Source organism: Nomascus leucogenys, chromosome 22a (genome assembly GCF_006542625.1).
Source record: "Nomascus leucogenys isolate Asia chromosome 22a, Asia_NLE_v1, whole genome shotgun sequence".
NCBI classification, from domain to species: domain Eukaryota; kingdom Metazoa; phylum Chordata; class Mammalia; order Primates; family Hylobatidae; genus Nomascus; species Nomascus leucogenys.
Window position 1 is genome coordinate 20,158,977 of NC_044402.1, and position 144,179 is coordinate 20,303,155.

The window sequence follows — 144,179 nt, forward strand, 5'->3', positions numbered from 1 at the left end:
AATTCAGCAGCTATCCAAGAAGATTGAGACAAATCAATCATTGCTACCATCATTTGGGCTCATTAAAAAGTAGCAGAAAATGGAAACAAGTCTCTGAATGACTGGGGGGGGCCCTTCTTCTACTTGCATTGTAGAAAGTAAATGTGGTGCCTTGAATGCCTAATGGCCTTTAATACTTATCCTCTTTTTGCCCATTCCGGTAAACTACTTTCAAGAACAGCTGCTTATTTTAAAACCATAAATCACTTCACAAAGAGAATTCAATTCTCCTTTACTCCTGTCAAGATTTTGTCAACTTAACGAGAAGGCATGCTCATAAACAACTTGCCATCTGGTTAACTGAATTTGTCAAGGAGAAGGAAACAGGGCAACAGTGAATGAGAGTCATCACTTTCCCAGCTTCCAGCCAATCACTGAGAAAACCTGTGGGATCCTGCAGGTATCCTTAAAATAACTGGATCATGAGAAAACATTGTTACAGAATAGAGACTGCCTGCTCTGGAAATTCTTTTGGTTTCAGTTTAGTTTTTATCTATCTACAAGAGATGACACTTATCCTAATGCAGCAATCGTTTTGATTGTCATTTTCTTGAACATTTTTATTTTCAGATAGTTGATAAACTGTTTCACTGGGCTTTATTCAAAGAATTGTTTGTTAGCTAAATTTGTTTGCTTTTTTGCACTCTATGTTTTTTAATCTTTTATTTTTAGCATATACCAAAGTTATTTGACAATCATAAGAGAAGGGGAAAAATTCAGTACTGGTTAATCAAAATAGGTTTGCAGACATGCAGCAAAATCTGGGGCTCTTATATGTTCAGGTGCGTCATTTAAATTGAAGGAATTAGAACAGTCAGTGGTTATAACATGAATTAATGTTACTTCGCTCTGCTCAATAAGTAAAGAAATCCCTTGGGCCCAGCCTTACACCTTCACATAATTATAGTTCTATTGTTGGAGGAATTCAAGACAGCCTTGGGAAGAAGTGTGAAGTAGGCTGTAACAGGTTGGGTTCCCAAGGAAACGGACTCTGAGACAGAGTAGCATACAAGAGGCTTACTTGGGAGGGTTTTTACAACTGACACCTGTGGAAGGCTAGGAAGAACCAGGACTTGTAGAGGGAGAAGTAAAGCCATGATGAAATCTCAAGGGAAGACTAAACAGCCTGCAGCCCATCAGAGCTGATCTGAGCTGGAGTAAGATGTCTAAGACTTCCTACCCCAATATCTATCAGTCATCAGGAAGTGTTGCCTGGAGAAAAAGACAGAACCATGGGAAAGCACTCTTTCTTCAGCCTGGGCGACAGGCAAGGGCCTAACAGCAAGGCTGTCTGCCAATAGAACCAGAGCACTTCCAAGAACGCCAACCACACAGGCAAACCTTGCTCTCCGCAGTGGCGTCTGTCGATCGTAATGGCCCATGCTCCAGACTCTTCCATTTCTCCTCTCTCTATCCACACTCAGTTGTCCTTTATCCCATTCTCTACCAGTAATTGTTACATTTAGGATAAGCCACCTAGTCCCAGCTTCCATCATAATGGTTACTTAACATTTCACTTCTTGAAAATCTAGCTAATGTGTATACATTTTGTAGTGATGCCTGGTATCAAAAGAATAAGGATAATGGTAGGCATTTCAAGCACAGTGGAGGATGGTGGGGCAGAGTAAGGACAAGAGAGAATTTAAATTCCCTTTAAATGACACTACTATATGGGTTCATATAATTAACCCTATCATTACCACTGGTGGGTGATTACAACATCAAAAATTTGCAAGAGTGTGTGTCCTGCCAGCTTTTCAAAAGACATCCACAGAAGCTCCAAAGGAAACTATTATGTTTCAAATCTTCCTTTAAGACAAGTGATAGATGAGCCTACCCAAGGAATATGGCAGGAATGGTGGATCCACCCTCAAAGCTACATCACTCCTGATCACATGAGAAGGCACCCTTCTCTGTCTGAGATATTCACAGAAGAGCAGACTGGGGGGTGTTTGCTGTCATTGCAGGATCATGGAAAATCACTTAGTTCTACCAGGAGTGACAGACAATTGTGGAAAGAAAGAATATTGAATGGAGTTAACGTAACAAGGCAACTGTATATACTAGACACTGTGCTAGTAACTTTAAATGAGTCCTCATGCCAACACTATGGTAGGTGTTTTTGTTATACATTTTAAAAAATATGAAACCAAACATTAAAGAGGTGAAGTTATTTGACTGGAGAACACAGCTGGTAAGTGAATGAGTCAATATTTGAATGCCAAAGCTAATGCTTTTCCTACCACGTCTATGCCATGGTGATTCATAAATGACTTTCAATTACTGCAGTTTAACTTTCTAATACTTAGAGGGATAATATTTTCACCTACTTGTTAATGCTTTTAATAACTTCTTGGTCTAGATGAAAATTTTGTATAGTTCATAAATTACCCTTGATTAGTTAAATTTGTACCCATGCCAGAAATGATTTGTATGTGTAAAATCTGTTTACATTTATCTCCACAAAACATGTTGCTTATTTTTCCCTAAAAATGTATGTCACACCACTATTTACTTGCCCACTTTGATTATTGTTTTGTAAAATGTGTTTTTTTTGTTTTTTGGTTTTTGTTTGGTTTTGCCTATTAGAATGTTAGTCTCCTTTTTTTTTTTCTTTTTAAGACGGAGTCTTGCTCTGTCGCCCAGGCTGGAATGCAGTGGCGCGATCTCAGCTCACTGCAACCTCCGCCTCCCAGGTTCAAGCAATTCTGCTGCCTCAGCCTCCCGAGTAGCTGGGATTACAGGCGCCTGCCACCATGCCCTGCTAATTTTTTGTATTTTTAGTAAAGGCAGGCTTTCACCATGTTGGCCAAGCTAGTCTCAAACTCCTGACCTCAAATAATTCACCCACCTCAGCCTCCAAAAGTGCTGGGATTACAGGCATGAGCCACCGCACCTGGCCCAGAATGTTCGTAATTTCGTAAAAACATTTTTTTTGCCTTTCTTTTTCTTTTCCTGAAGACGGTTTGTTGCCTACTTTTCAGTTTATACTGGCTTTTTAAAACAGATTTCCTTTAGAGTAATTCTTTCAATAGTGACAGCTATATTTACTGAAATAAAATGTTTCAAACATGTCTCGAAGTTTGAATTTCTGTCACTATAGAAAATTAGTTAAGATTAATAAGAATGTGGGTTTTTTTTCTGCAGGTGACTTCGCCTTTGATTTTCCTACATTTAGGCAATGTTAGTGATGTTCTTTAAACTGCCAGCTAGAATTTCAATGTTTGCAATACAAATACCATTAAATACTTCTATTATAGTTACTTTGATAAATTCTTTTAAAAATACTATTTTGGTCCTTTATAGAGGTAGCATAATATTTAAAACTAACTTTAAAAAAATAATTATTTTACTAATCTGGTTGCATTTTATTAAATTCCCTTTACAGAATTAATGAACTATTAAAGATTTCATAACAAAGAACTAATTAATGAGAAGCATAAATAACAGCTTATGAAATAATAGATAATGATACCTTAATCTGAGTCCCAAGGACCACTTTCCAATTACACAATTACAAGCCATTAATTTAAAATATCAATCATTAGACTATTATCAATTATTGGAAATGTGTATTATATAAACATTATATAAACATCTTTGATAAAGCAATGTTGATTATATTCAGGTGTATGATGTGATGAAATAAAGCTAGTGTTCACTGGCAGATATTCTTAGGTAACCGCTTTAAAGACTAAACATTTTGAAATGAACATTTCATTGTTACCTGCTACGTAGTGGTTTTATAAAAGTATTGAAGGTCCGGGAAAGAAGAATTTCCTAATTATTCCAAAAAGTTGTCATCTTTCTTTTTTTTAAACCATAATTGTACATTTGTTCAAGATTCAGATAAAAGTGGCAGGGATCAGGGTTAAAATCTGTTCTATTCCATTAAAAATAAACCACATTTATTATTTAATATTTTCTAGCTATTCTCATAATTCTTTTTCTGGCAAATATTAGGGTTTAATAGCTGTTATATAAAGGCTTGAAAACATAAAATATTTACTATTTTAAGAAACAATTTTTTATACAATTTTTATTGTAGGACACTATCTTTGATAATTTTTACTTAAAGTGTTTTATTAACAGTCTATTTAGTAATATAGATTGCGTTTCCTTGTTTTGAGGGAGAAGTGATTGAACTAATGAATTTTGTTTTCACTTGCTTCTCTTTCTATTCATTTGTATTTTTTCAGCCATAATGGGTTTGAATATATGCCAACCACTGAAGTGAAGATGATATAAATTATCTCATCAAATCCTTAAAAGTATTAGTACCTCATTTCGTATATGAGGAAACTGAGGCTTAGGGACATTAAATAATATCACACAGATACAAAGTCACAGTTCTTTGTGATTCTGTACCTCCTGATTTTAGTGGTTATGCGTGTTGCTTCCCAAACATATCAAGTTTAAGGTTATCATAACTAATGAGAAACATGTTAGTCTTTATACTTAAGTCAATGAAACTGAGTGTTTATATGTTTGCTCTATCTATCCTATTCACATCTTCCTGAATTTTAAAAGCACACAGAACACAAATCAGTCCAATGAACCAAATCTAAACTACATAGAAAATGAACAAGCATAAAACAGAATTTAAGGTCCAAAATAACTTGGGAGATCAACTAAATTCCTGTGCTTTTGACTATAAGAAACAAGCCAGAGAGAGAAATGGTCTTATCCAAGATATAAAGGAGATTTGAGTTATATAGCCCAACTTTTTGCACACTAATTCCATATATTTTCAGAAAGTAGCTGACATTGATTGAGCATTTTATATGTGTCAGGCACCGTGCAGTATGGTTACTGTTGGTGAGTATTGTTATTAACCCATGTACAGATGAGAAAATTGAAGCATAAACATGCCCAAGGACCAAAGTTAGTATGAGCCAGGATTTGAATTTAGATGTAGACAGCGTTGGACTCAGAATTTAAAAGATTCATCCTGTTTTCATAATATAGCTTCCCATCCAATAGGCTACAGTCTTATAGACACTGTTGCTGTTAGATATAATTGGCCTCCATTACAAAACAACTCACTTCCTGTGCTTCCTCCTTATTTCAGATACACTAGTAAAGCATGCTGTATTCCAGCTAATGAGGGCAGTTATGTAAAATACTTAGCAATAGGATAACTGAGGCCTACCAATCAAAACAGACACTAGTCCAAACAGAATAAAGATTGGCAGTAGACCACAGGAATGCCAGTACCCATAGATACTTGCTAAATAACTGTCCGGAAACCAATTAAATCATGCAGTCAAGGACTGAAAAAGTATATTTCCCCCATCATCAAATATCTGAACTTCTGCATTTATTAAGCAAGGAAAGACATAAATAGAAAGCAAAATAATGCTAATACAGGCCATAGTGAGTGAATTGCTTTGAGACTATTAACTACCACAAAGTGTACAGAAAGAAAACAGCATGACCCTGCTGAAGAGGATGCATGCCTGTTAATAACAACCAGGTTACAAACTTAATAATGATATGGATTGCAAAAAGTAACTGCATGACAGGTGGTAGACTATTGCATCTGCATTGCAGAGACGTTAAAATGTTCTTCCATTTGACTGCTACCATCCCCACTATCAGCAAACCAAGTGTGGATTTAGATGCCATAATAGGTGGTGTACTAGAATCAAATAAAACTGTGTCTTACTAGAAATTATAGATTTCTGAAACAGAATATCAGAAATTTCTTACTTTTTTTTTGAGACAGGGTCTTGCTCAGTTGCCTAAGCTGGAGTGCAGTGGCACAATCAGAGCTCAATGTAATCCTGATCTCCTGGGCTCAAGTGACCCTCCTGCTTCAGCCTCCCAAGTAGCTGGAACTATAGGCACATGCCACCATACCTGGCTAATTTTTTTTTTTTTTTTTTTTTTTTTTTTTTTTTTTTTTTTTTTTTTTTTTAGAGATAGGGTCTCACTGCATTGCCCAGGCTGGTCTGGAAATCCTGACCTCAAGCAATCCTCCCACCTTGGCCTCCCAAAGTGCTGCGATTATAGGCATGAGCCACTGTGCTCAGCTTATCTTGATTTTGTTTTTAGCATTTTGATTTCCAATGCCTTCTGAATGCTCATTCCTGAGGCTTTTTTGACACCCACATATTCTGAATTGATTTTCAGCAATAACCACAGCTACGTGTACTCTACCAACCAGATAGAATGCGTGCTACATTATAAAGAAGTCTGTTCTCTTTCTGTTCAACAATGTTGCTCAATGATCCCACTCACCATGAGAAAAAAGGCCTGCCATGGTTGTGCGTTATCCCATGGCACCTCATCTTCCCAACTTTTTCCCCCAGAAAGAATAGAGAATAATGAAAACCTTTCTGACAGACTCGTCTTGATAATGGCTGTGCAAATTATTGAGTGTTATGGGGAATTCTGTATGCTAATTACCTTTAAATAGATCATCTCTACATGTAATTCTTACCCCAATACACAAGAAATTTGATTTTCATCATATAAAGGTGGCAATTTGTCACCATGTGCTTGTGAATTACATCTGCATGAAAAATACATGGTGCTTCATGTCATTTATTCAATGTATACTCAGTACCAGATACTCTGTCAACTACTATACATGCCTTTAATTCTGAAAACCACCATATGTGTTAGACATCATTGTCCCCATTTTAGGAAAAGTACACTGATAACCATAAAGTGCAAGTTATTGTCAAGGCCAGTTGGCAGATCAGTGGTTGAAGCAGGATTCCAAAGTAAGTCAGCTTGATTTCAAACTGATTTCTTAATAACTACCACTCTCCACTCCCTTCTTTACAAGCATATCATTTCTAGGAAAGACTATTCTCATGGCAATAACCAAGATAACACAACGTGAACCTTTAAATGAAATATGCTCTATTTTTATATGGAATATGACATAGTGAATAATGACTGTCTTTTTTGATTTTGCTGATGAAAATGAAAAAAAAAATCTCTGCTTTTCACATGCAAAGAATTCATTTTGACTAGCAGACCGTCAACATGTTTAACTTTGTGTCTACTTGTGTTTTGTGGACTTTTCATGATGGCAATATTTTGTTGCAAGGTGATTTTTTTTGAGTCTCACTCTGTCACCAGGCTGGAGTGCAATGGCATGATCTCGGCTCACTGCAACCTCCGCCTCCTGGATTCAAGCGATTCTCCTGCCTCAGCCTCCTGAGTAGCTGGGACTACAGGCGCCCGCACCACCAAGCCCGGCTAATTTTTTATATTTTTAGTAGAGACAGGGTTTCACCATGTTGGCCAGGATGGTCTTGATTTCTTGACCTCAAGATCTGCCCACCTCAGCCTCCCAAAGTGCTGGGATTACAGGCCTGAGCCACCACGCCTGGCCTTAAGGTGATTTTTAAAGATACCTCTTTGTATGCTTTTCTGCAAGCTGGTTCAGTTTTGAGTTTGTCTGTAATATATCAAAAGGATGTTCTTGGCCAGGTGCAGTGGCTCATGCCTGTAATCCCAGCACTTTGGGAGGCCTAGGATCACCTGAGGTCAGGAGTTTGAGACCAGCCTGACCAACGTGGCAAAACCCGTCTCTACTAAAAATACAAAAACTTAGCCAGGCATGGTGGTGCACGCCTGTAGTCCCAGCTACGCAGGAGGCTGAGGCAGGAGAATTGCTTGAACCCAGGAGGCGGAGGTTGCAGTGAGCGGAGCTTGTGCCACTGCACTCCAACCTGGTGACAGAGCGAGACTCCAACTCAAAAAAAAAAAAAAAAAGATGTTCTTCAGGTCATTTTAATTGTTCTCTCAGCATACCCTGTGAATGTAGACATACTGATTCCATCTAAACTTACAAATCAGATGCATGGCCACCAAATAATCATAAAAACAAAATTTCTTTTAAAAATGTTAATGAGTAATCAAGAGATTTTAATGAAAATATATATGTTTGTTTTTTCTTGTAAAATGCATACTGTGGTGTTTCAGCAAGGCTAATTTTGCACAAGTCAGAACTCCACAGCTCTTTCTGAGGCTAGTAAAAAAAGAGCCATCTGGCCATAAGCGACTGACAGAGTGGCTCTTCCCCTGCAGCTGGGCACCTACCAGGGCCTGGGCATGGCTCTCAACACTGGACGGGGTACAACAATTTACAGAATATGTTTTCTGTTTCCAGGGGCCCCATTGTATAGGCATGAAGCAGACTCACAAAAAATTACCATATATAGGTGCTAAAAATAAAAGCATTTTAAAGTTATATTAACTGCACAAAGGGTTCAGATAATTGGCAGGTGTGATTCCAGCAGCTTTGGAAGAGAGGCCTTTGACTTGCATCTTAAAGGACAAATATGTCATCAGGCAAAGGGGAATGTCATAGGATGAAAGACCTTGAGCACATATACAGTGGTTTGAAGGAGCTTGAGATCCCAGGAAGATAAACGGAAAGCATTTTGTTTGCTCATTTCATATATATATATCATATATATATCTCATATATATCATATATAATCTATATATAAGATATATCTCATATATAATCTATATATAATTATATATATATAATCTAGAGCACGTAATGAAGGAGGAGGCAATATTGGTAAGGAATGTAAGGGAGCAACACGTAGTAGGATACATATGTCACAGAAAGAGTTTGAATTCTATCTTGCAAGCAATAAAAATGCATGTTTTGCAAGCACTACAGTATCATACTCAGGCATTCCTTATAGATTATGATTACCCTTTGTCCTTCAATGTGTTGGAAAGGCTAAATTAGAAAAAGACTAAAGGAAGGGTCTTAACCAAGTAAGAGTCAGAGAACCGAGAGAAGAAAACACATTTGAGACACCATTCTAGTGCTGGAACTAGCAGAATCCTAGGCTGATTATTTAAATGCAGCAGTGTGGTTCATGCCTGTAATCCCAGCACTTTGGGAGGCCTAGGTGGGTGGATCACCTGAGGTCAGGAGTTCGAGACCAGCCTGGCCATATTCTGTTCAAAGAAAGCAAAGAGGCAGAAAGAGCCCAGGCCGACTATTAAAAACCAGCAGCTTCCAAGAAAAATTTTTGATGAGCAAAATTTGGCTGTCCTGGAAAACATTCTTATTCTGCACCAGAACTTACCAGGCCTCAGTAAATATTTGCTGAATGAAATCAAAACTAAACCAACAAAGGCCCATCCTATCCCATCTAGGGAGTTTAGAAGACTTTCTGAGCCAGCATAGTTTTATATTAGGAAAAGAGTGACCCAATACTGAGGTTTATTATGTCACTGAAGTAATAAGAGTTCTCCTAAGGATATATTGAGGTTTTCGTCTAGTTTAGACTTCATACCAAAAAAAAAATAAAATACACAGATATGATCACCCGTTGGTATGTGTGTGCTAAAATGACATATAGTTTGGGGTATTATCATTAAAAACTTTTGTATTCTTAACTTTCAGTAGAGCCAATGAAAATAAAGCTTATATAATATCCCCTAAAGCACACATTTTCATCTATGTTATGGAAAAAAATAATATCACAAATTCAGAAGCCAGTTTACTAATGCCCTAATAGATTGTGACATATGTGCTTTTTCAGCAGAATCTACAAAATACTTAGAGCAACATCTCAAGTATGAAACAAATGCATTACTAAAAATAACCCAACTCAAGACCTTTTAGTAGCTCTTTCAGCTCACCCTATGGGTACAGACATATCTTGATTCCATCTGAAACTTTCAAATCAGATAAATGTGTGGCCATCAAATAATCACAAACAGAATTTTTATAAAAAAATAGGAATGGATGACCAAGGGCTTTAAAAGACAGGAATTTTGAGGCTTCTAAAATGTTCCCTTGATTTGCCATAAATGATAATATATGCATCCACTGAGAAGTTACGATAGCTCCATCATGAAAAATCTGAAGGCTAGTCAGTCTCAAGGATGGTCAATTTATTAAGAGGCAGGAAAACAATCAAGAGTCCATGGAGTCATGCTCAGGGGTAATTCCTGACTCTGCCATTTACAGGATTTGTAGCTATAGACTAATCACTTAATTTCTCTTGAAGCTAAGTTTTAAAATCTGAAAATCAAAATAATGCACCTTACAGGGTTATTTTAAAGACAAAATGCAAACATACGTTATCACACAGTTTGCACAAAGTCTTACATAAACAAAGGTTGTTAGTAATTGTCAGGTGCCATTATTACTCCTTCAGATTGATTTCCACTGTGGTGCTTAATAAAAATTTAAACGGCTGCATGTGTAATTACCAAATACAATTTCTAAGTTTTCAAATACTTGGTGGAAACTTGAAAATTTAATTCAAATTAAGTTCTGACTTTAACAATGTACTCTCTCATTGCTGCATCTATTAAAAACCAAGAACATCTAATACATGACAGTTGCATCAACCTTACCAACAGGTAGAAACATCTCTTTTGTCACCTTAGATGTCCTGTCAATTTAATGAAGTAGTATAAAGTGATTACACAGTCTCTGAGACACTGGAATGCATTAGAAAAAGTGTTTATTACCTGATCTGCGAGTCTCTTGATGGCTCACAAACATTTTTCTCTGAATCCCCAGAAGACCCTAACATAGTGCTGTAGAAAGTAGATGAATAGTAAATATATCGGATGAAGAGATTTCTTCAGGGACATAGTGAGGGAGAAGATTTGCCTGATTTGGCTAAGAACGCATTTCATTATTTTGTGAGGCCTCTGAACTCAGCCTAGTGTTTGGAACAGAGTAGGAGGACATTAATGAATTATTTTGAATGAATGGTATTTTTTGACTAATGGTTTAGTCTGCATAGAATGAGGTCTGTAACTCCTGGCAAAAGTACCCAAGAATAGCATGGATGTTACTTTACATAAAATCCCCAAACGTAATATGAATTACTTGTTAGCACTGTCTTTCAATGTTCCAACAGAGATTCTACAAACAGGTAATACTAGTTAACTGAAATGTCATAAATTTGTTTCCTGATTCAATCTCTGTCAAATACATTATTAATGAAATGGCCAAGAGGAGTTAGCAAAAGGGGTTCTGAAAAATCATGAGACTAATCAGAATTGAAGTTGAGCAAATGAATAGATACATTTCCTTGAGTGCCTATTGAAAGGACGGACGGATGTGCTATAAATTCTGAAGCAGAAAAGTACTATGAGAATTCTCAAAGAAATCTGACATCTAAAAACCAATAGTGTGGCTGGGCATGGTGTCCTATGCCTGTAATCCCAGCACTTTGGGCGATCGAGGCGGGATGACTGCTTGCATCCAGGCGTTTGAGACCAGTCTGGGCAACATGGTGAGACCATGTTTAAAAAAATGTAAAAAATAAAAAATAAAGCCAATAGCATCTATTTTGAAATAGGGGAAAAGAGTATTCTGATAGGATAAATACAATGACATTATCTATATCCTAAACAACATAGATTTCACCAGTATAAAATAAGATGCTCTGTGTATGTGTGCATACCTAAAAGGTATTCATAGGAACACACAATTTAGTTGGGAAATTTAAAAGAACATGAGGATTTCATATAAACTCCTCACACAAAAAGGATCAAATGGCCTTTAGAAATGCAAGTCATGTTCATGATAGGAGAATACGAAAATCCTATTACCTCTTTTATTCGTGCCCTCCCGTGTCATTTTTTCTACATTAACGGCACAAGTATTGACTGTATCCCAATGAACTTACTCAGATAAACACAATGTGGTTTTCTTTTAAAATAAGACTTTACTGAATATATCAACAAGGTACTGTATAGTGTAGAGTGAAGTTTGTCATTAACAAAGTGTGTGACATGGTAGGTCTCAGAGGATGTGTGATGCAGAATCTTCCAGCCCCTTATCAGAAAGAACACACTAAACAGAAACCAGAAGCAAAGCAGCATATGGTTCAAACAATAACAAATCATCAGGTTAACTTTCAGTGAATATATACTAGTCCTATGAGGGACACACACTTGGCAATGCCTTCACCTTGCCTTAAACGGTTATAAATCTTACATTCCAGGGACACCTTTACAAATGCCCCCGTGTGTGTGTGTGTGTGTGTGTGTGTGTGTGTGTGTACAAGCATGTGCATGTTTGATATTAATTTTAAAATGCCTGTTGCAATGGCCTTGCTTTGTGCTCTTCTGGTGGGTGTGCAGGTAGAAAACAAAAAACTATAATAAAAAAATTTGTTTTGTTATAACAACGGTATCAGACATATACAAAACTCTTTCTCCAGTGACAAGCATTCCCCATTGCTAGTAACTTGTCTTTTGACCCTGCTGAAGAAATCAGAGAAGGATGTAGGTTATGCCTTCTTAGCATTCGTATTTTGACTTTAGAAAGAGCATCAGGCAAGGTTTGACAAGACCAAGAACAAGACCAAGAACTGTTTTGTTCTGTGTGAGTATTTTTTTTCCGTTTGGGGCACTGTTTTCTGCTTTGCTTTCCCATGCAGCTGGAATGGTAAGTCGTGAGCAAAACTGCTATTCTCATGTTCTAAAGTAAAATGTAATGTCTCCTTGTTACAGGTTAGAGAAAAATGCTATAAGCAAAGATGCCAATGGAAATTAACCACTTCACTTTTCAAAAGCTGCGATGGCCTCTGCAGCCGAGGTCCGGTGATCAAGTGAAGCATCCATTCCCTATGGACTACAATATTGCCTCGTGTTCTGAATGGATGCTTCGATCACAGCATGAAGATGTTGTCCTCCCCAGTGGGGAAGGAAGTTCTGATTTGTGTGAAATGACTAAGACCATTATGATAGGTGCTAGTAGAAAATGAAGCTGTAATATTAGCTACTTCATTAATACTTTTTACCAGACTGGTCACATTATACTGTTTTTAACCTCAGGGAGAATGTCTAATATATTTTCAATGAACATCCAGATAATTAGAAATTGCATTATTTCTCACAGGGGAGAATGCTTTCCATTTGTTAAAGGAAAATAGGCAGGGGATACATTCCTCGTATCTGCCTGCGATTGTCCCATGCAGTAGGCTGCTAATGCATCTGACGGTGTTTGACAGTAGCCCAGAGTCTCTCTATAATCAAACATATCTCCCCAAACAAGCAGGTATTAACAACTACCCTGGCTATAGATAACGGTCAATATATCCTTTTGATCATGACTATGCCTCTTCCTTTTCAATGTCTTCTGTACAGTGACAGTTACCAAGCTTTGAATGGGATCAGATTCTATCTGAATCACCTCATTTGGCCAGGCAGCATCAAGCTCTTTACTGGCCAGTGAGCATGGCTTTTTTTCCATGGTCTTGGCCTGTACTCTCAACCTTGACTCTTGACTAATCATCTCAAAATACATCATAATGACAGCAAGAGAGGCCCAAACATAGAGCAGGTATATCAGCAAAAATACATTCCCATGACTAAAAATGCCAGTCAAAGCAGAATCCCCAGGGACAGTTGTTTGGCAATTTTCATAAGACACATTAGACATCACAGATTCCATCATGTGCTTTCTATCCTGGTGCAGGTGAGGCTGTAACAAATGCGAGACGTATTTTAACCTTAGCAGTCTTTGCCATGTTGTACACGGATGAAAATAAAGCCTGTTACTAGGTTCAATCTCTTCAGGAACACCTCCAGCAAAAGGGACCCTGTCAGACCATCTTAAGCATTGCACATGACTGTCTCCATTGTACCATTTAAGCCCCAAATAATTCTGTGAACCCCATAAGAAATGACAGGAACCTCTTCATCCTTGTTCTTCCTGGCCCAAAGCGGTTTCAGCAGCCAGAAATCCCACTGGGGGTTAAACATACAATATACATAAATGAGAATGATTATTTTGTGAATAACAGAAATAAAAACCCTCAAAAGTCAAAGTACCATCATTTGAATGCACAATTTTATCTACACGGCCAAGGGGAAGAGGACAGTGGAAGGGAATTATCCAGCTAAGTACACAAAGCCCCCATGTCATTGTCTTGATTTTAGATGTCTTCCTGCTACACTCATCACCTTCACAGACTCTTTTCCCTTCACTGTGTGGACCTAACTTTAAAAAAAGCAATAGCCAAAACCCTCTAGCTAATAGACTAAAATGGAAACCAGAGTCACTTTAGAATTAATTTAAATTAATTCATAGCTAAGTTCAGCTCTACTGACTGCACAGTTTCAATTCTCGTGTCTACGACATACAGCTGCAGTTATATTTTCTGCTTATTCTGAGGGACAAGGGAGATTAAAACATATAAGTTCGACTATATTATTAAAGAAAATAAAGCTCTTACTATAAAGAAAAAGTTGCATAGCATTTTAAACTTTTACAAAGAAGACACATCACAGTTTTCTTTTGCTGAGAGAGAGAGAGCTAGTAAGATGATTGTGACATTTACTTCATGGGTCCCTATAATAATGGCCAGTGGTAAAAGAAATATGCAGCACAGAGTGAAATGTTTTAATTTGATTTTCAAAAGATATTTTCTCCAAGGGAGTAGTTTTTGTTAATGTATGTGATCCATAGCCCTTCTCTATCTAAGGATGGCAAAGATTAAATTACGTGTTTTCTGAAGATGTTGCCTCAAAAGTATCTAGAATTAAGCATGGACATCCTCTCTTTTCTATGCCCTGCTCTGCCAGGATTAGGGGAACAAGCCTTCACTCTCTGACTTGTTTTTCATGGGTTGTCCTGCTAACATAAGATTGATTAGCCCTCCACAACTGTCAAAGTAGAGGAACATCCACGATGGAAAAGGAACAAATAAGATTTCAAAAGTGGAACAGGATCAAAGTCAGTCCAAGGTGGAAACCAGATATTGCTTTTTAAAAAAATTCGTTATTTTGGCCAGCTTTGATGTGTCCTTACAGAATTATCAGCAGTGAAAATTAGTATGCATTTTAAAATGTATAAGTACATAATGGATATTTTGTGCAGCCAAGACTGGCATCCATAATTTTTCCTTGAAATACTGAGCAGAGGGAGAAAAACAAAGGTATCATAAACAACTAATTATGAAAATATATGGGAGATGATTGGAAGACAAGAATTTGCAAGGGGATAAAAGATATTACTTCAAGCTATTTCAACATGATACTAACAAAGCCAGCTGACATAACAGAACCACTGATCAGTTGTTTTTGTCTAAATAGCAGAAAGGGTAGTTTTTAAATAAGTCGTTGTATTTTCCAAACTTTGATCACCTGTTGGTCTAAATATCATGTTGACATAGCCTCCGTGAATCTACCCAAATAATTCTCATTATCAAAAATAATTCCATTCAATATAATTCTTCCCTTTATTTTATTAGCCTCTTCTAAAAAAGTATTCTAGAATATATCTCTGTTGAATGTGATTCAACCTGACATATGATTTGAACAGTAACACTTTTAAAGGGAGTCTTCTTGCTACAACATCAGACCGGTCCCTGAAGATGACTGAAATCAGACTCAAGTCTCTAACTCTGTTATCACATAGGACCAGGGAAGCATGAAGAGTGATTTTTAAGTTCCCAGTCAGAAAGCCAACCCCTGCATTTTCAGGTCCTTTCAAATCTCAATTTTCTTGATTCTGTCAGGCCGGGTTAACTTATCTCATGGGAACTGGCTTCCTCTTGGTGCTTTCAGCATTTCCCACACAGGGTCAAATTAGGGTAACTACCTCCATTCTTACATTATATAATTTTTTACCTGTCTTCCGGACCTGGAGGTATAGGAATAGTGTGAAACTATCTGGGCCATTTCTTGTTTTACCCATATTATTCCTCTTACCCTGATGAGTCCATTTAATCTGCCCTTTCATCTGACCACCAGGAATTTATTCTGACAGCTTCAACAGCAAAGTGGTTGATGTGTATCCTAAGGAAGAATCACTCGTTCTTTTTGCCTTGGCATTGGGTTCTCATTGTACAACCCTGTACAGTACTTCAGCAACTATTTTTTTTAAGATTTAAAAAGCAAAGAGTTACAAAACTGTTTGTAATTAACTTGAAATAGAAAAGATAGCACTTTTTTTAAATCCCATTATATAGTACACCGTATAAATTACAGAGTATTCAAATGCACAAATGCATCTGTGTAACATTTATCAAATGTAATCTGCGTGTCTTTATGTGCACACACGAGTGTGTTCTCAAGAGTCTAATTGTCCGCCTTGATAACGCTGGGCCTCTGGCTGTCACGTATGGCAGTGCTCCAGGTCTGGCACGCTGCTGTTGCAGTATCGCATGTTGTTGGGGATATGGCAGTCTGTGTAATTAATGCCCCCATTTGGGGTGTAAATGGGCTGCAGTCTGAAATCTCCTTTAAGGAGTTGATCGTTATTTAAGGAGACGATCTGAAAACTGGTTTCTGTCATCTCCAGGATGGAGTTGTCCTTCTTGGTGCCTGCCTCGCAATAATCATCTTTCCGCCGGCCACGGTTGTATTTCCACTTCTGGGAGGTGTAGCGCCCCTTTTTGTGCATGTGCCAGCAAAAGACGCTGAGCAAGACCACCAGCACAAATATCACCGCTCCCCCGATCAAGCCCGCCAGCAGAAAGGGGGAGCCCATGCTGTGGGACGTCGTCTGCTCATGGCTGGACGCTGTGTTGCTGCCGTTGTTCAGATAGGAGGCATGGGTGGTGGCCTCTGAACAAATGGTGTCTTCTACAGCGCGGTAGTTAAAAGCATCCAGTGGCACTAAACAAATCCGATAGGTGGATCGGGGCTCTAGGTTAACCAGGCTCAGGTGTTGCTTCTCACCGCTGACTATGCGCTCCTGAACAATGCCCCCTACTAAACTGTGGCCCATTTTCACCCATGTGAGTTTGTATGCCATCACGGTGAAGAGAGACAGCCAGCTGACTTGAATGGAAGTATCATTCACAAAATGGATAGAGAGCTGGATCCGTTCAGAAATAGGTGGGGTCACTCTTTCTCTGCCATCCCAGTCAGGAATCGCGGGAAGTTTCGATGTGGCAGGAGTCGGAGGCGTGTAGCTTCTGCTAGGGTTTGGAATAGAGAGGGTGGGAGGCTGAGTGGTCGGAGAAGCTGTACTTGGGGCTGGGGTGAAGAGAGGCAGGCCGGGGGTCGTGGTGGGACAGGACAAAAGATTCATATTTAATTCCCTGACCGCCATCCCCCGGACTTGTTCAGGACCTTGGCACATGAAACCCCGCACGTTGAGAGATGAAGGGATATATTTGAGCCATTCCGTGACCCACTTAATACTGCAGTCACAAAACCAAGGGTTATTCCGAGCTGTCAGCTGCTTCAGGTTGGAGAGATTATCAAAAACTCCTTGAGTCAGCATCCGCAGTTGGTTGTTGGATATATCCAGCCGTTCCAGCTTACGCAGATTTGAGAAGGCTGTCAAAGGAATGTGGTTTATCTGGTTGTCCTGCAAATAGAGCCTGATCAGATGCGTACCTGGGAGATCGGGAGGAGGGTGGGACAGCGAATTACGTACGATTGAAAATTCCTTGAGCTTGGTGAGATGGCTGAAGGTGCCCTCGGCGATACCCTTGTTGGTCAGGAGGTTCCCATCCACAATAAGACGCTCCAAGCTCGTGAGATTCTGGAAGGCCATGTCGGATATGACAGCAATTCGATTTTCATCCACTCTTAGCTCTTGCAAGTCCACAGGAAGCCCAACAGGCACACTGCTCAGGTGATTCTTAGATAAAAACAACAATTTGAGGCTAATAGCCTCCCGGAAGGCCCCGTCTTCCACCCCCACTGTGGATATGGAATTGTCATCCAGGTGCAGCTCTTCAAGCTTCAAGAGCTGGGCAAGAGCAGCCCGTGAAATGGTCTGAATATTGTTTTCCTGCAAATGGAGAACTCTGACATTCTTGGGAAGGTTCATGGGGAATTCGTCCAGTTGGTTGCCATACAGGTAGACCGTGTGCACCGACTGTACATTGTGCAGTTCTGCAGGAAATCCAGCATTATTAATTTGGTTGTTGTGGAGGTAGAGCACGGTTACGCCCTCCGGGATCCCAAGAGGCACTGAGGTCAAGCTTCGCTCATTACAGTAGACAAAGTTCCTGTCGCAGCGGCACACACTAGGGCAAGCCAGGAGTTTGGACACCTGTGAGTAGAGCCCCAGGGAAATGATAAGCCAAGACTTCAGGAAAAAAGCCCCATGGCTGGGCCACTTTGTGGTCTGTAGGCCCATTTCTGAAGTACAGAAATAAAATACAATGTGGTGGGAAAAAGAAAAAGAAAAAAAAAATAAACAGATAGCAAAATCAAAATGACTGGATGGCGTTCTGTTGAAGTCCAGAACTCCAGCTAGAGGGAACGTCCTGAGGGCATATGGTAAAATAATCTCCCTGCTGTCTCTGTTCTTATCAGCCTGTGTTGCCCTCTTTGCTGCTGTCCTCCATGTGCAAAAAATTCAACAGGGAGAATTTTTCCACACTGGCAACAGGTGATGGCAAGTTATCAGCCGTGTCAACACAAGCCCAAGTGGGCAGGCAGAACTCTCTTCTTCTTTCGTAGGTCAAGCCAGCCTTGATTAGCCTATGAACTTCTTGGTTAAGTTCAATCTGCAATCTGTTGTAGGAAAGAAAAAAGGAAATGGTCAGTTAAAGGCAGTAATGACAGAAGTGTCAAATATGACCCTGAGCCTTTCAAAAACAATGAGATTGGGATGAAATGTTGAGAGGCCAGCGTTGGCATTAAGTGGAATTTCAAATAACAGTAACTTAGTTGGAAAGGTATTCAAGAAATAATTAATATAGTATCTTCAAAAGGACATCATGCTATTACCTGTCACTATCAACCATCATATTGTGAATTTAACATCCCAATCAGTACCTTCTCTTTTATCTATTCTTTATCTATTTGCATATCCAAACACTTAATTACAACAGGCACACTGCTGAATCCACTCAACCAGTTAATGATAATTATCTACAAATCCTACTGGTCATAGACTAGTTTCAAGGTAGAGGTGATGACTGACAGCTAGCAAAAGTAAAGGGGAAAATGTGAAGCCCTGCAGAGTTATATATTTAAAAATGCAAAATGGAGACTAATAAAGTCACTTAAAAAGATGCATCCTTACAGAAAAGTTATTCCAAATGTATTATATATGGAATATATATGATATTATATGAACTTTCTATATACTATGTTATAGAAAAGCTGTAGCTGAATAAATTGCCATTTCCTTTTAAATGTATTTTAAAACTCTGATACAAAAGCTTATTCATGCTTAATGGAAAATTTTAGAGAATAAAATATAAAGAATACAGTACGAAGCTGATAAAGATTATTCATTATATTATCACTCAGAGATAACTGATCGATTTGCTTACTTTCCTTTTTTCTATACATATACTTAACAAAATTGGAATCATTATTTTTCTTTTTGTTACCTAACATATGTCATGACCACATTACCATGTAATTTAAAAAAAATCATTCAAAGAAAAAAAAGAAATTCAAAGAAAAAATTTTTCAAAGAAAAAAAAAGTAGTATAAACCTAGTGAAAGAAGCATGTATGAAGGCAGAGAGACTTTTTTCTTTCCCACTTCTTGTCTCCCTTCCTCTTTATCTTCCTCCAAAATAGCTTGCACCTCGAGTCACCGAGGAGAATGACTAAGCTCCAGCCCACAAAACATTTCCACTTATCTCCTCCTTCGGGACCTCTAGGTCCAGATGAGATATACCATTGTGATCCCTTGAAGAGTTGCCAAGCTCACTACTAGAGGTAAATTATCTTTCAACAGCACCACCTTCCTTCCGTCTGTGCTTTCCTGCTTTTATAAGAGGTCTTTTAGCAAATTTTGAAATGACAGAAGATACAGTTGAGGAAGTCAAGGCAATCCACAGATAGTAATCATGCCTTCTTGCTCCAGAATGTATTCCATCTGTTTTTAGATTAGAGTGGTAAAGAAGTTAATTGAAAGGTGCCAGATTTGATTTCCCTACAAAATAAGCTAACATGACAGGACATGGCAAACTGAGAGTCTCTTAATTCTCACCAATACATGGAGATTGAAACAACTTACATCTAAAAGCACAGAGGAACTATTTGAAATTGTTCCCTTAGCTATCTTTAGAAATATAATTAAAAAAGAAAAAAAAGAACACTGGAAATGTTATTTAAGTGTTAAGGACGTTGTAAATGTGTTCTATAATTTAAAAGATTGTAAGCCATCTAAAAAAAATGCCTTTGATGACCAGAAATGGTAAAATTCATTTTTTATTGTTTAGGAAATAGAAGGTGGGTGGCAGGGGATCTTTTTTCAGGTAAAAATAGAGAGATATGATGCTTTATTAAAAATCAAGCATGGCTGGACTTGATTTCACGTGGTGGCTTACACCTGTAATCCCAGCACTTTGGGAGGCTGAGGCAGACACATAGCTTGAGCCCAGGAGTTCGAGACCAGCTTGGGCAACATAGTGAAACCCCATTTCTATTAAAAGTTAGAAAAATTAGCCAGGTGTGGTGGTGTGAGCCTGTAGTCTCTGCCACTCTGAAGGCTGAGGTGGGAGGATTGCCAGAGCCTGGGAGGTGGAGGTGAGCCAAGATCATGCTGTTGCAGACCAGCCTGGGTGACAGAGCAAGACCCTGTCTCAAAAAGAAAAAAAAAAAAAAGTCAAGCATTATTTAATTTTTTACAAAACCTAATACACATTTTGTTGCTGAAAAAGGATGCCATTCCTTCCAAAAGAAATCTATCTATAAACTTAAAGAATAATTTATGTAACTGAGGTGGCACAGGAAAAATGAGTTTAATGCTATCAGCCTGATGGCATCCTTAGCTCAGGTTTCAAACCATCTTAATGTTCCCTAACATCTTGGTACTCAAGTGTGGTCCTTCATCCAGCAGCATGAGCCTAACCTGGCAAGATGGTAGAAAAGCTAACCCTCAGGCCCAGAATCTGCATGTTAGTGAGAGCCTGGGGTGGGCGCATTCAAATTTGTGAAGCACCATGAACATCTTATTTAATCATTCATGTTTTAATTTATTAAATGTAAAATAGATGCAAGAGCATGTTACATGACTCTTTTGAGAAGAGTTAAGGCATAAGGCATACTAATCACTTTTGTCCCCGGGAGACAGTTTCAAATAATATCTTATATGTAAATTACATCTTCTGGGTGGAGCAGTGCAATGACTATGTATGACACTTGGCCTTAACAGAAAATGCTTATCTGAATGACAAGTACTAATGCGTAGTAGGACCTTAAAGAGTGACTTGTCATCATAGGAGCCCACTTTTGTAAAACATTTAAGAATAAAAAACTGTTTGGTGCTATTAATAATTACTTCCACAAGAGCTAGGAAAGTGAGACTAAAGAATAAAATGTAATATGTTTAAGTATTCTACTGGAATCTTCAAAGTGTGATGAAGCAACCACTGAAGAGAATGTCCTAAGGGAGAAAAACAGCAGCACCAGGGTCTCTAAGTTCATATGTAAGAAAAAATAGATACTTCTACATTGTCTTATAGGCCAAGTATTAGGGGCTAAGAAACAAATCAATATTTGAGGATGATGGTGTTTGCTTAGACTTCATCAACTAACAGCCTCAAGGACATTAACACTGGGAGTAAACCAAGTACTCAGGGATGGGCCTACAAACTATTATTATGCATCCGAATCGTACATTTTCCATTTCCTGAACTGTGTTCTCTGCAAGGAGAGAATAGGCCCCCATCAGCCAACCCTTTGCCCCCGGGCCTTGCTCTCTTGCAGGCATATTTTACTCATGAGTTGTTCTTTTATAATTATATAAGAAGATGATTTGGTTCTGAAGAAAGCTCCTAATAAGATTACATGGGGCAAACTGTCACTGTTCATACACCTTAACAGGAGAAAAGTCCCGTCGAGACCACAATGTGTTGATCGGCTGTGACAAGTTCAATTTGAACGAAAACAAACTCTCAGAGCTTTCTTTGACCTTCTTGGGAATCCCACAAAATAACAGCATATAGCAGATTTGTTCTGTTCCGTGTATCAACAGCAGCTTACACCTATCAGTGAATGCACTGTATTTTTGTTTCAATCAGTATAAATATTGGTAAAATTACAACCACCTAGGCCATAATGATTTTCTAAATTTAAATTTAAATTTTCTTTGCATTTCCAGCTGTGGTTCCTATTGAATAATGAAGGTAGAGATCCTCTTAGACTTTAAGTTGGGGACCATATTTACAGAGAAAGAAAGTATAATGGTCACCAAGCATAGATCCTGAATTCTCATCCTACTTCTATCACCAAGTAGCAGCAGGATCTTGAGTACACATTTCTCTTTTCAAGTCTTAGCCTCCTTATCTGAAAAATGATAATAATAGTTCCTGACTCACAGCACAGTTGACAGGGTTAAATAAAATAATACTTGTGAAAAGCTTATGTCTGTACATGGCAAGAACATAATAATGCTGATTATTCTCTATGTAATTGTTATTATTAATGATATCCAAAGAGCCGAATTCCACTGTGTAGAACAAAATAAAATCAGCCTTGACCTGCCAAGCTTTATGCACTTCCAACTACCCCAGTTTCTCAGCCTAAGCACTACTGACATTTTGTGCCAGATAATTCTGTGCTGTGGGGCTGTGGTGTGCATCCAAAAATGTCTCCAGATGTGGCCATATATATGTCCCCTGGAGTGGGAAAATCACCACCTGTTGAGAACCGATGATCTACGCACACCTTCTTACAAGTGCTTTCGAAAGTTGGCATTATTGCCATAATTTTCTAGAGAAAATTAAGATAAATTTCTAATAAACATAACCTAAAAATGCTTCTCCCATTGACATCGAAAAGCATGAAAATGTAATATACTTTCCATTCATTTATTGAACCAATACTTATTGAGCACTAGAACGAGGATACAGCTGTATAGAGAGCTGATGTAGTTTTTGGCTCATGAGGCTTAAAAGTTAAGTGAGGGGAGAAAAATGAGTAGGTGGGGAATTAGGGTTCTATGTAAAGAGTTCTTAACCTTAGAGCATCAAGTAATCGTGGTCCTGTGTAAAGAGCTCTACCCTAGCCCACGAGGTATCAGGAAAAACACGGCAGGGAAAGGATGGCTCTGTGAAGATCAGAAGGAGAGAGGGCCCCAAGCCAGGGAAGAAATGTAAGTTCTGCATACAGATCCAAGCTGCTTGTAATGTGAAGCCAGAGATGAATCCCAGCCCAGCTGAGAGAAGGAAAAAAAGGTTAACTGCACAATACTTTCTCCCAACTCTCTGTCCGCTTCTCACTGAGGTATTCGTGCTTCTAGAAGATATTAAACAAACTCATGTTTCAAAATCATTGGGCATTTCACCTATAAGCCTAAATGTTGGTGATAAAAATAATTGCTTTACAAGATGAATTTCAAATATCAGAAGGAAAAGGGTTTTTTTTTTTTTTTTTTTTGTCTTTTAAATGTTTCCCTGTTTGTGTGAATACTGTATTGAATATGTTGCTTCCTCTCCAGGAAACTAGAAATTATAAAGAACGGCTTAATGGCAGGTGCTAGGTAAAAACAGAAATTTTCATTTAAAGGAGACTATAGTTTCAAAAGCCTGAGTATAAATCAACATGCAAAAAAAAAATGCTCTTTGGGGGCAGCAAGAACCCGTCCTTGCCAGTCTCTTAAAGATGACAGTAAAAGCAGCAATTCCAGGCTACTTTATTGTAATTTAACTCTTTTCATAGGAACTGAGACTCAAAGCGCGTAAGTCATGCTATAGCTTTCTGCTCAGTGTTTCTCTCCTAGTGCTGCCTAAGAAGGTTTTTTCTTTTTCTAATTAATTGCAGGAGCCTGTATTCCAGGAGAACTTAATAAACTAAGACTATAAAAATCATAGTACAGAAAATAAGAATTGTCAATAAGCATTGCCAATCGCGTAATAGAATGACAAGGACAAACCTAATAAAATCTTAATGGTTTCAGCACTGGCTGAATTGTGACAAGGCAGCACAGTGCCCGAAGTGATACAAATGAGAAAGCTATACTGAAGAGGAATTCTCTTAGAAAAGTTTCCCAGGGTCATATTTGACTTATAGCTTCTAGAGTTAAGCAGTTCGTGCCGAAAATCAGACACAGGCAGGTACATAATCCACAGGCCTAACTACACTACAAATCTGGAAACACTAAAGCAATCTATAGATTTTATACACATTTCCGCAGTCTTGACTATAGGTTATAAATACTGTTTGCACAATAATCAGGAGAGTCCTATAGTTAGCTGACCAAGGTGTGGGGATTAGCAAAGGAATTTAGGGAAACATATATCAATAGCCACCCCGTAGCCTGAAACCATTTTTCTATCTCATTCACTAAACTTCAACCAAGCCCCCGAAAGTTGATCATTAGGCAGATATTTCTCTTTACTGAGATAAAGAGAAAGAAACAAGGGAAAGGAGAAAGAAGGAGAGAGGGAGGGGGGAGGGAAGAAAAGAAAAGAAATACTTTGTTTAAACACTTGACCATTTCCAGGCTCCAGTCAGTCTAAAATTGAAAACATTAAAATCAGACCAAAAAGGAAAAGCTATGCTCTTGGCAAACACAAAATACTCTAATATATTTGAAGTGTTGTTCTCACATGGTTTCCAATTGGTTGGAGTAATGGGGGTAACTTGAGAACAAATAACCAGTGTTATAGATTCAAATGCATGAACTTGAGGATACTTTCACTACTGCTACCTGCCTCTCTCAGCCTACTAGGAGGGAGATCCCACTGATCATCCCTGGCTCCCTTTAAAAATCTGGAACTGCAGGACTGGGTGGCCTCTTTCCACGTCAACTACTGCCTGCATGGTGGTTGGATCTAGAAGAATAGCCAATTGTCTTGATGCTCTGAAAGCTATTCCTGATAGCAACTGGTTGGGCAGTTGGTCCCCAGTAGTAAAGGGAAGCTGGTAGAGCAGAATTTCAGGAGGCAAATAAATTGAGAGAGTACTAATAAGATATAAAAGTATATGGTCCATAACAGATGTATCTTCTATAGTGAATGTCTATATACTTTCAATCCATTTCAAAGGAATATAATTCAGTTCATTCATAACATTCATTCATTTGCTCAAACAGGTACCAACCATCTTATGTTTCAGAGAAAATAACTGATTTCTTAGACTCTAACCTTTGGGGAAAATTTTTCCCTCTCATCACTTGGTACAGTGGTTCCCCAAACCTGAGGGTTATTAAAAACACTAGGGGAAAGTGACGAGAAATGAAGGTTTCTGGGCCCTACCCCTGCAGATTGTGGTTTAATAGGTCTGCAAGGGAGGTGGGTCAGGTGCAATTTTTCAGCTTTCCCAAGTGGGGCTGATGATCAGTCACTTTAAGGTTTGACCACCCAGCCGCTCCCTATCAGGAATTGCTTTCAGGGAATTGAAACAACTGGTCCTTCTCTCTTCTGGGTCTGATCTGGTGTTGTGGAAAGAGTTGAGGGTTTGGAGTAAGTCAGAATTTAATATCTTATCTCAGCGCTTCCACTCCTTAACAGCATGACAAAGGGCACCTGACTTAATCTCTCTGAATTTTACTTTTTTTTATCTCAAAGGGGATAATCAGCTGTGCTTAGGAAATTGTTGGGAGGATTAGATATAAATCATGTAAAGTGACTAAGAGTACCAATTAGGCACTCAATAAACTGGTTTAAGAGAGGTAGAAAAGGTGTTATGAGCAAGAGCTGGGCTCTGGAGACAGAGGACCTGCACAGCTTTTCCACTTACCAGTTGTGTTAACTTGGGCACACTATGTCACTTCTCTATGTCTCGGTTAATTCATATAAAATGGAGGAAATAATAGTATTACTATTTCACAGTTGTTAGAGGGCTGTAAATCACTTAGAACATTACCTAACATGTGGAAAACACACACTCTTTATGTTGGTCATTCCTAAGATTAGCTTTAAACAACAACAGAAGCTCGAGCATTTGTCCCTAATTTGGTAGAGAGCTGGTTGTACTGAATCCATCAACTTTTACTTTCCTCATTCATTCATGGATCACAGTTCTTTCTTTTGGTAATATACATATACATCTTCCATCCATCAATCCTGAAAATATGTGCAGACATTTATGAAGTTGATCAGTACGTAAGTGACAGGGCTAGGACTTGAACTCAGGGATGGGCTGCAGGGCCTGCTCCTAACCTCTGTCCTGCTTCTCTGTAAGCTCTAGGCAGACAGGCTGTCTGCTTTCACTCACCGTTATTTCCCCAGAGCCTACAGCAGTATGTGGCAGGCATTCAAGATCTGTTTGTAGCACAAATGAATGAGTCAAAGAACGACCTTCAGATGATTACTTTGTTTGAAAAGGCAGTCTGCACAAACTCTTTGACATCTTCAATCTGAGGTCTCATAAGGAATCAGTGAGATAATATTTCAGAATAGCTTTCAAGAGTTTTAAGCTACCTAAAGCTATCTGGAAAGATTGAGGGATAGATAGAGCGATGGATGAATAGTCCCTGGGCATAAAGAAACTAGATGACCTTTGTAAAAGGCGTAGAACATGCAACTAGGAAATAGTTGCAATTACTATAGCACTATATTTGTTTTACCAAATAACATCAAATTCTATGCTCTTATTGACTTATAGTACTGCAGAAATAGGGTCACTCAGAAACATTATAACATACTTGGTTTGTTGAGAGGCATGTATGTACCTAACAGTTCAGTTCTATGATGGTTGTGACCTGAAATCAAGTATTTGTTATCTATCACAAAAAAATATGAATTTTTACTTACATAATAACAATATATTTTAAATATTTATATAAATCCAACGTGACAGTTCAACCGAACTTTAATTGCATACTACTTTACCATTCCACACAGTTAGAATCAACATAAAATAGGCCAATATCTTTGAAAGCTATAAAAAAGCTGATGAAAAAAATAAACTGAATCCAAAAATATAAACATGGCCTACTTTCCTACCCTAATATTGCACATATGTAATATACATAACAAAACAGAAAATCTTATGTATCCTTCACAAGAGGAATACACATTTTGGTCGAAGATATTGATTAGGCCCATTAAATGAAATTACATAGTGTGTATTTCCAGGTGAGTTATCTGGTTTTGAGTCTAAAAAATGAAAAATTCATTGCTTAAGCCTATTTTGGTATCATAGAGATGGTTCTGAATGTAAATGGTATAAAATTTCCTCACTGAATAAATAGGTTTTTACAATGTGCCTTCTCATCTTCAGAACACCTGTCATGCTAAGGTGTCAGGCTATGTTCAAGAGACTATTTCTGGACTTGAGGAACAAGAAAGGATAAGAAACAGAAGAAAAATTAGTATTGCTTATTATCCTTGACCCTCTCCTTCTCTCAAGGACATTTCCCCCACCACCCACCACAAGAACATGACTAGAAATGGGTTAAGATCAAATCAAGTCATTCTAAAACTTAAAATAAAACCCAGATAAGCTGCCTCAGTATCATATCCAGTGTGGTTGCACAATACTCTTAAGGAATAATTCGAAGGAGAATATTGAAAATACACAGCAGGTTTTAAAAGCTACCTTTAAAATAATCTATAATGGTGGCCTTGATCATGTGAATGAATTCTGAGATGTGTTCTCCAAACACAGAAGAATTTAAACATACAGGCAGATCCTTTTACAGGTTTATACACAACCAGAATGCTGCTTTCATTGAAGGCCATGGCAGCTTTCAAACTCTACCCCAAAGGCAAAAAGCTGGTATTTTCGTAGTGTTAATCAATTTCAACCACTTAACTGTTTTGTTTTTTATTTTGAAAGAGCTCCCACCAATAATAATTTTAAAAACTCAGGAGCACACAATGACTTAGTTTTGTTTTTTTTTTTTTTAAAGTAAGTTACATTCTGATTCAGTCCATGTCACCCAGGCCATGTGCATATAATGGCCACCAGAGGGAGGCAACACAGCTGAAAGGTGGTCCCAATACACACACACACACACACACACACACACACACACACACACACACACACACACGCTCTCGCGCTCTCTCTCTCTCTCTCCCCTCACATGAAAAGGTAGTTTTGACTTTTCATCCTTGACTCAACTATGTGATGTTTTTCCAGAAAAAGGTTCCAATCTTCAATGGTCAATAAAAATAACATTCATACAAAAGAGAATAATGTAAAGTCTGTGATGATAAAGAAGATTTAAAACAGTGAGAGTGATGAGAGAATCCTATGCTTGAAATGAAAGTGGGTTATTCATTCCTCGCTTAGCTACACTCCCAAGCTTGACTGGACTGCAGGCCCTGGTCCTTGGGAGGATCATACTTGGTACATCTCCAAGACAGGTCAGCTGTCTGAGATAACACATTCTAGAAACAGGTCAAGGAAAAAGATGTGCGTGGGCAACAACTTCACATGTTGTGCTTTCCTGATGAGCCTCCATCTCCTCAAAAATCTTTCCTTGTTGGTTCTCTGACGCTTTTTAAAATTTCATAATTATAAACCAATTTAGCCTGCAACCCTCTCTAGAAAAGCAAAGGTTTTTGGTAAACATTCCAAACCAAGTGAAGTGTATCAGACCTTTTCTTTAAAACTAGTATTTCTCATGCATTTATTCATCAGACAATTGTTGAGTGGCCACTGTGTGTCTGATAAAGCAGGAGGCCCGTGTGATGCACAGGTGAGCAAGACAGATAAAGTCCCTACAGTCAGGAAGGTGCTATGTTTAGAAAGCAAGATGGCCTGTAATCCCAGCAATTTGGGAGGCCAAGGCGGGTGGATCATCTGAGGTCAGGAGTTCGAGACCAGCCTGGCCAACATGGTGAAACCCTGTCTCTACTAAAAATACAAAAACTAGCTGGGTGTGGTGCCAGGTGCCTGTAATCCCAGGAAGCTGAGGCAGGAGATTCACTTGAACCCAGTAGGCAGAAGATGCAGTGAGCCGAGATTGCACCACTGCACTCCAGCCAGGGCAACAAAGTGACACTCTGTCTCAAAAAAAATTAATTAATTAAAACTACAAAACTTGAGATTAGAAATGATAAAATTGTAAGCAATGTCATGAAGGAAATAAAGAAGTGTCATAGAGGATGATAATGGTGTGTGTCAGGTAGATTTAAATATGGCGGTCACAGATGGCAACTTAGAAAATGGGATTCCTAAAGAATGAGGAGTTGCTAAGGATGGGGGATTCAGGGTGCAGAATGATGGTGCTCAGGAGAAGAGAGGCCAGTAAGTCAGTCCAGGTCCAGGCAGGAGCAGGCACAAGGATACAAGGAAGGGAGAGCCTTAGCTCTGGCAGGAACTGAAGGACTGGTGTGTCTCAGAAATTTCATGAGAAATGAGAAGGCAAAGTGCAGAAATAGGACCAAGAGTTTTAACGGACTTAAACAGGCAAATCTTTATGGCTTTGGTAAGCCATTTAGATTCTATTCTCATGGCAATGAAAAGCCTGCAGGGAAGGTATGGTGAGAAGGTAAAGATCAAAGACGCTACCTGGATCTACCCAATAAAGAGCTGAAAGAAGTTCTTGAGAAGTAATGATGAAGTAGAACAGGAAGTTTTATCAAGAACAAGAGCCTGGAGAAGAAAGGTATGCTCTGAACTTCTGTCAGAATTCTCTCTTCAAATGTCCCATTTCAGAGAGTCTCTTCTCGCAAACATCCCCACACATTTTTTTTCCAGCTGTCTCAAATTCTCTTTAGAAAGAAAGGAAGTATAAATAATAAATAAATAAAAGAAATACAGCTTCGACTAAACAAGGGCTTTGATGAGAAAGTGAGGAACCCATGCTGGGTAAAGACAGCCATGTAATTAATTAGAAGGGTCTCTTGACTTCTATCATGAGCACTGAAGCCTGCCACCCTGCTTAGCATAATGTCCTTTCCACTGGGGAAGGCACAGGCCACCCGCTGTTCCCTAGCAAGTAAATTGGTCCCTAACTATAAATTATTCTATGTGTGGTGAAGGAAACCATTGGTTTTTTTCCTTCTTCTGAAGTTCTGTGCACAGCCTGGCAAACAACCTCCGATAATTTGAAAAACTGGCTTTTAGTGACCCTAGCAATAAAAAAGTTACGAGTGCAATAGAGTCTGACACGTTTCTAGAAGGCTGCCCGGGCTGTGTCATTCATGAGAGGTGACCCTGTCTCACCTGAGAATAGAGGTGCAGGGCTGCTCCCCCAGCTCATGGCTCGCTGCAGAGGGTAGGCCCCATTTAAGGTGTGCAGGTGCCCACTCATGCTCTGGTTCTTTCTGAAATCTGCTCATATGTTTCTAGAACCAAGTCTCCTAAAGGGGTTACTTTGTCTTTTGGGGGGACTCACAGTTGCAGAAACTAGGTATTTAGGGTCAAGACTAAATGAAACAAATTCCCAGTGCAAAAGCCACCTCCATTAACTACCTTTGCAGGTGGCTAAGCTCTGACTCTAGTGTTTTCTCCAAATGTTCCCTCTCCCCAACTCTCTTGACCATTCTGCAGGGAATTCAGAATATGAGAATAATCTCAAAACCAGTGAGAAGTCCTGAAAAAGCTGAAATTGACCACAGTACCAACCTTAGACCTACAACCACCACCCCTCCTATCAGGGTAAGGAACACACAGGTTCAAAGGGATATGACCATACAAAGCCTGTATTGCTCCTTCTAGGCTCCATCTTGGGTACCCAAATTCCAGAATTTCCTGGCTCCAACTTTCTCACAGGGCCCTGGAGGACCTCTCCACTGGGTCTGTCCTCCTGAGGTTATGACACCTCTGAGCTTGTTCGGATTGGGGAGGAGGAGTGCAGAGCTGGGTTGTGTGTGTGTAAAGCCTCTTGGGTTTCAGGACAGAACCTCAGTGGGAAAGGAAGATACTTTGGACCAGTTATCCCTGCACTGCCACTTTCTGTTCTGTATTTGGTAGAGTTTGAGAATTCTAAGGTCAAATCTGCCTGGCCTTCCAGGACATTCTGAAAGCCAGATGGGTCATAATAGGCAAGGTGCCTACACTTTTTAAACAACTTGCTAATGAGATTTGTAACTTTTAAACAATTAGATCTAAAGCAGGCCTCTCCCCATGTTCTTGCTCAGGATGCTGGCAAATGTTTGCATGGGCCTGTTGAGGGCAGCGGCTCTTCACATGACGAGCAGACCTGCCTCCAAGAAGAGAAGGGTCGTGCATACTTCCTGAATAAATAGAAACATTGCTGAAGAATGTCTTCTTTTAAGCATATCTTTAGGGTGGAAGAAACACAAAAACTTTAAGAAACATTATGACTTAACTCACGAATATTGTTAGAATTACTAATTCAACAGATTTACCACAATTAAATAAAAATCCACCCATCCATTCATCTGTTCATTCACTCATTCAGTAATCATTTATCAGCTGGGCAAGGTAGCTCACGCCTGTAATCCCAGCACTTTGGGAGGCTGAGGCGGGTGTTTCACTAGAAGTCAGGAGTTCAAGATCAGCCTGGTCAAAATGGCGAAACCCAGTCTCTACTAAAAATACAAAATTTAGCCAGGCATGGTGGCAGGCTCGCTCTTGTAATCCCAGCTGCTTGGAAGGCTGAGGCAGGAGAATTGCTTGAACCCGGGAGGTGGAGGTTGCAGTGAGCCGAGATCATACCACTGCACTGCACTCCAGCCTGGGCAACAGAGCGAGACTCTGTCTCAAAAAAAAAAAAAAAAAAAAAATCATTTATCAGGCAAACACATGAGAGGCAGCGGACTGTTATGGACTAAACTGTTCCCACCCAAAACTCATATGTTGAAGTCCTAACCCCCAGTATCTCAGAATGTGACTATATTTGGAGATAGAGTCTTAAGGAGAGCATTGAGTTAAAATAAAGTAATTAGGGTGGAGCCTAATCCAATATGACTGGAGTCTGTACAGGAAGAGGAGATTAGGACACAGACATACACAGAGGGAAGACCATGTGAGGACCTAAGAGAAGAGAAGATGGCTATCTACTAATACAATCTAAGGAGAAAAGCCTAGGAAGAAACCAGCCCTGTGGAGAGCTTGAACTCCTAGCCACCAGAATTGCGAGAAAATACATTTCTGTTGTTCAAGTCATCCAGTCTGTGCAGTCTGTGGTACTTTGTTCGGGCAGTATGAGCTGACTCATACAGAGATGCTTGATTTCTTAATACAGTAGAAAGCACATAAAATGCATAATACATAAGACAAGCATGCCACAACTAATTACAACAGAAGGTGATTAAGAAATAGCTCACTTACAACCAACTCTCATAGGACTGCAAAGCAAAAACTTGTTTGTAAACTTAAGGCAAGTCCTTCTTCTGGACATTCACACTGAATTCAATCTCAGCTTCCAGGCCTCCCCAAAAGCATTTCTTCTTCTTGGAGCTGAAAACTTTCTTTTCCCAGGTGCTGTGATCCCACCCCTAGCTGTTGCAAGAATCCACTGACTCCCTACTTTTCTGTTCAATGAATAATGACTTTGAATCTTCAATGACAATCCATTAACAAAAATGAAAACTGCTGCTAAGTGGTTATTAAGAAAAGTCATATCGCTTAACTCTAATTGCTTTCCCAGACTCTAAAAATCACTGATGTGCATCAATCCCTTACTGTACCCTCTGCACCAATGGCTCCCAAATCTAAGCTTCCATCTCGGTAGGAAAACTTCCAGGAGAGGAGGGAGCATGACTCTCAGGTCAAAACTTGCTCAATCCCACATTAGAAAGTCAGCCCTCCTCTAACATGGTGCTCTGATGCCTTGGGTTGAGGAAGAACACAATAATCTATAACCCAATAGATCATGCATTCCCAATGAGCATATGGCGTCTTCCCCAGCGGGATAAAAGCTGGTTCTTGGGGAAAAGAGATTTAAAAAAATCTTAGCTATTATGAGAATTTGTGTCCCTCCAGGTGGCTATAGTACATCCACAGATATAAAGCAGATCTGTAGTATTAAAATGTCATGAGGGAAGATAATCTTTAGAAAAAAAAAAAAATCTAGGCAATCTCCTTTGGATGGTGGCAGGGGGTGGGGGAAGGGGGTGCAATAATGCAAGAAGTTTGAGAGACACTATCATAAACTACTAAGCATGGAAATAAGAATAACAGCTAACGGCCGGGTGCAGTGGCTCACGTCTGTAATCCCAGCACTTTGGGAGGCTAAGGCGAGCAGATGACAAGGTCAGGAGATGGAGACCATCCTGACCAACATGGTGAAACCCTGTCTCTACTAAAAATACAAAAATTAGCTGGGCGTGGTGGTGCATGCCTGTAATCCAAGCTACTCGGGAGGCTGAGGCAGGAGAATCGCTTGAACTAGGGAGTTGGAGGCTGCTGTGAGCTGAGATCGCACCACTGCACTCCAGTCTGGCAACAGAGCAAGACTCCCTCTCAAAAAAAAAAAAAAAAGAATAACAGCTAACATGTAACATGTAATGCACCAGGCCATGTGCTTGAGATTTGCTACCTAATTCTGATGGCCACACTGTGTAGTAAATATTACATTGCCATTTTAGGGATGTAGAAACTGGGACATCAAGTGTTTAAGTAACTTTCCCAAGATTACAGGTAGATGGGATATATGTAGCAGAAAATTTCCTACAAATATTTCACTTAATCATAGAAAACACTGTTCTCACACCCTCAGCAAAATATACCAGCCCATGACATACTGAGTGTTAGCAGTTGCTACAATATTATTCTAATATCTCCACACAGTACTCTTAACCATTGAGCTGTGTGCTCACCAAGAGTCCCTAAGTATATGATGCCACTTATACCTTTTAACTGTAATTATATAATATAAAGAAATATTTGGTTGAGCAATATTAGGAGTACAAAAAGAAGTTACTCATGGTATGAAAACTTACTTGAATGGTTCAGAAAAAATCATGAATGCAAGCTAAAGTTGCTGGTGTATGGGGGAGAGGGGAAAGTGGGGAAAAGAGAATCTTACAAATCTTTCATCTCAATATAATAAAGCAAACTAGAAGTCAGAGTTGACATATTTGGGGGAGAAAATAATATGAATTCAATCAGTGCTATGGAAATATGCAGATAAAAACTGAGCTCTACGTCAAAAGATTGGCCAATTAATGTCCAATTTGATGTTTCCGTGTACAAGTTATTTTATTTATTTATTTATTTTTTTTTGAGACAGAGTCTTGCTCTGTTGCCCAGGCTGGATGGAGTGCAGTGGTGTATTCTCGGCTCACTGCAAGCTCCAGTTCATGCCATTCTCCTGCCTCAGCCTCCCAAATAGCTGGGACTACAGGCGCCCGCCACCATGCCCAGCTAATTTTTTTGTATTTTTAGTAGAGACGGGGTTTCACCGTGTTAGCCAGGATGGTCTCGATCTCCTGACCTCGTCATCTGCCTGCCTCGGCCTCCCGAAGTGCTGGGATTACAGGCATGAGCCACCGTGCCCAGCCACAAGTTATTATTAAATATCTTTATGATTTCTTAATTTAACTGAAGTAAATGTCCCAATTATGTCTGATATTAGGTAACTTGCACACTATGTAAGTTTTCAAATGTATATCATGGTTCTATCAGCCTTAAAATCTGGAAAATCTATGACTTTTTGAGGCAAAACTCAAGCGAAAGTGTTGAGCACCATTCACAGGAGAGAGCTGCCAGTACTGGCTTAATGATGTTCCCAGTCTCCAACTAGGTTTCCCAGTTATCGAAAGCACAATGTAGCTGAGAGAAAACAAAACTCTGGGCTCCCTAAATGGTCTTTCTTGACAATAGAAAGACGGGGTGTGGGGAAATGTAGGTTTTAATCATATCAGCTGGAAAGGCCTGAGATGATATTAAAAGAAAAGATAAAAACGCTCAGTTAAAGTCTTCCATACCCAGGCACTTCTGACTGCCTGAATTATTTATCAGGTTCACTGCAGTTAGGCCCCAAAAGGGCTATGAATTCTTACTGGCATCTTCTCTGTGACCTGTGATGATTCTGAACTCTTTGTGTCAAAGAATCTTGTCGGCACTAACAGGAGTGACAGCCAGACTAGGCTGGGAGGACCAAATGTCTTATTTTCCTTCCTAACCCCCACCCACTTCACCCCTTTGCCAACACACACAGCAGGAAAGACTAATTTCTTCCCCATTTTCTAAGCGCTCTTTGAAGGTATTTCTTTAGCACTGCTCTGAACTACAGCTATTTAGAGCAATTTAGTTTATCTGCATCCTTTTATTCCCTCTACCATTAGTCCAATTTCAAAAACAATAAGAACAACAACAACAAAAATCTTCTCAGTTTTAAAAACAGTCCTAGGCTTATTTATTTTAAATGCTTCTGATTTTTTTTTCTTTTTTGATGGAGTTTTCCAACTCTCTCTCAATTTCTTCACCCAGAGCAATTTATGAAAACAAATGCAGCCCACAGCAATCATTAATCCTTAAAGTGAACAATACTACTGTGAATTATAATGTTCAAAGACTTGGGCTAGATGGTGGGAGCTCAAAAGAAGTCAAAGATATGATTCGAGTGCTTAGTAAATTTGTAATCTAGTCACGTAAATAAAATGAGCACACTGGAGATTACCAGGCAATATATAAATGTTGAAAACACAGGAAATAGGTATAAGTAAAGGAATATCTGGATAAGAGTCAGGAAGTCATGATTTTACTCCTGAATGTTCCACTAAGGCAGACACATCACTTACCTTTCCTAGGCGTCATGCCACCCAACAGCATGAAAGGAGACAAAGCAGATTATAGTTAAGCTCCTTTCCAATCTTAAAATATGTGACAATTTCCAACCCATCCCACCCTCAAGACACTCCACAAAAATGTTTTCACTAACTAGTAAGACAGGTTGGGATAGATTTAGGTAGGATGGCTTCCTGAAGTTCTTCAGCGCATCAAAATGATATTGAAGAAAGCAACAGAAATGGGCTTCCATGAAATCGGCCATGTTTTAACACAGTAAAAATGGCACCCTCAAGACGCAAGGAAAAGTTACGTTATGTTATCCAGAAACATGAATACATTTAATTTCGGATCTGTTCTCCATTCTCAATCCAGGTTTTGAGATTGAGTCTCGCTCTGTCGCCCAGGCTGGAGTGCAGTGGCAAAAGACCTTGGCTCACTGCAATCTCCACCGCCCGGGTTCAATCGATTCTTGTGCCTCAGCCTCCCAAGTAGCAGGGACTACAGGTGCATGCTACTATGCCTGGCAGATTTTTGTATTTTTGATAGAGATGGGGTTTCGCCATGTTGGCCAGGCTGGTCTCAAACTCCCGACCTCAGGTGATCTGCCCGCCCCAGCCTCACAAAGTGCTGGGATTACAGGGATGAGCCACCGTGCCTGGTCTCAATCCAGGTCTTAATTAGATGTGACAGAAAAGAAAGAAAGGTAAAAATGAAAAGGATATCCCATCATCTATTATCAGAAGTTATTTATCTGACCTTATCTCGTCCTCCTCAGAAGGCCTCATCAGCAATGAGCAGTGAGACACAGCTATTCTTTATATGCTGGTTTTGAGGCTATCAGTTATTCAGTCAATCCCATTATTCTAGAAAGCATCATGACACATCTTTTTTTTCTCCTTCATAATCGATGCCCAGAACCTCAACTTTCCTCTTTCCCATAGACACAAAGGGACTTCTATCTACTGTTCTCTGTAGATAGCTCTATAGGCATTGTTCTCTGTCGCAGCTTGTACCAAGTACCTTCAGGGAATTCAGAAATAAATCAGTTCAAGTCCTTGCTTGCACATTATTTAGGAGAGAGGAAGACAAGGATGATAGCTCAATTAATAATTTAAGGCAGATGGTCATAAATGCCATAGAGGTATCAACAAAATTATACCCAGACACAAAAGAGAGAGATCCTATTTAGTTGGAATATTTGAAAGACTTGAAGAGAACAGGGCATTTAAGATAAACTTCATTTATACTTTTCACATTCCCCATCAGATGTAAAGAAGGAAGTTATGCTAAAATGCCCCCATTCTCCAAAAGCAAAACAAAACAAAACAAAAAAACCCAAAACCCTAAAACAGAGGTAATCACTATTCTGGGGTTATGGTAGATTTCTCTGCAATACCTCTTCCAAATGGTTTATTTGTTCCATTTTAAACAGAAATGAAGAGTCCCCTACACAAAGAATTCACATGCATCAAAGAAGACACCATCCATTTATGACACTCCAGCAACTTGTTTCCTAATAAGTTGCCAGATCTATTCAGTTAACAGGGCAAAAATCACTGATGTGAAGGTGCAGTTCCTAAAGCAAAATTATGCCCACTCTTTCCATTTCACTCTTCATAATTGGAACTTTTGCCAAATCATAGTTCCCTGTGCTGAGCTTAGAACTCCATTCAGCTACTCTGGCTTTGAAAGCTCAAACTTGGCTTTGAACAAACCCGGAGGAAGACAAAGAGAGCACATAACGTAATCAATCCTGATTTCTCCAATTTGTTCTTTGAGCTCCAGGGTGCTTTAATAAAATCGGAAGTGCCATCTCGCCTTCTAATTGAGAAGCTGAGCAGGGAGCAAAGCCAGTAGTGTACCAGGAATAATTCTGCAGTGATAACTCCAAGTCAGAGCAAAGGGACTATTCTAAGTTTGTGTTAGCAAAATGGTTACTTTGAGAAACTGAATTTGAATAGATTGCTTTGTCAGGGGACAGTAAAGAAAATCAAGTAGTTACATGTGTATTTTTGTGTAATATACATGCATATTTATGTATGCATTTACCGGGTGTACATATGTATAAGAGTGCATATGTAAATACATACGTGCAAATGCATTTATAAGCCACTATATATCTAAGCAGACACTTTGCTACCCTTCATTATAAATAAATAATAACAAATTATATTCACAGGCTTAGATATGGGTAAAAAGCAATTCTCTATTGTGAAAAGGGCTGCTCCTTCATACAGATCAATAATCATTGTTGGTGGTAGACAATGAACACTTCCACCTGACTTCCAGAAGCAACCATTTCTAGAACCTGATATTCAAAATATTCCATGGTGACCTCAAGGGAAAATTTCCCATTTTTGAGCACAGAATGTCAGACACAGGGAAATCCTTCCGCTAGTACTCTTTCCTAGCCATCCACATCTCTGTGACTTTACCAGTAATAATTATAATTATTTAAAAAACTAATATTTGCATAGAATTTACAAAGTTTTCTCTGATGCATCTTGCTTGATCCTCACATCTCTCTAAGGCAAGTATTATCATTGGTCTCATTTCATAAGCGACCAAACTGAGGCTCAGGGAGTAGCAGGACTTTGCTCAAGCTTGTCTAGTTAGCAAGTAGCAAAGATGGGGTTCAAACCCAAGTATTCTGACTCCAGGGTTGTGCTTTTTCCTATGGGCTGGGAAGGTCTTCAGGGCTTTGCTCCCTAAGCCATTAATCCATTGCAGCTTGCCATTCACCAGCTGCTAGGACAGCCTGCTGTCTTCCATTATCCAGAGGCCTGTGGTCTCCCCAGGGAATTGGTGATGTTGGGCATAATTTTAGTCCTGGAAGTCTGGCTGTGTTCCAGAACCTCTTTATTAGGATCATGCTGTGTCATTTAAAGTTCAAAGAGGCTTGTAAGCAATGCTTAAAAAATGGCTCAACAATGGTCCATGAGTCCATGGTGAGTTCAACCTGGCCCTGATGGCTTGGACTGACAGTTTACTGCCTGCCCAGGGCAACATCATTTTACTTGGTTTCTTCCACACTGCATCTCCCTTCTATCTCATCCTACACTACCTACAGCACTTCAGCTTCCATCCCTACATCTTCACTGCTTCCTGTACCTTAGTCCCTACCTGGTCAGCTGAACATTCTCCTTTCTGAGGTCCAGCTTGTGCCCCTCGTCCAATCTCCCTCCCTCCTGTTACTGTAGGACACGACTTCCAATGGCTTATTTATTTCTATTTTTTTACACAATATAAAATGAAAGTCATATCTATCTCCTGGCTTGATAAAGACTAAACTTGTCATTCAACAAACATCTACTAAGCAGTTAGAATGGGTAACACTCTGTGCAGCATAACGCATAAGTCACAGACTCGACCCCCAACCAGGTCTTCTCTGATGAGAAAGAGGATCAGGTCTTCACTATTCCAAAAACTCTTTCCCAGAACTGGAAGTTCTCCCAGCTCCCACTCCATCTTTATTTTTGCTTCCATGTAAATCATATTGTCTCTATTTCTTACTCCCTGGCTCCTTATAATCCAGCTTACACTCTCCTGAAATACTTTTGAAATTGCAAAAAAGTCCACAATATGATTTCATAATACAAAATCTAATGGTCTCTTTCAATTTTCCTTTGCCTTGACTTCTCTGCAAGGATTAATTCTCTTGACCACGTTTCCTTTCCCCAAGCTCTAACCTCCATCAGTTTCTCTGATGTCCTGTCAGAGTCTTCCTTTTTCTGACCATGCCTGTTTGCTTCCCTGCACATAAATGTGGGCAGTCCTCATAGTTCTATTTCCAACCACCTCTTCCTCAGTACATAGATTAAATGTACATGATTAAATGCTACCACTTTAATCTTATAAATCTGGATACCAAATCTTTAACCCAATTAGAACATTCTGATCAGAAATTTAGCCCTGCATTTCCAAACCCATGGATACTAACAGCCACACGTCCATCTGGAACTTCAAACCAAATTTTTCAAGCTCTTTTTCTGACTTCTCCATTTTGACCAATGGCATCAACATCCTTTGTTACAGTAAAGGGGCCTATGCTGCCTCCTACTACTTCCTCTTATCGCCCAAATGAATCATTAGTGAGGTCAATTCTTCTTTTACAACATTGCTCACATGCCTCTCCTCCTTTATTTATAGCTAACCCCATAAATGAGCTGAACTGCACTTGCGTCACATCACTTTGTCTCCAGTCTCTAAACACCATCAATTACTTACAGATAATATTCTGAAGGTATCATTGTGCCCGTCATATACTGTCCTATTAACAACTTTTATTTCTACTGCCTGTGACAATAATATTTAACATTTCCATGGCTGTATGCAGCCTTTTTATTTGGATCTTGGATTTAAATCCCAGATCTAACACTTCCTAGCTATGTGACCTTGGGGAAGTTACTTAATCTTCCTGTGGCCTGGTTTCTTCGCCTGTAAAATATACATATAATTTGTTAATCAACTGATAAAGGGAAGAAAGAAAGAAAAGGAGGAAAGAAGGAAAGACAGAGGGAGGAAAGAAAAGAGAGAGAAGGAGAAAGAGTAATTGAACTGATTAAAGATTAATTAATGGCTAAGGTACAACTTAAGTTTGTTTAGTTGTACATGGCGCTATCAGACTAACTTAAACCTTCTTCCTTCAATCCAATGTGGTATAGAGGGAAACACATTAGAGAAACCAGTGTTCAATCCCTGAATATTCTGAAATTACTGGAAAGTAATTTAACTTCACTAGGTCACAGTTTTCTCCTGGTACATATGAATAACAATACCTACTTTACATGGTTGCTTTAAGAATTAGGAAGAGAAATATGTTGTATCTTTGGTAGCGCCCTACTTATAAGATTGTTCTTCAGAGTGGTTAGAGAGGCAGCAGCCAAAATATGGCCATTTCTGACCTTGCAAATACTTTTAGCCTATTGAGTTAATAGTGTTTCATAGGATCAAAAGCTGTTTGCAATACTTGTCACCTTTAAAAAAAAAAAAAAAAAAAAAGTCCGGGCACAGTGGCTCATACCTGTAATCCCAGCACTTTGGGAGGCCGAGGCAGGCAGATCACGAGGTCAGGAGATCGAGATCATCCTGGCTAACACAGTGAAACCCTGTCTCTACTAAAAATACAAAAAGAAATTAGCCAGGCATGGTGACAGGCGCCTGTAGTCCCAGCTACTTGGGAGGCTGAGGCAGGACAATGGCTTGAACCTGGGAGGCAGAGCTTGCAGTGAGCCAAGATTGTGCCACTGCACTCCAGCCTGGGCGACAGAGTGAGACTCCGTCTCAAAAAAAAAAAAAAAAAAAAAAAAAAAAAAAAACCCATCCCATTTCTCTTATTTCATCTTAATGTATAGCTATATAAAATAAGTTGCACATCATTAAACCTATCACACAACACAGCTTTTTAAAGAGAGGCTGTCTGAATAGAAGGAGGTAAATTGAATTCCAAAGACCTACATCTTTGTCTTAGTTCTGTCACTAACGGGAAGTGTTGTCACTTCATTTATCTAGGATTGCGTATTAAAACCGTAACAGGAAGAAGAGGAATTTTATAACGTCTAAGGTTTTCTTCAGCTTGAAAATCCTATGAGGTCCAACTTAGAAGCAGCTCTATGATCACACAAACTTCTAAAGAACTTCTCAGACCATCAGAACATCACCATCAGAAGCCAAGCCCTACGATGAATTCAGTGGACATAAAGGGCTGATGAGGATGATAGAGAAGACTTGGTTTTCTGAATCTGCTCCCAGTATCTAGTATCACTTGTGCACTGCACCCCAAAACCACTTGAAAATCTAAGTTTAGAATTCCACTATAATGCCTTTATTCAGTTATGAAATCTGTTTAATTCCAGGATGAACGAAACACAGTTCACCCAATCCCACTCCATCATTCCCTTTTCTCTGAAATGCAGTCAGACAGACTTGTATGTCCGAACACTTCCTCTGTCATTAATGAGCACTGGGCAAATATGCAGCAAATCATGTAACTACTCCGGTCCAAAATCTCCTTGCAACAAGGTTATAAGGATTAAATGAGGCTACTTATGCAAAGTTTTTTTTTTTTTTTTTTTTTTTTTTTTTTTTTTTTTTTTTTTTTTTTTTAGTATGCGCTCTCCTCTGCCTCCCTCCCTTCCCTTCTCCTCCTCTCTCTCTCCCCCCCTCCCTTTTTTCTTTTTAGTAACTTTCCCTTCTCTCTCCTCTTCCCCCCCTCCCTCTTTACCTCCCCGCCCCCAAGTTTTTACTTAGTAAATGGCCTGAATAGAGTAAGTGCTCAATAAACGGCAATGATTATTTTCATCATTAGACGTAGGGTGTGTCTATATGAAGTGACTAGATTGACAGTTTTGAGTGAAACAACTGAAGGAAATAGTGACAAGTGTCGGCAAGCCATAAGAAAAAGAGTTTGAAACTGAGATCAGCTCAGATGGCTTCCCAACTGCAGACAATTATGTTTCTGACTGTAAATCAATCACTTTGTGGGTATAAAGGCATGCCAACAGAATATATCATCTCAGCAGTCCCACTCAGCTGTAACATCTATCAGTATACAATTTTAAGGCACACGTTTCCACATAATTCACTCATGTTTTTACATTTCCACAGAAGTAGAAATAATTGTGTCTCTGAACAGACTGGACTCCTCACAAGTTGTTTAAACCAAATAAATATCTTAAAGTTGGCCGCATCCTTAGCGGGGCGAGGTGGCACATGCCTGTAATCCCAGCTACTCAGGAAGCTGAGGCAGGAGAATCCCTTGAACCTGGGAGGCAGAGGTTGCAGTGAGCCGAGATCGTGCCATTGCACTCCAGATTCGGCAACAAGTGCAAAACTCCATCTCAAGTAAATAAATAAATAAATAAATAAATAAATAAATAAAGTTGACCACATCTTGTTACTTCCAGTATCAAGCTTCTAATCAAGAAAATAGAGCAACTTAAGAAAAAAACAAGCTCACAGACTTTGCCATTTAGCTGGTAATGGCAGCCAGCAAAATCAGGTAGAACAAATAAAAAGACAAACTTAACAACGTATGTTTGTAATATGATGTATTTTCTCATAAAGAAATCAATGTTCTCTAAATCGCCCATCTCCTTTTCTCACATACCTGTCTTAGTTAATAAGAGAATATGTACGGAGTATTGTATATATAAATGTAGTTCATGCCCTAACAGCTTATATTTCTCTTCATCTTTCTCTCATGGCCTGATATATATTCTCTCATTTTCCAGCTCCTTGAGCTACATTTTTCCTTATTATATTTTAATTGACTTTTTCATATTAAATTTTGCTTGAAAGGATGATTTGAGTTCAAAAGCGCCAAAGTTGTCATACCTTTTGAGCAAAGCCTTATGTCATATTTAATTTGATCCAAACTTGGATAGCAAACACTGGTGTTCCTCTTTATTTTTTTCATCTCAACGCAATAAAATATAATAAAGGCATAGCTAAAAATAATAAAGAATAAATCGTTTCTGCCATTCAAACACCCAGCTTTCACCTTGACTTTGATGCTCAGAAAACTCTATCATTTTTCAATGTTTGCTTGTTTTCTGAGAATCAAATCGTTAAGGCCATATGCTCTCTCCCAGCTCAGTATTCTCATTACCATTTCAAGTGTGCTTAAAATCAATTGAAAGTCAACACACCCCATAACAAGGCACAACTAGCATGTTCTCATCTGTGCCAGATGCACAGTAACTGCTCACCTGTGAAAAATCTGAATTCTCCCAGGTACCATCATGATAGGCAAAGAGAATTTAAATAATGAAAATGTTTTTTAAAAAAAGTCTTTAGCAAGATGATAGGTTCAATTACTTTAGAATCTCTACCTCTGAAATTATTTTATCTATTTGTACACTGGACAATTCCAGAAAATAAATTCCCACATTAAAATCCTCTTTCCACATTTAAAAAACAACAACAACAACAACAACAACAACAAAGCCTGTCTTACGTTAGTGTCTAATCTCTGGTTTGGTCCATGATTGTAAAAGGCGTAACATGACAAATAGCTAACAAATGTGCTGGAGCTCCTCAGAAAGGAAAACAGAGCGGCATGAAAAGTGTATGTCCAGTTGTTTCAATATTTACAGAAATGCCTGATTCTATTTAAGATTCTTGTGAAGATGAGTATTGGTGGTAATTTAATGGACCACACCTAAATCCGCGAGGACAGTTTCTATGTCAGTCTCCAGATCTGGAAGAGAAGATAACGTGTGAAAACAAACAACGGCAAAGGTTCAGGGGCGCCTGTTTCCTGGCCCCTGGGTGAGATGCTGCCTCCTTGCCCTATGCAGGGAGTCATTGTTTGTTTTTTGGGCATCAGTATTTTAAAAGGCTCTTCCTGGACAGTCAAAAAATGAACTGTAATTTCCTGAGAGATGCAGCCACAGCCCGTCTGAATCGGAATGAAAACCAGTCCAATCCCAATTGCAGAAATCTCAAAGACCTCCAAACCTGCCCCAGGGGACTTGTACAGCTCAACTTCAAGCAACAGACAAAGAAATCCGATCACTTCTTGCCCGCCAACTGAACCCTTCCAAATCTTCTTCACAGAACCAAGAAAATATATATGTGAAGTCAAGAAAACATTGCAAACCAGAAATGGCCTAGTTTTCCCACTGGGTCTGTTACTTGATGTTGAGAACTTATTCCCCTATAGAAATAGCTATGGGTTTTACCTCCAGGTCCTTCTGTATCAGGGCTTCAAAGAAAATTTTGAATATTAATTCTATCGATGCCCTTTGAACATGGTAGGCAGTTACACCTTAGATAAAAGCAGGACATTAATTCCTAAGCCCTTTTCATATAGACTTCAATGGGTTCTTTCTTCCACATTTTCAAAAGGAATCCATGATTTCTCTAGGTTTGTGCATATACCCATACATAACAAACAAGCACCCATATATACTTGAAATGTATGAAAATCAGTTACTGAGCACCTTCTCAATGCCAAGCACCTTGTTGGGCATTTTTTTTTTAACATCTTACTGCTAATTGTCACAAAATTCTTGTAGGTCATTGTTTCTAGCCCATTTGTGAAATTTATCTTAAAACTAAAGTTAAGTAAATTCATTTGCTTAAATTTACACAGACTGTAAACATCAGCACTTGATCCTAGGATTATATGACTCCTAAAGCCAGGGTCTTTCTAACTTATAAAACACATCTCTTATTAGTTAATGACTTTAGGGATTATGGAAGTATAGTTGGCACTAGAACAACATGGGTTTGAACCATGCAGGTCTACTTATATGTGGATTTCTTTGAATAAAAGTAGCATCAAGTGTACCCGCCTCTCCTGCTTCCCCTTCACCCTTCATCTCTTCCACTTCTGCCACCCTGAGACAGCAAGACCAACCCCTCCTCTTCCTCCTCCCCCTCAGCCTATTAATGTGAAGACGATGAGGATAAAGAACTTTATCATGATCCATTTCCACTTAATACATTTACTTAAGTAAATGTATTTTCCTTACAATTTCCTTAATAACATTTTCTTTTCTCTAGTTTATTGTAAGAATACTGTCAATAATACATATAAAATACAAAGTATGTGTTAATCGACTATGTTATCGGTGAGGCTTCCACTCAACAATAGGCTATTAGTAGTTAAATCCTGGGGGAGTCAAAAGGTAAAGGCAGATTTTTTCAACTGTGCAGAGGGTCCGTGTTCCTAACTCCAGCATTTTTCAAGAGTCAACTCCATTAAGTAAACTTTAGTTTTTATGAGGATTATAGGAAAATTGAATAGGAGACGGGTTTAGATTCAAAAGTACCAAAACATGTGTTTCTCAACTGCAAATGAGTGAGATTAAAACAACTCCAAAGACCCTCATTCTTTCAGAGCTCAGGGAGAAAGTTCTCAACTGTTTATTGAGCACCTACTGGGGTAAGAGAGATTGAGAGTTTGTGGTGGAGGGCCAAGGTTTAAATAGTCATGGTCAAGCTAAGCTGCACCTAGGGTATGTGAGTTGAGACTTACAGGCATGAGGGAGCGGCACACTCTGGGAGGAGCTATTCGATGAAGTTTCACTCACTCACACAAAACCAAACTCAAAGACATGTGCACACACATTCCACACACATCACAAATCCCCAGGCCTTCCCAGCCATACTGATCAAGGCCTACACAATGTTTTCCTCCTGTCCCCTAACTGAGAGTGTTTAATATTTAAGCAATAACAGTTAAATATTATATGCTTAGTGTATGTTTAATATTATTAAATAATACTTATTTTAATGAATTTAAAAACAAATTATTAACAAATACTTGGGCCTGAATATTCTAAATAAGTAGACAAATGATGGGATCCACAATATGTAAGGTGACTAGGAATTTTAAATACATATATATATATATATATATATAATTTTTTATTTTTTTGAGACAGAGTCTCACTCTGTCACCTAGACTGCAGTGCAATGGCATGATCTCAGCTCACTGCAACCTCTGCCTCCTGGATTCAAGGGATTCTCCTGCCTCAGCCTCTGGAGTAGCTGGGATTACAGGCATGTACCACCATGCCTGGCTAATTTTTATATTTTTAGTAGAGATGGCGTTTCACCATGTTGGCCAGGCTAGTCTCAAGCTCCTGACCTCAAGTGATCTGCCTGCCTTGGCCTCCCAGAGTTCTGGAATTACACAAAAACATAATTTTTAAATATCAGATGCTAAGTATCTTTAATGCTCAGAGCTAGTTATAAAATTGTTTCAATTAAAGGGGAAAAAATGCCCAGGTAACTAAGAATCACATGAACAATGCTAAATAGACAAAAGAAACAGTAGAAGGTTGGCAATGATGTAAAGAGTCAAGAATTTGTAAAACATTATTCATTGGCTCTGAGGTAGACTATAAATACCCAACAATGCCTTGGTTCTTATCCTCAGAAAGTACATGACATTCAAAACCCTACTGGCACTCAGAGATTTGGGCTCAACACATTTTCAGTCTTACCGAATCAACAGAGCTTCAATCATATATAAGGAAGAGTCGTATGAAAGGTATGAAAAGCTCTAAATTAACCCTACTGGCCCTGCAGCCAGAAGGTGAGGTCTGAGAAAAAGAGTTTGAACATTACGTGCAAGAGATAGTGGTTAATTTCATGGAATTTCAAAAGTCACACAGAACTGGACACATAGACATTGTAGGAAAATTTGAAAATCTTAGGAAAAGCCTAAAATTAACCATTTGAAAGCAACCCATGCTTCAAAAAAAATTAAAAGTTAATCTAGGAAAATTATATAAACATCTAGCAAAATGTCTGTTTCCTGTCCTCTTTTGTAGTTAACCTAAATGTTCTTAAAAAAACAGTATAACCTGGTGGCAATTACTTAGCCTAAGAAGAAAAAGAAATGTTACCCATATCCAAATGTGAATTGAGATTAGTGTACAGTAGATGAAGATATCTTTTCTGCATTTCCAATCCACTGATTTGAAACTATTACTTGAAAATATTGTGTTAAACATGTATGTAATTTGAACACATTAAAGAATGACTACAAAGAAAGCCCCGTGCACATGGAGCCAACAATGTAGAATGTTCTCCAGCTCTGAATATTCCATTATACTCTGCATGGTATCCTGTATGAACACGTACAGAATTCATGTGGTTCCAGGTTTTCTTTTTTTTTTTTCTTTTTTTTTTTGAGATGGAGTTTCCCTCTTGTCACCCAGGCTGGAGTGCAGTGGGACGATCTCGGCTCGCTGCAACCTTCGCCTCCTGGGTTCAGGTGATTCTCCTGCCTCAGCCTCCTGAGTAGCTGGGATTATAGGTGCCCAACCTGATGCCCGACTAATTTTTTGCATTTTTAGTAGAGATAGGGTTTCACCATTTTGGCCAGGGTGGTCTCAAACTCCTGACCTCAGGTGATCTGCTCACCTCGGCCTCCCAAAGTGCTGGGATTACAGCCGTTGAGCCACTGCACCCGGCTGATTCCAGATTTTCACCTGGCAAGTAATGGTGATACTTCTTTGCACATTCCAGACCCCATTTGTTGTTAGAGCTGACGTATATTTATCACCAAACAGGATGGTCTACCAGTTCTAGCTACCTGATAAAAAAAAAGAAAGGAGAGTGGAGGTTCCCATTTACCATGTGTCCCACAATTTGCAGCCCAATTGCTGCCAGATAAGGAGAGGAACCAGGATGTGGTTTTTGGGATGTAATGAGCAGAAGAAAGGGGGAGCTACCACCTTCTTTCCCTGGGGACATTTTCTTTTTTTTATATTTTCTATCATCACAAGAAAACCATGTTTATCCTATCACTTAAAAAAAAAATCTTATAAAATAGTTTTTTGTTTTCTTCCTGTCACATCTGTTTTAACTACCTACTGCAGGCAGGGTAAAATCAGCAACTATGTAAAAAAGTATTTAATGTGACACTTTTAAAGTCAATTTGTAATTTACTTTGTTAATTTCAACTTCATGGAGTTATTCATTTCTTGACTGTTTATGTGTTTAAAACAATGACATAAATGCATATTAAAATTATATAGCATTCTATATAAGCATAATGCCTCTTTATTCCCCACATCCATAAGAGTCAGGGCTTAGCTCATGAAATATTTATTAAGCAATAAAAATGCTATGTATTCACCAGACAAAACACCACATTTCACTCAATAAATCAAGAGCAGTTAAGAAGAAACATTTAGTTGCCTACTGCTCTAGATACATGGAGATTTGTTATATTCTCAGCTGTTTCATGTACTAATTGGCAAAAGCAATTTGATGGCTATTTTGCAGGGTTGAGGTGATGCGATTCCCAGTCACCTAAGGATTCACCTGTTACATTTCAAGTGCTTAATTACAACCTGCTCTGTAACTTCCTCAAGCAAGACGCAGGGCTGTGGTGTGTCCCCTGCCTGTGCATCTTCAGAACTTCAGAGGCCAAATCTTTTTTTCCATTGTCGAATTTCTAATTGGGAAAAGGCATTCCCACAAGACAATGTACTTCAAACATATCTATACTGGAAAAGGGCAAGATGTGTCCTCAGCTTCTATGAAATGAGTGGATGATACCAACATCCAGTCACTACTGATGCGTGTTTTCATTCAGTTTTTCTACAATGGTTTTGTATTTACCCAATCCTCAGTGACTCCAGGCTTGAGAAAGGGCCTATCCCTGAGAAAATGGCTTGGAAAGGGGTTGTGTTACTACCTCCTGGCTTTCTTCTTACTGTATTTTAAATGCTGATGGCTGATAAATGAACTATTTCATCTCCAAAATTAATTCCAATGAACAATGCTTTCTTTTTCCAAAAATTATATTTGCTTTTCAATGAATTGGATGTCTTGGAATTCCTTTCAAAGAGTTTTGCAGTTACTATCATGCTACCCTCCAAAGTCAAAAGTAAAAGGTATTACAGTAGAAGATGGTGTTTGCTTTCCCAAAAAAGATAAAGAAGAAATACAAATGATTTAGTGACTCACTCAAGGCCACACAGAAATTCAGAGGAAATAGTGATTAGAAGTCTGACTCAGTGAACATGTAACTACTGCATATCCCAAGCACACAATTAGGAAAGAGAGGTGAGCAATTTAAAAAATGCTATGGCTCAAGCCTGTAATCCCAGCACTTCAGGAGGCTGAGGTAGGTGGATCACCTGAGGTCAGGAGTTTGAGGCCAGCCTGACCAATATGGTGAAACCCCATCTCTACTAAAAACACAAAAATTAGCCGGGCATGGTGGGTGCCTGTAGTCCCAGCTACTCGGGAGGCTGAGACAGAGAATTGCTTGAACCGGGGAGGCAGAGGTTGCAGTGAGCCAAGACCACACCACCGCACTCCAGCCTGGACAAAAGAGCAAGACTCTGTCTCAAAAAAATGAAATAAAAATAAAAATAAAATAAAATAAAAAATCCTAACTCTGTCTCTTCTCCATATGCATGATACTGTGGAAATGCTACTGCCTTCACAATACGTGGATCTCTATACAAGATTTAATTTACTATATCCACAAAGAGAAAAGGAAGTATTCATCAATGCACTTCACCTATCATTGAGATGAAAAAGCAGACATTAGTGATTTGCTTTTCAAGTTCTAAACTGTTATGCTCAGATGAAAAAACAGAAGGGACAAGAAGACAAGTATTGTACAGCACATGGGTTAAGAGGAAGGAAATTCATCTAGGGCATTCCCAGGCTCTGTCACATGGCTAGCAAAGTCATTCTAATGGGGGCAGTTTTGCCTCACTGCCCCCATCCCAAGGAAATTTGGCAATGTTGGAGACATTTTTGATAGTCTTGACTGGGGATGCTGCTGACATTTGGTGGGTAGAGACCATGAATGCTGCAAAATCCCATACGATGCACAGCTCAGCATCCTACAACAAAGAGCTCAAAAGGTCTATACTGTTAGTTTAAAAAAAAAAAAAAAAAAAAAAACCTGAGCAAAAACAACAAAACTGGAGGAATCACATTACCCTCAAATTATACTACACAGCTATAGTAACCAAAACAGCATGGTACTGGCATAAAAACTGACACACAGACCAATGGAACAGAATAGAGAATCCGCACACCTACAGTGCGTCCACTTTCCACAAAAGTGCCAAGAACATATGCTGGGGAAAAGACAGTCTCTTCAATAAATGGTACCGGGAAAACTTGATATCCATACGCAGAAGAGTGAAAATAGACCTGTATCCCTTGCCATATACAAAAATCAAATCAAAATCTATCAAAGACTTAAATCTAAGACCTCAAAGAATTAAACTACTACAAGAAAACCTAGGAGAAAATCTCCAGGACATTCGTATGGGCAAAAATTTCTTGATCAATACCCCACAAGCACAGGCAGCCAAAGCAAAAATGGACAAATGGGATCACAAGTTAAAAAGCTTCTTCACAGCAAAGAAAACAATCCACAAGGTGAAGAGACATACCCACAGAATGGGAGAAAATATTTGCAAACTATCTATCTGACCAGGGCTTAATAACAAGAAGATATAAAGAGATCAAGCGACTATAGGAAAAAAGCTAATAATCAATCAAAACATGGGCAAAAGATTTGGATAGACATTTCTCAAAAGAAGACACACAAATGGCAATCAGGCATATGAAAAGGTGCTCAACACCACTGACTAATAAAGAAATGCAAATTAAAACTACATTGAGATATCATCACACTCCAGTTAAAATATCTTATATGCAGAAGAGAGGCAATAAAAAATGCTGGCAAGTATGCAGAGAAAAGGGAACCTTTGTACCCTGCTGGTGGGAATGTAGATTAGTATAACCACTATGGAGAACAGTTTGGAGGCTCCTCAAAATACTAAAAATTAAGCTACCATATAATCCAGCAATCACATTACTGGATATATACCCCAAAGAAAGAAAATGTTTGCCATTTGTATATCAAAGAGATATCTGCATCCCCATGTTTGTTGCAGCACTGTTCACAATAGCCAAGATTTGGAAAGAACCTAAGTGTCCATCAACAGATGAATGAATAAAGAAAATGGAGCACTATTCAGCCACAAAAAAGCATGAGATCCTATCATCCATCCAACATGAATGGAACTGGAGATCACTATGTTAAGTGAAATAAAGCAGGCACAGAAAGACAAACATCACATGTTCTCATTTGTTTGTGAAATCTAAAAATCAAAACAATTGAATTCATGGACATATAGAATAGAAAGATGGTTACCAGAGGCTGGAAGGGTAGTTGGGGACTGGGGTGGGGGAAAGGTGAGTATGGTTAACGGGTAGAAAAAAAAAAAAAAAGAATGAATAAGACCTATTTGACAGCACAACAGGGTGACTATGACGAATAATAACTTAATTGTACATTTTAAAGTAACTCAAAGAGTATAACTGTATTGTTTGTAACATAAAAGATAAATCCTTAAGAGGATGGATACCCCATTCTCATGATGTGGTTATTTAACATTGCATGCCTGTATCAAAACATCTCAGGTACCTCATAAATATATATGCCTACTATGTACCCAAAAAAAGTAAAAATTTAAAAAAAAAACTGAGCTAGTGATAGGACCTGGATCAAGTCATTTAATTTCTAGAAGACCAAGTCTTATTTGAGTAATACTATCATTAACACAGCATACCTACCTTGAAGGGTAGATGAGGGTACCACAAGAGACAATTCAAGCAAAGCCCTTCATCTAGTTACTGAAATGTGTATTGAATTGGAAGTATTTTTATTATTTTTAGTAATATTAGTGCTCGTCTGTCTTTCACTTAACAAGATATGAGGAGAAGAAAGAAACGATAAGAGGACACAAAAATACGCACTAATTTTAAGTGTATAATAGTATTAAGAAAATAAAACTCAGGACTCAAATAGTCACACTTGTTTCATTCTACAATATTTTTGTCTAATCCCATCATTATCAATAAGAAAGAAGCTCAAATACTACTCGGTAGGCTGAGGCAGGAGAATGGCATGAACTCGGGAAGCGGAGGTTGCAGTGAGCCGAGATTGCACCACTGCACTCCAGCCTGGGAGACAGAGTGAGACTCCATCTCAAAAACAAACAAACAAACAAACAAAAAGAAGCTGAAATAAAAGCAGTCCCCCAGAACATTTCCTCATCATTCACCATGCCAAAGTTCTAGACATCTTACTAACCAGGTGACGAGACAATACAGCATTGTGGCTAATATTTAATCATGAGAAATTTATGCTAAAAGAGGATGTTAAAAAATATTCTCGTCTTAATATCATCTTTGAAATACGAGCTCTTCTTCCAAGGGTGAGTTTTCATGTAAAGTCTTCAGGGTTTTGATTTTGTTCTTTTGAGCTGTCAACGGTGACCACATCTAAAGAGGCCGCTTGCATGTGTCTGCTGAACCTGCGGTAGGGTTTGAGGAATGGCAAAGTGTTCACTTAGAAAAAAAAAAAAATTCATGGTTAAGTCCTTTAATTTGTTGACATAGTTGGAACTTGAAGAGCAAGTTCCAGTTAAAATGACCTAGGAACTGAATATGTTTTTTCTGTTTTAGGTGGTGAGGAGGGCCAAACCACAAGATTATACATCAAATGCACAAACAAAACAAATCAGGAAAATCTCGGACAGCTGAAGTAGCTTTTGCATAGGAATTCTTTGGAGCTATTGGCACACTGGTGTTTGCTGTCGGTGCCAATTACAATGATCAAGATGAGTTCTGCTTTCTTTTTTTTTTTTTTTTTTCCATTCCTTAGCCAGCTACAAACTGGATGACAAAGCAGTTTCAAGGCTAAAACCTACTCATGCCCACTTCCTGAAATACTAAAAGAATGTAAGTGCTGGTGTGTGTATGTGTGTGTGTTTTCAAGTATCATTTTGAAAGCAAAGTAAAACAAAGCTTCGTCGTTTGATGGTAAAATGGGCAATTGCAATACGTTTGTCTTAGATAGAGCCAAGGGCTAAATATCAACTTAGATACTGGCTGTAGAAAGTAATATATAATTGTGTATAAAATAGCATATAATTTCCCTATGGCCAAGCAGGAGAATATATACTGGTCTATAAAGGAAAACCAGCTCCACCTAAGCTCAATGAAAACCAGCTTATCTTCCCACGTCAACCTTTTGGCTGTGAACTTCTTTCTTCTGACTTTGAGAAACAGCATGACCCCACTGTACAAATGACAGGATCACGACTAAACTGATTCCCTATCTGCCATGCCCATGAGAATTTGCCTGATTGGCGTTAAAATTTCAGTTGCTAAAACAAAAACCTAAACAAAGACCTTTTTTATTTCCTTTTTACTTTGAGATACGTTGTGTGTGTGTGTGTACGTATACATTTACTTCATATATCAAAATACCATATTTTCAATTCCTAAACTGTGTAAGAATTGGCACATAAATATGAGTGAGTTTTATCACGATTACAAAACATCAATTTTAAGTATTCTTTTTTAAGTGTTCATTTTATTATAGTAAGAACATTTAATATGCTGTCTACCATCTTAACAAATTAAGTGTTCAATGCAGTACTGTCAACTATAGGCACAATGTCGTACAGCAAATCTCTGGAACGTATTCATTTTCCATAACTGAAACTGTATGTTATTGATTGAGGATTGTTTCTTATATCAGTATTGTCAGTGCAGTAAGCAGAGCACATAAGAAAACTCAGGCTCCAGAGTGCCCTGGGATTGAAGCCTGACTCCAGTGTTTACTGCTGTGTGACTTACGGGCAAGTTACTTCACTAACCTCTCTGTGGCTTCTTTTCCTCTTCTGTAAAATGAAGATAAAATAATTACATATCATGGAGTTGTTAGAATTAATCATATTTATATTAATATGTAATATATACATATGTGTATGTATATATGTATTATATATACACTGACTATATAAAAATATAATAAATATACACTGACTATATAAAAATTGTATATAGCTTATATAACTGAAGTGTAATATATATTTTAATTAAATATACATTTCATTAAAATATATGCTTTTAATGAAATATATATACACATTTAACTAAAAATATATATACTTAATTAGAAGCATGTAGCACCAATATCAAAGAAGTAAATTATCAAAATATATTCTCTCATTATCATCTGGTGCATCATTACTCCCGCAGAACATCAAGAACAGAAAATTCAGCTGCTCATCTTTGGTTCCCCAGCTCTTCACCTAGACAGACCTCATGGCAGGTGCCGCAAGGGCTCTTGTAGCTTTATATCTCCTTTTACCAAATATCCTGTCATTTAGATTTAGTTAAATATGAGAAAAACAAGGTTCATCCATCTTCATTCTCAAAAAAATCATTTATTTTACAGTATCAACAACCCTAAATAATAAATAGAATACAAATAGAAATGCCCTCTATACACACGCACATGCATATAATACACACATGCACACACGATTCTTTCTGTGTGCTGAGATTACAATTAGTAGTAATTTTACCCTTTAACTTTGGATTTTCCAAATTATCAACAATAAACTTACCTTACATTAATAATCAAATAAAAAGGTTTACATTTTTTAAAATGAAGATAATTTTGGTATTATCAGTATAACTGAACACTGCTGGGCCCCGTCAAATGAGGAAGGCGGCCTGAACGCAGTGACAATATAAATACTGCCCTGAAAAATAATAGTCTCGGATGAACTAAACCTGCAAGAGATTTATAAGAGAAATAAAATATTTGAGCAAACCATCTTGCCCTTTCAACCCAGGGGGCAGATTCTCACTTCTGTCAAACCTGAAGATGGATGGCCACGAAAGGAAAAGGCTTATTGAGTGTTGACGACAGATGATTGGACACACATTAGGTCCCTTATTCCTACCTCCAACCTTGTAGGTAGTCATCAGGGCCACCATTTTACAAAGAGGGAAACTGGAGCTCAAGGTCACACAGCAGGTCAGGAGCAGCGTTAGAATTCCACCCCATTTCTTGGTGCCAAGTTAAATATCCTTTCCTCATGCCACAAAAGCCCTCGACTGCATCTGGTCTCTCCTTATCCTTCTTACATCTTTATCCATCATCTCTACCTTCCCCCCGCCCCGCCACCCTCCTCCCACCCCAACTCTATGCCTTTTGGATACGGCCCCATTTGCAATGAAAAGTAAGCAAGAGTACAAAAGCCTCATATAGCTCCCACACAGAAGGCCTGGCTAAGGTAGGGCCAGCGTTGCCTGAACCCACCAGTATTCTCGCAGATGTGCAGCTGCACACATGCACACCGCCTCTGCAAGGCTCATAAAGCAGCTTTCAGCACCACTTAGAACCCTGTGTCAGCCAGCATCTGCAGGGGCAGCCAGCAACTGCACAGGAAGTGATTCTCTGTTCAGCCCGGGCAGGACCTGCCCTGTTTGCAGAGGAGCAGGCATGGAGGCCCAGAGAAGGATGTCTGTCCTCTGTGGCTCTGGGGGGCATACTGTCATGTCCTGAAAGACACCAAGGGGAGAAAGAACTGCAGAATATCTAAGGAAAAACCTCAAAATCTGACTGTATTGAGCCACTCCATCTAGGCATTCAATACCTACTGCTTTACAGAAATACAGAATTAAGACGCAGCATAAGAAAGGCCATTCACAGCTTTGATTGGCCATCACATTTTTCTCTTTATACCTTTCGGCATTTTTTAATGTGATTTCTTTTGCTAATGATTTAAACAAAGAAATAAGTGCAATGTCCTGAGTCAATACTATGCAGCCATATGTGCACATCTCATTCAGAAAAGGCATTTTCTAGTCCTGTGCAAATATTAATCAACTTGTTCATTTTGCGAGGCAAGTAGCTAAGGAGCCCTAGTTCACCACTGCTTAAACAGAGAGGTTAAAACAATAGAGCAATTTAATTGTAGAGCTTTCCTGAGCCTGCAAACTCACTGGTGAGGAAGTGAGGCAGCCCATATTCTCTGAGGGATAAATAAATAAATCCTATTGCAAGAATAAAGACGGTCCACTGCAACTACAGAGGCAGATCAAAACACTAATGCCAATCCCTCCCTATTCTTTTTTTTTTTTAAGAAACAGTGTCTTGCTACATTGCCCAGGCTGGCTTCAAACTCCTGGGCTCAAGGGATCTTCCCAGCTCGGGCTCCCAAGTAGCTGGGATTACAGGTGCACCTTTGCATTCAGCCACCACCTATTCTTAAAACATCCATATATCCATTGTCAGATTCTGATTAGTTTAAGAAAAGTCCATTTTCTCTTCCTTCTGCCTGATTTTCAGGAGGCTCCTGCCTCTGCTCTTTCTAGGGCATGGCAATCAACATGCAGCACTCCACGTTATATAAAGTAAGTTGTATCTCCTTCCATGCACACTGCCTTGAGGGAATATTCTTTAAGCGGACCACGAGCTCTGATCCTGACTTTATCCTGTAGGAGTCCGGGGCTGTGCTAGGAGCGTCTCTCCACAGCATCTACTGCTTAATTCTGGAAGTACTTGGGGCTTAAGTAACTGTTGCCAAAATAGGAGCGTTCTGCTCCTAAAATTCATTGCTTTAATCAACATTTGAATTCTGTTCATGGGACAGAGTGCTCATCAGTTGCTCAATGGATTAACTCCTTGACAGCTACAACTAGGGGAAATCTGGCCACTTCAGCACACCAGCTGCAAGGCTTCTGAATGGGTTAAGAGTGTTTGTTGAATTTCTGATTTAACAAAATGAATGTACTTTACCTATTCTTTTCCATTACCTTTATTTCTCTAAGTATTACAACACAGTATACAAAATGAAGGTGGACATTATAAATAAATAAATCTCCCTTGTATTTCCTATTAGAAGCGCTGGGAGAGACAATTTAACCTTCAGAGTTGATCCCTGCCAATAATTTTCAGCATCCTATAAAGATTATCTTTCAATGATTTTCTGTAGACGGTTCCTAGAGCCCTAACCCTTCACAAGGACAATTTCATTTCTCACATGGGAATTTTCCCTAGGTTCTTTTCTTTCAGATGGCTTTCTATTTTAGATAAGGGCAGGCACAAGAGAGTGGAGAGGCAGCTTAGCTTTAACCTCCAGAGCTGTGAAATCAAACAATGAGGCAGAAAATTATAGAAATATATAGTAAAAACTATATATATATATATATATATATATATATATATATATCCAACATACACAGAATCTTATAAAATGAGACCCTTTTTGCTAGCCATTACTTAACAACTCTCAAAATTAGGTGCTGTCATCCTAAATTAATAATAAAAACAGCTAGACATGTAATCCATAAAGGCCTGTGTTAGTCCAAAAGATGGACTAATTATTATTCCCATTATACATATTATACTAACGATTATAATGGCAATAGTTATGGTTTACTCGGTGCCTAATTACGTACCAGGCACCTTATTTGAGATGTCTTCGTTTAATTCACACAGTAGGATTATAAGGTCGATGCTCCAGTTACTCCCGTTACACAGATGAAGAAACTGATCCCAGAGAGGATAAATAATGCACCCAAAATCTACGCTAATAAATGCTAGGATTTAAGCTCTGACTGGCCTAATTCTAGACTTCTTGACCACTTTGCTACAATGCCTCAAACAAACACTAGGTACAAATCACAATCAATTAGTAGTATTGAAAAAGACCTCTAAGAGTTATTGAACAAGTAATTTCTACCTCTTCCTTAGGGTCTCCATTCAAGCTTTCTGTAACTTTCATAGAGGTTCCTAAATTGAAACAAACCACAACTACACCCTGCATGCATATACAAACACATACATCATATAATCACAAGGTTGTATTTCATAAGTATCAAAATAATGCTCATATGGCTACTCGACAGAATTCTATCAACACTGCATTTGTTTTTGCCTTACCATCAATCTACAGGATCTAAGAGCAGGATCTACATATGGATTCAACCTCCTATATCACACAGATTGTAGAGTGTTAGTTAATATTATGTAAGTACCTCCCATTGTTAGTGGCACTGTTCCATGCCCCTCACTGTTTGGAAAGATAAAAGTTAATACCAAACTGCATCCATGTTTACAGACACAGCTGTCAATCATAGTCAGGATTTCATCCTTTCAAAGGCTAAATAAGACCCAAGTTGAAATGAAATGACATAGAATCACATGTGTCACACTTCCTAACTGGGGGTGGAAAGATCTTAAAAATAACACTACAAAATGATTCCAAACATTACACCAAGTTTTACTCAAATGAAACATGGGTCAAGAACTTTGGGGCACCAATCTCATAGCCCCATAAATAAGTACACATTTTCCCTGAATAAAAATAAATAATTTCATTATATAAAATCCATTTCTATAAATTTAAAATAATACTGTAAAACCAACTTTGTAAGAATGTATATAATGTTACTACTTTATAGAGATAATTTAATCTTTTATTCCAGAAGAAAATGGATGTCTCCATTCTGGAGTCAACTTCTAACATGAATATTCTTTTACTTGTGCTATGAAGGCCCATGAAGACTCAGGCTGTGAACCTAGGGGAAGGGAACAACCGCCATATTGCTCCAAGAAGTGGGAGATGCAGTAGTTTTCTAAACTGTTTGAACTAGGACTCAGTGGTACCATCAAACAATTATTTTCCTTTCTTTGACCACTAAATATAGAGGTCAGTCTTCTCTGGGGGTAAATGGTATCCTGTTATGAGCCACGTGAAGCCACGGGCTTGTCATTCAGAGCACTGCTTGCTCTGTTCTAAAATCTGGAAGACTCAAGGACTGCCTCTGCCCTCGACCATCTCCAAACAAATGGGAAGCTAATTTGCCTAAGCCTCATTTCCATTTTATTCATCCTCTGCCCAAATCTAGATCAGGATGTTTTAATACCATCCCACTGTGGGCGGTCGCGCAAATTTCAAGGGTATCCGTGGTCAACAATTAGAAGGCATGGGTTTCAGAGTTGAATTTATGTTAGAAATTAAAAGCCGAAATAAGAGAATGCCTGTTACAAGATAGAGAATAAGAAAAACAAAAAAGGCCAGCTAATATATAAAACATGAAAGAAACCTGAATCATCACTATGGACTTCTAATCTAATCTCTTCGGATTAGCCAGAATGCCACTATTTTTGGAATGCCTAGGATGTACACCAGGTACTTTACTTGCATTTCCACATTTATTCTTTAAAAGTACCTAGATAAATGAGGGCTTTCTTTTTTTACTCCTTGATATATAAGTAAAATCCCAGAGGAAAAAGAAAATCAAAAGGCAGGCATTTTTCTCAATCTGCTAAATAGCAGAAGCAAGATTGAAATACAGGAATGTCTGGCTCTCCACCCATTTCCTTTACTCACCAGCCCACATGACCTGGCTTCTGCTGACTGAGTGTTTTCTGATGATAGCTCGTCATATAGCAGGAATATGTCCTAATAAGTGTACACAAGAAACTTCAGCAATTCACTCCACTTTTGGGTGTTTTCTTCTCTTTGAACATTAAACAGACTAAGACAAACGGTTAACTTAACTTTAACGAAACTCTATTGAGGTTTATGAACCAGATTTTTAGGTATGTGTGAATATTATTTTCTAAAAATAAATTGGCTCGATGCCATCTTAAAGGTATTATAATAAAGGGGCATGCATGCACTCGCACATATATGAAAACAAACTTCTTTTGCAAATGTAATCCCATTAAAAAGGAAAAGCAAAATTACTTCTGAAAACTTCTGAAAATCCCATTAAAAGGGAGAAACAAAATTACTTCTGAAAAATGCAAAAATCTTGCAACACCAACAGTACCTTCCCTGGCTCATTAATTCTGGCCTAAATTTGCTACTGTCAGGCAAACCAGGCACACTGTCCAGCAGACACCCACCTGCTATTAGGCTGAATGTGCCTGGCATCTTGACATTCTATTGATTCCAATCCAAAGCTTATGTAAAAAAGGCAGCTCAGAGTCCAAAAGGAATTTCAGCCACAAATACTTTGGGAGAAATCCAAGCAACTAAAAACAGAAAGAAAGACAAGATGCAAATCTGAGTGACAAAACTGAGACAACCCAAGCCAGACTGGAGAATGTTCAAGGACAAATCTCCAAATGACCCAGGCATCAACCCCTTTGGATAACCACTTATTTAAAAAAAAAAAAATTCTAGTACCCTGTGCATGGAATGACCACCCCTGACCCAATCTAGAGTATTGGTGGATATATTCACAAAGAAGTATTCACTAGTATCCCAGTGGCATTGCTTTTAAAGAGAGCCCTGTCAGTTTTGCCCTGTAAGCCCTTATTACACATTCAGTAGAAACTTGCCATCTCATAAGTACAGTCTTGATAATGACAAAGAATTCAAATTATTAAGCAGTTAAAATGAACCAGAAACTATGTAAAGTGCTTAAGAATATCAGTCTTTGCATCTTCAAAACAACCCCATGGGCTAAGAATTTTATCTCTATTTTATAGATAAGGAAAATTGGGGTTCTGAGAGGCAAATTAATTTGCTCCAAGTGGCTGGAAAACCAGATACTAGAAAAGAGGGGACAACAGGATTCATTTATAAATTTTCTGACACTTTCCAGCCCTTCCCCACCCCTCCCAAATAACCTAAGCATAAATGAAATGGGTATATGTCCAATTTCCAAATCCTGGTACTCGTGGCTTTGGTGGCAGCTGCTTGTCACAGTCAACTCTGTATGAATAAGCTGGCTCCAGAGGGTTCTTTAAAGCCAGACCAATTCCCCCAGTCTTTATTTTAGCCAAGAGAAGACACACATTTCAAAATAAAAATAAATACATAAAAAGGAAGGAGAAGGAGAAACCCGTAATCCCAGTAAGCAGCATGGATTGCATCTGGTCCTGGTTCCCCCACTCCAGCCTCCCACTCTCACCAGCCCACTGCACAGCTCCCACTGACTTCAAAGGCAGCTCCCGGGGAAAGGAGAAATGAAAGTCCAACAGGGCCGGCAGAAAGGAGGACCTTATCCACAGGGGAGGGTGGGAGAGGAACAGAGATTCACTGCAGATGCCAGTGGCCTCAAAACAAGAATTCAAAGTGTTTTCCCAAAGCTGATTTCTATGAGGGCTGCTGGGGTGGATCAGAAGGTTGAGACTCCAACTGGGAGAGATGTGTTTCTGCTGCTCAAATATTTCCCAGGTTTGCAAGATATCTCCAGCCCTTGGAGTGCCTTGTGGTTTGAGGAGCAGGGATGGCCATCCAGGTCTCAATGAGACTCAATTAACTCCTCCCATGACAAGGCAGCTGTATTTCACCATCTAGTAGAGCTGCCTGTGATTTTTGTGTGTGTGTGCATTGATTCAATTTGAAGCAACACTCTTTCAGTGAAAGAATGCCCCCTGGGTTGAGGTACGTAAAGTAAATATGTGAAAAAATCACTAAGTTCCTTAAAAGAGGTTTATTATATCCCTCAACCCGTACCTCCCCACGATGCTACGATGACTATTTTCTTTGCCTATGTCAGGGTTGAAAGCTTTGTCCTGAAGTCAGGTCTGTCCTCCTTCCCTCTGCTCTGCCTCTGATTTATAAGCTGACTTCTCCGACACAGCACTTAGCCATCCGTCCTCGGTTTATCACCCATCGGTTACCACTGTTATTGCTGCCATTAGTATTCAAAATGATTATAGACTTATAAAGTTGTTCTCTTCTGATAATAATGTTTGCAATATGCTTTTACACTGCCTAGTTAATATAGTGAGCCTGTGATTTTTTGCTCTGGCACAAATCACACAAAACTGTTGCAGGAGAATATTGAGCAGATTTCTAAGTGTCTACATGGAGAACTAGGGGCTAAAACACAGGTGCCAATATATATATACATAAAATATATATAAATATATATGTATTTTAAACAACAAGCTGGGTGTCCTTTTGTGCATAGGTAACAACAAAAAGGTGGCAGTGGATGCAACATTAGAAACACTGGGCCCTTTCCCGCTCAACTCAGTTTGACACAATCTCCAGAGACAGTGATAGCCATTTCCTGAATAAAGCCCAAAGTCTGCTCATGACCTTCTCGCGCAAGTCCTATTGACAATTAAAAAGCTAAAAAAGTAAATCGGGCCCTAGTGCGGTAGCTCACACCTGTAATCCCAGTGCCTTGGGAGACCAAGGCCAGAGGATCGCTTGAGGCCAGGAGTTTGAGGCCAGCCTGGGCAACACTGTGAGACTCCATATCTACAAAAAACCTTAGCCAGGTGCAGTGTTGCACTCCTGTAGTCTTAGCTACTCGAGAGCCTGAGGCAGGAGGACCACTTGTGCCCAGGAGTTCCAGATTACAGCAAGCTATGACTGCACCACTGTACTCTAACCTGAGCAACACAGTTAGACCCTGTCTCAAAAGAAAAAAAAAAAAAATCAGGAAAACACACATGGAAAGTAGGGCATAGTCCTCAGAGGCTAATAGCCAGACTGAAAGAGAGGAGACTGCCTAGAAAATAGTCTTGAAAGGGAGCATGGCTGCAGGGAATTAACAAAAATCCATGCATCTCCTTTTAGAGACAGCAGCAGTGAGCTTGTGACTAGAATTCTCCTCTTCATGCATGTGCTTAACTTGAATGTCAACAGGAATTTTGTAAGAGCACTGCAGGGGAAAATGGATTCATTTGTCATCTAAAATGAATCATTTCACTTCCTCTCCTCCATTTTTATGTATATTGACAAAATATAAAAATACATTTTTGAAAAATCAATCCAGCTTTGTAGTTTTCTACTCAAATGCAAAAGCAGCCACCAGAATTATAAGATTCAAAAGGCTTTTACTATATTATTTAAATAGGGTTCCCCCAAAATGGGATTCCATAGGCCTCAGATTTACCAACGCCAAGCAAAAACTGCAAGTGGTAATGCATTACAAATCGCTCATCGTTTATTTTGAGGTTTGAATTTCCATTTTATTTTTAACAATAGTTTCACAGTTCACTGACAAATGTCCTGAACTATATTTAGAAGAATAACAGTATTTAAGATCAGGAGCACACATGGGCAGAGCTGGCTTTCCACTTTTTCTAAATAGAAATACAAAACGTGTGCACATTTTGTGAATTTCATGTCAAAGATTTGGGGTCTGACAGCAGAATTTCTGCTCCCCTCTGATGGCTGAATGCCAATGCTCTTTCAGGTACATTTGGAATACTTTCAAGGTGTGTCTACAATACCTTTTCTCCAATACAATGGAATATTTCCACCACCAAGCAAGCAACTAGTTTTAATATGGAGAGCTGCAAATCTGAAACGGGTTTGAAAAGAAATAGGACAAACAGCTTGTTAACCTTCCCCTAAAACGTCCAACCAGTGTGTACTGCCATTGCATTTGGAATTAGATTTTCAGAAATTGAAAAACACTGTCTTTGGCTTTCCTTAAAAGAATGCTGAGAGGCAAGCAATATGCTGATTATTTTTCAAAGGAGGAGAAGAAGGTGTTGAAAGCTTTTAATAACATGTAAAGCTCCCAGTTCGCAAGCACCAAACACAAAACAATGGTAATGGTTTAGCACTTCATAAATGTATGTCATTCTGTCTACTGTTTGGAGACAGCAAATACTTTTGGACAAATTATAATGTCTCTGCCTTTATGCCTAAATAAAGGAAAACAGCCAAATACTTTGAGGCATCAGAAGATAACCATGGTGATGGAAATACACAGCTCTTGCCACGAAAGAAAATAAAAATTAAATACTTACAATTAAAACAGCACTAGAGCTGAAAGAAATCCGGATAACTGAGGTCATGAGTTTTTGAGGCTGCCACTGTCAGCCAGAATTTCAAATATAGTGCACATTTTGAGTAAAGGAAGATCATTTTACCTCATGCTTGGTCATGGTGAGCTCCAAAGTAGGTTATTAATCAGAGGAAACACAGCATATAAATAAACACGTCCATGAACAATCTCTTAACGAGTTAGTGCAATAAGTACCCTTTCTAATTCTAGAATATACCCTCACAAATGGAGTTTTAAAGGCAAGAGGGAATTAAGGTTTCCTGAACTCCTTAAAAGCTATACCCCTCCCAGGCATTGTGCTAGGCACTTAACATATATTACTTGCTTTAATCTTCTCCATAGCCCAGCCAAGTAAGTGGCATTATCACTTCTTTACAGATGAATATTTGACACACAGACGTGAAGGCATTTAGCTGTAGACTAGGGCTTCAGGAGCTGGATCAAGGGCAACAAAGCCAGGCTCATTCTGTCTTCCCTCCTAAACACTTTCACTTTCTAGAGGTTTAAATTGCGGCCCATTGTTCTTCATTCATTAGTCCATTTGCCCTATGGGAAAAAAAAGTGCAGTTGAGGGAAGGATTTCCAACGCTCGTTGTACAAAACAGTAGTTTGGGGCCTCAGGGAAGCAAACTGCTCATCTCATTTCCCCACTGACTACCCCTTGCCTGGGATCACCACCGTGCCTGACCCAACACAGACAACTGTTTTATTTCCCCAGGTCCAACCTAACATGTGCTTACCAAAAACGTAAGTACATTTGGGAACACTTTGTTTTTGAGCTGCAGAACTCCTTAATTCCTTCGACAACAATATTTTAAGGTGGAAAATCAGAAGTATTAGCAGATATTTTTGAGTTCGCAAAAAAATGTTTTAAGAACTAATCAAACTGTCCTCACCTGCAGACAGAGAGGAATGTGGTTCTCAGTCGCAGAAGCCATTATTCCATTCACCCACATTCCACCCCAAAGCACCCAGAAGCAGGAGATCCTTGACAATCACAACTCCCATTGCAGGCTCTGTGCTAGTATGTGCCATATTCACAAGATAAGTGTGCCTATTAGGGGCCTAGAAAATTACATTTGAAAACTTATTAAATAAAAGCCAAAGCAAAAATATTTGCTTTTCGAATGACCACAGGCCTTTTTTGCTGAGTCGGTTTGCAATAACTGTGGGTGGTACCCAGAGATCAGTTTCAATAGAAATGAATCCGGCTTTGTTGGCGCTGACCTGGTTTGCTCTTGAACAATGGCCAATGCCTTGGTTTCCTACCTTGTTTGGTATGTCCTGGGTAAGTTTTTTTTTTTTTTTTTTTCCAAAGGAGCCTAAAGAAGTACAATTTAACTACAGTAAGAAATATTGTATTTGAAAGAATAACTATTTGTGAAGACAACAAATTGGCCAGTGGGGAGATCTTAGATTTCTTACACGCCTCACGTCAAGATACTTTGCAATTTAGGAGAAGGTGGCAGTATCCACATGAGAAAGACTGTAAAAAATTTCTGTATGAAATGATGGCTTAATAGGAGCTATGTGGTTAAATTCCTTGACACTCTAAAAAAAATCTTCAATTTATTTAAGAAATAAAAGTGAATGCTGCACTGGCAAAATGCAACAGAAAGAGAAGAAAAGGAACCAAAAATTAAAAAGGCATCTCCAAATTTCCACTATAATGGTTCTCAAAAGGACTCAGAATACATTTTAACGGGCAGTACCAAAGCCTCTACAAACCCTCTGTCTCAAGGTAGTTTGTGACCTCTCAGCATTAGTCTTTGTGAAAGAATTGAGATTTTCCTGGCTCTATGGCATGAAGCATTGCCAAATAAGGTAAAACAAGATTTGAATATTGTGTGGGATATATGTATGCAAGAATATGCATATCAGAAATTCAAATATACCTATTTTTATTTATTATTTATCTTCTGTTCTTATGTATTAAATATACTATTATATAATATATATTTATTTATATATAAAATATTATTATTTATATCCTCTATTTTCTCGTACTAAAACTATCAACTCTAATAACAAAATAATGAAATAGTCATGGAGAAATTTTGAATGAACTATTTTTGAGCTGGTTAATGGTGCAGCCCAGATGCCCTTATCACTAGTATGCTTCACGGTTTCCTGGGAAGAACTCTGAAAATCTGAACTACTGGGACCTTCCCCTGTGGATCCGGCCTCTTACGCGCAAAGCACCACTATGTTTACAAGCTCCCAGGTGAGCCTTGATGCACAGCCATTTGAAAATGATCTGCTAACTCAGACTAATCAAAAGAAATGAGGAAGACACAACAAGCCAGATTTCTCTGATGGCTCAACTCACTCCACTGAGCCTTTAGATGTGGTATAAAAGTCTTAAATCTTAAAGCAGTGTTTACTTGAGAATGTCAAAAGATGGTCATGTAAACCCAAATAATGACTGCAAAAATACTGTCCTGGACTCCTTCATTACCCAGATGAGGACGCTGAGGGGAAAATCATTCTCACCCTAAATTAGCAGTCCAGAAACAAAACCAAGAATAGAACCCCTGACAACTGATGTCAGAATTTACCCCGTGCTGTCACTGTTAAACAATTCCTCCTCGCATCCTGTGTCTTGAACAGCTGAAAGGGTTGGCACACCCAGCAGAAAGAGCTGAGACATTTTTCCAGGCTTAGCTGAAGTGCAAACTCCTTCACTACAAAGCAACTGGCCAATCACGATGGAGCATAAAGAAACCCACATCTGATTCAGAAATTACCTCAACAGGTTTAAACTGCTTCTTCATTTTATCAGAGAAAGCTAATATAATATTAAAAATGAGTAAAGAAAAATCTAATTGCACTGCACTAAAAGTAAAACTCAATTACTTTTTGCTCCCAAAGATGTGTGTGTATGTGAGAGAGAGAGAGAGAGATGTGTGAGTGTGATGTATGTGATATGTGTGATGTGTGAGTGTGATGTGTGGGGTAGGAGTGAAGGGGTGGGAGAGGGAGGGTCTCCCTCTCTTAGCAGAATTTTTTTCTCTGTGATAGATCAGCTTTTAAAATAACTTGCCACCCATCCCTCTGTTTACACTGATAGGAACTTTCCTCTGATAGAGGATATGATAGACAAATCTGGGTTGCTGACTAAGAGTTTCAACCCAGTTCTATGCCCAAAATGATGATTCACAAAGAAATGTATGCACACAAAACTGTGACTAATCGGAGATAGGAATGACTAAAAAACTGAAGCATGGCATGTATGTAGTAAGAATTCATTAGAGTGGAAAGTAGTGAGTGATAAAAACTCTCTCTTGAGAGAGTTACTCAGACTTGTGTTCAAATCCTGGTTCCACAGGCCATGAGACCTGGACAGGCTACTCAAACCCTCTAAGTCCCTCAGCCATCTGTAACATATAAATAACAGCAACTAACTCAAAGGGCTACTGTGAAGAGTAAGTCAATTAATATGTTTGAACTATCTTCCACAAGCAGGGCACAAGGCACACTAAATGTATAGAATGAGAAGCATGAATGTGTGTTTCTGTGGACCCAGTGGGTCAGCCAGTCACCATATACTTACAGCGACTAAAGCACAAAACTTACTCTGCGCCTAGCAACACGCAGGACAAATGAGCTATAAAAGAATAGCGAGGCCTACTGTCTGCACATAACTGTCTTATAATCAGTTAACCAACACATGCTTAATAACAGCCCCTGCCATGAATACGGGATGTGAATAATTATGCAGACAATACAAAAAATTACTGGATATACTGTCCTGCTCCCTATGTCTGGGTTGAGGAGATAACGCATACCTGCTTGAGAAGTTAATGAAAATGACAGTTAAATAACAACTACAAAAGAACATAAAAGTACACATGGCAGTTCCTGATGAATAGCCCAAAGTGGTATAATTGATAATGACTATGAGCTCCGAGAAAAAGGGAACCACCGTGTGTTAAAACAGTCTGGGAATTTTTCGTGGAAGATAAGCCACTTAAGATTGGCCTTGAAAGAGGAGTAGGATTTAGATAAGCAGAGAAGAGGAAATCCTAGGTTTATGATCTAAGTAAAGACACAGAAATGAGAAAACACAGGGCTGAGTGACGACTTCAAGATATAAAGTACATGATTTGTGTTGTTTGTAGCAGTGAATGCCAGACACAACAGTGAGACCATAGCTGTCTAGGCCGGGGGTTCTCAACATTTTATGGTTAGTCTCACCCCTATGCAGCTGTCAGAAAATAATAGTGATCATTCTCAAGGCTCTGGACCCCAAAATATTTGGGGTTGCATAGGTAAGACTGGTTGCAGATTATAGGAAATTGCTAGTAAACTGGCACTATCCCATCCTTCCAAAACACATACACACATACTCACCTTTCTATTTCACTGAATGCAGAACAATGGTGTCTCTTGACAAATGGTTTAGGTCACTGTAATAAGAAACAAGAGCCACTGAGAGCTTTGACGCACCACATCATGAGACACTTGATAAGCAAAAAAGGTCCTAACTGTGTTCTTCGGACATCAAATACACAAGAAATCAGAGAAGCTGTGCCTCCCTTTGGCTCTGTCCCTATGCTGACCCACCATAGCCCACCTAAATAAGATTCCTCCCACTCCACCATAGTAAGCACGTCGAGAAAATATTCAATACTGGACTAACAATGATTACATTTGATTCTAATTCTTGGAATCAATCATTGGTATAGCCAGCCTTTGAGCATGTCAATCGAAGGGAAGAGCAGAGATTATACAAACCATTTCTTCTCCCTATGTCTACATCAACCACCCCATCCACTGGTTACACTCTTCACGCTGCCAATTGTCAACAGTTAAGTGAACATGTCATATTATACATTATTTGACCACCTAAGAATTCAATATTCTCCCCACCCCACGACTTTTTTTATAGTTTGTTAAAATTTCTGAAACTATAAGAGGGTAATAATTTCTATTCTGAAAGAAATTCCAGAATATAAAAACATGATAGCAGACCCTAAGTTAACATGATGGGATTCTTAAGATGACATCATTTTCTACAGAAAAACATTCACAGATATCATCCAGGGCTGAAGTAAAGTATATCCATTGAAACCATCTCAGTCTTGAGCAAAGCAGATGAAGAAAAGCCCTGAGTTCCAAATCTTCAGGATGTTACCAGGACCCTAGATCTACTATCACCACCTACCATCACCCAAATGTAACACTACTGAAAACCATAAATTTTAAGTAACAGGCTTTAAAATCTAAACTCTTGACTCAGTAAAGTGCAAAGAAAAGGCAAGTATAATGGAATACATTAAGCCATCAGAGGTGTTTTTTTAAAAAATAAGGAGAATTTGGCCGGGCACGGTGGCTCACGCCTGTAATCCCAGCACTTTGGGAGGCCGAGGCGGGCAGATCATGAGGTCAGGAGTTCGAGACCATCCTGGCTAACACAGTGAAACCCCATCTCTACTAAAAAAAAAAAAAAATAGAAAAAATTAGCCGGGCATGGTGGCGGGTGCCTGTAGTTCCAGCTACTCGGAAGGCTGAGGCAGGAGAATGGTGTGAACCCAGGAGGCGGAGCTTGCAGTGAGCCAAGATCGTGCCACTGCACCCCAGCCTGGGCAACAGAGTGAAATTCTGTCTCAATAAATAAATAAATAAATAAATAAATAAATAAATAAATAAATGGAGAATTTAAAGGGAAACACAAACCTAAAAAAGTCTGTAAAACTATGCACTTCACTCTTTGCTCTTTCATTAACTGTACAAACTGAAGCACACCTATGCAATGTTTTAAAAAATAATAATTGATAGCTAAATGTAAAGTCATTTGGATACTTCCAATACTGTAATCAGATTAAGGTAAGAAAGTAAGACTACGAATTCTAATTCCTAAAATGAAAATGAAGTTGAATTGTTACATGTTCAATTTTCATATGTGTTTACTGAGTTATTTACAATATCCTCACATAGAATCTAATTTGGAGTTGGAATGTGACACCTATAAAAACCAAGGTCTTCCATCTTTAATATTCAATGCAAACTTGACAAGGAACCAGAGAACATTTTCAAAGGAGCCCAAGGTACAATTTATGTGTCAAAATAACAGCTCTACCCTCTTGGGTTATGGCTGTTAATATCAGAAGCTAGAGAACGGGATGGTGGAGATACACAGTCTTACTTGGTGTGAAAGCTTGTCACTTTCTGTTTTTGATTTCTGTAATGCTGAAAGACGTTATGCCCATTTGGAGAAAGGCTGTTTAAAGAACACTGTGGTAGACAAAATGGCCATACCAACATCTTACAAATACCACTAAGACCCACTGTCACGTTAACATGATCCTACAATTCAATCTGGCCAAAACTTTTAAAAGAATGTTTGGTCATGACAACACTTGTCATCATTTTTTTGGCTAATGCAAAATCCCTCCAAAAGCACAGAAAAAGAAAATGCTTTAATAACGTGATTTCAGGATTGGTATTCTGCTATTGTCTCATCACTGTGTAGCAAGATAAATGTATTTTTCATTAGCTCTGCTAAAACCAAAACAAACCATGGTAACCAAAGGGCTAGGCGACAAAATAAACCTCATCTGAAATTCTTACAGTGCATTCCTCACTGTGACTGTCTGCCGACTTTATGAGAACTCTAAAGTACACGTCCAATGTCCTGGTTCCTAATGGTGCCTTTGTCTCTAACATTTATCTCTAAGGACCGAGTTGAATGCATCCAGTGTGGGTGGTGTTTGCTGCATGAGCTGATCTTTCCTTCCTGCTGTCCTTGCCCCATCCTGGTCCCACAGTCCCAGCACAGAGGACTCCACTAGACTCTGCCCTCCCTGCTGCTCCTGGTACGGTTTCCCGGTCAGCTGAGGGGGCCAGAGGAGGACAAACTTCCCCTTCACTCCATGCTAGGCTGGCAAAAGGAAACCTGCATTGCCCATGGTAGGCTTGACAATCGGTATTCAACTGCCAAGCGTGTGGGGGGATGGCAGAGCTGCTTGAGGCAGATTCATTTCCTCTTTTCTTTCTAGGAGAAATTCAAGAACAATGCTCAAAGGCAAAAATGGTAATCTGGAGTGGCTAAAATGTCTTCCTTTGTCCCCACAGAGCCCTCACGAGTTTGTCACAAAGCCTAAAAACCCACCATCTATGAAGTCTTTTGTTTCAGTTAAGAGTTGCAGTCACTAGGAAACTGCTACTAGGTATCATGCAAGGGTTTACTGATCCATCAGTACCACAGTTGGGATTTCTAAAATAAAAGATAGGTTGGCAGGCGAATCCTTAAGAGAAGGGAGAAGAGGGAAAAGGGGAGACGTAATGAGTGAGAGGCAGAGAGAGGCGGCTGATATACACCATGCACTGTGCTAGATGCTTTACATACCACATATGTTAATTTCTGAAGTCCGTAATGGCATCTGCAGGTTACAGATAGTAAAACTGGGTTTCCAAAAGTTAAGTAGGTAAGAGAAGAAAGGTAAAGATACCAGAAATAGGGGGAGAGAGCAGCCAAAGTTGGGCTCCATAGTGAAGTGGTCTCATTAATTGTGGGGTGAAGACAGGATCAGGCCATTGAGTCCCTGAAGAAGTTCATGGAAACAAAGAAAAAAAGAACAACAAGAACAACAAAAGCAGGAACTGGATTTGAAGCCCAAACACCATCTCTTGTGCAATTTGGTCCAGAGCTGGTCCAGGCTTCTTGAATGTGAGCACGTTTTTTTATTTAAAATCCCCAACTGCAGGATATACCAGAAAAACAATTAAATTCATTCAGAAACATACCTAGCAATGACCACTGACTTGGTACTGATGCTTTACACGTGATCCTTGAGCCTGTCCAATCATTTTATGATTTCCATGTTCACTCTCCTTACAAGAAGCTTTCAACTGCACAAGTAGGAAAGCAAAACTCAGCCCATTCAGCGAGAAACTGAGTGACTTACCTAGGGCAGAACTAGAGCCAAAACTATGTGCTCTGTCTCCAAGGCCCATGATCTTCCCCCAGCAATCATCCCCTGCAGATTAGCAAGGTACTGTGAACAAAGGCAATGCCTACCCCCACTTCCCTATCTCATCTTTATTTGTCCCCTTATAAAACAGGGAAAGGGTCAAATTCTCAAGGAAACTTCCACAAGGAGAACAAAGGCAGCTTTCCAAATAAGTTGTCAGGCCTCTTTCTTGTGGTATTGTACAGGCCTTCTATAACTCACCTGCTGAGAGGCCGGCAAGTCATGCTGTTTCTAGGGGAAGTTAACATTCCCCTGATCTCTATAGAAAAAATAAAAATCAGGACTTGCACGGTGGCTCACGCTTGTAATCCCGCACTTTGGGAGGCCAAGGCGGGAGGATCACGAGGTCAGGAGTTCGAGACCAGCCTGGCCAATATGGTGGAAGCCCGTCTCTACTAAAAATACAAAAAGTAGCCGGCCATGGTGATGCACACCTGTAATCCCAGCTACTCGGGAGGCTGAGGCAGAAGAATCACTTGAAGCCGGAAGGCAGAGGTTGCAGTGAGCAGAGATCATGCCACTGCACTCCAGCCTGGGTGACAGAGTGAGACTCTGTCTCAAAAAAAAAAAAAAAAAAAAAAAAATCATGTAAGTCACTTCCTGTGTGCTAGGCCCTCTTCTAAGGCTTTCACAGATACTAACTCTTTCAATCCTCACAATCACCCTAAGAGTAGGTACTCTAACTATGTGCATTGTACAGAAAGATACTGAGGCAGGGTGATGCAGAAGCTTAAGCTCCTGAAGAAGTGGCAGAGCTAAGATATGAGCCAATGCAGTCCAGCTCCAGAATCCATGCTCTTAACCAGCATAATGTGGCAACTGGGCACACACACACATTGCAAACACAGAGTGTATGCTTTTCTAGAAAGCCTCAAGTTGGTCTAATAAAGGAAGATGCTGAAGGAAGCTTTGAGATTCCAGGTATCTTTGGAGATTCTATTACATGCAGACACCCACCAGGGATGAGGCAACCACAGTGTTCAGGAAACTGTCCAGTGTCCATGGGATTCTGAGGGGACATGTCAAACGTGGCAGCTCAAATATAATGCTTTCACCCACTTTCGTGAAGCCCAAACTTTATGCATGTGTTTGCAGGTAGCTTCCCCAAACCCAGCCCCGCTGATAAAATTACCATGAAGTGAAAGCATAAATACATTTTTCATTTAAATAGTTTCTAACAGATGTGTCCTTCCTCCAACTTTCAATGACACTGTTTCAATCATGAGAAATTTTGTGTGACCCATGGAAACTATATTGATTACTTTTTAGGCACAACAGAAATATTAATACTGCCCCAAAGTTCTGTGCTGTATTACTCTTCATCTGGCAGAAACGGACAGCTTTTTCATCATGACTAATTCACAAATGACCAGACTGAAAAATATTTATGTTTGCTTCATTCCTGGGAAGCTGATACATAGAAGGGATATGTTCCTTTTTTTTTCATGCCGAAGATTTCATAGTACCCAACACAGAGACTATTTTTCAGCCACGAGATGACACTTTCTTCCCCTGCAACTAGGCCAGGAATATAAACCTTGTATATTCTACAATATATATTTGGATCAACTACTGAACAATACTAAATATTGCATTTTCCAAAGTGCTTTCATCAAAATAGCTGCAGATATATATATATATATATATATATATATATTTTTTTTTTTTTTTTTTTTTTTTTTTTTTTTGAGACGGAGTCTCGCTCTGTCGCCCAGGCTGGAGTGCAGTGGCGCAATCTTGGCTCACTGCAAGCTCCGCCTCCCGGGTTCACGCCATTCTCCTGCCTCAGCCTCCCAAGTAGCTGGGACTACAGGCGCCTGCCACCGTGCCAGGCTAATTTTTTGTATTTTTAGTAGAGACGGGGTTTCACCGTGTTAGCCAGGATGGTCTCGATCTCCTGACCTCGTGATCCGCCCATCTCGGCCTCCCAAAGTGCTGGGATTACAGGCGTGAGCCACCGCGCCTGGCAGCTGCAGATATTTCTATCTTGCACACACACACACACACACACACACACACACACAACCATGGAAGTTAAGAGGACTGAGTGTTCCTTTAGGATTCAACTTGAGAATTTCCCTTTGATTATCTTACAGGCTAAGCATCAAGATAATTTTCTTGATTCCTTTATGAAGTCATTTTATTCTCAGAAAACAGTCCCTGATTTCAGTCTAAAGCAGAATAATACTTTGTTACGTTTGCTTCTTTTTTTCCTCAATAAAACCCTCTCTTGAAAGTCTCTACAATCAGACTCAACAGGCATCCAGTGAAAACCATCTTCCCTGACCCACGCATGCGTGGCTCATCAGGGTACAACACTTTGACTCTTTCCCCCAACTCATATGGGCACTATTATTTGTCAGATTGTGTGCATTCTCTAAGGCCCTCAACCAAAATGAATTAGGCCAAGTATCATTGTGAAAGTGGGTCTCTATCCAGGTAGAATCTACTTTGTCTCCTGATCTCCAGTGTATGAATCATCAGATTACTTCATGGAAAAAACTACTGCTGGCATAATAGCACTTGCAAATTTCCCTAATTGTGTCATTTTCCTATACGGGTTTACCTGTTGGCATGGCTTAGATTTGGCAAAGGACAAAGACTCATGTTTCTTATTCTAATGATTGGTGGGAACATTGGGGTGGGAGGGGTGGCAGTTGACAAAAAAATTGGTGTATTTTGCTTATTCGTCCTTTCATCCTCTACTGAAATCATTCCCCAAACAATGAAGTTTCTGTCTGGAGGACTAATAAAGCAGTGTGTTTTCTCCATTAAGATAAGACCTCATGGTGGGTATTTTATCATAAATTCCATTTCAGGTTCCAAGGCCCCATGGATTCAACTGGTATGAAGTTATCAGTGTCACATCAAGCACATTTTCCCTCATGAACTAAAATAGCTTTCAATCTAGGATTCTTTTAATGCTACTTCCAAGTGTCTTTCAAGCATGACAACTTGAAATACCAACTTTTATTTTAAAAGCTAACAATGTGTATTTTAAAACCAATAACCTCACCACAAGAAGCATATATATCTTAATACATCTCCATGCATATGGTTTCTAAAATCATTCAAAAATTTAAATAAATAAATAAATAAATGTGATCACTAACCATGCATGTAATGGAGAAGTAGTAATATCACTATTAATAACATTGGGAAACTATCGGGGTTCCAGGTGCCACATAATATTCTGAATAGCAACATCAAGGTCATTATTTCTACGTCCAGCCCAATAAAACAATTGTAGATTCCACTTGTCACATATCCACACTTTAACTTAAAATGAATGTGACAGATTACTTACGAGACAAATAGCAGCACACAAGTGATGTTATGACAAAAGCTATTTTTGTGACTTCATGCATACTGAGGTTATTAATATCACTCCTCCACAAAAACAATATGTGACACTCTAGGCTGCATGCTATTTGGGTCAGGAAGGCTTTCATTATCTTCATTCAGAAAAAAAATCCAAAAACTGTTTTTTAAAGTAAAGTAGTTCGTTCCCTTTCCCAAGATCCCTGAAAGGAATGGAGGTGACAAAAATGGAAATCTGGTTTAAAATAACACTTTAGGATTTCTGTGGCTTTGTACCACTGACTATTACACATACTATCTTACAAATTGCATACCAAGACTGGCAGAGTTCATAACTTTGCTACTCTTTTCTTGCTATCATAGAAATGGTAAGGCAGAGAGCCAAGATAACTAGTGATCGTATGATGAGTCTCTTATCTCCTTCACTTGATAAAACTAGTGATCACATGGTAAATATCTTATCTATCTCACATCACAACCAAAAACCCCTTTGAGATCAGTGCTATTAGAATTCTCATCGTCCAGATGTAGGAGTTGATTTGCAGAGGATGCAAAGCTGCACAGTTTAAGAACTATTACATTAAATTACATATAGTTTGTTTCAATCATGCTAGGTATAATAGTATTTTTCTGTAATAGTGTTACCCACGTCTTCAAAAGACACAAAAAACGGTGTGCACACAGAAAACGGTGTGCATGACAGAATCTTACTTTCAAATACTGCCTTTTGATGTTATTTGAGAGTCTCATAATCCACCAGAAAACTAGCCCTTTTGCCAATGTCAAAATATCCTTGATTAAATCTTCCACGAATACATTTGGAACGATCTTGGTTGGTCCAATGGAAATGTAATCACTCAGGCTTTTAATTACCTAAATATATTTTTAACCCAGGTTACAGGTGATTGTATTTACTTGTTTAATTTTTGATTACTTTCTATTTCTCTAAGATGATTCATTTGTACTAAGATGAGGGAAACCAGTGTTTCTTTTAATACTCCCAAATTGCTACTCGACATATAGGTTAAACATTGTTAAAGCTTCTAAATTGATATAGGCAATTGAAGCCAATCCAAGCAATACATATTCGAGTAATACGTAGTCACTGGTCAAATCAATTCGTGGGTTATGAGAAAACAATGCCATTTGGCTGAAATATTCCCTACGTACAGGCAGAGAAGAGCAGGTAGCCAAGTGCCACTTTGGTGTTCTGCCATGTCAACATTGAAAACAGGGCCATAGAAAAGCAAAACCCTCTGTCCACCCTCTCCTTCCCTTAATAAGGTCACCTATGTAGGAAGAGGACAAGTATCCTGACTTCTGGCTGTCCATTTAAGTGTCAAATGTAGGGGCCCTTTCACAATAAGGTTTCTACATGAGTGTCTCCCTTTAAACTCTCATGTCTTCCCTGGAATTTAGATCAACTATCATCCATTGAGTTATGTACAAATAGCAGACATACTCATGGTCTCCACCTAAGAGGAAATAGAACGTTTCACTTTTCTTGAGAAAAGTCAACTTTATCTATTTTTTTTGTTTGTCTGTTTTTTCTATTTTAAGATTACATAAAGTACTAGGGTTTGGAGATAAGAGATCTGAGCCAAGTCATGGTTTTGCTGTGTCTGCACCCAAATCTCATGTTGAATTGTAATCCCCACATTGGAGAAGAGGCCTGGAAGGAGGTGACCGAATCATGTAGGTGGACTTCCCCCTTGCTGTTCTCATGATAGTGAATGAGTTCTCGGGAGATCTGGATTTTTAAAAGTATGTGGCACTCGCCTCTTCTCTCTCTTCCTCCTGCTTCACCATGTGAGGGTGCCTGCTTCCCCTTAGCCCTTCTTCCATAACTGTAAGGTTCCTAAGGCCTCCCCAGCCATGCTTTCTGTGCAGCCTGAGGAACTGTGAGTCAATTAAACCTCTTTTATTCATAAATTACCCAGTTTCACGTAGCTCATTACAGCAGTGTGAGAACAAACTAACACAAGGTGTGTGGGACTCAATGTATCTGGCATTTGTTAAACAACATAGACCATGGAGTCAGACACACCCAGTCTCATTCCAATCTCACCATTAGGAAGTGGCTGTAAGGCCCTGGTGACAGGAGTAACTACTGTGACATTACCTGGGAACAACTGTGATAACCCCTACTTCCCTACCCTTCTGTAATGCCAGGCAGCAATGCCCAGAGAACCATAATTCTCAAACTTAGTACGTGTTCCTTTTAAGGAGTGGAGGTCCAACAGATGCTTTTTGATGTCTAACTTTATGTAAGTAAAAAAAAAAAAAATTAAAAATCACACTGCTTTATTATTTATTTACATATACAACACTGTGGAAAGGGCGCTAGATAAGTAGAACAAGAAGCCCAGTTTCTGGTACATCCTGCTTCTCAGTCACCTCTAGGTCTCTGGAACTTGAAAGCTATGTCTCTTCTTGCAGGGTTCTGTTACAATCCATTGATTTTCCCTCACAGTATAAAGTTCCCTTTGCTTAGTTTCACTGGACTATTTCCCCCAGGTCATTCTGACAAATGATATTCTTTGTTGTTTATACTGTTCAATAGATTTCATTTTGAAGAACATGATGCAATCATGTGATGACATTCTTTCCTGTTATTGAACCATGTGGCCTGAATACTGCCCTAAAGGACAGGAAAGAATTGATGCCCATGGGCATAGTCTTTAATATATCTTGAGTCTAGATTCAAAACAAAAAAGAAAGAAAGAAAGGTGAGTTAGGAGATTTGGGAACTAGCTTCAAGTAACTAACATTATAGACCCACCTATTCTTTCTGATCTATTATCTCATCTGATCCTTAGAATGAGTTCATGAGTTGGTATTACTAACCTCAATTCTCAGAGGAGGAGACTGAGTTTCCCAAAAGTCAAATAACCTGTATTTGGTCTTCACAGCCAAAATGTGGCAGAGATTGCATTGAAACGCGGGTCTTCTTGATGCCAAATGCCACACACCCAAGAAACACACAAAGCAATGTAAAAATGTTATGTAACATTTGAGTTACTTTGGATTTAACTGTCAGAAATGTCTATGTCTGTGTGGAAATGAAATATTCTCTTGGAAACGTGAGTGAGTCCCATGGACTAAAGAAGGTGACCAGGTGTGTACTGAACAAGGGATGCCTTTCCTTCCACGGCATTGTTACTTATTTTTTCAGATACCTGCATTTAGTCCAAGGTTTTACTCATAGTTTTAAAGTGTAAAGACTGTCAGAAAACTAACACTAAGCATTGGTATTAGTCACATTCCCTGTAGCGGGAAAGAGTCTTCAACTTAACTTGAGACCAGTTTCATTGGTAAGAAAGCTTAAGGACAGAAAAGAAATGAATGAATGTGTCCATGGAAATGATGGAAGTGTCACATAGATGTGAGGATGAGAAGCTCTGGAATTTTAGGGGCACTAAAACCAAACAACAACCACGACAACAACAAAATACAAAGACAATGACAGCAACAGAATTTCATAATTTTACCAAAGGCTGGGGCTGTCTAAAGAACTAATGATTTTCAAGGTTACTTTAGTATACATTTTTAAAAAAGGGCAATTTGGCATTCTAGTTGGAAAGGCTTCTGGTACGATTCTATTTTATGTCATTCCTACTTTATCATTGTATTCTAGGCAGTCATTCTGTAGCTTTATTGGTTGTCAACAATATTATCTGCTGTAATAACAGAGGGAGAATTTCCATGATGGCAGGAGCCGTGCATCAGGATGCCTTGCCATCTACCTGCCAGGGTGCTATGAGTGTTCTAGTACATTTCCAACATTCGTTCTGTACCATTCATAACCTAACAGATGGCACCATTAAGCAAGTGTCCCCAGTAGTCAGTCTCTTTGAAAATGAGGGCAAAGAAATGCAGAATAAAATTAAGTTGACTAGAATAATACACACACTTATTCCTTATAGTATGTTGACAATGGCTGACAAATTTCTAGCGGATATAATCTCAGGGAACATGCACAGTAACGTTTTACAACAACATAAACTGAGATTGTAAGATACCTTGATAAATGGCTACTTTCTTACCCCAGGCTGGTTCTCCTCTCTCCAGATACATGTACAGCTCCCATTACCATCAAACAGCCAGGGGAGAATTACAAACTGCTCAGGAGATAGCTTCTGAAACTGCGAGATGTTAAAAAGCCATATTCAAATCACGGGGTTGTGCAACACAACATGTTGTACAGAATGTATTATCATTTTCTGAGGCAAAGAAATATAGACTGTGCAATAGAAAGGTAATGGGGGAAAAATTTAGTGCTCTGCATACTGACAGTGAGCCGTTAACAAGGTAAAATTACCAAATATTGGTGCAATTTGGAGCATGCATTTTTCTGTTTGGGGAATTATGATAATGTGACAAGGTTATCGTTATAATTAGGAGAGTAATTAAAGTAACGAAGTAATTGCTTGTCTGCATTTTTTCTTAGTCAAGAAGATCTAATTGTACAAAAAGAAGAAAAGAAAATTCTTCATATTTTTTTTTTTAAGTTTCCCACCAGCATCACAGAGATCCTAAAGCAGGCAGGCTAGCCATACTGGTATATTGTGCCTTCTAATTTTTTTTTTTTTCTTATGAACAACTATGGTTTCTCAGCTGCTACAAATTCCTGGTCACATAGCATGCATTCTGGGTGTGAAGACTGCTTTATGAGGAGCCAGCCCTTTTTTGTGATGTCATTTCTTTTTTCTCTTTATTTTTTATTTCTTTTATTTATTTATTTTTTTATTTTTTTGAGATGGAGTCTTGCTCTGCAGCCCAGGCTGGAGCGCAGTGGTGCGATCTCGGCTCACTGCAACCTCTGCCTCCCGAGTCCCAGTTCAAGTAATTCTCCTCCCTCAGCCTCCCAAGTAGCTGAGATTACAGCTACGGGCCACCATGCCCTGATAATTTTTGTATTTTTAGTAGAGACGGGGTTTCACTATGTTGGCCAGGCTGGTCTTGAACTCCTGACCTCGTGATCCGCCCTCCTCAGCCTCCCAAAGTGCTGGGATTACAGGCATGAGCCACCGTGCCCGGCTGTGATGTCGTTTCTAATTCTGATGCGTTTCTCCTTCTGGCTTCATGATTCTAGACTTAGTTTCAATTAACTGTATGTTCACGTCTTCTCACCTATAGATACAAGGAAAAACAAAACCTCACCCAATAGGATGTAAATCCACATGGAGTTGGAGACATGTAAGAACCAAAAAATAAACAAGTAAACCTACTCAGCCCCGAAGAGTCAGAGCTGGGACAGACAAGGTATGCCTGGCAGAAACACTTTGAAGTACAGAAATGACAAAATAGCATTAAGAGATTTGTTGAAATTCCTGAGGGCAGTGAGACGGAGGACCCGGCAAAGCCTCTAGGAAGTCTGCATTTGCTCAAATTCTATGGCTTCCTGAGAGAGATCATCAACATGAAGTGAGAGTGATCCAGGCAGGCCCAGGAAAGTCACTGACTAAACGCTGCTAATGCCATCAGGAGATCCGGATATCAGAGATCTAACTTGTAACCTGTGATCTAACCTCAGGGAGATAATGGGCAGCACAGACCTGAGTAAGAACAGTGTGTCCCAGAACATCATTGGAGGGAAACTGGGCCATGTATCTCTGTGAGCCTCCCTTTCCTTAGCTGAAAAATAATGATCACATTAAACCGATCTGCTGAGCTGCTGTGAGGTTAAAAAAAAAGTGTAAAGGGGCTTTATAGACAACGTACAATCATGGGTAGATATATTACATACAGATATACATATATGACATAGATACAATCTTTCCTACAAGCATGTATGGTTCAGCTCACTCTCTTTCCTCCGGGCAGTAAGAACAGTGCCTTTAAAGAACATCTGAGCCATTTGGAACCAAAGGAACTAATACTCATTTTGGTGTAAATTTAGTCCCAAAGTGGTTACTTACTGCATCCAGTATTCCTTCTTCTTTTCTGCTCAGCTAATCCATGTTCTTTCACCAAGGACCAGCTCAAAGGTCATCCATCACCTCCTGGAGTCTTCCCAGGGGCCCGCAGGAGAAAGGGCCCCTCTTCTACTCTGTTTTGAGGCTGCAATGTACACAGCCTCCCCCATCATAGCATCTCTGCTCCCAAGTCTGTCCCAACCAGACTGTGAAGAAGTTGAGACTGGGGTCTGAGTCCTCTGTATGCTTGTACCCCTCTGCTGAGCACATTTTCAAAAAGTTTGTGTTGATGGGGCTGAATAGCAAAGTATTCTGCATGAAGAGCTATGACAGTGATGTATGTGTACACATGCACGTGCACCTATCTATGTGTACACATGTGCTTCTATGTGCGTGTATCGGTCTTTGTTAATGTATTTAAATACAAGTTTATTTGATTAGAATACTAAACCTTTAGGACGCCACTAGCCACCTGTACACATTATCCAATCCAGAGAAAACTATGCAAATAACTGGTTCCTTTATTTCAGAATACATTATTTCCTGAAGGTTATTATCTGCTCTGGCAATAGCAGTATCACAGCAATCACTCTAAAGACAAACCATGTCAAATATGCATGATACAAAAGCATTCCAAAAACAAAATGTTGATCTAGAAAAGAATCATGTAGCAGGAACTCCCTGGTGAATAAATACCTCAATGCTCCTGTGATGGCTGCCCTTCATCTGAGCAATTGCATCTTCCCCTCTCTTTTGTGATGTGATTTTAAACTGAAAGCATTAGGTAGCAAGGAGCACTGTAATTAAAGCTTCAAACAAAAAAATGATTGAAGAAACACCGAAAGAGACTTCTCCTTTGAAACTGCATTTCAATTTTCCTCATGTCTCTAGAAGAAAAATGCTTCTGACAGTCTATATTTTACCACTGTTTCATTTAATAATGCATATCGACATTTATCCAGGAACATGCTTTACTTCTCATTTTAAATCAGCTGAACACCTGCCCATTCCCATGACTCCAAATTCCTCCTTCCCTCCCACCTACTCGGTTTTTCTTTTATCCTTATTTACTTTTTTAAAAAGTTTATTTTTGATGCAAAGATAAATGTTGAAGGATTAAAAAAAAAATTCCTGAAAAGCCTGACTATATAACTCTAGGGGCATATGAGAGCCCTTTGCCTCTTGTTCTGCTTACAAATTAAAAACAGGGCATAAACCCAAATGAAAATAAACACACAAGCACATGCACATGCACATATATTCCACAGGCAAACAGAATACATGGAGGGCTTCAATCTCCTTATGGTCTGTTCATACAGCATCATCAGTGCTTTCTACGGAAGTCTATGGATGCTTTCTACAGAAGTCTATGGATGCTTTCCACAGAAGTCTACATTACATGTTTCATTTCCTGAAAAAGACCCCAGTTTGACCGTTTCTACAGTCACCATTTTCCTTCTACCATGAACTAGTGACATAAGCAAAGTAGCTCTGAGAAGTGTCTTTTTAGTTTGCTTTTGTTATTTATTTATTTATTTATTTATTTATTGAAATGGAGTTTTACTCTTGTTGCCCAGGCGGAGTGCAATGGTGCAATCTCGGCTCACTGCAACCTCTGCCTCCCAGCTTCAAGCAATTCTCCTGTCTCAGCCTCCCAAGAAGCTGGGGTTACAGGCACATGCCACCACACCTGGCTAATTTTTGTATTTTTAGTAGAGACGGGGTTTCATCATATTGGTCAGGCTGGTCTCGAACTCCTGACCTCTGGTGATCCACCTGCCTCAGCCTCCCAAAGTGCTGGGATTACAGGCGTGAGCCACCGTGCCCTGCTGTGCTTTTGTTTTTATACTCTATCTGGGCCTAGTGGAGATGCCACCTATTCTATCTCCTTTTTGAAAATCTAGGTGCCCTACTCATAATACTTCATATTCCTAATGTAACCTGAAGAAAAAAGAAATTCCAGAAGATGTATTAATTCAACACTTCAATACTCGGTTAGGTGCGGCAGAGGCATTACAAGATGAATATGATATGAACCTTGCTCTTAAGGCATTTGCAAACTAGTAAGGTAGCTGGCTAATAAAAAAATGATTCAAAAAAAAAAAACACTGGAAATTAGTCATGGTTTTTAAGCTTCTACCTTAGTAGCAGGGTCTCTGTGTTTTGCAGGTTTATTCATAACATCTGATATGGTTTGACTCTGTGTCCCCACCCAAATCTCATCTTGAATTGTATTCCCATAATTCCCATAATTCCCATGTGTTCTGGGAGGGACCCAGTGGAAGACAATTTGAATCATGGGGGCAGTTTCCCCCATACTGTTCTTGTGGTAGTGAATAAGTCTCACGAGCTCTGATAGTTTTATCAGGGGTTTCCGCTTTTGCGTCTTCCTCATTTTCTCTTGCCACTGCCATGTAAGAAGTGCCTTTTGCCTCCCGCCATGATTCTGAGGCCTCCCCAGCCATGTGGAACTGTAAGTCCAATTAAACCTCTTTTTCTTCCCAGTCCTGGGTATGTCTTTATTAGCGGTGTGAAAACAGACTAATACAACGTGGTTTACCAGATCAATCACAAAAGGTACAGAAATTGTGCTAGTAAGGCATTACTTACAACTAATAGCAATAGCTAATACTTATTGTGTATATACCATGTGCCAAGCACTATTCTATGTATTAACTCATTTAATTTCTCAACAACTTTATAAAGTTGGTCTTATCTCCAGGCCCTACATGAGAAAACTACGGTACAGAGAAACAAGTAACTTGTCTACAAGTTAGCCAGTGTGTAGAAAAATGAGACTTTGAACCCAGGGAGTCTGGCTCCACAACCAGCTTAACCACTTTCTCCAACTGCCTCTTGGCATAGGTGCGCCCTGCAGAGTAGCATATACACAGCATTACAGGGTTGAATGTGGCTTCTCTCCCAGAAACATGTGTCCTCCCCAGATCAAGCTCAGGCAAGCTGAAATATTTTTAGCAACAGTATTTTATCACTAACATTATGAAATTAACAGATCACCAGTTGTATGTGAAATGGAGGAAAAGAAAAGAAGGTATTTGGGATGTAGGATAGAGCCAATTAAAGGCAAGCTAAAAATCTAAAAGAAATCTCCTACCAATGAAATTACTGTGCCATGCATATACCCCTATAAGATTATTTTTCAATGACCCAGTGGGCGTTTTCTCACAAAATCTGTATAGTTGTCTCTAGGATACTAAACTTTTTAAAAAAGTTTTAAATGTCCAGACAGCACTGCTTATTATTATTGCATTGATTATATTCCATGTAGTTTTATGCAAGCCTAAAACATCTGTATTCATGGGATAGGATTTCCCAACTTAATGGTAAATTTCTTAATTATATGCCTTCCTTCTGTATTATACTAACATCTCATTGCTAGAAATTAGAAACATGTATACGTCTTAATGCTTATTTCTTCAAGTCCTTAAAAGTGTTTTCTAGTTTTTAATAGTTGGCTTTCTTCCAATTTTCCTCTTTCCTCACCAGATTCATTTTAAGATCTCAGATAGAGGCCAGGCACAGGGCCTCACACCTGTAATCCCAACTACTTGGGAGGCTGAGGCAAGAGGATCACTTGAGGCCAGGAGTTTGAGATCAGCCTGGGCAACAGGGGGAGACCTCATCTCTAAAAAAAAAAAATGAAATACAATACAATAAAAAAGATTTCAGATAAGGGAGAAATAGTTAAACTGCTTGATATGGCTAGGCTGTGTCCCCACCCAAACTTCATCCTGAATTGTAGCTCTCATAATTACCACCGGTTATGGGAGGGACCTGGTGGGAGATAATTGAATCATGGGGTGGTTTCCCCCATACTGTTCTCATGGTAGTGAATAAGTAAGTCTCATGAGATCTGATGGTTTTATAAGGGGAAACCCCTTTTGCTTAGTTCTCATTCTACCTTGTCTGCTGCCACTTAGGATGTGCTTTTCTCCTTCCACTATAATTGTGAGGCTTCCCTAGCCACATGGAACTGAGAGTCCATTAAGCCTCTTTTTCTTTATAAATTACCAAGTCTCAGGTATGTCTTTACCAGCAGCATGAAAATGGACTAATACACTGCTGATCTGCTGATGTGTAACATCTTCTAGGAATCTATGCATATTCTCACATACTGACTAGTTCATTTCTAAATGTACAGCAAGGTTATCAAGACTGCTAACCTTTTTGGCCTCATAAGTCAGGATCCGAATCTACTGTGATATTTAAAGTAAGAAACTAAGCTTTAGTATGCTACCACCTTAGATTTTAGCTCTTTCTCTTCCATTAAAGACAGCTTTTATACAAATAGTACAATCAAATTTCTAACTTGCATACCACATCTCTAAGGCCCAAAGTTATACTATCAAAGTGATGCCTATCTCCAATAGATTGGCATTATTAAATGATGTTACAGATCTTTAATCCACATCAGTGCATTCTGCGGAAGTGGCATGTGACAGATGCCACCACTGACTCTGCAGGACAGCAAACTACCACCTTCAGCCACAGGGAAAAGGGACCTTAGAGTCAACCCTTAATGGGCATCCTGTAATGATACAGATGGAATTGCTCTCCCAACCAAGCTGTTTATTGAAATTCATAGTGCAACCCTCTATTTTTATAATCAGAAAGGAAAAACTAAAGAGAAGTAACCATTCCTCGGATTAGATTAAAACCTAGACTAATATTCACAACCCTAATTATTTAGATCAAAGTCAGTGAATTCAATTTTACAAATAAGGGATCAAGTAGAAACCACAACTTGAGAAGAAAATATTCTCAACCCTATCAGGTGAGCTGAATTTCTAAGCAATTTTAATTGGAGTGTGAGGTTTCAATTCAGGAAAAGACTAGAGGATTCAAAATAGGTACACAAACTACACAGAAGTGATCCGAGGGGATCTGAGAGCCATCTGTAGTCCACTGGCACTTAAAGACAATGAAAATATTGTACATCCTATACAACCTGGACAATATTTCTCAGATTTACTAATATATCAGAAAATGAAGCACATACGTCCACTCTGTTGTAAGAGCACTTGTGGCCTGTGATGACTCACTGATAAATGTTTTATCTTCTACAATGTATTTTGTGACATGACTTTGTTAAATACCTTAGGAAGACCACTTAAACTAGCACTTTGAATTTTCTGGTATATGAGGCTTCAGTAAATACTTGTTGATTGCTGGCTCACTCATGAATCTTTTTTTTTTTTTTTTTTACTTAAATATGGGTAGTCTCCTGCAGAGTGTAACAAAGGCTTCGAATAAGTTATGCTCTTTTAAAAAGAATAAAATAAGATGTTCTCCCCTTTCTTCCAAATGAGAATGAAAAGAGAAGGAAGGCCTTGTTTCATATTTTTGATGAGATTTTTCTTTCCAATGTAAACCCTCAAAACCACATTTGACAAGTATCTACCCTACCCTGTAAGTGAATGAATATAAAACTGAATTTACTGTTTTTAAAGTAGTTTGGACAACTGTGTCCATCTTATAGGCAGAGTTCAGTTTTAAGACACCTGAAAACTCATCTGTTAATGCTATTTCTTCAACAGCACAAAAACACTCTATCCTTCCCCAAAGTGACAATGCAGAATGAAAACTAAAAACAACAACAACAAAATATTTATAGTCATCTATTGGAGGTAGGCTCTAATCTTTTTCCCTTTCTCTTTCTCCCTCAATTTTTCCTTTCCATCCTCACCCTTTCCTTCCACAAATATTTGTTAACTCCTGACTTGATGACTAATCAGTGCTTGGATCTGGGGAAAAAAGTATGAATCTAATGTCTGTAGTCCCCACAGGATTCAACAAAAGAAATAACCCTTAGATCAAGCTTGTCCAACCCATAGTCCATGGGCCATATATGGCCCATGACAGCTTTGAATGAAGGCCCAACAAAATTCATAAATTTTCTTAAAACATAAGAATTTTTGTGATTTTCTTTTCTAGCTCATCAGCTATCATTGTGTTTTATGTGTGGCCCCAGACAATTCTTCTTCCAATATGGCCCCAGGAAGCCAAAAGATTGGACGCCCTTACCTTAGATGGTCCCAGCAGCATAGCCTGACTGAGAGAGCATGTGGATTATTGGGCACAGGAATTTAAAAGTTGGACACTACTAAACTCCCTGTCTGCATTCCAAAATTTTATCATCACAGAGTCTTTATTTGTGTTTCGTGGCCAAGAAACCTTAATGCCGCACTACACTAATTATTTTGCTCTTTCTGAAGGCTACAAAGAAGAGCTGGGTATGCATTTCATAACAATAACTAATGCAGATATTCACAGAATCTTAACCAAATCAAAAGAAAAGGGCCAATGGGTGAAAGGCGGCTGCTCTCTTAGGTATTCCCCGCCTTATTCACTGTATCTATTTTACCTGAAAGTCTTTAATTCACAAAAATCCCATAGTTAAAATTCAATGTAGGAGTTGTATGTTGAGCACCACATGAAAACATGCCGTTACTCCTGCGGTGTTCTACAACTAGATCCTGGGTGTCAGGCTGGCAAATTTTTCAGAGACTTAACACAGTGGCAGAAGCATCAGATACATGAGCAACAAGAGTCATTACTTACAGCAGCTTAGGTGTCTCGGAAGGATTGCAGGAATACCTCCTCACATCAAAGGCGCCACAATCAGCCCTCCAAATCTTGCCATCAACCCAAAGGTCCCCGTGTCTTACCTGTCTACACCAGAAAACCCAATGATGCGATGGAATTATCAACATTATCATCCTCAAACAATTGCTGAGCTCCTAGAGGGGCCATTTTTCTCTTTGAAGAGGCCTGTGGGACATTGTGGGATTAGCTATGATGGCTCTGCCCTTTAGAAAGCTTTAATGATTTGGGCATGAGTCAGGCAGTTGGATCAGTCATATAGGAACCTGTTAATATCAACTGCTTTCTGAAAACATCAGTGATACTCACCTTTTTTCTGAATAAGCCACAGTAGAAGATCTGCTAATCTATTGAGCACTTAATTGCATCAGGCACTATGCAAAATGCCTCCTGTGGATTATTTTATTTAATCCTCATGGCAACTCTTCAAGGGGTTTTATTACTGCTATCCCCACTATGCAGATGAGAAAAGTGAGGATTATATAGGTTAAGTACTTTGCCAAGGTAACAAAGCTATGAAGCAGCGAAGGTACCTACAAACCCAAGTAGACTAAATCCAGAGCCAAATTCTAATCACTAAGACAAGCTCCCTAGATTCTGAGATTCAGAGAATTACTAGAACTGCCTGGTCTTGTACAGATGAAGAAACTGTGCCTCCAAGGTTCAGTAAATTGACAGAAACCACAGATTTTTTTAGGGGCAACATAAAACCTACAATGCTATGCTCCTGCTCACTATCCTATTGATATTTTGAGTATCCCCCATTGCTTGACAGTCCAATTCATGGCAAGAGTTGTTGATAAGGTGTCTATCTGCTACACAGATGCACAAAACAGAAACGGACATGACCTTTGGTAGTTCATTTTCCTCTCTGGAAATCTAGAAACAGGGATAAATACATATGCCTTACTACAGATAATAAAGAAGTGAAACGATAATCAAAATGGAAACTTTAAGCAATAAAAAATATGTGAGTTACAAAAATGTTAAAGATTATGGAAAATGGTTCTCACCTTCAAGTTTCTCACCACATGGTTACCTTTTCTCACTGGCAAGAAGTGAATTAAGTTATCAGTAATGTCAGTCGGGTCCATTGAAATCTAAAATACAATAAATCTTAAAGTATTTCAGGGCGAAACCCCTATATATATTCATCCATGCCATGCATCCATCCATCCCTGTATGCATGCACTCATCCATCCATTTAGTAAAGAACTTAGGTACAATGATAATTAGCCAAAAACTTCATAGCCACAATAATAAACAGGACAAATGGAGGTAACACTGGAGCCATTTTACTTTTTTTGTGAATACTCAATACATATCCCTTGGAGAAAGGTAAGAGCTACTGTAAACAGAAAAGGAGATACTAGAAGGTAATTTCCACCAGTGGCATGCCTGTGCCTTTTTCAAATTTCTCTCCCACCCCTCCCATTTCCTAATTTTTCCAGACAACCCCATTCCTTACATCACACCAGTTATGATCAAATGGTCCCATATACCACCTTGCACAGATACCAACCACTGCTCCTCCATCAGCAAGGTGCTTTTAATTTCAAAAAGGAAAGGAAATGGGATTTGAAGTTTAAATTCCTTCATTTTCTCTTTAGGAGTTCTGGTAAACAGGTGGAATCAGAATCACTTCTAAGCTACTAGCTAAATGAAATTAAAGATTTCTCACTGGATTTCATTATTTACAAATCTCTGTCACTTAAGAATGATGAATTATGTGAATAGTAATTTTTTCAGGAAACTATTTGCTATATATTTTCATAGAAATTCCATTCATGATTTCACAAGACAGAATCATGGAGGAGGATAGGGTAATGACAAGCCAGCTTGTGCGCATGCCTGTCATAAGACCAAATTTAAGCTAAACCAGCAGATTAATTATTCTTGTTATTTTTAAGGGTAGCTAATAAAGGAAATGCTACAATTTTCCCATGAAACACCCTCCAGATTTTCAACGTGTGTTAGACAAGATCAATCCTTCAGCACAAAGAAAAATATAATCAAATATAAGTTCTAATATCCATGTTTTAAGTTAAAAAAAAATGTGTTCTATAGATCCTTATCTTTTAACATTGAGTTTCTAGATTGTGGATAAGCCTTAAACTGAAATGTAGGTAAAGGCTAAAACAACCCTAACTTCTCTCCAAGCATAAGAAAGGAAGTCCACATAATTTTGCATGACTTTAGGGTTTTCATCTGAAAAAAATACCTTCTTAACTTTGGATGATGTTAATATTATGCAGAAAAAGAAAAAAAATACTCATTAGCTGATTGTAATTACATTAGTTACTCATGCTAAATGAAATGTGCTCGTATCACATCACATTTTCCACAACGTGGTCTACAGTGAATTCATTTACTTGATCTGCCTTTTTTTGCTTCCCTGTTTGAAAGGGCTCTCATTTCATTGTTTACCTGATTCCTAATAGCCATTCCCTAGGGTTTTCTAAGAGTAAATGCTCATTCTTAGAACCTCTTACTTGAGAATTCCACCAGTAGAAACACTCACAGCACTGTCCCCATAGAATATATTACGAATGTGGCTATTTTCTCGTTTATAGTGACAAGCTGAAATTTAGTAGAAAAAAATCTCCTTTTTTGCCTGTTGATAAGCCAGCCTCCTCTACATGCAGTTGTTTTTAAGAGCACTTGCTCTGGGTAATTCCCTTCCAATAATCCATGATGCCTGCTGTTTTTGAGGTGAAGAGATGGCCGAAAATATTTATTTATTTTTTCCCAGAAATAAGTGGTTTTAAGAGTTCTTCAACAAGCATATCCAAATGGAGATAGAACAGTGACTACTTCTAAGGTAACTTATCTTCTTGACCACAGAAATAAATATTGTTAAAAAGAAATTAGGCAAGATGTCCTGTGGCCCCACAGGGAGGCCCTTTAGGAGAATGGTAACACAGCCTTACAGAATTGTCTTATCTATGCAGGACCAAAAAAAAAATAGCTATGTGTAAGCCACAGAATTCATATTATTTTACATTGGAGGGCAAAGGGATAGAGATTTTAATGCATGCTAGTACTTGAAGTGTGGCAGATAACACACAATCTATTCAACAATTCACCAGAGTGGTCCTATGAGTATTATTTTTTCTCTACTGAAAAACTGAGGAAGTAGACACAAACACAAGCACCGAGAAACATGCTGAAGTCATCCTAGCTGCTTGAGACAGAACCGGGATTCAAATCTAGTCTGTCTGATTCCAAACTCCATGACCTTCTCTCTATGTTCACTCTATATCTTTATGAAATGAGATATTCCCCTCGGACCCTTTGCAAGACTCGCGAAGGGGTTGGCTCATTTACCCAGCCCACAGCTCTTGACCCCTCATGGGCAGGGTAGCACACAGGTGAGCAGGTGCAGAGGCCAGGACAAGAGCCTCTGGGCAACTGGGCAGAAGCAAAACACCGTGCAGGCCCATGGCAGCATCTAGGGTTTGCCCACAAGCCCCTAGAGTCCCAGAGGGCCTGTGTTACAGTGTGCTCTTTTAGTTTTGCCATCCATGGTTGGCTTAAGTGTTAGACAGCTCAGTGGAGGGTCAGTGTGACAGTCTCTTGCACCCACACCTGGGTCATTGTCTGGCATCCAGGAGGAATCAGGTCACACAAATGAATTGAAGATGGTAAACCTGGAGGATTTTATTGCTGATGGAAGTGGATCTTGGTGGAATGAGGAGCTGAAAACAGGATGGAGTGGGAAGGTGGTCTTCCCCTGGAGTTTGGCCATCCCTGGTCAAACTCTTCTCCAAGGTCCCACTGTCAAGCTGTCCCTCTGAAGTCAAGCTGCTTCTATCCAATGTCCAGCTACTTCTTCTCTTCTGTCTTTCTCAGCTGCTCTGCTGCTCTGCTGGTGGGGCCTGTGGTTTTTATGGGTACAGGATGGGGGACAGGGCAGGCCAGTATGGTTTTGGAAAAGGCAACATTCAGGTGGGGAAAACAGAGATGCATGTTCTCACTTCAGACCACGCGTCCAGGCTTGAGGGTGTGGCTCTCACCAGGGACCACCTTCTTCTACCCAGTATTGCCCTGCCTCCTGTTTGTATCATTTACACAGCTCCTTTTTAAAAAGAATACAATTATGGAGATAATAAAAATCATGTGATTGTTGTATTTTCCAAAGCATCCAGATGTCTTCGAAGATTCCAGCAAGCTAGTCTATGGTTTTGCAATATCACAAGCATCTCTTCAATATAAACTATAGCACAATTAATTTTGGCTATCAAGCCTCATCTTAATAATTCAATTCAACATAATCAAGTTCTAAGGCCTCTGATTATTTCTATTTGTTCTTGCCTAGAGGCTTGGAAAGAGTACAGGTTTTAAAAATATAAACAGAGGACTTATGATGCTGTTGGAATGTTCTACCTTCCTGTTTTCAAAGCAAGAGGCTGCACTGCTTTGGAAAAGATTCCATGGAGGGAACAAAGGAAGCTTCTTCTATGAGATAATTTTAAAATTCATATATATCAGAGTTATTTGTGCAAACTTGGTAAATATTAATTTACCCAATATTTAAATCTAATGGGAAGTTGCATACATGAGGTAGACAGAGTGGTACTCTACGGAAGTTTCACAGAAGTAGGTTGAGGCCACACACCTGAGTTCAATTCAACTTCTCAAACATTTATTCAGCATTATTTTTGCCCTTGTGAAAGGAAAATAAATCCTGGGGCCCCAAAATCACTAAGCTAAAGGGAAAAGTCAAGCTGGGAACTGCTTGGGCAAACCTGGCTCTCATTCTATTCAGTCACCACTCTGCTCACTGAGATAAATGCATATCTGATTGCTTCATTTGGAGAAGCTAATCAGAAACTCAAAAGAATACAACCATTTTTCTCTCATCTACCTATGATCTGAAAGCCCCCTCCCTACTTCAAGTTGTCCCACCTTTCCAGACTGAACCAATGTACATCTTACACATATTGACTGGTTTCTCACGTCTCCCTAATATGTATAAAAACCAAGCTGTGCCCCTACCACCCTGGCACATGTCCTCAAGACCTCCTGAGGCTGTGTCATGGGTGCACATCCTCAACCTTGGCAAAATAAACTTTCTAAATTACTTGAGACCTCTCAGATTTTGGGGGTTCATACCCGAGATGAGCTTACCCTCAGAAAATAAAGACAAAGCGGCCAGGCAAGGTGGCTCAAGCCTATAATCCCAGCACTTTGGGAGGCCAAGGCAGGTGTATCACAAGGTCAGGAGTTCGAGACCAGTCTGGTCAACATGGTGAAACCCCGTCTCTACTAAAAATACAAAAATTAGACGGGTGTAGTGGTGGGCACCTGTAATCCCAGTCACTTGGGAAGCTAAGGCAGGGGAATCGCTGGAAACTGGAAGGCAGAGGATGTAGTGAGCCGAGATTGCACCACTGCACTCCAGCCTGGGCAAAAGAGCGAAACTCCGTCTCAAAAAAAAAGGAAAGAAAGAAAGAGAGAGAAAGAAAAAGAAAGAAAGAAAGAAAGAAAGAAAGAAAGAAAGAAAGAAAGAAAGAAAGAAAGAAAGAAAGAAAGGAAGGAAGGAAGGAAAGAAAGACAAAGTATTTGGTGAAATTTTACATCACTTTGGGGCTACTATGCAGATAAAAATGGGGACACATCCTAAATTTAGGTCAGAAGGGAAGAATAAGTTTCTTTGGAAAGATTAGGGAAAGTTTGAGAATGAGGGACCTTGAAAGTCAAACTGGGGGGTTTAGACTTGATCCTCTAAACAATGGAGAGTAATATTGTCAGCACAAGAATGAGGAAGAGTAATATAATTGGTGTGCAGGTCAAGAAAGGAAAGATGAAAGGGAGGGAGAAATATGGGCTTAATTACAATGACCCCAGTATAACCAAAACAGAAATTCGTCTTAAGTGCCTAAGACTAGTGGCAGAACATGTGAAGATGAATAAAAGACAGTAATCAAAGAAGACTCAAACTACTGATTCTAGGCAGCATATTTTGTTTAATAAAGAAATGTTAATTCAGCACAAGTAGGACTTTATTGGGAATGTTTAGTTCATTCTAAAACACGCTGACACTGAAGTCCAGTGGAAAATCCAAGTGAGTTCAGCACTTGGAGGGAAGAAAGAGGGACACCATGCCATAGGCTGATTCTTGACAGATGCATGTAGTCCAGACAAACCAGGAAGCCATTTCTAGCAGCAGAGACACTGGTATGTCAAGGTTTCGTTTATAGGGCCTGACCATTTTTCAGGAGCAAACTGCAGAGGGCAAGCGTTTTGGTTCCACCCAATTCAGCTAAATTTGCACTTCCATAGACAGAAGAAACACCCCAGAATTCACCAGGAAGCCAAATGATGCTGGTGCTTTCATGTGATAATGGAGCTGGCTGGCTGTGGAGCCATTCACCTAACTGCTACCACAACTAGGTAGTACCTACTTCCCTAAACAGCCCCACCAAGGATTCCATTAGTCTGGCCCAGGGCAGAAATAATTCACAGTCGCCTCTTGACAGATAATGAGCAGATGGCGACAAAAGAACACAGAAGTGACAGAAGCCACAGTCTAGTGGCTTAGAGGGAAGTGAAGGAATTAAGGAATGCATCACATAATTTAGACAGTATTAATAATATTTACATAGAAATGCCATGGACAAATAACTGAAGGGTCTTAATTAAAACCCTAGAATTCAAAAAACACAACTTTCATACATGTAGAGATGAGTGCCATCACAGAAAGTGCAAAAAGCGAGGGATGGTCGAAAATCTAATTCAACAGTGTAAAGATTTGCAAGCATATACTGTGCTTATTTTCCATTCATCAATGTGGAACAAGCCTTTCCCAGCCCATCTCTTGTCATTTTTTCACCCAATAAAAGTCTACCGCCTGAGCAATTACATAGATTTCGAAAACCAGTGAAGCTGACCTATTAATAACACAGTCAATTCTCCATTTTTCCCAGGCCCTCTCAGAGGCCACACACTTTATGCTATTATCTTCCCTCTGGTCATTCCGTTGTCCATTATCACCTCCACAGGGAAAAAGAGGTGAATCTCAAATCAATCCATTTAACTATTTATTATTAGCGCTGGTAAAAGGGTAAGGGGAAAAAATGGAGAGTGCTCTCTACAATAAATATAGCCCCTAATCATTAGGCATGTATCCACAAGCTTTCCTTAGTACTGAAAACGTGCTAGAAGTTGTCATGCTCTGTTTTCAAATTAATGATTCTTCACTATTTCCATGTTACAGAAATACATTGAGAGATTCATGAATCTCACTCAAAAGTGGCAAAGATTAACTAATGATTTCTTAGGCAGTTATCTACTAGAAAAGACAAATATAGGAAGCTGGACCACTGGTTAGCAGTTCATCATTTATACTCACTGGACAGTGAGTAATCACCTCTGAATTTGATTTTTAAGCCATGGACAAATAAATTTCGAGTTGATTTTGGAAATTATCCAGTGTTCACCTATCCTTTTAAGACAATTAATAACTCTAAAGTAAAATAAGCAATCTGAGACAATTCTCTCTACTTCAGTTTTCCTTTGTGTAAAATGGGGTTATTCACAACTTTAATCAACAGAACCTACTTTACAAGATTTAGATGAGATAATATACGTGAACTGCATAAGCAGCACTCTAAATAGACCTTATGATCAATATCATTATTAATATTGTTGTTATTGTTGTTGTTATTACTGGACTTCTGGATAAGAAGTTGGCCCTGGCAATACTCGTTGTAATTCAAGAAATCAGGAGAGCACATTGTTTCTAAACAGTCGCATAAATTAACATGAAAAGATCTGGGGTGGTGTTATAAGCCTCCAGTATTAAGGGGTAGTGTCTGATCAAAAATCATCTCAGGTGTTTTTTCACGTGTTTCCCACTGGCTTGGAAAGTATTCCCAACATGCAGACAGCCCAGATGAAACCAAAGGCTAGGAAGGGGCATATCAAACTATGCTCTATCCTCTTCTACTCTTTTCGGCCACTGAAAAGTTTTGTTGAAAAAAGGGGAGGAGGGGATTGGAGTGTGTTTAATGTGTGTTTGTAAATACATCACTTGTATGCAAGTCAACTTTGTCCATCAAATGAAAACCTACCGTGAAACTTAGCAAAGTATAGTTAGAATTTTCTTTTGGCCAACAAGAAGAACCTAAAGTTCAACTTCCTGTAACCATCAACACATTAAACCTATAAATTTAGAATTTATTGTAACCTTCCCAAGCTTTGTGCTGTACTCAATGTGCAAATCATGAAGACTAAGGGTGGATCCTGTTTTGTGGAGCCAAATTAAGGCGTTGTGTTTTCTAGTGTTCTTTTCCCTTCTCTGGAGAGCCCTAGGTCCTCAGAGGCCTCTATCAGGAAATAATGGGACTAGGATGAACTAAACAAAATAGTAACAAGCAAAAAATAAAGAAGACGGCAAATGCACAAAATTTCACAAGACCTTTGCTTTGCTCTTGTTAATTATGCCAAGACAGATACACAAAGTTAATGCTATGAGTTAAATTTCTCATTCTGTGGAAAACCACATCTGTGTGAACATCTACTTAACCGACAGTTTTACTCAGTGCCAAGAAAGGCATATCATCAAGTGAAATTATTATTCTTTAAACAGACCTATCCAGTGTGGTATATGAATTGCCTCATGTGTGGTTTGGAAAGCTTACTGCTGATCAAGGTTGGGTTAACCAGCCAATATTTGTCTGACAAACCTGCTCAGAGTAAGGCAGAAAGGTGGTGGTTGTATTTCCCCCTCCATTGGGCAATCAATGTATGGGAATAAAAAAGTACTTCTGAGGAAGCAGTCCTTCTCACTGGATTATGAAGATCTTCTTGTGTTCCAGGTCTGGTCAGTGCTATTCCATTTACTAACTCAATTACATTTTTGCAGAATGTGGTACCCTGGGCAACTCTGTGAGCACCACGGACATGAAATGAATGGGCCAACGTTCCTAAAGTCTAATGAGAGAGACAGACATGTAAGCAGACACATTTTATAATACAACATAAACAGGGAACCAATCAAGGTTCAAACAAAACTCTGTAGAAGCGCAGAGAAAGGAGTGACCGGGAGGGAAAGTGTCATCCACGTGCCTCTTAATGGAAGAGTTTGCCAAATGGAGAGTAGGCAATAATGTTCTAGGTAAATGGTAAACAGCATGGGAAAGGCAAAGTATCAAGAGGGCCATGCCTCACCATGTTTGGCATGAGGGTACAGGGAATGGGTGCTGAACAATGAGGTCTGAGGAGTGGTTTGAGATCTCGATTGTCACAGATCTCGCATGGCATGATAAAAAGTTTTGATGGGCTTTATCCAGAGGTATAGGTTTCTAAAGGAATATGATGTGATTTCTTTTTTTTTTTTTAGAAAATTAACTCGGGACACCAAGAACAGTACAATGGATTAGGGGATACTGATGGTGGGGAGAACACACAGGAGACTGCCACTACCAATAGAGTAGCCAGCCCTGATATCTGGCCTCTCTGAAGGAACTTTTCTAGCAGATGGAGTTAAATTGAGCAATATTTTCTATGTGACAAAACACACAGAAAAACTCTCAGAAAGTCACAAGTGACTACAAGTCAGACAACTATAAAAAGCACTGATTCTCCAGGTCAGAAAAAAAATTCTAAAAACTATCTAGCTCAGTAATTTCCAATAATGGGAGCTTTCAAGAACTCGCATTCCCAGGTTTCATTACAGACTTAACACATCAGGATCTCCACCAAAACAGGATCCACCTTAGTCTTCATGATTTGCACACTGAGTACAGCAAAGGGCATGAGAAGGTTACAATAAACTCTAAACTTACAGAGTTAAATGTGTTGTTGGTTACAGGAAGTTGGACTTTAGGTTTTTCTTCTTGGCCCAGGAATCTGCCTTTCTAACCAGCTCCTTCGGTTAATTCAGGTAGATAGGTCAAGTTTAGAAAAGACTGACTATAGGCCAACCTATCAGATTTCTCTGTGAGCAGGGACAAAGTCTTGTCTGAAAGAGTATCCCAAGGGCCTAGCACAAAATTTAGCATGGTGCCTGGCACACAGTGAGGATTCAATCTTTGTCAAATCCTCAGTTACAAGCTCGTGACTCAAACGGATGTCTGCGTGGCATTCCTTCGGGACTCAGAGATTATTAGAATCGAGTTTTAAATTCCATTGCTGTCAGCACCACTGGACTTGTTCTTTACCTATTTGAGTACAAAACTACTTTTTAAAACCATTTCCCAAAGAATTTTAATCTCTCTTACATTTCCTAAAGTAGCAAAACAAGGTCTTTTTGTTTTATGCTGGGTTGAACGTTGGTTCAGAAGCTACTTACTAAGATGTTAACAGCTTACAAAATACACTCGAGTGCCTGCTTCTCTCAGGTCCAATTTGATTAATTGTATGTATATATTACATTATATATTATGTGATCTTAACAGAAAAAGCCTATGTGTTTCCTAGCTTGGAGGTCTGGGGCATGCCTAACATCTTGTTAAATATAGCTTTCCTACATCAATAAATTTACAGATTCATAGTGTTGAAAAAAACAGGGGCAAATCTCAAATGTTGAGTGGAACACAGAAATTATACTATACATACATGCAATTATAATGATAAATGAAAAATAACCCCAGTACCATGTATTTTTACAGGGACATCTGAGCACTGCTATTTGTTCAGAAGTATCTGCAGTAGAAGCAGTAAGAAGTTCCTTTACTTAATTGAAAATTATCTTCTGAAAGAAATAGTTCCACTCTGAACTCATAGTCCGAAAGTATCATTCTGATTCTAATGTCCACAGCAAGGTATAACCATTCTATAAGGATAGAATAAGCCTTAAGCAAGCATAACGATAATTTACATGCTAATCTTCTACAATAAAATATTTTCATGACTCTGCCAAGAGTCGTGTATAAAGTGAACTGTGTGAGGAAAGTTGTTAAAATTTATTTTGATAAAAATCTTTGTACTTTGGCAAAGACACGACCATGGCTCACTGGGCTCAGTGTCATAGTCTAGACGTGGAACTCCTTGGAAGCTGCAGGCACTGGCGTCATTGGTAGAAGGACACATGGCTGTGAGGTAGAAGGCATGGGGGTGGGTATAAACCCGTTAATTGCCACAAAGGATATGCTTTCAATGAACAAATAAAGTCCAAGTTAGGACCCAGTTCATTCCCCAAAGTGAGACAAGTCAGTAGACGGTAATGGTAACACAATGAAATCATTATCATTTTGGAGACAGAAGGACCTACAGTAGGCATTCATTAGGCCTCTACTATGTGCCAGAACAGGTAGACATTTTAAAGAATTATCTCAATTCTAAAATTAATAGCTCTAAGAGTAGAAAGTATTTTCCTCCATTTTCCACTTGAAGAGACAAAGAGAAAAAGACATTTAAAAATTTGGCCAAGTTCACAAAATTAACAAGTCACAGAGCTAGCACTAGAGCCCAGGACAGTCCATCTCCAAATGAAGAGCTCTTTTCACTAACACTATGCGTTTCTGGCACACTTAGTGTTGACTGCACTCCCTTCAATCTTGTATAAAACTGCAATGCAATTAGGTTTTGTGTCTACCTCTCTGCTCACCAGCCTAGCTGGTCTCAAGTGGAGGGATCATGCCTTACCTACTTTTGGCCTGTCCCATCTTACTCTATGCCCAGTTCATGATTAGTGCTAAAAATAATCTCCTGAATGAACGAACAAGCTTTCTTCATTTGGTGAAACCTCCTTCATGAAGATCAAGCCAGTCAGACTTTAATATATTTTCTGATTGCATTTTGTACTTTTCTTCATTTACAGTTTCCCTAAGACTTATTTGGAAAAGAAAATCACCAATTAAAAACTATTTGGGTTACATCATTATTTTTATCATATTAAGGACATATGGGCTAAACTGGCACCACCTAGCTTCAGGGTATAGCCATACTTCCTCCCCATAGTACATAAGCCTTATATTTGTTGGTGCATTTCAGATATATAAACACATACTAACTCCCCATATATATACCTACAGATGATTCTCATTTTATTAGTATACCTCTTTAAAGTAGTAGCAAATATTTTCTCTCTTCAAATATTATATCATTCAACACTACCAGTACAAAAGGTATTCAGATTAATTTTGCCAAACTATGCAAGTAATTTTTCATGTTAAAATACAGTTCTGTGGCCACATACTTTACAATGTACTGCTAAAGTACTAATCAACTTTAAAAAAAAAAAAAAATTAAAAAAGCAAGTGTCAGAACTCCGACAATAGCAAATCATAGATTGAAAAGAATGTTGTTGGATACAGACTTCATACCTCAAATCACTGAAAGAAATATTCATTTTGGCCAAGAATCAGGATCCAACCACATATTTTATAAATATAGATTTCACCAAGGCATTTGTTTTCTGAAGCCTTCAACTATGCAACACAAAAACAATTAAGAATTAACCTTTACAAAGGCCTAAATGTAAACAATTTAGGAAAGAGAAATAAACATGCTCACTCTTGGAACATTTAAAATTAAGTGTCTCAGATTTGACAATAGTAAAAACAGAACTGAACAAAACATGCAGAAATACACTGTAAAGAACTGTTCCACAGGGTTTAATGACACTAACATCAAAATAAAGCCAAGCTTTGGAATACACTTTGGCTTCATAATAAATTGTCTTTCTATTCACTGGTAATGGGTTGAGGAGGTTTGCCAAACTACTAAAATGACTCTTTTGCACTAACTTGCCTTGTTTTGCAAAACAAAATTTTAAAAAATCATTGTATTTCTATTGGTGTGTGTTTGCAAAAGGTAACCTGGATAGTTAAACTGTAAATCCAGTCAAAAAGAGAAACAATCTCCTTTCAGAAAACACTGATGATTTATTTTTCCAAAAAAAATCCTCAAAATTCTCTTTCCAAATTCAAAAGAAAAGTTTGACCCTCGAACTCAACTCACCCTAATTATCCTTTATCCTTAAAATGGATACTTTCATCAAAATAGCGCAAACTCATTAAAGGAGATAATCCATTATTAACTGAATGGAAGAAATGATGCAGGGGCTACCAGACAGTGTATTTGTTAGACAATATCCCTTGAACCCATAAGAGTGAAAGCTCCTGAAAGGCAGGACTCTGTCTTGGTTACCATCTTATTTATATAAAACCTAGTCTATCATAGCACAAGACAGGCATGCAGTGATAAATGTTACCAATTTGAATAATGCCTCTTTATAGGAATATAACACTGTATTGTTATCAAGGTATTTTCACACACATTAATCTTATGTGACCTCTCAACAACTCTGTTGAACTCTGCAGAGAGGAAATTAAGTCTCCAGGAGATTAAGTAGTTCATACAAGGCTGAATATAGAAAGAAGTATGCTGACATGAGAATGTAGATTTTCTTTTCTTTCCCCCAAAGCAATCTCATTTATTTCTCACTCCCCACCACAGTCAAGGTGCCAAATACCTACATCATAGGATGATATTCATTCAGAACAGGCAAACTTGTCATCTAATCTAATGCTGAAGAGTGAAATGCTATTATTTTAAATCTAAATATTTCTAGGCTTGTGTTTTTTTTTACTTTTCTAACTAAAACAAACAACTCTCATCATTTTGTGTGGTTTCATAAAGAATGGAACTTCTCAATTCTATCTGCAGAATTCTACATCTATATGGTAAAATGTAAAATGCCCAGCCTTAGTAGCCCTTAACTTCTTTCTGGCTCCAGTTACCCAGTCAGAAGTGAGGCAGGTAGGACTTTCCTGTATAAATTCAGAGGCAGTTGTTAGAAATAAATGAAATCTTGGATGTGAGAACTGGAAAATGTAAGGGCCCAGGAGTGATGAGGGTGGATACGAATGCGCTCTCAAAATCAATCTTAAAAAGAGATTCCCAGAACCTCTATGGCCCATATGCACGCAAACAAACCTCTTACCTCCACTTTGTCTATTAGATATGATGAATATTACAATTCCTTGCATTATTTCCTTTGTCTAAGTACTTGAGTCCAATTTTGGGAGCAAAGTGGGAGAGGAAATCATTACAGAGGCTGTTTAGATGCTGGATTCTGATGAAAGTGACACGTAGAGGCAGCTGGGGCTAAGAGTGACACCAGCATGTGAACCTATTTCAGGACTGATATGCGTCTAATGTTTTCCATTCAGCCATATGACCTCTGTTGACTTCAATGGACAGTATATTTGTGAACCAATTTTAGGAGCCACTGTTCTTTTGCTCCCTGCTGAAGGTGGTTTCAATAGTTCTGAGGCCTAATATCATCTATAAACTTTGGGACCTGATATTTTTTCAGTGGGTTTAAATCCAAAAGCCCTCAGGTTCTTAAGGGGTTCAGATGGAAGATTCTTTTATCTGTGTCTTGAAAGCTCTAATAAAGAGAACTGAAATATAACAGTATGACATGTGAACTGAAGGGAACAGAAGACCTTTTTCCAAGTTTCTTGCACATTCCCTTAAAAGCAACCTGGGAACAAAGTGGGGGGAAACACTGCTCAGTTCTAATGAGCATCTAATGGTTAGTAGCTCCAAAGAGTTATTTTGTGAATGCTTCAAAAATGGCTGAGGTCTTTAACCATTAAACTGCCAGAAAAAGTATTTCCTTATTAAGTATCAGTAGAATAACTGACTGTTTGATAATCATCAACGTGCCCTTTTGACTTTCCAAATTATGTAAGAATATTTTCTTTGACCTTCCCTGATTAACAGATCCGGATGTAACAATGACACTGCTTTGTTTGGGTGACTCAAGGCACATGGCACTGCACTTTTGAAGGAACACATCCTACATTAAATTAAGTTAGAGGTGGTATTTGAAAAATAAATAAATAACGGAGTTCCAATTCACTGCAAATGGTACAGGAGGCCAGTAAGTGGGAAGCTTGCGAGAGAAGGACTTCTTTTAGAAAGATGTTTTACAGAACTTTTTCTGCATCATTAACTCTTCTGGAATCCTGAACACGACATGATGAATTTCCCTGAAAAAGTAGCTACTGTTTAATTTTGAATCACTTCAAAGAGCCACAGTAGAAGGAATCAAAGAAAACCAAAAACACCAGTAGATGTGAAATTCGCTAAGAAAAAAAAAAACATGAAGGTTCTAACAGATTTTGACCATGTACTCAAAATACCACTGATTATTTTACTAGTACAGTGTTTTACTGTTCCATGAGACTGAAATAAGTCTCTGTATTCATCAGAACACAGGATATTTTTATTACAATATTTGTGTCATAGCCTTTAAAAAAGGAACATACTTAAAACCTTGAAAAGAATCTCTGTCTTAAAATGGTTCTCGATGTGTGCGTGTGTGTGTGTGTGTGTGTGTATGTGTTTTACTATAAACAGATACGTAATTGGAGGTCCTTTATTACTGAAAGGAGTAAAAGTATACTGATACTTCAATTCGTGACATGTAGTTTTAGAAGAAAGATATAATTGCACAAAAGCAATTTGGAGCGTAGAAAAGGTAAGAAAGTTGTCTGAAGTAAGATAATGGTTGTTTAACTCTAATAATAATAATAGCTAGTCTTAAAAAAGTCTTTTGTGTAAAAATTGCCCAAGGGGAAAGAAAGAAAACCTCCTAAAAATTCCATATCCCCAAATACCACTAGATCAAAAACCATCTGGAAAATGTCAGACAATGGTATCCACCCACCTAAGAAATTCAGTAAACTTTGTCTTCAATTAGCGTTTGAAATAATCGGCTAAAATTGAAATTTCTATCTGAAAACCCTCACAAGACAAACCTGGATTAGGAATCAGATTTTTAAAGTCTCCTTAAAAGGACCATCTGTTTATAAATACTCTTCTCACACTCTTTGATCTGTACCATAAGTTCACAGTAGAAGCACAGCAGAATTTAAAGACATATACACACAGCTACCATGAAGTCTAGTTACCACATACATATTCTGAGCTCGTCTGTTATGTAAGCACTTAGGAGCAATAAAATTTCACTTACATTCAGCAGCATTGTGAGTCCCAAAACAACAGTCAGCCTGACTGTACAATCCCTTCATTGGCAGTGGATAGCTCTGGTGTTTTATTTATGTTGATCACATTGTCAGTGCTATATGGAATAACCATTTAGTTGCCTCTCTATTAGACCATAACATTTTTATTACTGTAATTAAATGTCATTATCCATATTGAACTCTGTATTAGAAAAATCAAATTAGGTAAACGGAAATATCCAGAAAGAACTACAGAACTGTTGGGATTCATCCCCAGCACCCCCCGACATCATCTTCAGACTTTGATGAGAAGGAAAAAAAAAACAATGAGTATTCACTTCTCACAGATAGAGGTCACTAATGGACTGAATTTGAATCACTGTAGCAGAAACCACGAAGTTATTAAAGTAATCTAGTGAAAAAGGAACTCGAATTGAAATTAAAGATATCAAAAGATGATTATCCAGAAAAGTCTGACCTAAATACAAATATTACATCACCTTGACCTTTTTTGAATCTTCTAAACAGACAGCAAAACCAAAAGCCGCTCGGCACCCTTGCTGTTTTTTAACTTCAGACGCTTCAGATCCCAGAAGCAGGAATTCTTCCTTGTAAAGTACAAAGCTCAAGAGTCAAACTAGATCAGATGTTCACACTGGGTCTCTACAGAATAAAGCTTCTGGACTTGAACATACTTGAGCCTTTCTTAAAACCACAGCTTCAAACTGGGAAAATATAAAGTTGTCTAAATCCTAAATCAAACTCTCCAGCAGGCCAGAATATAAATGTAACGGGCATCAGAGAAGGTTCAAATTAGATCCAGCCGGTCAAAGTCAAACCCGTATATGATCACATCATCTGCAATCTAACATACAGAAGAAGCCAGGACTGCTTTGGGGACTCCAGGGTAGCCCAGCATGGTGTCATTTGGGAATCTACTTTCTTGTGCTAAAAGCATCCCCCGGAATTTCTAAAACTGCAATGAAACTACTGAAGTGTTAAGACATGGGCTTTAAAAAAAAAACAAAAAAAAACCCAGCATTCCTTCCATGCTAGGTTTGTAATAGGTTCTGCTACAGTACAGCTAGCCCAATTCTTTTTACAATTTCTTGTATCTACTGGCAGAGACATGGAAAATGTTTGAAATTTCATCTTCCAACCTCCTCCAGTCAAAGATACTTGCAACTCAACATGACAGTATGGTGTTGCACTGTCTTCAGTGATTATTAAAAATCCCTAAATGGTTTAACCCTATCCTGTTTCGGGCTTTCAAGGAGGGGAGGAAGAGAAGTAGTATTCTCAGGCGCAATAACGCTGTGGAGAAAGAAGCAACTTTTCATGGTATGCGTATTACCCACAGATTGATTCTCTGCTAATATGGTGGCTGGTGGCCTGCCCGTCATAAGTAGCTGGCCCATGTTGTTCAGTAATGAAAACAAATAAGAACCTAGTTCTAACACTTTAAATACGGACCTAAAATTTTACATTCACACTGAACAACCTAATATATCCCTGGACAAATGCCAATCTGCATTCTATTTACCTCGAAATGTTTTTTTTTGGGGGGGGGGGAGGTGGGGCTTTTCATTGGATATTTATTAAGGTCATACCGGTTAAGTCTACAGACAATATCGGTCCGATATGGAAGCTAGCCTTCATATTAGCTTTTAGTTGTGAGAAGTCAGACATAATAAATTTAGCAGTAAGTCTGTGAGCGAGTGGACATGCTCCAAAGCGCCCTGAAACCCTGTGTGATTAAAGAGCCTCCCAGCTGAGTGGGGAGCAATAGCTCCCATTTAGAAGAGGCTTTGCATAGCAAATGCAGCATGTAAAGAAATGTAATCAGCACTTGCACTCTTGAGCGAGCGTTTACACGGATTTGTGCCTTGCACTTGGTTAGCTAACTGTAAGCTCTACAAGAAATTCTCTTACTAAAATTAATCAAAAGCTCTTGAAGACTGATTCCCATTCACAGGAGAAGATAGGATGAGTTTCCAGGCGAATAAATAATGATCACAATAAAGACAGCAGCAGCAAACGCTGAGCCTCTTTGAAACTAAAAACGCAGTTGGGGGAAATGGGGCGTCGGGGAGTTGGGGCTGGAATCTTTTTGCTTTTGGAGTGAGCTGCAGCTATTTTCTTAGCCTAAGTAAGGCTGCCGTTCGGGAAACGTGACCGTCTTCTCTCCGCTGCCGCCGCCTCAATGCGCACACGCGGCCACTCACTACCTTAGGACCACTGCGCGTCAGGCCACCGAGAAAAATTCCGCCTCTCTGCAACACCACTAACCCCCTCCCCCAAACACAGGCACACACACAAACACACATACGGACAGTCGTGGCAAATTCACATCACCAATAGCTAACACGTTTCACCTCACCCCCGAATGAAAATGTAACTTCTAAAGTTTCTATTTGATGATGCCAGAAGGTGAAGGGAGGGAAGGAGGATTCCAGGAATGTCAAAAAGGGAAAAGATATTTTTTCCGCTTTGCTTGCAATATTTCACCCCTGAAATTTGCTGTCCAGCTAAACGAAGCAGGCGAATAGGGAGTGGGCTCAAATCATTTTTAAAAAATGCTAAACGGGTAAGAGTGTGAAGGGGGGAGCGTGAGGTAAGTGAAATCCATGAACCACTTCCCTGGACTGAAGAATTTGAATCACTAAAAGCCCCAGGATTCACATTCCAAATTTCCAAAGAGCTACAAGATAGGCACCAGCTGGGGCTGAGGGTTCTCATCCACTCCTGAGGGGATTTGCCTCTCAGCACAGCTGCCCCTCTAACGTGACTAGTGATCCGCCAGCGCTCGGTGCTCATCCCCGGGATCTTAAACTTCGCCTCGTTCTTACTTTCTGCCAGACCCGCGAGGGCCAAGAAAGGCTCTGGGAGGAAGCGGGAGCGCAGCGGCGGGGCATGGAAGAAGAGGATTGGGGGCGCGCGTTACCTGCAAAGGTTCTCGAGGTCTCCTTCCAGCCCTGGTGGTAATCCCGCTCAGCGCCGCGCCCTCCCCCAGATCCAAACTTTTGCTGGGTCCTCCGGGTGGCGGCGGCGGCGGCGGCGGCGGTTGCTGGAGCCAAGCCCTGTCGCCCGCAGCGTCGGGGCGCGGGTGTGCGGAGGCCGGGGCCTCAGAGCGGCGCGCGCCTCCCCGCAGCGGGCCGGGGCCGGGGCGCCCAGCTCGCCTCGCTTGCTCTCGCCTGCGTCCCCTACGGAGCTGCGGCATCGTCTTCCCCCGTCCTCCGCCACCTCCGCCTCCAGGGTTCGGGCATGCCACTTTCTCTTGGCTCCGGCCGCCGCGGCCCCCGCCTTCTCTCCTCCTCCGCCTCCCCCTCTCCGCTTCGCCAAGCCAACGAACCCCAAAAGAAGTACAGTGAGCGAGGAAGGCGGCGGAAAGCTGCCCCGCGGCGCCGGAGCTCCTCGGATTTGGAGGATCCCGGGACTCGGCGGGAGAGCTAGGCGGGCTCTCCTCCGACGCGTGTGTGCGGACAGCTCGGAGACCGGAGTGCGGCGCTGCGCGGGGGCGGGCGCAGGGCTCGCTCCAAGTGCTGCGCCTCCCGGCGTAGGTCTGGAGGCTGCTCAGACCACACTACTGCCTCAATCCGACGCGGCCGGGCTAATGTAGGCGCCGCGGCCCCCACCCCCACCCCTCCTGACACCCCCAGATATGTTTACAGTAATGAATTCGCGGGATCGCCTCCGCAGCTCCCGCGCTCCTCCTCTCCCTCCGTCCCTCGCGCTCTGGCGCGCTCCGCTCCTGGAGCCCTCTTTCTCTCCCTCCCTCATTCCCTCCCTCTCTCCCGGAGTCCCTCCTACTTTTCTGGTTTAAAGAATGCTTGGGAGGCGCGGCTGCTACCCAGCGATTTCCAAGAGGCAAAGTCAGACTTGGCTTTTAACCCTGTCCTCTCTGAAAAGAGTTGCAGAGCGCCTAGCTAACCCGGCAGATGCCACCCTGACCTCTCTATCTACCCGGCACATGCCGTCCCTACCACCAGCCCTTAGGGATAATGTCACCATCTGAACCCTGAAAGGAGATTTTCCCCATACCTGCTTAATGGTGTACTGCCAAGAGGGAGGATCTATTACTTAGACACTGAGAAATGATCGAAATGTGAGATTAGAGGGTAAAATACAGCAAACCTCTCAACCAAAATGGCGTTATTTCAAATGCAGGCAACCTTGGTGATGTGCCCTCCACTCCTCACCCCATCACTAGTTCCCTCATCCTGGACCACCTTAAATGACTTTAACTGGGGGAGTAATCCAAAATTTAATAGCATTAATTTAAACACTCCCACTTTCTTCCTTCACCCTGACTGCTTCTGGCAAGAGCGTTGTTAAATTTCCCCATAGATTGCAGCGGACAAAGAGAGATTCAGCCTAGAGATTAGGAAACGGTCTTGACAGCTAAGAAGCCTGATTTCTGTACAGGCAACGTTTCCACTTTGCAATCTCTTTCCAAAGGTTAAAGGGTAATGTAAAACAAACAAACAAACAACAACAAAAAACTAGGTGCACGTCTCTATTTAGGAAGGAGGAGATGTTTTTGGTTTTCTCATCTTATTTCGTGCTGCTCCTCCTGCCTCCAGTAAGTTGCTGTCATGTTGTAACAAGTCCGGTGAGGCTGAATCTGAACAGAAGAGGGAGAACGAGCCCGCTCCAAGAGCTACGCCGAGACGCGCCGTCGGTGGGGCCACGCGAGATGCAACCGGAGAGTTTAAAACTAGCCCAGGACCAACCCCCCAGGGATCCGCTCAACTCTCCCCGCAGAAGAGTTTAACTGGGGCGGTGGCCGCCACAGGCTGAGGATGATTTCCGGAGGCGCCCCAGGCGCGACCGCTCTCCTCGTCGTCAGTTCAAAGCCTGAGTGACTTGGCACCACTTCCTCAATTGTTTTTTATTTCCTTCGCATCCCTGTTGTGTCTACCGCCTTCACGTATTTGAGAGCCTAAATCATGTTAAGACGACTTAGAGAAACGCCCGATTTGCCTCCCAAGCCACGCAAGGATCCACCCAGACGCACGGCCGCGCGGAGACGCACGCCGGCACACGCGCTCACACACGCGCGCACACACACGCGCACACTACCCGGTTCGTGCGCGCGGGTCGCTGTTCCTGTTGCATTATGCAAAGGTGGCTAGGAAAGCGCGTTGACTTATATTTACATAGCCCATCTCCCCACAGTGTGTGACTAATACGTATCCCGGGGAGGAGGGGGCGCGGCTGGGGGTGCTAATCGGAAGGGAACAGACAGTGAGTGCCATCTTGCTGGGAGGTTCCGAAGCAAAGCGCCAACGACGACAGTAGCGGTGGCCTCAGCTCCACCAGTAACTGCCGCTGGCAGGAGCACCACACGCTCTAGGAGTTTCCCGGGTATCAAGTATGGGTCCAGCCCGTCCCAGTCATCCTCTTCCCCTATGGCTTCATTCCCGTTGTCAGTACCCCGACCTCAACTTGCAACCTTGATCTTGGGCTTGATTACAAATGACGAAAGACCGCGGCAGCCCTCAAAGTGCGGGAGCGAGCCCGGTACTGGTCAGCGCGGCGGAGGGATCTTTCCAGGAGGCCCCAAGCCTGTGCAGAGACTCGGTAACAGCTGGCAAGGCCCTGCTCCAGCCACCCTCGCTGGCTCCTTGCCCCTGCATTCAGCGCCTGGGGGCGTTATTCGCCCTCTCCCTGCGTCCCACGCACGCGGCTCAAGGAACTCGATCCCGATTCCGTCTCCTGTGCTCCCTGAGCCTTCGCCACCTCCGCAGGCGCTCAAGAAAGGCGCGATGGCCCCAGCTCAGTGCCCGCCAGCCCGAAGAGGACAAGCAGGGCTGGAAGGGACTTAGTTTTGGAAAAAGCATCCGCCCCCCCCCCCGCCCCCACCAACTCCAAGGAAAAGGAATTAGTATCCACCGCATCTGTTTAACTGCTAATCGATCCCAGATTACAGGCAGGTAGCAGGCTGGTGTCTTTAGATATAACAGCTTGATAATAACGCTGGTGACATTAACAACAGCTTGTGGAGGGGAGAGGGTTCTTACTGGTGAAAGTTAAGAGATTCAATCTAGGGAAGTAGGAGACTGAACTCTGACAAGGTTAGGGGCACTGAGAACCCCAATTTAGCATCGATGCATCTACCAGGCAAGAAAATTTGCGTTTTGACCCAGAACTCAGTCATGAAGCTCCTTAGAGGAGGTGGATTCGACCAGCAGACAGATGTCCCCAAAGTCGAGAGAGAGCTAAGCTGCCTATTTTCTCTCCAGGTGAAAGACAAAGCCTAGAACACCCCACTTAAGATGACCACCCCCAGCTCTTTCAAAAAAAAAAATCCCCCGAAGAGACAGCGTGGTGCCAGCTTAGCAGCAGCTCGGCAGGTTACTGGAAACTTCACCTGGCACCGCAGCCCCCTTTTACCTGACGGCTGCGTCTTCTCCTCGCAATGGGCTCATCCGAATCCGACAGGGTCAGGGAGGTGGAAAGGGAAGACGCTGGCGCGGCAGCGGCGGGGCTCCCGGGGCATGGTATTGTTTTAGGGGTCGCCGCCGAGGTCCCTCCTGCCCATCGTTGAGAACTGCCACCCTGATCCCAGGGCTCGGTGGACACGGCGGCGGGAGCGGAGATGCCGCCTCGCCGCTGCTGGGCACGCGGGACGAAAGACCAGAGGCGCACCTCGGAAGGGAGTAGCGCAGCGCCTTGGCGCGGAGATTTGCGGGCACTGATGTTATCTCGAGCGCTCGTTCCTCCGCGGTGACAATGGATAACACCAAACGCCCAAGTGACGGCGACAGGTTTCGAACGTACAACTAACTACAAGGTACCCAGCCTGAGACAGTATGCTGCTTTTCCCCTCCTCCTCCTCTCCCTCCTACCAGGGAGGGAACTAACTTAACCCTGTGTGCGCCTGACACTCCCTAGAGAAGTTGGGATCGACTAGGAAACCGCAGGCAGCGGCTCCCGGGGGCGAGAGCTTTGTTCACGTGCGTTTCCAGTGGGTGTGTTGCTGTCTAGGGGCACTCGCGTGGCAAGACGCCCGTGGCTGGCTTCCAGCGCCCAGATTCAAGGATGGGAAGGAGCCCTAGCGTTTCATCCGGACAAGACCCAGCCCTCGGAGTCTATTTTTTGCCTCCAGTTACCGGATTTATTGAAGTTGCCAGTGAAGTTGGTTTTATTCCTTTACTTCTCTGCTCTCCGCCCCCGTCCACATCCCCCAACCCTGTATTATTTCCTGTCCTAGCTGCGCTTTAAAGATTCGCAATTCTTCACTCGTTCTAGCTACAGATTTTTACTGTGTTCCGTATGCGAGACGAATTGTGGAGGGCACCCACCCACCCATGCCGAGTGTAAATGAAACCGCAAGAAAAGCTGCCTCCCACTCACCCATCCAGTGTCCAAGTAAGCCTAATGACACACATTCACATAACTAAGAAGACACCGGAAGATAAGGGTGCGGAGGACGGAGTTTGTTGTGTGAATGGGAAATGGAGAGGGAGGGGAGAGCGCGCGCGAGAGAGACAGCGCGAGCCTGAGCCTTAGAATGGAATAAACGGGAAACACACACAAGAATGACGATGCGAAAATGTATCTAAGTCCCAACATTGACAGCAGCGGGTCAGCTTTAAGCGCCTACGTTTTGATCCGCGAAATTTCCCAGCTTTTTTGGAGGCGGTTAGATAGAGAATACAGGAGCCTCTGCTTTGGCCGCCCAGATGCTTTGCGTTTTGTAAACAGCTTTGACTAAGTGCTCTGGACTTCCAAGAAGTTAACTGGAGTGGAAGGCGAGTCATATTGTGAATGCGGAATGGAAGCTCAGACAAGAAAAAACTGTCAGCAGAGCGCCTCTGCTGTCACCGTTACGCCCAAATGAGCCAGGACGTCGCTCAGAGCGCAAACTGAGATCCACACACGGACATCTTCAACTGAATCCTTCTTCTGTCTCCATTCCGGACTGAGGAAAGAAAGAAAGAAATATGGAGCCTTTATAGAGCATTCAGAGGCTACACACATGGATCTTGCTGAAACGGAGTTATTTAAAAACGGAGAAAGTGTGTTTTCCCATGAGATAGATGTTATAATTTCTCTCTGAAACATACCCAAGTCTATGGGTGTCAATAATAGCCATTTCAAATGCCTCTCTGAGCCTTGCCAGCCCCAGAAGAGGCTGTGGGGATGCTGCTTCCAGCTTCCCCTGTGCAGAACTCTGTTGTAAATCCTTCTGAGTTTCCAAGGTGGCAGCAGAGCATAGGGATAGCTCCTCAAGCTCCAGCATCAACAAGGAAGATCACATTTTAGAACAAATACTCATCTACCTGCATTTAAACATCCATTTTCGTATGTAAGTGTACATAAGTATCCGCAGGAGGTTCTTCCTTTGAAATCTTGATCCAAGAAAGCAGCATAATTATTTCATCTTTAAGAACACATTTTAAAAAGGCAAAGCAGGATCTTTAAAGCAACAAAGGTTTTGCTTTCTGATTTATGCTGCTAGAAAATGAATGAGATTGAAAATGGGGGAGGGGGTTGTTGCAGATGTACAGAATTCATATTTTAAATTATTGCTGTTTCTAAACCATGAGCAAACCATGTTATGAGTATGTGCCACCTATTAAAAGCTATTGGTTGCAGCTATTGTAATCAGGACAAGGAAAATTAAGTAAGGAAAAATATCACGCCAAAGTACAAGCAGAATCGTTGTAACCAATTTCTTATGCACATGACCTATGAGTCAGCTTTAGAAATGTGTGATGATGGGGCCAGAGGAAGCAAACGAATAGGAAATGTGGCTCAGGGACTCCAAAGAGCAATAATTTTGCAGACTTACAAAACTATAACAATTAGGTTACTTTATTTTTATTAGGAAACACTGATCTATAAGAGAAGTGGGTGAAAGAAAAACAAAAAGTAAATCTGCAAGCTTCAAAAAACAGAGGGTCAGCCCACTATTCTTAAGACTTCAGTCCTCAATAGTTTTCCTTTCAATTGAAATTGATTGTCATCTCAAATTCTTTAATCCCCCACCCCCATGTTTCTTATATCATTCCCCATCTATACACACATATGTACATTGGCCTTTCTTTTCTAATACTTTGTGAAAGTAAAAATAAAACAGTATAATAAGATCATGATTTCAGCTCAGTTTTGATCTTGGGTAAATTCAACTCTGAGGTGCCTCTTCATTTATAAAATGGACACTAAAAAAATCCCTCTTCTGCCAGCCTTATAACATTGTCCCACCATGAGTCAGCATATGTGAAAGTGCTTTAGAAATTTGACTTGTTGTTACTACTGATGATATTATCATTACATCACACCATATCAGCCTTCAAAATATTGACAAATTATATTAGTGTAAACATTGTCAGTTTCCCCGATGTTATCATCTTACATTACCTTAGAACATTTATCAAAACTAAGAAACCAGCTACATTGCTATTAACTAAACCTTAAACTTTATTCATATTTCATCAGTTTTTCCACTAAGTCTTTTTCCTATTTCAGGATCTCACCTAGGATACCACAATGCCTTTAAATATCCTATCTCTTGTATTCTGTATAGTTCTTCAGTCTTTTCTTGTTTTGTATGATCCTGTAAGTTTTGAGAAGTGATTGTCAGGTATTTTGTAGGATATCTATCACTTTTCGTTCATCTAAAGTTTTCTCATGATTAGACTCTAGCTATAGTTCTTGGTAAAAAGTATCAGAGGTGGAATGCCTTACTGGTCACATCTTGTCAGCTGGCACATGATATCAGCATGATGCCACTGATGACATTAACATTCTCCACGATATTTCATACCAGGGTTCTCTACTATAAAGTTATTTGCCCTTTCAATACTCTGTTCTTTGAAAGTGAGTCACTAAATCTGGCCCACCCTCATGAATTTAGAATTTTTAAATGAGCAAAATAAGCATTTATGACTTGTAAACATCTCAAATATCGAATTTACTCAGGAATAATCTCTCACGAAATTTTTCCTGTATGCAGTTTAGAGAAGTCCTCCTGTATTTCCTTAGGAAAGTGCTGAACAGGCCGAGTGCGGTGGCTCATGCCTGTAATCCCAGCACTTTGGAAGGCCGGGGTGGGTGGATCACGAAGTCAGGAGTTTGAGACCAGCCTGGTGAAATCCTGTCTCTACTAAAGATACAAAAAATTAGCCGGGCATGATTATGTGCACCTGTAATCCCAGCTACTCTGGAGGCTGAGGCAGGATAATTGCTTGAACCCAGGAGGCAGAGGTTGCAGTGAGCTGAGATCGTGCCATTGCACTCTCTCCTGGGCAACAGGGCGAGACTCTGTCTCAAAAAAAAAAGAAAAGAAAAAGGAAAAAGGAAAGTGCTCAACAATCTCCTCTGGCTACATATTTTGAAGCAACTTTCAGTTAGTCTGTGTTTTACAATTCCCAAACCCAGTCATTCTCCAAATCTTGGTAAAGTTTTTTTTTTTTTTAATTCTCCCTTTCTTCCAGTCCCATTGCCACATTTCTGGATGGTTCAAAACTCCAACTTCTCTATGAAAAGATAATATCTATTACATCCTAAACTTCCCTCTTACATTTTTCCACCATTATGGTACTCATTTCATTCTCCCTTAAAGTAATATTAGCAATCTACATATTTAATCTCGTGTCTAGATCTTATTGACTCCAAGAATTAAGTTGGTTTCACTTTTCTATTCTCTTAGTTTCCAGTATAGAACTTTCACCTGATTGATGTTAAAAACATGGTTGCTGAGTTCACAAATAAGCTCCTCTGTCAGGTAGAGAGCATCTTTTTCTCCAAGGCGTGGACCAGTGTAAGGAAACCCATGTCTACCACACTATGGAGAAGTGGATTTTCTTTTCTCTTATGAGTATAAAATACTCAATCTATGACATCCTTTAGTGAGTGTGACTTGATTCACGTGAATCTGTGACATTGAAATGCATACCCTTCTGATTTTGAAACACTACTCTATAGTAAATGGCTCATCCATTTATCCAACAACACATCTATAGAAAACACAAAACATGTAGCAGGCCCTGGATGAATAGATTCAGTCCCTATCTGTTAAACCTCAAAGTCTAGAGGAGACCCATAGAAAAATAATTATCCTCTCTTTAGGGAAATATAACAATTTAGATATATGCAAAGTACTTTTGTGCCCTGAAACAGGTTCTCTCTAGAGAAAAGTCCTCATTCAAATGATGATGAGGCTCTTTTGACAATGTACTGATTTTACCAGGGACTTCGTAGCATTATTTTATATCCAGCCTTCTGCATACAGCAGCCCCAGCTACTGGAGTCCCCAGTCTCAAGGAAAGTCCTTTGAGCCAAGAATTGGAAAATCAGAGTGGAAGTAATCGCTTGAATATCCATTTCCTCAAGCCGTGGTTTCTTTGCCTTTCTGTGCAGGTTACAAGATGATTATGCGTGAACAAAAACAGAAGGTACATACTAGCAGGAAACAAAAGCACGTTAAACCATGGAGATTTCCTCTTACATAAACCTGCCATTTGTTAAGCAGTTGCTCTCTGTTCCACAGGGAAGCTGGCAAAAACTTGATACAGACATTCTCCAACTGCACTGGGAGGAATAAGTGAAGGTAACACCTTTTTAAGAAGGGCATACAAAGAGATAAAAGATATACCTAGGGGCTTATTCAAACCTAGATGCTACCATTGTACGAAATGTTACCGAGTCTACCTATAACTAACTAGAGTTCTGATAAACAGGGAAGTGATGTTTTAATCCGGGAAAACACACTTAATCAAACATGTAAATGAGAATCTGAATTAAAATTAATGTGTACTTTCTCTCATTATCTATCAACATGCTAGAAATAAAATTGCCTTCTTTGGAAGGACAGGGGCAATTTTCAAGAGTGCTTATTCACAGAAAAAAATGAATATTTGCACTCAACTTTATGCAGTTAGAAAGAGCTCTAAGCTTGGTCTTGGAAGATCTTACTTCATGTCTCCATCTTACCAGGGAAATCACGTAACTGCTCTGAGCCTCAGCATCCCTTCTATCAAATAAAAAAAGTATAATAAAGATCATCTTTCAGGGTAGGCATGAAAAGATCAAGTAAAGTGAGGTGTTTCAAAGCTCAAAATAAGAATAAGCTGTCATTATTTATATAATTAATGTGTTTATATAATATATATATATATAATTTATATAATTAGATAATATAAATTATATAACCCTAATTTATATACTTAATGTGAACACAATTTAGTGTGAGATATATTTTAGTCCATCTAACCTTCAGCCGCTTCATGGAGTTTTAATTGCATTGCTACTTCCTGCTTTGTTGGTACCCTTGTTCAATATAACCTCTGAGAGCTTCAAAGGTGTAGAGCTGCTTAGTTCCTGCACACTTAATTCTGCAGTGCTTTCAGGTGCCACCATTTGCTACCCTAGAAATAAACTTGACCTACCCTAGAAATAAATTTCCTCAAACCAGAGAATTCTGAGCTTGCCTTTTCACTACATGTATTATTTAAAAATTCATATAATTGCTCAGCCAATTTTCTTTCACCCTTCTTTTTCTTAGCTAATAGAGGTAACTGTAAAGTTTTTCAAGTAAGTCTTTTATTTTGCTTTTTAATTTTATTCTTGAATCATTTTAGTGCTTGAGTTTTCTGGATTTAGTCATCTCATTTACTCACATGGTTGGAACACTTGGATTTTATGTTTCCTTTTTCTCCACATAAAACATCTTTGAAAAATAAAATTAACACTAAAACTTGATAAGAAAGTTAAAGAAACAGTTCCTCACAAATAGTGCCTGTTTCTCTGTCTCTGTCTTACCTTTGAAAGTTTCCTTTAGTACAATACTTTATAAATAGGCTGGACAATCACTTACCATGAATACAAGTGAGTTTATTAGTATTAGATGTTTGCTTTTTATTAATCATATAGAGAAAGGAGTTAAATTCTTCCTAAACACAGAAGAGCTAGTCTGGACCAACCACCTGTTTTGTAGGTCGACAATGGCTTAGGGGCTCTTTTCTATGACAAAGAGCTTGATTTTGAAAGTCCTTCTCATTTTCCTTGATATTTTGAAGAGATGTCTGTCTAGTCAATCCCAAGCACAATATCAAACCACAGAAAGGTCAGCATTGTTCAGTTTTTGAATTATTTTTTTATTTTTCCTTCTAGTGATTCTGCTGCATTTTCATGTTTATATACTGGAATTCCTTCTTCCTTTTCCTTTAATGCCTTATAAATAATATAGTGTTAGATTATTATTAAATTCAGTAGATACAAGAACATGGATTGTAGATCAGGGTTGATAGAAAGTTAAGCAGTAGGCATTAAAATGCCTCTATTTGTAGAGCCTTTATCCCTCAGAGCATTCCTAAATGAATCATTTTATCTGAAGGCCTGCCACCCCACACCCTCCATGACATGCTATTATGAGTTAAGTGTCAGCTCCTTATCCAAGGTTACAGTGAGGTAGCTAGTAGTGAATGCTAGGTCTTGAGAAACCTGTCCGGAGTTCAGCCCAGTGACCTACTGTGCATCTTATTCTCTCATCAGCAAGAAAATTTGTTCTTGTCATTATGGATAAAACCAAAAGTACTTTCAAAACATTTTAAATATCTCTGAACTAAAAGCCAGATCCCATAAAGTGACAATGTCTTCTTCATAGGTCTGTCTTAAGCATGAGGCTTTAAAAATTACAGAAGTAAGCCTATAATAGCTAAAGGGGCTTCAGCATCATTAAAGAAATGCAAACCAAAACCACAATGAGATGCCACTCCTACCCATTAGAAAGGATATAATAAGAAAGACAATAAACAAGACCTGGCAAGAAAGTAGAGAAATTGGACCCCTCAATCATTCCTGATGGGAATGTCAAACAGTGCAGCTATTTTGGAAAAAAGTTTGACATGATAGTTTCTTTAAAAGTTAAAACATAAATTTACCATATAACCCAGCAATTCCACTCTTAGATGTCTACTCAAGAGAAATGAAAACAGGTTCACACAAATAGTTTCACATGAATGTTCCTAGTATCGTTATTCATAATAGTCAAGAATTGGAAACTACCTAAATGTTCTTCAACTGGTGTATAGATAAACAAAATGTGGCGTATCCTATGATGGAATACTATTTGGCAAACAAAACGAACAAACTCTGCATACATGCTGTAACGTGGAAGGACCTCAAAAACATTATGTTGGATGAAAGAAGATGTACACAAGAGATCACATATTATATGATTTAATTTATAGAAATCCATAGAAAAGTCAAAGCTATGGAGACAGGAGGCAGATTATTGGTTGCCAGAGGAGAGGGATTTGGGGGAGAGAAGAGGGAATAGGGGTTAACAGTAAATACGCATGTGGGATCATAATGCTGTGATGAAAAGGTTCTAAAATTGATTCATGATGATGGATGCATAACTTAGTAAATTTACTAAGAAGAGGCTGGGCACGATGGCTCACTTCTGTAATCCCAGCACTTTGGGAGGCCAAGGTGGGTGGATCACCTGAGGTCAGGAGTTCGAGACCAGCCTGGCCTACATGGTGAGACCCCTTCCTACTAAAAATACAAAAATTATCTGGGCATGGTGGCATGTATCTGTAATCCCAGCTACTCAGGAGGCTGAGGCAGGAGAATCACTTGAACCCACGAGGTGGAGGCTACAGTGAGCTGAGATTGTGCCACTGCACTCCAGCCTAGGTGACAGAGTGAGACTCCATCAAAAAAAAATTACTAAAAAGATGTATGGAGAGATGCACGCACAAAAAGAACAAATTATATGATATGCAAAATATATCTAAATAAAAGTGTTTTTTAAAAAGCTAGGAAGGAAGAGGTCAATACCTATATCTTGGTCAAATTCTTGTTAGATCCTCATACATCATCAATAAATAGGACTTGAATTATCTTAAGAGGATAAATAAAGAATATGAAATGTATCAGAAATAGTAAACAAATACGCAAGTCTAAACAATTTTTCCTGTAGCTCCCTAACTTTTCAAAACAGCAGGTAATTTCCAATCTAATTAAATACACTTTTTGATCTGTAAAATTTAGATATAAAATAAGCAAAATACAAAGTGACATATCTCTTTTACTCTATTTTCTTTTTTAAAAAAGTTAACATTTTTTAAAAGTTTATGAATCACCAAGAGTAAATAAATTTTCTGTATTTGTATTAGTTCTCTGCTCACCAGGCTCTTCTGCCAAAAGATTCTTCTATTTTTACAACCCATGGTATGTTTGTTTACTATGGCCCAAGTTAACATGATTGTTTATTAATAAAAATCTATCTTTCATAATATAGTTAAGAAGCATTTTAACATATTCAGGAATGGTTTAATTCCTTCAGATATTCATCAGTCATGTGTTTTTTACTCTGTCCAGTTAGGGCAATATAAATACCATTTTGTGAGGACGTCAAATTTTTCTTTTCTCTGGCAAAATAAGAAAGCATAAGACAGATGGGTTAAGAAGAAAGTCAGACACAGTATCAGTTGCCAAAGGGGGGAAACAAGTAAAGACAACATCTTGTCCATCAAGGAACTCAGATAAAGGCTCTTTCTTCTCTCAAATGATGACAGCTCCAGAGCTGTGAGCGACGAGAAAATAAATAAGCACAACCACCAAAAGTGTTTCTCCATGGTTTCCACTGTAATATCTGGAATAGACAAACATGTCATTTTACTGGGAAGATTACCTGAAAAAAAGTAACCAAAATAGAAAAGGAAAAAAGAAGAAAACTGAATAGGGTCATATCATGTCTATTACATTTGGGTTGACGGTTATCATGCTTTTCTAGCATGAATAATCCACATCTCTTTCAACAATATAAAGGGAACCAAAGCACTGATGTGTGATTCTGACACGAGAAGCTTCAGGACAACTGACATAGTTGCTCTCAGTTGAAAACGGACCCTAGCTGGTATTCTGAGTTTATTTTTCTCAAATGGAAGTTTGCCCACAAGATGTTGTAAAATTGAGTTTGTATGCTCTTAAATAGACTTTTTACAGGCAGGAAGATCTTGTTTGTCAGGCCTCAGGAAACTGTTGATAGAATGAAGGAGGTTAGAATTGTTACTGGATCTACTGAACCTGTGAGCCATCCATCACCCATTTACAACGGTATCCCGAATGGAAGAGAGATGAGGGTGAGCACGTTTAATGAGGTGTGAGCTTTGAATGGACAGAAAAACACAATGCTGAAGGTTTTGAGATCAACTCCTTGAATTAACACAATGGAAAATACTTTATTGTGGATATAAATTATCTTTTTAAAAATCCTTTACATTACTCAGACTTTAGGAAAAGAATAGAAAGTAGATTCAAAGATACTAAGAAAATTTGCTAATTGCCCAGGTTCTTTTGCTAATTTCTTATAGGGTGTGTTTAAGCATAATAGCATGTTGCAGTCTATTTGGAATAGAATCAGGCTGAGTTTTGGTATCAAATATGCTTCAAACTAGCTGGGTATTTAGGAAAGTCACTTAATCTCCTTATGCCCCAGATGTCTCATCTGTCACAGGTGATAATAATTTCTGGCAAACATGCTTTACATCGTTTTGTAAGTATAGCATAAAATGATAAATGTAAAAACATTTAAGGGAAAAGCAAAGGTGCCATTCTTATTAAAAAATGAGAACGTCTCCTCTTTAACCCCTAAGTTTACTTGAGAATAAAAGCCAAGGTAACTCCTTTAGGAAATGATTAGGTTCTGGTTTACATTTCTTATGTTATGGGGTGATAAAGGCTGATCTTTAGACATGACAAGTACAAAGTCCTATGCTTGTGCTAGAGTTTGAAGAGTCTCATTAATCATGCTCCATTGTGTTACAGGTTCTGTAAACATTGCAAAAGCATAAAGTACGGCCCTTCTCTTAGTGACATCTTTCCAGCCTAACTCCAGGAAGCCTTTGAGATTTCTTTAAATGACGGGATTTCATTTCAGTCATTAGTTAACCCTGCCTAGTGGGTGACTATGAATCCCACCAGGCAGAAGTAAGGGGATATGTATTCAAACAGTTCAAACATGGTTTGTCCCCGTCACATAACCACTAAGAACAGTAGGAGGGCTTTCCTTTCTTGGGGTAAGTCAAGTCGTTTATGTGACTCAGATAATATTCCACATTTATTTGCCTTTAGAAACCAATGCTATAAAGTTATAGTTAGAAAAGAATGCTGACAATTCTTTCCATGGATATTTTAAGATTAAAAGGCAAATGTTATTTCTAGGGGATTCATAAATTCTATTGGCAAAGTCTTTTATGTAGGAAGAGGCTACTTTGAGACAAGCCAGAAGCCAGACCACCTTTGGGACCATGGTCAGAGTACACTCTTTATTCACTAGGACGCATTTACATAAGGTTCCTTTTTATATTTTGGTTACACTTAGCTTTCCAAACCCTCTAAAATTCTTTCATTTGTGAATGTTTTATTATTTATTTTCTGATATTCTATTCATATTTTCCTTCCTAGAAATGTTTTAAAGCACATCTATTAGTTGGAGTATACTTTCGTTTTGTAGTTATACAAGCAAAGATTCCAACAGGATTAATGCTAACAAGACCACTTAAAAAATTGTGTGGGTGAAATTTGTACAGAACATATAAAAGTATATTTCAATATAATTACTTTTACAATACTTTTGAAGAAGACTATATTCAGTCCCAATTTCCAAGTTGTTTTGGGAGGGCCAGATACTCTAAGCTGAATTAAAACATTAATTTCCTGGCTGCTTTTCTTGCCTGTGAACCCCTCCATTCATTTTACTTCAGGTAAAGCGATGGTTACAGTGGTTAGGGATTGGTCTAATGAGGCAAATGGAGTTAATGTGATAGGCAAGCTGTCTTCCTTCCATTTAGGTAACATAAAAAACTTCAGGCCAGGCGTGTTGGGTCATACCTGTAAATCCAGCATTTTGGGAGGCTGAGGCGGGTGGATCACCTGAGGTCAGGAGTTCGAGACCAGCCTGACAAATATGGTGAAACCCCATCTCTACTAAAAATACAAAAATTAGTGGATGTGGTGGTGTGAGCCTGTAATCCCAGCTATTCCAGAGGCTGAGGCAGGAGAATCGCTTGAACCCGGGAGGCAGAGGTTTCAGTGAGCCGAGATTGCACCACTGTACTCCAGCCTGGGTGACAGAGCGAGATTCTGTCTCAAGGAAAAAAAAAAAGAAAGAAAACTTCATATGTCTCACAGGATGATATTCATACATATGGAAAAGGCATACAGCTGTATCTGAGACAATTCATTACCAACTACGGATAAACTAGTTAAGATATAGGATATGCTGACAATGGGTCACCATCTGTAAAATGTGTTCATGGAAAATAAAGCATGTATTTCCTATGCCTATACCTGCAACCTTCTTCTGATTCAGCAGCAACCCTAATGTCTCTTCTTCTACCTTCTAGAAGTTTACCACTTTCATGCTACTACTTTTAACATATTTCAAAACAGTGAGATTCAAACTATGCAATTACTTAGAAGAAGAATTAATTAAAATACATATCTAAATAATTGCAGTGGGTAAGTTAGAATCATTAATAACAAGAAAATGTGGATGTGGAGACATCCACATGCTTATAATGATGGACAAAGCAGTGTGAAATATAGTCATGGAATGGTTTCCTCTTCCTTATATATCACAATCCATAAATGTCTAGTTATTACATCATTATCTCTCATAGCTATATCACCACTTTCTCAGATTTCCCTAATGTCCCAACAAAAATTCATGTTCATTCTACCACTCTTGGGCCTTGTGTACTTCTCCTTAACAGTTGTTTTCTTTGCACTTTTCCAGATTAAACTTCATCTTGATATTATAGATTTTTTTCTTTAGTATATGAATGGTGTCTGCATTTTATTACTTACGTTATTAAATATATCTGAAACCCTACTATGTGTCAGGTGCTGTATTTGATTCCATTAAATGTGGCAGCAAGGATGCTAGCTCTGCAGCAGATTATTACAGAGGATTCAGACAAATAAGTAAAATTACAGTGCAATTCTAGTAAGGACTCGATTAGAGGAAACATAACGTTCTATGTAAGAGCATAGAAGAGGCACCTAACATATTCTTTTGGAGCCAGGAGCTTTTTCTGGTATGGCATGGAATACTGCAGAAACTGATTTAATGTCATTTACGCTTTGCATGAAATGTCTATGTGGAGGAAGGGGATAAAAGAAGAGTCAGAGGTAGAAGTAGTCTCTGCAGGTTGAATTTAGAAGGGTGAGCTTTATATTGAGGGAAATAAGGAGCATTGAAAGTTTTTAAGCAGGAGGGTAATAACATCCAATTTGTAATTTTGCTACTTAACTCTGTCATATACAATATGTAAACAAATGAGTGTGTTCCAATAAAACTTTATTTACAAAACTAAGTGGGTGGCTGGAACTGACCCACAGGTCAGAGTTTGCAAAACCTAGAAAGCTGCTAATAAGGGAAATTGCAAGGTTTTGGTCACCTGCTAGAAGTAAGGGAGACAGAGATGGTAAGTTTCTGGCTTAGTCAATGTGAAGCAGATAATTACCAATGAATAATTCTAAGGCATGTGTGTTAATATACCATGTAGAATGTTATAGAAAAAGCCAATGATACAATAATAGAAGTTATTATCATTTGGAGTATATCTTGAAATGCTACACACAAAGTTAGAGTAAGCATTGTAGTGTGAGAGTGTGAGCTAGCCATTCTATCATTTAAAAAATTATGATGTAACTTTACACCTATAAAATGTATAGGCATTTTTTAACACAGTAGTTAGACAATATTTGTTTAAACACCAGGTTCTAAAAATAAAAGGTGCTAGATACAAGAAAAGTATTACAACACAGTAACATGTAATATTTTGAAATGCTTAACAAAGAGTCATACATAAGCTGCAGAGACAGGGGGAAATATGGAAACATTTAAAGAAAGGATGTGACTCACAGGAAGAGAGCCAATCTGAAAATTCAGAGAACACAGGGAGGACACCAAGGAGAAATCCAGAGTGAAATGAAATAACGGTTTGGGGAGCAGATGGTGCAATATCTCATTCTTAAAAGATAAGATGAGTGAAGAATCTGCCTTTTCTCCTTTGAAAGTTACATACCTTCTAGTTTCTATTTCATTTCTTTTTTTTCTTTTTAGCACTGGTTTCATCTGTAATTTATCTTTATCCACAATTGGATTTCTTCCAGTTTCCCAGATAATATCACTGCTGTTGCCTTGATGACCTGGTGTTCTTATGCTATTTTTTCTCATTCGTTCCATCTCCATTTTTGCTTCCCTCCTTCATTTTCTGCAGATGAACATGAAGTCAGTGAGGTTGTGCCATAATGTGCCAAATGTGATGTTAAAATGTTTTGGCAACTCCTAATTACTGGGTTCTGCAAGACATTTGGGAGATATTATACTCTTATAAGGAAGGGAAATTTCTTTGCTCCTCCTTTTTGGCACGCCTCTCTTGTGGGCCATCAGAGCCCATCAAATGGAGAAGATGCAGCTTTTAAATTCCTGGCAAATATAACTTGGAACTTCAAGCTTTCATTGGTTTTAGCATCCAAAATCCGGAGATTCTGCCCATATCCCCACTCCCTGCCACTCTACCAGTTCCTATTCTCTGAAACTTTGGTGTCAATATCTTCGGTGTCTGCAAACTTTTGGCACGGAAACCACTACCAAACAATGAAACATTTCCTTCTCATGTAGATGAGGCACACATCCGTGTGCCTTAGATCTCCGGAACCCCTCCAGGAACTGTCTAAATGCCCCTATTTTAAAGAGAGGACACTGATACAAATGTCAAACCCCAACGACAGCAGGGTCATTGCCATCTTGAGTTCTTAATTTCAACATGACAAGCGCTGAGTATGTCCAGATGTGTGAGAATAAAGTTTCATTTAGTGTGCTCAGAAAATAACGTGGAGGCATAAAGTTGAAGGCTATTTATTTGGAGTGTGTGTGTGTGTGTGTGTCTGTAGTGATATGTGTGTGTATGTGTGTGTGTGTCTGTAGTGATATGTGTGTGTATGTGTGTGTGTGTATATATATATAATGTGTATATATATGTGTATATATATGTGTATATATATGTGTATATATATGTGTGTATATATGTGTATATATATACATATATGTGTGTGTATATACACACATATACGTATATGTGTGTGTGTATACACACATATACGTATATGTGTGTATATACACACACATATATATATATGTAGTGATTTACATTTTCAGAGGGATCCATTGTCCAGAGAGCAAAATGCATGCTTTTCTATGTTCCAAAAGGCAGAACCTAGGGTTCACTACTTTTTAAAAATTGTTTTATCAGCTTTAAAAGATCCTGTTAGTTATACTGTCTGTCATGTAGACACGACTACACAGGTCTAACAACATATCCTTGAGTTTTTTCTTTAATGACGGGGTTCATTTTAATGAAACAGGGCATACATACATACACACACAAAGGAAAGAAAAAGTGCCTGCTTCTTACCAAGTATATTGTTAGAATAAAGCTGGGTCTATCCAGGTTCAAGTCCAAATGTCCCTGTAGATGTTTCACCTTATTCAAAGTATAAGGAATAATCCCATCTATTGCATCTGAAATATAACTATAAAGATTATTAGATGTTTGCTTCAAAAATTATGAAGATTCACATATAATATTGTTTTATTGTCTTAAGTTATACAAATATATACCTACTTTGACTTAGTAATGAGGGGTAATATGGCTTCATTCTCATTTAATTTTCTCATAACTGAGTGTTTGTATAGAGCAGACAAATTACCATATCTTTTTATTAGGTTCATTAAAACCACCGAAAGGTGATATTTACAATTAGTTGAAAAAAAATATTGCTTTGGCTGAAACAAATCCAGAGTAAGTGATCAAGACCGCACCTCTTCAAAATTTCATAGCCACAGTACAAGACTGTACCTCTTCAAAATTTCGTAGCCACAGTGCACAGAATACATTTTAGATAATTCAAAACACAAAATCAATGCTTTAATAAAACCCATTTTAAAAAGTCATATCTCACCAAATAACTACCCAGTTATGTGGAAAATGTTCAGAGATTCACTGCTTAAAATATGCTTATTAATCTGTATTATAATAAACTGGAATTTGTAATTTAGCAAAAATTACCCCATCTTCTTTGTTAATCACATCAACCTATGGATAAAAATGTATTGCTAGTAACTTTTCTAGTCCCATTGCTCAAAAATTGTCAGAAGGCAGAATCTGCACGCTTTCTGGACTTTGCAACTATCTGGGCACAGATTTTATACTCTCAGACATATCTACAAGGCCTCCAAGAAAAGGGCTAGAGTTTTTTATCCACCTTATTGTTTAAGTCTCTTAGAAGTAAGGTAGCTGTTGCACATTGTCTAGATACTCAGAAAACAATAACCTTACATCAGCAAATGATACCTGAGAACCTACTACACGTGTGCTGAGCATGTATGCTAGGTGTTGGAGATGCAAAGCTGAAGAGGAAGCTGTCCTAGCTGTGAACCTTCAGAATTTGTTTGGTTGCAACCAGTAGAAGAGAACATTAAGTTGCTTTACTTGACAAGAATGTATCAGATAAAACCTGTCAATTATTGTCCTACTCCAAATTAATGGTTTGCTTTTGTTCTAGATCTAATCTTTTTTAAAAAACCAGGTATCTGCTAGTTTCATTAGCTATTCAAAGCTTGTCAAAGTGACAAATTACTCTTGTAGTACTTCTTGGTTGATTCCAAGACAAAATATGATTTTAAAACATGTTGAGCCTGTGCTTTGCACTTCACTGTGAGTTTACAAGACAGACGATTAAGTTAAGAAATCATTCTCTAGTAATTAAATACATCTCAAAACCTCTGAGGTTCAGCAAGGGTAATTGCCAGAGAGAGAGAGAGGAGATCACTGACTCTGCTTACCACAGATAACGTCTTCCTCTTAGGGTTTTCCTACTTTCAGTGACTGCAGCCAATCTACTCCTCAACATCACCTGGGTCCCTTAGCTGTACATGCCAATGTTTTATCTTGATGTTCACATGTGAAACCAAAATCCCTCCCTTTAATTGTCTATTGGTAAAACTGAATTACTCTGGAAGTTCCCCAAATCTTTACTGAATATTAATAAAGAACAAATGGGAACTAAATGTCAGAAAAGAAAAGAAAAAAAGAAGTATTTCCCCTGATAAGGTAGAGATGTGTGTGTTCATCCTATCTAGCTTTCCTGAGCATCTGCTAACCTTATCTTTCTCAACTATTTAATTAACTGCAGAAATTATCGAAATTATCGTGAATAGTAATGTCAGTGGGAAGGAAGGTAGAAAGAACTAATAGAGCAGGTGGAGTATCTAGGCGAGACATTACATAGACAGTTTTACTTTTATCTGTTATGTTTACCTTTCAGGTGAAATTTCTTTTTAAGAAAGTTTTCATGAGCTAAGAATGTTTAAAACCACAACACAAACTATCTAAGCTGGGTACCTCTGATCCATATGTGACAAACATATGACAGGAGCAGTACTTGTTATTTTCCTTGCTTCCATGGAAGGTTTCTGATATGGTTTGACTTTGTGTCTCCACCCAAATCTCATCTCGAATTGTGATCTCCAACGTGTCGAGGGAGGGACCTCTAACCCTCACAGGTGGAGAAAAGTAGGCGATTGGATCATGGGGTTCGTTTCCTCCATGCTGTTCTAGTGATTGTGAGTGAGTTCTCACGAGATCTGATGGTTTTATAAGGGGCTTTGCATGCTTCGCTGGCACTTCTCTCTCTCCTGCTGCCTTGTGAAGAAGGCGTCTGCTTCCCCTTCTGCCATGATTGTAAGTTTCCTGAGGCTTCACCAGCCACGGGGAACCGTGAATCAATTAAACCTCTTCCCTTTATAAATTACCCGGTCTGGGGTATTTCTTTATAGCAATGTGAAAACAGACTAATATAGTACAACTAGATTTATGTAAGCTCACATTGATTCCTGGTGAAATCTTAGAATCCTTCTCAACTCAGCATTTCAGACAACTATAATAAGTGGTTAGTATTGGCAAATAGTTTAAGCATCATCCTTCTTCTAACACTTTGTTAGAGTTCCTTACTTCCCACCTCCAGGCCTATCTTGAGGTGACAAGAACATCTTGATCCTTAAGGATTTTCCCTGTGTATCACTGTCTGCTCATTGTCTCAGCTGAAAGTCTAAAAGCTAATTCTGTCATCCCAATAGCTCTTAGATTAATCCATTGCCAACTTTTTTTCCCCCGAAATCTTACCTTACGTTTCTTACGAAGTGTTCTTTGGAACACATTCCTGTAGTATAAGCCATGAACAATTTCTATAGGCAAATATACTTGCAACATGCTCCTTGTGAAGGGTCACAATGTGCAAATAGCTAAGCAAAGATTCTGAGAAGTGCTATAGTAGAGAATTCAGTCTGATTTAGTTTAACTAAGCATTGTTCAAACTTACTTGACCACAGAAGACTTTTATCCAATGACACTTCGTAACAAGTCTGAGAATGCATTTTGGGAAATACTCCAACAACTTTACTCAAGCTTCTTTTTCTTTCAGCTCATTTTATTTTCTGACACCAGGATTATCTTTCTAAAATTATATGGCTGATAACATTGTTCCTGGCTTCAAAAACCCTAAATGGCTTCACATTAGCTATAGAATAAGTCCAACCTCTTGACCATAGCGTTCAAAGTTGGAGGTTCCCTCTGCGATTCATCTTTACCAGTTGCACATATGATATGGTTTAGCTGTGTCCCTACCCATATCTCATCTTTAATTGTAGCTCCTATAATTCCCATGTGTTGTGGGAGGGACCTGGGGGGAGATAACGGAATCATGGGGGCAGATTCCCCCATACTATTCTCGTTGTAGTGAATAAGTCTCACAAGGTCTGATGATTTTATATGGGGTTTCCTCTTTCAGTTGGCTCACATTCTCTCTTGTCTGCTGCCATGAAAGACATGCCTTTTGCCTTCCACCATGATTGTGAGGCCTCCCCAGCCATGTGGAACTGTGAGTACATTAAATCTATTTTTCTTTATAAATTATTCAGTCTCAGTATCAGCAGCGTGAAAACGGACTAATACAACATAGTAAACACTTTATGAATGAATATGTTACATGCTTCCCCCCAGACTCATGTCTTCCTGATTGTTATTTAACAGACATTGACATTCTCACTCACTTCTATGTCTCTCTGCTTTCAGTCTTTTTTCACCTCTATCAACCAGGGAGCTCAAAGATCACTCGCGATCTGAAGTATTTCTCTTGTCTACTCCACATCCCTAAATAAACTAATCACCACCTCAGATATATTCTCATTATACTCTGAATTCTTCTCTTTCTATTTTTCTCAAAGAACATAAACTGATGGCTCCTTAAAGGTCTAGTCTGGGGTTTCTCAGCTTCTGTTCTACTGACATTTTGAGCTGGATGACTCCATTACAGGGAAACTTCCCCAAACATAATAGGATGTTTAGCACCACCCTTGTGTGCCTCTACACACAAGGTACCAGTAACACCCCCACCAGTCATGATAATCAAACATGTGTCTAGATATTGTCAAAAGTCTCCTAGGAAGCAAAATTTCCTGGAGGTCAAGAACCATTATTCCAGATCAAACCTTTTCCTCTTCCTGGCTTTGGTCCTATGACCACCAAATAGTCACTGAATTCAACATAAATATGAATTGCCCTTATTTGCCTCTTGAAGGATTGATTGTAGTTGACAAGGAGAAGGGGGAAAAAAAAGAAAAGAAAGAGGAAATAACATATTCTAAAATGCTGTCATTTGGGAAATCTTGTGAGCATCATCATTTTCTAATTTTAGGCTTATCAAACCTGAGAGAATGCAGGATACTCCCCCGCCCCCCCGCCCCATTGAAAGATTCTCCAGACCTTCGAAGTCTATTACTCATTTCTAGGATTTTGTAATTCCAAAGCCGTCCTTTGTTTTGTGTTCTCTCAAGTTTTCAGATTTGGTGAAGTGAATACACAATTGAGCCATTAAGACTTGCTAACTGCATTGATTTATCTTTTTCTTTCTGTTTCTCTTTCATTAATGACACGTAGCGATTTGTCCCCGGAGATTTTTTCATCCTTTCAGAAAAAAATCTCATATTTTATTTCTTACAAAGCATTGTCTTGTGGCAAGAAGACTCATCAAAGTCATAATTACATTTCATTTGTCCACATTGAACTGTCTGTCATCTGTAAGCATTTGAGCCTGGCCTTTCTGCGCTTGTACTACATTTTGCCTGGTTACTTACCCCTCTGTGATGATTCCTTAGAGTAAGCTACTTTTGGCATTCTCTGTCTTTAATTTTTCTGGTTACATAACAAGGTTGTTTATAATATTCTAGGGGTTCTTAAGCCAAGATGATGATGCCATTTGTATTTTTAGTTATAAAAATTACTGAAAAGTACTCTTTGCCAGCAACCTTGATGTTTATCTATACACTCCATCTCTAAAACAATCTCTAGGCTTTATCCACAAACACCCAACTCCCACGTTAGATGGAGGTGTTGAATTAAAGAGTTTCAAAAGCATCCAAACATTAGGATCTTTATCTGAACCTTATCTAAATGATCCGGGATTCCTGAATCTCACATCTCAAATACTGAGATTGAAATTGGAGAACAAGCTCTCTCACTAGGCTTCATGCTTTGAAGAAAAGTAGCTAATTTAGGGGGAATTTGTGTATGCAGGGAACTTCTGCATGTGAGCCTTTGATATTTAATTAAAATTACAACCTACACTTTGCCACTTGTCTTTGTTTAGCATGACGTGCTATTTTGGACCAAAAAAGAATCCTAATTTAGGATGCATTTGAGGGCCTTCAATCTACAAAAGCAGAAACCTTGGCTGAGGTACTTTAAGTAGTTTCCACTTTTGTTTTGTTTTTTGGAGACGGAGTCTTGCTCTGTCGTCCAGGCTGGAGTGCACTGGAGTGATCTCAGTTCACTGCAACATCGGCCTCCTGTATTCAAGCAACTCTCCTGCCTCAGCCTCCCAAGTAGCTGGGATTACAAGTGCCCCCAACGATGCTCGGCTAATTTTTGTATTTTTAGTAGAGATGGGTTTCGCCATATTGGTGAGGCTGGTCTCAACCTCCTGACTTCAGGTGATTCACCTGCCTTGGCCTCCCAAAGTGCTGGGATTAGAGGCATGAGTCACTGCATTTTTAAAAGAAAGATAATACTCAGGTTAAAAAAGGAAGGCTTTACAATGTTTTCTAATCCTCCAGCTTGACTCTTTAAGTTCAGGCTGAGAGGTGAAGATCAGTGGTTTGTACTTTTCATTTCCTCTGATTTTGATCTGGCCAATGTACAGGTGTTTATTTTTAACCCCAACACAAAATAATGGTAAAAGAATAGTCATAGAGTCCGTCCCCTTCCTCTCATTTCTGCTTTTACCTCAATTTTTATATAGCTCATTAATCCCACATATAAAGGCAATCAAGTATATCTTCACAGGTACACTCAGTCATCTTGACTTTTATAGTCACTGGAAGAAGAAAGCATTAACCATAGTTACCACCTACCTCCACACTTATTACATTTTGGGATAAACTTCATTTATTCTGTATATTTTTCCCTGTCTTAGAATTAAAATGCAATAATTTTTTCAGGATTTTCATTAGCTTTTTCTAGTTTAATTGCATTTCTTCCATGAATGTGTAAAATTTTGAAAACATTAACCCCTGTGTAGAGATCAGTGTTTCTGTGAGGGTGGTTGTGTAGACCGTGTGTGCCAGAATTACCCAACATGCCAGTCAAAAATGCAGATTCCGGAGACAGCTCATCCTGGAGGTACTGAATGAAAATCTCTGAGCACAGATACCAGCAGTCTGCATTGTAACAGGGTCCCTCCAGGGAGTTCTGGTATAAACTAATATTTGAGGTGATTGCTTTAGAAGGTGACTTCTGGATTCCAAGTGTCATGCCTGGTGGCTTATGTGCACTTATCCAGGTATCTCTTTTTCTTTCTCACTCTGCATCTAAATCTGTCAGCCTATTCAAAACAGACCCAGATTCTCACCCTCTATCTCTGCTCTACAAGTCTGGTCTGGTAAAGCCACTATCATCTCTTGATGAGATCACTGCAAATGCCTCCTAGCTTCTGCTTTTTTTCTTTTTTCTTTTTTTGAGACCGGGTCTCACTTTGTCACCCAGGCTGGAGTGCAGTGGTATGATCACAGTTCAGTGCAACCTCGACTTCCTGGGCTCAAGCAATCCTCCTTCCTCAGCCTGCTGGGTAGCTGGGACTACAGGCATACATCATTATGCACAGCTAATTAAAACATTTTTTTTTTTGTAGAGACAAGGTCTCACTTTGCTGCTCAGTCTGGTCTAGAACTCCTGAGCTCAAGCGAACCTCCTGCCTTGGCTTCCCTAAATGCTGGGATTATAGGCGTGAGTCTCCATGCGCAGCCTAGCTTGTTTCTTTCTTCTACTTTGCTCTTCTGCAGTCTAGCTCAACACAGTCACCAGCAAGTTCACTTTTCAAGTAAGGTAAATCCTATGACCTCCATATTTAGATGCCTTCAAGGGCTTCCTGTCTCAGAGCAGAGGTCAAAAGTCATTACAATGGTCCACAAAACCCTTGTGATGTGGATGCTGAGCTCTTGCCCCTCACCCTTACTGCCTTTTCCTTTGCTCCCTCCCCTCCAATTATACTGAGTCCTTATTCTTCTGCAACAGAGCTTCTCCCTCATGGTCACCAAGATTGATTGCCCTTCTCCCTGTTATCTGTATGGCCTACTCACTTACTTTTTCCAGATCTATATTTAAACTTCTCAGCAAGGTTTCTCCCAACAATCCTATTTAAAAAAGAATTGCCCTACTTCTGGGCACTTCCCGTTCTCCTTTCTCCTTTCCTTCTTTTCTGTTTCACCTAAATTTATCATCATCCGCCACTCTGGACATTTTACTTACCTTATTTATTGTAGTCCCTCCCCACTGCCAGCTACAATCCATAAGAGCTAGGAATTTTTTTTAACTTGTTTTGCTCATGCTGTATTCTGGCCCTGAGAATAGTAGAATATGAGAGAGACAATAAATACTTGTAGAATGAAATGAATAAATTATCGCATTGTAACAATGCCACACTGTAAGTGCTATTGCCTCTGTTGACAGATAAGGAAACCAAGGCTTATAAAACAGGAATAAATAACTCACTCAAAGTCACATGGCCTGCCTAGAGCTGGGCAGAGCTTTACTCTGATACCAAAGCAACCGTTCTTTAAACGATTCCTCCATGTGCCTTATGGATTCTCTTAGTTCCATTTCTTTGTTCTCCAAATAAGAATGTGCTTTTAGCCAAAACCATCACATCATCAGAGTGAAAGAGAGAAGGTGGGACTCCATATGGCTGCAGTGAATAGAAGGCAAAGCTCCTCCCTGTTTCTCTCCTCAGACCTAAGAACCCTCCCAGCCCCCTCCCAGGGGTTCCTCATTGCACCAGTCCAGGTGTATTTATCTGAATCTAAAGTATATTTTCCGTTTTTCCTCTTGATCTTCAGGTGCAGATATTTGAGATAATCATACTTTTCCATTTATGTCAAATTATTATTGTGAGTTCAAGCAAAATATCTCTCCTACTTACATACCTTTAGTTTTCTCCCTCCATCCTGAACCTCCCCTCCCATGGTTTTATCCTGTAGACATTTACTATGGTGTGTTGGATATATGTCATTAAATATATATGTAGTTTTGCAAAATAAATTGATGTGGTGTTGTTGTTGGTGTGTGTGTGTTATCCTTACATGAATGGTATTGTGCTACAAATGTTATCATTATCATTTTAATGTTACCAAATCATTATGTCAAACAATGCTGAGAAAAATGTTTATGTACCTGGACCCTTACTGACCCCTAGGAACAAGGCGCTTGAAAGTCATAGGGTACGTGCTGAGTTTATTTCACTAAGTATTAAAAAACTGCTTTCCAGATTGAATGCTGATTTACACAATCAGCAGGTTGTATGGCTAAGTTCATTTCTACATGATCTCACCAAAAAATAGGTTCTACAATACTTGTGAATATAAAATAGCATCTTTATAATATAAATTTATTTGATTACTGATGAGATTGGACCTCTTTTCATAAAATTTGTATTTGAACTTTCCCTTCTGTTAACTGCTTTTAAAGTATTTTTGACCATTGAAAAAACTGGGATTTCTGTCTTTTTTAAAAATTTTGAGGTTTTTTCTGTAATTAAGGAGAGTATTAGTGTGTTTATTTTAGACATTTCAAATATCTTTTTCCAGTCTCTTGTCAATTAACTTCGTCTATATTACCCATTATCAGATAAAAACCCATCTTATTTCAATTTTTTTTCTTCTTCTCTAAGTCACAAATATATTTTGGAACATTTGCTTCTATTAGTTTAATGGTATTACCTCTCGAAATTTTTTAAATAATTTTTATGGAGTATGCTTTTGCATTTTGTATATAGTAGAGATCTGTTTAAATTTTTCCTGTAGAAGGATCTTGTTTTACCAACACCATACATAGAACAAACTATCCTGTCCTCTTCGCTTTGAAGTATCAATGATACATATTTCTTTGAATAACATGTTTCTTTGTCTGAATAGATCTATACATAATATACATAACCTATGCATTCTGTTCCACTGACATTTTTGTTCCTTTACCTATGTCATGCTCTTTGTTTTATTTTAACCTTGTAACATATCTTCTTTTGTTTGTTTGTTTGTTTGTTTGTTTGAGATGGAGTCTTGCTCTGTTGCCCAGGCTGGAGTGCAATGATACAATTTTGGCTCACTGCAACATCCGCCTCCCGGGTTCAGGCAATTCTCCTGCCTCAGCCTCCCGAGTAGCTGGGATTACAGGTGTGTGCCACTATGCCTAGCTAATTTTTGTATTTTAGTAGAGACAGGGTTTCACCATGTTGCCCAGGCTGGCCTCAAACTCCTGACCTCAAGTATCTACCCGTCTCAGCCTCCCAAAGTGTTGGGATTACAGGCATGAGCCACAGTGCCTGGCCAACCATGTAATATATCTTAATATGTAGTAAATTAATTCTGCCTAACTCAACCTTAATTCTCCTTTTTCAAAACCAATATAAATACTTGTAGACCATTATTATTTTATACTAATTTTAGATGGAGTTTTATCAATTTTCTAAAAATATCAGCTGGAATTTTTATTGTGATTGCTTTGAATTTGTAGAACAATTTGGGAAGAAAGACATATTTATTGTAATATATTGCCCTATCCATGTAATTGGTTATCTTCCATTTATTCAAAATTTATCCAATTTCTCTGTAAATATCTTTTTCTTTGTGTAGTTGGTTGCTAAAGTTTTGGTGTGATATTGAAAAGTATTTTATTTTTCTATTGGTTGTTATTAGTAATTACTTGTCCTTTTTTGTTGTTGTTAGTAATTACTACTTCTGAAGGGGTAGGTAGCACTTTGGAAAGGTAAAGATGGGCAAAGAACATTCCAGACAGAGGAATAAACATAAGTAAAAATCCACAGCCTGCAAAGATTAAAAGATAAATTGGCAATGGAAGAGTTAAATTTGTTTGGAACGAAAGATAGTTGAGGAAAGATGTTGAAGAATAAGGATAAAACACATGGTGGAAAGACATAAATGGAATGTTACAGAGTTTAGGTTTCAAAGGTAACCTGGATGAAAGCATGAATTCTGGAGTCAGGCTGTGCATATACTCTCTCTGTTACTTATTAGCTAGGGGATTCTCAGCTCTCTGGGCTTGTTTCCTAATAGTGAATGGAGATTGTGACAGTACCTACTGCATTAGAGAAGAGTGAAGATTAAATGAGTTAAATCATGTAGCACCTGGTGTATAATAAAGCATTCAATAAATGTTAATATTTATTGTTATTGTTGCTATTGTTATTAGGAAATCGGAAATCATTAAAGATTTTGATGTGACCCAAGGTCAGAACGCAGCTTAGCAATATAGCAGAGAGAAAGACTTAAGACTCCTGATTCCCAGCATAGAACTCTGCTTCTAAGATTTTGTGGAAACATAAATGGATTAAAAAATATTTTGAAGAAATGGCCACTTAGTACAGTATTTTACAGAGCCCACTAATATCAAAGTATGAATGCTATAGTGTTCTCAGTAAATAAACTGGCATAATATACCCAAATGCTGTCTGCATACATTTTAGAACACAAATGATGCTTGTGTACCCAAGTGCCAAATTTACATAAAACACTATACAAATAATTTAAAGCTGCCATGTTCTGGCAAGTAAAGATGATATAGAAATACTTTAAAAAAATCAATTCAAATATTTCATCATGTATTATACTGTGAAGAAAAGGAAACCCTTAATCAAATATTTAAACCATAGAAAAGATTTTATTGGCACCTTTGGTAGTGGCCTCTTGGAAACAGAGAATGGAGCAATAAAGAAGGCTTCAAAGGTGGAGTTTAGTCACCCTAAGCAACATAACCAGGTCATGAAAATTAAACGAATTATTAGAGACATTTGCGGAAGGTGGCATATCAAGAAAAACTGGCTAACACTTACTAGCTATGAAACATAGTTTTCAAATTTAAATAAGTTCTTTTAGCTTTCTCTTTTTTTCTTTTTTTTTTGAGACAGAGTCTTGCTCTGTCGCTCAGGCTGGAGTGCAGTGGTGTGATCTCGGCTCACTGCAACCTCCATCTCCCAGGTTCAAGCAATTCTCCTGCCTCAGCCTCCCAAGTAGCTGGAACTACAGGCAAGCGTCATCACACCAGGGTAATTTTTGTACTTTTAGTAGAGACAGTGTTTCACCCCTGACCTCAGGTGATCCTCCCACCTCGGCCTCCCAAAGTACTGGGATTACAGGCGTGAGTCACGGCGCCCGGACTCTTTTAGCTTTTCTAATAAATAGCATAAACATGGACAAAATTAGTTTATCCTTTACTGTCATAATACTTCACATTCACTTATACATCAATTATTTTAGGATTGAGGAATTGACAATAAGGTAATTTGTTTTGCTTTGCTTTTTTTTTTTTTTTTTTTTGAGACTGAGTCTTGCTCTGTCGCCTAGGCTGGAGTGCAGTGGCGCGAACTCGGCTCACTGCAAGCTCATCCTCTTGGGTTCATGCCATTCTCCTGTCTCAGCCTCCCGAGTAGCTGGGACTACAGGTGCCCGCCACCACACCTGGCTAATTTTTTGTATTTTTAGTAGAGACAGGGTTTCACCATGTTAGCCAGGATGGTCTTGATTTCTTGACCTCATGATCTGCCCACCTCAGCCTCCCAAAGTGCTGGGATTACAGGCGTGAGCCATCGCGCCCGGCTTCTTTTGCTTTTAAGTCAGACAGTTTGCGCCATTCTATGCCTTTCCTCCTTCCAACTTTGTTATTTCTTATGTGTTAGATCTGCTTCCACCACAGACTTGTAGATTGCAGGTCTCTTTGAGGGCAGGAAATATGTGTTATAAACATGGAATACCCAGAAGGCACTGTACAAGTTAGTCACAGGGTAAGTAGCCAATAAAAATGTAGTGGCTGATGCCAAAAGGGGCTGAATTAATTTGCTTTCAGTGAGAAATTACTAACATTTCTGAGTAAAGAGGTTTTCGTTTCATGTAAGATCTAGAGAGCGTGGGGACTTACTTTTCTACTGGAAATCACAGAAAACGTGTGGGGTAATTATTGGGGGTAGTTACTTTAACCTGCGACTGATTGCTCACTGCAACTGATTTGCAGACGTACCAGATAATGCTTTGTGTTGTATCACCTAGATACTGCAACATCCCACTGGGTTTAACATTTCCCAAGACACCACTGAATAGAAATTCCACCAATTCCTCTTCCAGTTTTGTGTTTAGAACACTCAAATCCCAAGTACCCCACCCTCGCCCACCCTCATGGACACACAATATTCATTCTTTTTTTGTTGTTCCCCCTAAAACATTGATAAAAATAACGTTATTGAAAGCCTGAATGGCTTTCTTTAAACAGAACAGCACAAATTCATACACAAAGGCTGCTGCCCTTGAATTCCCTCTGGGCCTGATTCTAGGACCTCTATTCTTTGGGTAATAACTCTAATTTGGTTAATAACTAGGATAGGAATAGGAAAAAAAAAAAAAAGAAAAACAATTCAGATAAAGCAACCACCTCTCTAAAACCTATCTTTTAATGGATTTGAAATCTGAAAGCCAAAGACAACTATTTTTTTCTTTCTTTTGCATATTTTACTTCCTCTGTTAACTCTCAACAGGAAATGTAAACCATGTGTACACAAAAATATATACCAATCTGGCCTTTACATAAAGCTTCTTTCTTCTGGTTTAATGTTTACTGAAATTTTACCTCAAGGTAACAACAAACGTTTAGAATTTTCCAAACAGCATATCACGCTGTTTTAAATATATATGGAATAAATGCTACTGATCACATTTCTAAGATTTTCTACTTGCAGATTCATACTGAAGATGAGGGATTTTAGTTATCAAAGTTTTAAGAATGATTTATTTCGAATCTTAAACTAACAAAAATTTTTTTTTAAGAAATGAATATAGTTCATTGATAAATGCTTTTGTTGCCAAGGGAGAAAATAGACCCTTTGTCTGTCTTGGCTCCACTATTTAGGAGTTGGCATCTAAGTAATTAGTTATCAGGGTTGGAATCACACAGCGAAGCAATTCCCTTTTCTCCTGATTATGGATTGCATTTTGATGGTAAAATTGTTGGTTGTGTCCCTCCTTAGTGACAGATTTTGTGTGATTAATGTCTCTGGGGTCTATTTTTCTCTGTCACCTTCACACAATAGATGCCACAAAATCAGCATCACCAAATCAAAATGTGCCTTCTATCCCCTTAGAAATGATCACTCTCCATCTTTTCTTGTTGTGGTTGATCTTTAGCTTCATATATTTGAAAATAAAGAATGAAATGAAAGACTGTACCTTTGCTACACCTACCTCTGTCAGGTGAATTTAAATCACAGCTATATAGTTCTAAGCTTCACTAGATTTTCACAGGGACAAAAATCATTTGCAAGTAGCTCATTAAATGTATTTGTTTTAAGAAAATGCCATTCAGAGAGATACTATTGTCTGCAGTTGCCCTAAACATTTAGTTGTTTAACTGTGATTCTGTACATTTGTGTTTGTTGATACCCTTAGGCAAACACACCCGACTTCACAAACATTTGCTCAAATGCTTGAGTAAGATACATTTTTTATATCGTTAATATAAATATAACCTCCCAGTGCACTTAGCTGGTGAATTTGTTACACTAGCTTGTTTGCAAGGAAAAAATAACAATCTATTCAAGTTACCTTAAAACAGTGGTTTACAGACATATTGCTAAATTTAGGAAGCAAGTCTTCTCTTGAGACTGTGCTTTATTATCACAGCTTTTATGCTCTTTTCTTGGTCCAGTTTTGTTCCCCTATAAACTAACTTCATCTGCATTCATTTTGTTCCCCGCTGCTCCGCCTTCTTATCTTTGCTGTCCACATGGTCCTTCATTGCCATTCCTGGATCATTCTCTGTCCTAAGCCTGTCCAGGGGCTCAATCTCTCAGCATTCCCAAACCAAATGCTGGATAGAGGACTCTTACTGTGTCATCTCGCTTCTTTGAATGAGGCTATAAAGATGATAGATTAGTTTACAGGACTGTGTATTTCAGTGTCCTTCTGTTGTGGCTCATTCCTGGTCTCATCGGTTAGGCCCAGGAGAAGCATCATCACATGGAATAAAACATGGCTTTCTAAGCCAATTCATTAATGTTGTGTGGCTGGAGATTCCTCCTTAGAAAGGGAGGCTTATATGGATGGTGTCTTAGCCCATTTTGTGCTGTTGTAACAGAATACCTGAAACTGAGTGACTTATAAACAACTGAAATTTATTTCCTCACAGTTCTGGAGACTTGGAAGTCCAAGACCAAGGTGCTGGCATCCGTTGAGGGCCTGCTTGCTGCGTCGTCCCATGGCAGAAGGGCATAACAGGGTGATAGAAGACAAGAGAGTGAACTCACAGCCTCAAGTCCTTCGGCATTAACCCATTTATGAGGGTGGAGTCCTTATGACGTAAACATCTCCCATTAGGCCCCACTTCCCAACACTATTGCATTGAGAATTAAGTTTCCGACATACGAACTTTAGGAGACACACTCAAACAATTGCATATGGGTAACCTAAACTGTGTGTGGCGTAATTAATGGGTTATTTGTTCCTTCCTAACTAAATTTACCTTCATTTTTGTAAACGAGTTCCATGATATATTTGAAGGCACAGCCAACAGATTTGCTGATAGACAGGATCTGGATGTGAGTAAAACACAATTGTTTTGCCTGGGGCAAAGTTGAGATTTTATTAACTGAGATTTAAAACCTGTAGGAGGCATAGGTGAGTTGGAGGTGATGGCAAATTTTTAGTTTACAATATGTTAATTTTGAGATATCTGATAGACATCCAAGTGTTAGTGTTTTGCAGAAAGTTGGATATTTTGGTCTGGAGATCAGAAGAGAGATTCAGGTAGGAGACATAAATTTGATAGTCATCATCATGCAAGTGGTAACTAAAGCCAGGAACCAGAAGAGATCATCTAGGGACAAAGCATAATTAGTAAAGAGGATGAGTTCACTGACTGAAGCCTACTAACATTTAGAATTAGATAATTGAAAAGGAGTGGAAAAAGGAGATGAGAAAGAGTGGGTAGGAGAATAAGAGGAGAACAAATTAGTTGTGGTATCCTGAGTGAATGTTTAACTGTATCAGATACTGCTGATAGGTAAAGTAAAACTGGACAATGAAAAAAACTATCCTTGAATTTGGTAATGTGGAGGTTGTATTAGTCTGCTAAGGCTGCCATAACAAAATTCAATGACTGGGTGGCTTAAACAACACAAATTTATTTTCCTACAGTTCTAGAGGCTGAAAGTTCAAGGGGCTGGCAGGGTTGGTTTCTCCTGAAGTCTCTCTCTGTGGTTTGCAGACAATGCCTTCTTACTGTGTTCTCACATGGACTTTTCTCTGTGCAAGTGTATCCCAGCTTTTTGTCTTTCTTATAAGGACACCAGTCATATTGGATTAGAATCCCACCCTACGATCTCATTTAACCTTAATTACCTCTGAAAAGGTCCTATCTCCAAACAGTCACGTTGAGGGTTAGGGCTTCAACATGTGAATTTGAGAGGGACACAATTCTGTCCATGACAAAGGTCACTGATGAACTTGAAAACAATAATGTTCTTGTCATGGAGTTCTGCTGGAGAGAACCTGACTCTAGTGACTTCAAGCAAGAAGGGAAAGTGATATGGTTTGGCCGTGTCCTTACCCAAGTCTCACCTTGAATTGTAATAATCCCCACATGTCAAGAGTGGGGCCAGGTGGAGACAATTGAATCTTGGGGCCAGTTTTCCCCATAGTGTTCTTATGATAGTGGATAAGTCTCAGGAGATGTGATGGCTTTATAAATGGGAGTTCCCCTGCACAAGCTTTCTTGCCTGTTGCCATATAAGATGTGTCTTGCTTCCCCTTCGCTTTCCAACATGATTGTGAGGCCTCTCCATCCATGTGGAACTTTGAGCTCATTAAATCTCTCTCCTTAATAGATTACCCAGTCCCAGGCATGTCTTTATTAGCAGCCTGAGAACAAACTACTACAGAAGGGGAGACATGGAGACAGTGAGTGGATGCAGGCCATAACTATAAGGAATTTTGCCATTAAGGGAAGGCAAGAAGTGAGCAAGTCCTTGAGCAGAGAAATAGAAGAGTTTTGTAATATATATATTTTTATTCGGTGAGAAAGATGCTATTAGATGTTTGGTTATTTCAAGATTCAGCTGCCTCTTGTGTTGAACAATTTTCTGCTTTTGTGTATGTTGACATTGGAGTGACCAGCAGGGCTTCAGGAGGCTACAGAGAAGTGGAAATGGAGGTTGAGAGGGAGGTGAGCAGAGGATACTTGAGGGATTTTATAATTCATTTCAGTATTTCAAAGTTGAGTTATTTGTAGGATACTTTAACATGTTATTATGGTATAAAATTATTTATTTGTACAAACATAACATTATTTATCTATATAAACGTGTTCCTTTTTTATTATAGTCTCTGAGGGTCCTAAAGAACAAACATTTTAAAAATGTTTGAATAGTTTGTTACCTATAGTCACCTCAACTCAAATGTAAATAATTGCCATTTCTTTAGGTGCTTAAATAGCACTCATTTATGATGGGTAATGAATAAGTCAATACTTGGTTAATTGTATATCCACTAGCAATTCTGAACTTTCATTGGTGTGTGTTTCTGTACTAGGAAGAGAAAGGAAGTGTCTCTGGCCTTGCACTGGGTACTGACTGTTCTAAGTACTTGCCTATCCATGATTGCTTCTCTCTAGAATTCAAGTGCGTTTACAGCATAGTATGTTAAGAAAGGGCACTGAGTGTGCAGTCAGCAATCCCAGATCTGCATTTTAATAGCCTTGTGGGCTAGCTTACTGTATCTGTAGTCCTAGGTTCTGTGTCTGTTCAATAGAGATAATGGTACACGGTTTTATGAAATTTATTTTAGGTTACACTTAGGCTCACACTCAGACCAACTTTTATCTGAAATGAAACCAACCTTGACATATATTGGTCTTAGTATTGCAGATCCATTTGTCAATAGTATGGTTTGGGATTTTCTGTCAACTACTGGTCATTCTGGGAATATAAACCAGCATCCTCAAGGTAGAAACTGCCATTGAAAAGAAAAAAGAAAAGCTGAAAGCTCAATGCTTACTTCAGGAACAAGGATCTAATGGGCTCAGCGATTTTAGCTGTGGAACGCCAATAAAGAAATATAGACATAGAAAAGCAAGTCCTGAAATTTATGGTATATCTATAAAGACAAAGCGAACCAGAGACTTCAGCTAATTCTACTACTACAGGCAGCAAATCTGGATGGTTTTGCCCTTGGTTTTCCTATCTTATAAAACTACAGTAGCAGGTTTAGAAGAAATTGAATGGAATCAATTTTTTTTCTTTGCCTTTATAGACAAAAGGGTGCTTGGCAGGGGGAAAGGTAGCTGGGAAAATGTTCTATAACAGAGAGAACTCCTGTATTGTGATATATCCTTCCTTTAGTTTTTGGATACAGAAAAAGGTAACTATAGAAAAAAGGCAGAACGTAAATTAAAGTTGTTTTAGAAAATGCAAGTATTCAGGTTTTTCTATTATTCCATCATTATTTTTGGCTAGTTGCAATATATCAAGTTTCTTAATAATTGAGGTAGCTCTAATATACACTTTATTCTCAGAGACAGAATAAACGCATTCCTACAAATAATAGGCAAAGCTAATTAGCAACTTAGCACTCTTATTTTGGCCAGAAGCCACCTTGACTGAGTTCTCTAATTCGTGAATATAACCTAGCTCTTAGAGTGTTAATTAATCTGTTCTTTCAATAGCCACATTTTCAAAAGGTAAGGTTAGGGTATTGTTAAAGCCTAAAGCTCCTTGTTCCCCCTTTCTCAAAAAGGGTTAGAAATATGGCATCGAATTTCTTTATAGGGTTCTGTTAGAGAAAAACAGCGTCCTTGAAAGCTGAAAATTTTGAATTTTTTTTTTTTAAATTGTGGGAAATGTACACATTTCTGGCTCATATGTGAATGACAAGGAAGGAAAATGTCACATTTTAATGAGAGTTAGAATCGTGATATAATTAGATCTGCAAATCATCTAAATTCAATTTATTGAATATGACTGAACACAGGTTGTATCAGCCACATGAAGATGCAGAGGTGAATACAGTTCATACTGTGACTATAGAGACGTTTAGTAGAGCAATAGTTTTCACACTGGGCTACATGTACTTTGCAGATGTGTACAGACTTTCAGGGTAGTAACAGCAGCCAAAGAATTCTACAGACATCACTGTCTAGACAGTCGACTCCATTGTTACATGTTCCTAAAGTCAATCTATCTGAGATGGAACTTTCCTACCTCCCTTTCAGGGTAGCTCTTCTTCCAGTTACAAGAAAAAAGCAGGTCTCTGAGGTTCTACTTAGATGTGTAAGAACTTTTAACTAACAGAGCAATGGTGATAAGAAAACAAATCGCTAAGGACTGTGTAACTAATCCCTTTGTGAATCTAAATGATTTCCAATTATTTGCTTAGAAAAAAAAGAATGGGAACCTAATAGAGTGGAAGAGTGAGGAAACATAAAAAATATTTTTAGATGTTAGATTACAAGTTAATTTCTATGGTGAAACTCCAAGGTGGGCTATGAATCGAGTCTCCCCAAACTCATCTATTCCGAACTACTTATTTATGATAACACATTTTCTCAGTTCTACATCTATAAACAAAGGCAATAATGAAAAATGGGGAGAAAAAACCTTGATGCTGAGTCCTGTGCTATTCTATCAGTAATTAATATTCATTCAAGACATACGAACCTAGAAAAATAATAGATTAAAATAACGCAGTTTATCTTGTTACAGATGCTTACATAATAACATTTCCCTTTTTATGTTTAATAATTGTAATCAAATCTACAAAATAATTCCATTGTCTAGTCAATTGAACATTATTAATCATTGTAATGACAACTTACTCTATGAGAAAAAAATGTAATATTTAAAGATTTATAGTTATAGAAAATTTTAAAATAAGTCTTAATTTATCTGCATATTTTTGTTGTAGGCTATATGATTGAGCAACAATAATAAATATTGGTGCAGAGGTGGGAGGGGGAAAATGTTCCAATCAGGTGACAGCATAAACAAAAACTCAAAGTAGAAGGACGTCAGGTTTTAAGTTCTAAAAATAATGTCTAACCAGGATTGAAAATATGGGATGTAAAAGGGAAAACATAGATGTGGGAGTAGAGACCAGAGGGGTTTTCTCGAGCAATCTTTTTATTTTATTTTATTTTTTTGAGACGGAGT

The 144,179-nt window shown here is 39.2% G+C and overlaps 2 protein-coding genes across 5 annotated transcripts; one reads left to right on the forward strand and one right to left on the reverse strand.

Annotated features, from left to right (window-relative positions):
* Positions 1-10,929: 10,929 nt before the first annotated feature.
* On the reverse strand, positions 10,930-110,242 carry FLRT2 (fibronectin leucine rich transmembrane protein 2). 4 transcript variants are annotated; one of them, XM_030802443.1, is made up of 3 exons: positions 59,713-59,922; positions 59,192-59,263; positions 10,930-18,486 (listed from the first exon to the last, which is right to left on the reverse strand). In XM_030802443.1, the coding sequence occupies exon 3, from the start codon at positions 18,104-18,106 to the stop codon at positions 16,124-16,126; it is 1,983 nt and encodes a 660-aa protein (XP_030658303.1). In that variant the 5' UTR covers positions 18,107-18,486; positions 59,192-59,263; positions 59,713-59,922; the 3' UTR covers positions 10,930-16,123. The 4 variants fall into 4 exon arrangements, with proteins under 4 accessions (XP_030658303.1, XP_004091905.1, XP_012353673.1 ...); XM_004091857.3 differs by lacking the exons at positions 59,192-59,263; positions 59,713-59,922 and adding an exon at positions 109,737-110,242; XM_012498219.2 differs by lacking the exons at positions 59,192-59,263; positions 59,713-59,922 and adding an exon at positions 109,992-110,138.
* LOC105738021 lies at positions 108,521-112,146 on the forward strand. The gene has a single exon (XM_012498220.2). The coding sequence runs from the start codon at positions 108,819-108,821 to the stop codon at positions 109,278-109,280; it is 462 nt and encodes a 153-aa protein (XP_012353674.1). The 5' UTR covers positions 108,521-108,818; the 3' UTR covers positions 109,281-112,146.
* The last annotated feature ends 32,033 nt before the right edge of the window (positions 112,147-144,179 follow it).

What these genes read in the sequence shown, in the direction of transcription:
- FLRT2 (XM_004091857.3), bottom strand. Translation starts at nt 18,106, where the DNA reads ATGGGCCTACAGACCACAAAGTGGCCCAGCCATGGGGCTTTTTTCCTG.
- LOC105738021 (XM_012498220.2), top strand. Translation starts at nt 108,819, where the DNA reads ATGACGAAAGACCGCGGCAGCCCTCAAAGTGCGGGAGCGAGCCCGGTA.